The sequence below is a fragment of the Zootoca vivipara genome, chromosome 11, assembly GCF_963506605.1.
Source record: "Zootoca vivipara chromosome 11, rZooViv1.1, whole genome shotgun sequence".
NCBI lineage: Eukaryota > Metazoa > Chordata > Lepidosauria > Squamata > Lacertidae > Zootoca > Zootoca vivipara.
In genome coordinates, this window is record NC_083286.1 from 22,149,448 (window position 1) to 22,293,626 (window position 144,179).

A 144,179-nucleotide genomic window follows, 5' to 3' on the forward strand; every position below is an offset into this window, starting at 1 on the left:
TTTATGCAACTTAAAAGTGTAGACTTACACAATAGGATTTCTGAGGGAACATGTCCTAAGACTGGGCTGCTGGTCTAGTCACATGAAACATTATTTGGAAGCGTGTTTTACAAGTAAACAGACTACAATTCATTGCATCTTTTTATTTTTCTGAATTTTAACCTTTTGAATACTTTTCTCTCTCTCTCAAGAACAATTAGAGGTTTCCAAGTAAATATTTCCCACCTATGGACATCACAAACTGAAAAAGTAGTTACAGGAATGTTCTGCTGGCATTTAAGGATTTCACCTAAAGTATTCATTTTTTAAATGTTTATTGCATAAAATGATTCATTTATAGCTTCTTAAGACTCTTCCACTGTACTATTTTTTTCCCAACAGTTCACATGAACTATGTGAATACCAAAAAATGAAATAGGGAGTCTATAGAGTGTCCTCTGAAGAATGCCTTCAAAACATGAAAATTATAAAAGATTTAAATGTCATTAAGATGGGAAATGTGCCTAGATACCAACATGGCATAGATCAGATTACTATAGTAGAAAAATGTGTGACTATAAAAGCCATTTCCCCATTAAAATATTAGTTTCAGAGGAAATTATGTTATCAAGCAAAACTAAAAAAAAGGTGAAGGTTAAAGGAACTGGAATCAAACAGAACTGCAATTTACAGTGCAATCCTACATATGTCTACACAGGAGCCAGTCCCATTGGGTTCAATAGGTGTTTATAGGATTGCAGCCTTTACTGCTTGCCAATAGTAAACAGTAATTTCATTTAGAAAAGTGGAACTTTTAAATCCCCATGGCTTCAAGAACTCAATGTAAAATACTGGAGGCAAAAATACTGAGGAATAGCATCTTCAGAAATATGTAACAAACATTAGCAAAATAAGCATGGACATTTAAGTTTGTACAGTGATATTTTAAAAATATACCGGTAGGCACATGATTCCCAATGCACTGTTTGCTACAATATACATGGCAAGGCAGCTTTTGCACACCTTTAAATTTATGTGTATGTTGCAGTTTACGGTAACTGATAGATGAATTTTACAGTATCATTTATTCTTCCATTGTTTTAATTCATTACATCATTTTCTACATTCAATTAGAGCATTCGGACCACTAACAGAACAAATTTGATGCAGGAGAACGGAATGTAACCACCATTGTCAAATAAAAAATGTGTTTTAATGTCCTTCCCCCTTCCCCCCCCCCAAACACTACATGGACACCAAAAGAGTAACAAGATGTATCAAAAAATAAGGCACATTTATTTTGATATTGAAATATTGAAATAGAAAAAGGCTTTCAGAGAGCATTAGTATCCAAATGTTCTGTAAAAAAATCTTGTATTCATGAAATTATAGACTTAACTTTCCTTACTCTTCATAATGGAGTAATTGCACATTTCCCAATGTGTCAAGTAACGAAACAGAAGTTTGTTTGACATTTTCCAAGAAAGATGAATCTAAAATTCCGGAATTTAAACTTCTGCCACTTCAAGATGGTAGGTCAAGTGATTATAATTTTCCACACTTCTCAAAGGCTCTTGGGTTTCATTCTACAGCTAGAGTGGGATAAATGCAGACTCCATGTGGAACAAAATTGTAACTGTCACTTATAGAAGTCTTTACAAGTATTTGGACAATAGCTTCGCCAGAGCATATTTCAGGGTTTTAATTCCAGACTGTATTATCTGGGATTTCAACAATATGTAATTATTAAAGACCCAATTACAGATCAGAAAACCATTTAAAAATCAACAGTCCCAACCTTTCAAACACAAAATCATAAACTTAGAAGCCATAAGCTAACATTTATCCTGAGATTCACTATGTCGATGAGAATATCCTTTGTTTCTCCTTCCACTTCTTATACTGATGTTGGCATTTTGCTAATGGTAAAGTTGCTTGCTTGCATCATGGCTTTTTACTGTGCTGGAGATCAAATAAATTCTAGAGCGAATGTATTGTCGCAATATCCAAGAAGCTGGAATAGAAATGTGCTTCTTATTGCACACCAATCTTTGAGAAAAGTTGCAGATTCTTCTTTAGCATTTGAGTTCTAAAGGTCAAGTTTCATCTCAGCTGAATTCTGTATGTGTTTATCTCCATAGGACTCATACTGATTTCACTAATGTTTCTGGCGTCCGGAGGTGAATGCATCAAAGATAAGGATGTAGGTATAAGACTTCCCACATGGAACTTGTTAAAGAGTCTGTGCACCTTTAGCTGGAGAAGTAAAAAAGATCTTTATTTACAACACAGAATTGGACATGAATTTTAACTTCATTCTTTAATGATTTTCCAACTGAGTTCCTCGTAAGTAGAGTCTAACTAGGGCGGGGAGAAATACTGATATATCGCCCAAAACCGGCTTGAAGTTCACATCGTGAAAACCGTTTCCATAATATTTATAACCTGGCAAATATATCACGAATCACAATGTGTGTGAGGGCTGGGCAATATCTGGCTTTCAAAATTGTGATATATCACCAGCAAAACATCGCAATATACTATGATGTCTGAAATAAGGATGGAACTATGCAGAGGTGAACAGGGCACTACAATTCTGCTCACTTAAGGGAACTGCAGGCTTGTGTTTCTCAAGCAGCAGCCCCTCGTCATGCAACATGGGAGACATCTCTTAAACTGAAGAGACTTTCAGGAATGGTTTGTGACATAGTATAAGAGCCTGCTACTCAAAAGAAAGAAGAAGGTAGAAGGTCCAAGCCATTATCAAAAGCAGCTGACTCAATCTCTGCCAACTTGTTTCTCTACCACCTTATGAATAAATCTAAAATATTGTAGAATACCTTTCCCTGAGTTGTAGAGCAGAGGAGGCCCAGGTCTGTGCTTGTGAGCCTACAATCGAATCCCTTCCTGTGAACAATCAGGGCTGCTTCCTCAGATGGCCCAGAATCTGCCTGCAAAACAAAAGGAGAAATTGTGGGCAAAGGGGAGAGGAGGGAAGAACTGTAGAGTCTGGGCAGAGGCACAAACTTTTGAATCGTGACTCTGAAACTGCTAGGAAACTGACAAGTTATTCTGGAGCCCAACATTGCCTAACTTCACTGATTATTGCCATGGTTTTTAGACCTCAGTTATATGGGCCATAACAGGCTCAGTCACATACATAATTTTAATTACTATATTAAAACTTAGAAGATTTTGGCATACGTAGCAGTTATATCCCCCCAAATGCATGTGTGCAGGAATACAGATGTTATCTGAAGCACGTTATGGGCTAATAAACAGCTCAGTAAGACGAACAAAGCATCTGTTACTTTATATACCATTAGATTCACTTGGCAGTGGCACTAAAAACTAAGCCAGAAATTCAGGCTAAATAACCTCCCACATAACTAAAACAGTACATACAATTGTACAAAAAGGAAGTGGCTAAGCTTTTTTTATATATATAAAAGAATTCAGGAGCCCGCAGTGTTAGCAGGCACATACAATGGCTCTTCTAAAAGGCAGAAGATGGGGATACATGATAGATGTGCAAAATATGCACATTTTTTTGGAAGCGGAACTCTCAAAACCCATGCTGTCAGCTACTAAATGACACTGAAAACACCATTAGAGAAATTTACAGAAAGAGCCATCCATGACTAGTAGCCATTGACGGACGTATCCTCCATGAAGCTGTCTAATTAAAGCCAATTAAAACTAGTGACCACCGCCGTATCTTAAGGCAATATAGTATCTTGTGCCCTGCACTGAAGTACATTTCAGGCATATCGTATCCCTTTAACGATAGCAAAACAAATATGGCAGCAAATTGCAGCATGCCTACCTGTTGCCCGTTAAGCAAGATTGTCTGCTTTTTTGATAGGCTTTTGCTTTAAAATATTTGTATTCTTAAGGCTGCCCACTATCCACCCAGTGTGTAAGAACACTTCTCCCTTTATTTATTTAACGCTGTGAACAAGAGTGTGGCTATTTAATGACAAGGCTTCATCACACCTTCCCTATTTTTTGGGGGGGGGGGATGCTACTGCCCAGAGGCGAGAGAGAGAGAGAGAACGGAGGCAAATGTTATCTGGAAAAGTCTCTTGGTTCTTCTTGATTACCGAAATTCATCTTATTCTCTGGTCTGGTTTAAATCTGAGTATTTTAATGCTACAAATGCAAGATTGCAACATTTCATAATTTCGGATTGTCTTAAACATGCCGTTTATCATTTCAATAATATGCATCATTAGGCAGAGAAATCTATAATTTTATTGTTCCTAGTACAAAAATGATGGTTTGTGGTCTATAAGGAAGCAGACATTTATCACTCTCTACTTCAGTAGACTCACATAATGAAAGCCCATACGTAGCATACACAGAGTTATTGCCCGTAGAAATTAATTTTGTTTGTGGTGTAGAAAAAAAGTGACTGCATCTGTAAATCTACATTCATGGAAGTACTTGTCACAAGCTGTGTTGCAAAGCATTGTTATAAGTAGGTAAGGAGCTGTGCATCTCAAATAAATCATCCTAGTAATCAGACTCAAGCCCTTACTCACTTCTCAAACTTACTTCTGCACTGCTCCATGACACCAGGGACACTCCTTGACAATAACAGTGTCAATGAAACCGCAGATAATAGTAATGAAAAATTATGAAAATCAAGAGGAAGAGATTCGGGGAGGTCACCAAAACAATGTTAAGTGATCAAGGATTGAATTCATGAAAAGTTTTTTCTTTTTTTCTGTCTTTCTTTTCTCTTTTCTTCTCTTCTTAATCTTTTATCTATTTTTTCTTTTTTTTTCTTTTTGGTAAGAAGTGTTTGGAAGTTAGCTTGGTGGATACCCAGCCCTGTCTTCCCCTGTGACTCGGGCCCACTGGTGGCAGGAGTGGGATCTGGGGGGGGGAGGGAGGGGGGGAGAAACCCAGCTATAAAATGGTCCGCCTTTTACTGTCCGCCCCACATGGAGCTCTCTTGTGGCAGAGGGGGGCCTGTGAGGGGTGGTGGAAGAGGGTGGTTGTCTAAATTTATGTATCTTCTGTGTTTATGTTGCAAAAAACGAATAAAAATTTATTATAAAAAAAGACAATAACAGTGTCAATAATGTCCACATTTTATAAGGTTTAGGAGTAAAAGATGGTAAGACTATACTAATTTCCTCTTGTTAAGGGGATTTCTAGAAAGCAATAGTTTTGAGTATACTGAAATAACTATTTCAAACTTATTTCAAGCTTACCTTTGATTGTATGGTTCTTAAGTTAACTATATGCATATCACAGGGCATGGATGACATTAATGGAGAAAAGGTATTCAACAGCGATGGGATGCCGATGCCTGCATAGGTAATCATTGGAATCAAAGGATGATTTATGAAAGATGATGTTATATGACTAAGGAGAGAAGGAAAGCTGACTGTTGATTTTTCTTCTTTCTATTAAAAAAAGAAGATAGTAGTAAGCTATTTTCAGTTGTGGTACATTGAACATATATGCATTCATTTAAGCTGATAAATGAACCCGTGAATAAAACTAAATGGCATTTGGGGCCTAGGTAGCCAACAGTGTTTTAAAGTCAACAGTGCCCCCAAAAGATTACCATAGACAGACATACACTCTGGCCAAGAGAAGTCACAGCACTATTAGGGCACATACTTTAACCTATGGCACAGTATGTGAATTGTGTAGTTTGCAGCATTATGCAGCATTTTGGGAGTGCTTAGCTGATCTATTGGGGGTCTATATGCATATCCCAAAGGAACTGGTTCTTCATAATCCATACTCTCTGTGGGGGTCTTTTGCATCCCTCTGTCATGCTGGTTCCTGACGGATGACTGAACAGTGTGCTCTTTTAGTCAAGAAGCAAACAGAGGTACCCTTTTCTTGGTTTACTGGGCTGTTTGCTCTGTGTGTCTGGGTAACCTGCTATACTCTGCCTTTGGCCAACATTTGTAGCACTATTTATGGTTTTTCAGGCAGCATTAATAAAATTTTTAAATTTAACTGCTACAACCTCAGACTTCCCTGGTGTCCCAGTATAATGATCTGTGACTACACCATAGACTGGAATGATGTTTATCTTTGTCAAATCTGCACCATTCAAGACTGTGATAAATAATTAATTTAATTTAAAGCAGCTTGGCTTGTAAAACTCAAAGATGTTCTTTATGCACCCCTGTGAAAATTTGCTAAGGTGTGCATCTGTATGACTTCAGCATGGTGCTGAAATATTTCATCTTAAGAGTAGGGTAGAGGTCCAAATATTCAACTATTGTCACTGCTATCCCACTCTCAACAATGAGCCTACTGTTGGTCCCCATTGCCTTTATCACCACAATCACTGTTTCTTTCCCTATCCCTCTTCTGCATGTAGAAGGCCCCATGTGCTCCCCTGCAAACCACAAGGGTCTTACAGTGGTGTCTGGTGTCTACAGTTCTACAGATGGAAGAATTAGCTTTTCCCCAACCCGCTTCCACCAGAATTTATTTGTTTTCTTAGCTAGTGACATTATAGCAACATATTATTTCATATGAACTCTCTAAAACAGGGAAGAACAGAAAAAGTTTCATGACACACCATGGGTCATGTTCAATAACATAAGTGAATCTAAATTTGGAATACTGAAAGATTAATGTACTAATTAGAGATATGGAGAATCCCTTGGTAAAATGTTCTTCGATACACACATGTATATATGTTTGGAGGCTAATATTTAAGAAACCGAAACCAAGTTATTTGTAACACTTTTCCTACCATATCTACTCCATTTCTTTTCTCCAACAGAATTCGGAATAGATTAGCTGTGATTTTGTTATCTTGTACACCTTGTCCTAAACCTCGATTGTCGTCCTGCATAAGTCGACGATCCATGATGACTTCTAATTGGCCTAAAAACAAACATTTGTCTTGTTTTGGATCCACCACTCAGCACTCTGTTAAAGTATCTAAAAATCATGCTGCTACAAAAAGACAGACTACCCACTATTCTACATATACAGTGGTATCTCACAAGATGAATGCCCTGCAAGATGAATTTTTCGCAAGACGAATGCGTATTGCGATCTGATGGTGACTCGCAAGACGCATTCATTTTGCGAAAATTCATCTTGCGAATCGCGGTTTCCCATAGGAATGCACTGAAATTTAATTAATGCGTTCCTATGGGCAAAAAAAAAGAAATTTTAATGCATTCCTATGGGAAACCGCGATTTGCAAGACGCATTTTTCGCAAAACGAATTGACTCGGGGAACGAATTAAATTTGTCTTGCGAGGCATCACTGTACTTAAAAGCTAAAAATATTAACAGGTATACAAAATTGGGAGTCTAAAAGCGCTCCTAATCCAATATCTTTTGTCCAAAATATTCATAAACACTGTTCTACTTATATTACTTTTTCCTCTAATGTTTTAGCAAGCACCTACATATCTTATCAACTATTCATAGAGCCTTGATTATTAGCCTTGGAGAATTCCATGGAACTTGCAGGGCCTTTGAGCTATGTTATGGCCACAACATGGTTTACTTTCCAGCATAGTCAGTCTTTGAAACCTTCTAGTGTTACTTACCACTTTTTAAACTTGCAACGCCAAGAGACTGAGCAGAAAGAAGAGACAAGCGTATCTTGCTATCCTGGACATAAGCCATTGTTGCCATTGGATAAATATTTGCTTGAAGAGGCAATTTGCTCATTGTCTGTCTAGGCTGAATCTAAATGATCAAATGTGACTTCAGTAAATTTCATTGATAATTTACATAAGACAAATAGAAAAATAGCTTTTGCTAAATGGAAGTTGACTAGAATCTGTTCCAGAAGTCAGTTCGACTTTCAAAACATTTGACTTCCAATGCTTGGTTTATGATTAGCTGCAGGAGTGTCCTGCAGCCAATTGGAAGCTGCGGAAGCCCTGTTGGATATTTGGCTTCCGAAAGAACGTTCAAAAACCGGAACACTCACTTCCGGTTTTTGATCGTTTGGGAGCCGAAATGTTCAACTCCCAAGGCCATTGGGAGCCAAAGAATGACTGTACTATACTTTCAGGCTTGCCCAATTTCTGCTTCTTTCCCTAAAACCAAGTTATTGATGACAGCCTATAAATAAGTTATCTTTCTAACTAATATTTTAACAAACAAACATCTGTATGCAACACAACTAAATCTGTGGGAGCTCCCAGAGGAAAGTCACAGATTATGATCTCAGTGAAAGGGCGAACTGGTATAAGAGAAAGTGGTTAACAACTGGGTTTTTATTTCTCTTCATCATTTTTTGAGATTCACTTGCTTTCTGTGTGCCTGCTTATCTTCGAATTTACCATGTGCAAGAGCTTGCATACATGTTGCTGAAAATACAGGGAGCTTGCCTGAGTGAGGTCTGTTGCATTCCACCATGGCTGTGGGTTCATCAGCAAACATACTGATTGCACCAACCTCAGGTTATGCTAGTTGGTAACTCCCTTTTAAAAGGAATGGAAGCCCCTCTCTGCTGTCCTGACTTGGGAATCCAGATAAGGGAGAGAGACAAAACATGGGGACAGACATGGTATCATTAGTGGGAGATAAAAGGTGGCATTTCTTCATTAATGTCTGATAAAATTGAGTGGAATTAAAAAAATAGGGGATGAGGAAGATGGGAAGATAACAAATATTTTAAGATTTTCATCCAGTTTATAGAAATATTTTTTTAAAAAAAATTAATGCAATTTTTTTTTATTAAAAAAAAACACCATTCCAAGAAAATATGACAGTGAATGTTAACAAAAAGCTAATCTAAAACGTAGGACATAACCCCTGTGTTTAAGTTAACGTATTCCGTTTACCTGGTATCCATTGAGATCGGTGTAAAATTTGTTATGGCTTTCTATGTCAGATGAAATCCGCATTGCAATCTCACGATTGTATTCTCCTCTAATGTCCACAATATTGGATACCTCAAGGGACTGACCTTCAAGCCCTAAATATAAAATGAGATTCAATAATTTCCAAATACTAGTCTGTCAAACCCATTATCCTAAGAAGTAAGGAACCAGTCAAGCACACCATATATTTGCAGTTCACTTGGAGCCACGTAGAGGGGTTTTGTAAATGCTTGTATTGGTTGAATCCTCTAGAGCTGCATATCCTGCTTTAGAAGAGGACTGGAAAGATGTCAGAAGATGCCATCTTTGCACATGATATATTTATTAATTCAACTGATTCCACCTTTGTTGCTCTTCTTTGATTTTCAGAAGTCGTGTGAATTAAAGAATGAGTTGGGAAATTATTTATAATGAGTTGGGAGGAGGGAATGTTTAGATTTACCTTCGCAAAAAAAACAGAGCCCTTTTTGTTGGGAATAACCCAGACAGAAATTCCCAGGGGCCAGAAAAGTTTTGTTTATGATTGCAACAACAGCAGCCCGTGTTCTGTTAGCCCCCAAATGGAAAGTGAGCAAGGTCCCTTGTAAAGAGCACTGGCAACTTTAGATGTTAGAATATGAAGAAAAACTTGCAGGTTTAACCCACAGAGTAAGAGAGCGTATATTTAAAGAAGAATGGAAAATGATTACTGAATATATGGAGAATAATTGTACACAGCTGAAAACGCTGGCAGCATTAAGATAAATTGAACAGAGTAAACAATATTTGGTTGATGTAAAAGTGGAAAACTGATTTGAATGGTTATAGTAAAATATGCAGGAAAGTATGATTTGTAATATATGGAAGGAGAAGAAGGGAAATCATTGGATATTATAAAGGTTGTGAAATGTTTAATTTGAAATGTAGAATCTATCTATCTATCTATCTATCTATCTATCTATCTATCTATCTATCTATCTATCTATCTATCTATCTCAGGCTGTTAGTGGACGTTCCCAAACACTTTTCAAAGGCACCACCACAAACAAATGAATTACATTAATCTAAAGTAGGCTGAATAAATGTAGCAGATTAAAGAGTTCATTTCTGAACAACTCTTACTGCAGTTAACAAGTTTCTAAAATGGGAAACTGTAGGAAGGTCAACTGTATTCACATGCACCAAAACAAGACGATATTAAACCCTAAAAAACTAGAACATAATAGCACAGCTAGATTAGGTAATGCTAACAATACATTACCATGAACTTTGTAAAGTCGTATTGTGTGTGTCAAATGATGGAAAAAAGTAGTAACTTCAGAAAAGATCCTCCCATGTGTAACGCGTATGATAGGGGGATCAGAGAAAACATAGGGCTGCAAAAAGACAAAAGCAAAATTATGTTAGTACTTTGAATCTTCGCATTTCATTGTCTTGCTTTGAATCTTCACATTCCATTGTCTTGCATTGTTATATAGTCCAAACACAAGACCATTCAGAGGAGCTCCAAAAAGTAGGAAGAAGCATGTCCCTCACACATCCTCTTTCACCACAACCGTAGAAGGCCTTGAAAGAGCTCCAAGTTAAAATTGTACTTTGAGAGATGGATTTTTGGCCACGTTTATCTTGTCAGAGATCCCTCAAGCTTCAATCAAGAGCTATAGGAACAATGGGCAATTGTTATTCAACAACATCTGATCGCTAATTAAAGAGTTTTCCCCCTTTCTGGCACAGCTTTTCATAAAATTGGAATATTTACTTATGGAAATACCAAGAAAACTGGGAGATGGCCTTCTCAGTCATTGGCAGTGACAGCAAGCCCCCTCCCCTTACAAATGCACAACCTGGAGCACATTTCAAATGTCCTGATCATTCATTGGCTGCCACATCTCCACCTGCTCCTCATCTGGAGGAGGCCTGGGATAGGTGGTTGTGGTTGGGGGGGTAATGGCTTCATGAGTCAAGCAGCGACCCCTGCCAGACCTAATCAGGTCTGTGGGTTAGATGTTCCTCAATCCTGCTGTAGATCCCCGTTTCCAAAATGTTCTGTATCTGCAGTCTATCTTCAGTTAAAAATGAAGGCCCATTTCACTATCCACTTCAATATTTTAGGTTGCCTCTGCAGTTGCCCTTTCATTGATGGAAGAAGCTGTGGAGTACAAGACAATTCCCCCTGACTTCCTCACCTTATTTCTTACAAGCTAGCTCTCCCAATCCTTGAGGGTATGTTTTCAAGAAACACAAAGGAGCTGCAGCAGGAAGGAGTAACCAGCAAAAATCACCCTGCCTCTGTTTCTTCCAATAAGAGCATTCTTATTGGATTAATCCAATAAAAGGATTAAGTCCTTTTTTCTTTTCTTTTTTAGTGATACCTATATAACACGACAAGTGATAAAAATGTTCTTGATCAGATCCCAGCTTACCACTACAGTGGTACCTCGGTTTATGAACACAATTGGTTCCGGAAGTCTGTTCATAAACTGAAGCGTTCATAAACTGAAGCGAACTTTCCCATTGAAAGTAATGGAAAGTGGGTTAATCCGTTCCAGACAGGTCCGCGGAGTACTCAACCTGAAGCGTACTTAACACAAAGCATGGGTGTACACTGGTGCCTCGCTTAACGAATGCCCTGCTTAACGAAATTTCCGCTTAACGAAAGGATTTTTCGGGCGGAGCTTGCCTCGCTAGATGAATGCGTTTTACGAAAAATTCGTCTAGCGAATTGCGGTTTCCCATAGGAATGCATTGAAATTCAATTAATGCGTTCCTATGGGCAAAAAAAAAATTCCAAAAAAATTCAATGCATTCCTATGGGATTCGCTAGACGAATTTTTCGCTATAAGAAAAGACCCATGGAACGAATTAATTTCGTCTAGCGAGGCACCACTGTAATTGGTTCCGGAAGTCTGTTCATAAACTGAAGCGAACTTTCCCATTGAAAGTAATGGAACGTGAATTAATCCGTTCCAGATGGGTCCGCGGCGTTCGTAAACCGAAAATTCGTAAACCGAGGTGTTCATAAACCGGGGTTCCACTGTAATGGATAGCTAAATGAGCACTGACTCTTAAAGAGATTCATCCTCCTTTCTTCCCAGTCAGTCATGGCTCACTTTTTTCAATCCAGTGCTCTTCTGGGAGGTCACAACATGGGGGAAGTTTTCCACTAGCAGAATGGTAGCCCTGGATCAAATCCAGTATATACACTCTTCCCTGCTTTCCTCAATATAGTCCAAACACAAGCCTATTATTATTATTATTACCTTGGCATCTCCATCTGGTAAGAAGAGATAAGCCCCACTCTTATCTCTGTTACTCGTAGTCCCATACCAAACAAATTCCAGCTTGACACGATGATTTTTATTATTTTCTTTTGTATTCACTTTCTAAAGGAATAATAATAATAATAATAATTACTGTTATTCCATTTCAATATCAAAATATTTTCAAATAGTTAAATATACATACCTCAAGAAGCCCAGAATTCCCAGAGAACCAGACTTTCATGTAAGAGTTCTCTAGCATGATCTCATCCAGAGCATTCTGTATCTCTTTAACGTTGAAAACTCTATAGGGCTTGACTGGCTTAGCTTTGTCGTTATGATAGAGATTATAGTCCGCCAATGCAGCTTCGGAACTCAGACCCTCCAGTAGCTGGTAAACTCCAAAACCCAAGGGTGGTATACGAACCAAGAAAGAAATCTGTTAAGTGAAGGCAAAGAAAGGTTATTTTTTTTCCAATATCGAGAGCAGACATCCAAGTGTAAACAAAATTATTTGGTCCCCAAAGGATGACTTATACTGAGATCCTAAACTCACAACAGTGCTAGGAACTGTTTTCTAATCAAAGCCAACATCCTTGTTATGAACAGACATGTGAAAATAATGGTGCTCAAGAGAGCTAGATCTCATTTAGCAGGATTCTTTTCAGTTTATTACATCCATGCTTTCCCTACAATAAAGCAGAACCTAGGACACAATATTAACTACAATAGCTGCCCATCAAAAAACTGTGTTGAGACAAAGATTCCACTACATCAATTTATCCTCATTTTCTTCTATTCTAAGAAATTCAAAGGTAATGATGCAATCAAATTCTTCTACATTTGAGAAACTTGAGGAGCAATGAATCAATAAAAAAACATTTTGGAGCAATAAACCACCCTTGTTTTAAACATTGCACTCTTACTTGAATATATATAGAATATTAAAAACATTGCAATGCTTTTCTTTAAGTAAAACAAAATTGAACAATTCCTTCCAGCAGCACCTTAAGAGACAGACTACTGGTCAAAGTAGCTGTCTTATTACAAAAGAATTTCAGAAATAGACTGGAAAGAGAAGTTGCTGAATTGCAACTTATTACCAAACTTAAAACCATGGAGAGACCTGGTCTTAATAGAGACATTGGATTCTTATCTCATTATACACGATAAAGCTATTTTTAGCCATCTCACCCCTTGCTTTTTCCCGTAAGACCAACTGCAGTCGTTAACAGTTGTCAACAGGTTTACCACACCTATCAGCCAATCACCCATTCCCACCGCCCTTCTGAGTATTACCCCTCCCCACCCTCTGACTATACGTAAGGGTCTGGTGACTTCTGTTCCAGTGTATCTGAAGAAGTGTGCATGCACATGAAAGCTCATACCAATAACAAACTTAGTTGGTCTCTAAGGTGCTACTGGAAGGAATTTTTTAAAAAATTTGTTTCGACTACTGCAGACCAACACGGCTACCTACCTGTAACTCACACAAGTAAAGACGCTTACTTATATTTCAAGCAAGAGACAGAAAGGGAAATCAAGAAGTTATTTTCTGCATGCTCAAACACTACAGCTGTATCCCCTCAGTAGCTCTGCTGTACCTCAGCAGTTGCAGAAAAAAATGTTTTCATTTTACACTTTTAGGAAACTGTTACAAAAAGTGCAAGGATTCCATAGAATTTTATGAAATTGGAGAGCCAAGAGAATTTGAAAGGAAACGTAACCTGGATTCTCCTTTTCCAGAGAGACAAACAAAATAACTTATTTTATGTTCAGAGAACTGCTAACTTCAAACTTACACATTCTGCTCTGACTTCTCACCACCAGGAAAAAACATAATTAAACTAAATATTTGAAATGAAAATTGTTACTTTTTTGTCACTTTGTAACTATAACCTGCATTAAAAGAAAGCTTTGGTAGGACTACAATCCTATACCCAATTTCTCAGGAGTAACCTCCAAGAAATTAAAGTGAGCTTACTTCTAAGTAAACATGCATGCTGTAGTAATTTTATGCACCATTCAAGTCTCAAGTGCAAAGGGATCTCATTACTATTTATAAAGGGGGAGACAATAATCAAATCCCAAAGTTAAAATCATCACTTGTATGCTTTTGAAAAATTTCCCAAATACATTATCTAGCAACAGTTGTAGACGACTGAATTCCTTTTTTGTTTGTCATTTGGACTACTACTTCCCACATACAAAATATTCACATGCTTGTTCAATACACGTTCATAGATTTATTACAAATAGCTTGCCTGGTATGCATCATATGTTATTTTAGCAGCTCCATCCCATACTGCGGTAAGCTGGACCACAACTGGTTTTCCAGAAGGAGACAATACTTTAACTTGAGGTGTATTCACGTAGACTGAAACCACTGATGAGCGTTCTTGTTCTGTAGGATTATAAATCAAAAGGTACCTGCAAGAAATGTTGCCAGATCTTTACAAAAACAAAGTTATTTGATCAACGACTTCTTTTGTCACCTAAATTACCAGGATAGGAAATTATACCAAGAAAACATTTTTTTAAAAAAAAACATGAGCACAATGCATATAGATGCACAATCCATCTAATATGCTAGATATGAGTTTTTCTTTAAAGAACACTTTTGAAGAGAAAATACTGAAAAGTTCTTGGCAAATCTTTTCAAGATAAATCTATTAATTTACCAGTCACCTAAGTGTTTCAATGTCTAGAGCCTCAAAACACAGTTTAAAATGGTGTGTATATTCTCTTAAAAGCACATACAACTTGTTGAAATTACTTTATATCATTGGGTTGGGTTCAAATTTGCTTCTTCTGTTGGAGGAAACATTTTCCTCCTTCAGAAAGATGCTTTTGAGATCTATCTGCAAAACACTGAAAATCACCCAACAAACGAAGTCAAGAATTGTAGCTGAATCAAAGAACATCTGGACAGTTGCAATTTCTTAGCCCAAACCACAAGCAATTAGTATAGAATGAAATGATGCAGCTATATCTTAAAATATGCATTCACATAAATTAAAGAGGGGAAAAACTGTAGGAATATAATGAAAGCACTGGTATACATTTTATCCATTTCTGTTCTTACACTTTCTATCACACTACTTTGTCTCAGTTACTTAACTTCCTAGGTGATTTCTTGCGGGAGCGCATTTGTAAGCTGCATTGGTCAATGTGAATATACTGACATGACCTCTATTTAAAAAGTTGATATTTAAAGAATCCAAAAAGTTAAAAGCAACTGAATCACCCTTTCCCAATAAAATTCATCCAAAATTAACCTGAGAACAGCAGCAAAGAAGAGTATTTATATTGCTAAACATTCAGATACCCCTTGTTTGAGTTACTGCCCGTGTTCACGGGCATCTAAGAGACATGCAAGCGTCACCCACTGGCACGCGATCAACTCATGCAGTGACGGGAAATAAATAATTCGATTCAAACCCAGAAGGAGTCCTTGTGGCTTACGAAGAGACCAACCCCAGAACCCAAAGAGGGTATCAGTGAAGGTGGAGGAAGCCCTGAAGAGGCTGGGCTTTGTTTATGCTGCTCAGCCTCCCCGCCTAACAGCTGATGTGTGGGGTAGGGCAGCCGACGCTGCCACCACTTTCCCACACACCCCTCCTGCCAGCTCCACAGCTCCAATTCTAGGTGTGGATATTTTTGGATAAAGCATTTTTTTTTGTATCGGTTGAGGATAGAGTGGCAGAGATGGCATTTAAAGGGTGCTCCCCACTTTACACAATTTCACTTAGGCGCACGCGGGCCTGCAATGTAACCCCCACGTAAGTGGGGAGGTGCCTGTACTAGTGAAACTTATCACAACGACGTGGTTGTATATGCACCACCCAGTTTTACATCTCACTACCAGGAAGTACCAGCATGCCTTAAGCATTGACCTTCTCAATATTCATTCTGTTCTCTGTACAAGAGAACATATCCTATTCATTCAAATGTAGAACTACAGTTGTCTCTAACTTTACATGAGCTGCAACAAATGAGACACTTCAGCAGTTCAATCTAAGACACAAATAATAAAAATTATGACATAAAATTTTCTATGGGAAAAAAATTACAGGAAATGAATTGGATTTTTTTTGCATATTATTTTTATGGAGTATAAACTCAAATGTCCTTCATAGACCTAGCCAGCCTAGGCTTGCAGAGACTATGTAGATGCTTGATTATTATTATGTGGTGTCATCTATGTACATGGTGCTTTCCAAGGAATGGGAGAACATATCCCTACCTCAAAGTTGCCTCTAATATCTCTGAATTTTAACTTCTGTGAATAATAATAATCATCATAATAATTTTATTTTTACTCCACCCTTCTGGCTGGGTTTTTAGGCAGCTTACAACGTATCTAAAACATAATAAAAACATCAATCCTTAAAAACCTTCCTATACAGGGCTGCCTTCAGATGTCTTCTAAAAGTCAGATAGTTGTTTATTTCCTTGACATCTGAAGGGTGTCCACAGGGAAGGCGCCACTACCGAGAAGAATTTTAACAGCAGCAATTCAGACGATATAAGAACTTCTTTCTTTCTTTCTTTCTTTCTTTCTTTCTTTCTTTCTTTCTTTCCTATCTATCTATCTATCTATCTATCTATCTATCTATCTATATCCTTCAGCACAGTGTCTTTAAGAGATAGTGATACAAAAGGAAAACCAAGTGACAAGTTGTTCCACCTCATCCAAACAGTAATTTAAAAATAACTGCTGCTTGAAACTGTCCTTGAATCTCCAAGCAGTGCAGATGTGGAAGTCCTATGTCAGATTAAAAACAAAGATGCATATGAACAGGAAGTTGCAATGCGGAGATATTATCCAAAGCCACTCTCTGATGGGGGAAGGTCAGAGAATAATTTAAAGATAAATTTACCTAGAACCCCCAAAAGTTGTGGCATAGCTGCCAAGTCTCCCGTATTCCCCGGGAAACCCCCGTTTTTCCAGCTGTCCCCAGCCGAAAAAACGGATTTTTTTGTTTTTCCCCGGTTTATTCTGGCACGGTGGCCATTTTGGAACTGGGCGGAGCATGCTCAGAAGCGACTTTTGATGCTGCTTTGCCCAGTTCCAAAATGGCAGCAGCGCTACTTCCGGTCTGCTACTTCCAGTCCAGTCCCTTATTTCTCAGGCCGGAACTTGGCAGCTATGGTTGAGGTCAACCCAACTCAACCATGTATTAAAATGTAACAGGAGAACAAACAGAAGGAAAGGCGAAAGAGGAAATTAGGAGTCCAATAAGAAGAAACTTATATTGTGATTTTAGTCAAGAATTAAGCCCGCAATTTGGGAAATGAAAACATGCAAACAACAGGGCACATCCTGTCAATTTCAGGTACACAATTGTGTGTGTTTTACATTTATGACTAATACAGCTCTGCGATACTATTTTAAAGCTTTGCATCAGCTCCATCACTTAAAACGTCATGTCACCTGTAACAAGATAGATATCTACAATAAAAATCAAGACACCACACTCACAAAAGACTCTACTTCACTCATACTATGTGGCACAGCACAACATCCACCCATGTGGAAAGACAAATGCTAGATGTAACCCACCCACAAAAAAAAAAAAAAACAAGCATGGAGGCAGGTTTACTGAAGGAGGCTTTTAGTACCATCTAAAAGGGTCCCATTAAAACTGGACTTAAGACAAGAACTCGGAGAAACTGAACATCTACCTCTGTTTCAGAGGCAATAGGCAGCTGTGCTGCTCTCACCATTCAGAGCACTTCTTTGTGGCACTGCCTCAGGGTCTATTGCTGGAACTGATTTCTTCCTTCAAAAATTTAAAATTGCTCTCCTGTTTCCATCAGCCAGAAAGACCCTGAAGAAAAAAATTTCCAGTCAGAACATTTTACCCCAGATTCAGTAGTGAGGCCCGGCCTATTCCATCATTAAAGTGCTCTCCAAAATGCCAATTGCTCCTCACACCACTAAGTTCTGTCTAACTCTTAACTGCCACATTCCACTCTTCCATGAAAATGACTCCATTCTGGAAGGTACCTGAGCTTTGGGCTCATGCACTAAAACTGGTGGTGGACTCCACTGGAGTTTTCACAAACCAAAAAAGTGCCCCTTATGAAGTCTGAGGGGCATTAGCAGTACAAGAAAATAGCAAATTATGAGGTCATAAAGATCTGGTTGCCCACACACAATAGTAACAGAACAGATGTTATAAAAAAAGATTCCTGAAGAACATTTTCCAGAGACAGACGCTCTTAACCTTTCTCAAGAAAAACACTTACCTCTGTAGTGCCAGAGATACTTTCAAGCAGAATTCATACATAAACATATAAATTGCAACTAGGATTAAATTTCATCAAATCTGCTCTGAAGCAGGAAAATTTAATGAAACTCCTTCAATGATATAGTACTATATCTTCCAGTGTTTTGATTATGCAACAGCCAAATAGTGATTGTGATGATGTTTATAATAGTAGTAGTAATTTGTTGTTGTTGTTTCAGTGGTCTCAAGATATAGAAATAAAGTGCAAGTTTGATAAAAAGGCAAATGCCTGCTTTTGAGAAAGCGAAGATGCTCTACTGGTAGGTGATCATGAATATTAATGTAAGGTAATATGCAACCTCACACCCAAAATCTCATCTCTCAAAGCCTCAGCATATAAGTCAAAAGCCATCAATATAAATGTTTTTAATATTTCTGCCAAAAGTAGGGGGGGGGGACACCTGAATAAGAACTGATGTATTTAAACTCGAACACGATGCTTACAGAGAAAGAAATAATAATTAAGTCCAAACTTGAGCAGGTTTCTCAAGCAAACTGCACAAGGGAAAAGGAAGCAGCATTTCAACTAGATGTATTTCCTGAAATTAACATGTACGCAAAACAAGAGTCTAATGGCTAAAAAAAAGAACCGCCACGACAACACTCTTTCATGGAACTGAGTTGAAGTCTAACACGATTTTGCCCAATCACACTGCAAATATGATATACACAATTCAGGTGATGAGATTGGGCTTTTGAGCATTGACACCAATATTATAACCAATATTCATATACTACTTATATTCATATAATATATGAACTTAAGTCCCAAATGGCTTAGGATCTAAATATTTGATGGATTGTCTGCTCCCATATAAGATTTCCTGAACATGACAATCAGGTGGGTATGCCCTCTTCATGGTGCTAAATTTGCATTATGAACCAAGAGTGTGAGTGTATGTTCTCAGCACTTTTGGGGGAATGTTCTCTTCTCACAGATCTGACAGGTGTCAACCCTGATGGGTTTTTGGTGCCAGTTAAAACCCATTTTTATCTACTCAGGCTTTGGGCAGAACTGGTTGTGGGGATAGGCAGCTTGTCCCTGCTGGATTTACTGGTATGTTATATGTGATTATGGGTTTATGTCAGGCATAGGCAAACTCTGCCCACCAGACGTTTTGGGACTACAACTCCCATCATCCCTAGATAACAGGACCAGTGGTCAGGGATGGTGGGAATTGTAGTCTCAAAACGTCTGGAGGGCCAAGTTTGCCTATGCCTGGTTTATGTTATTTATTCTTGGTATTTTGCAGTTGTTTTCATACATTGTGCCCTACTTTGGGATTATTTTAATAAACAGTGGGGTAAATTGCCAAAACAAACGATTTAAATATCTCATATCTCATCATCAATCACGTTATATTCCTGTGCATACCATCTTCGTGTTTTATGACATAGCAGTATATACTTTTATATTTTTTTAAAAAACCTTCTCAATTTAATCCTTTATCCCAGTAAAAGCAGAAGCACTTTGCACTCAAAACTCTAAAGTCTCATCTACTTCATAACTTAGTCCAAAAGCCATCCTGCATCTTTGCCAGTTCCACAAATACTTCCAGATCCATGATGCTGTATCAATTGATGACAAAAGTGCATGCAAATCTGCCAATTTTTTTAAGCTCCACAGAAAATCTATACCACAATGCTACATGAGCAGATATCTCTGGTGGATTTTACAAGCGAAAATGAAGCAGCACTAAAAATGCCACTCCATTATATGAAGCAATCACAATAAGTATTTAAATGAAAGCATCCATTTAAAGGTGACAATATTGCACAGCATAGGTACACTTCATTAGTTTTACCTTTATTTATTTTTTACATCTGTTTGTATTTACTGCTCATGGCTACTCTAAATAAGATTTGGTGTCCAACCTTACCACTGCACTTACAAGCAATAAATACTTTCAGCTCAATTTCATCTCTCAACTACCAACTGAGTCTCTGAGACAGAACCCGAACAAGCAATTATGAGTCCGTGGCGCCAGCGCTCTAGACCCAATCCTGTTAAATTCACCTTTTCCTTTGTTGCTCTCATGTCTCTCAAACATTCTCCCCTCCCCTCTAACAATCTTAGAGCAACTCTGTTCTGATCAGATCCCTGAATTCTGAAGTCACTGGATTTTTGTTTTCCTCTACGTAGCCACAAAATTACAGAACTTGAGTGCTAACCCCCACACTCTCAACATGTTCCTGAATTGACTTCATCACTCACTTCTCTCAGGTACACACACACACACACACACACACACACACACACACACACACACACACACAGTGTTCAAAACTCCTATTGTTCTAGGCGCATTTTGCAACAGGGAACTTCATTAGGGTGAGCAGTTTTTGAGTTCTGGGCGCGATGCTGCGCCTAAAATTTCAGATTAAAACTGCAGAGTGCCTTTTTCTGCCTCCCCACTTCCAGCTACTCTCTGAAGACTGGAGAAGAGACCCTCGAGGGGTGGGCAGGGGAAGGACTAGACCATGTGAAATATGATCGTAATATTTTAGCTGCAATTCATTCATTTTCAGCTTTGTATTCTTGTTACAAAAAAAGCACGCCTAGACATTCTGTTGTTGCACCCATAACCTACCGTAGATTTAAGGTGCCATCTAGCTCCTAGCTTTCATATCTCAGTTTCTAATACTGCACACACACTCATGGTTGGTGAACATATGCCACTGTCTATTCTTTCACCTATTTTCCTTATTTGGCAGTATAAAGCATAGTATTTTTCATAGTACAGGTGGTTCTGCTAAACTAGTATGTTGTCTTGCCGCTGACCTAATGCCATAAAACACAAGAAGGTGAGGACTCCGAGCAAACCCAATGAAATCAATGCACTTAAGGGTACCGATTTCAATGTGACTACACAAAGTACGTAGGTTAGATATCATATCACAGCTTGGGTGATAACCTATGAAAAAAAAACTACTAGTGGCAGCAAATGGCAATACATTAAGTCCGGTTGATTTTCAGAGTTATGTTAGGACTCTATTGCAACCTAAAGAGGCAGAACCCCCCCCCCCCAAATGGCAAGATCTATACATAACTGTAAGAAACGGAGTATGTCACAAGCTGTATGTCGTCCACCACAACTGCCATGTGTAAATATCAGCTAAATAAACAAGCATGAGCCTGAAAAAGATTTATTTATCAGCTGAATTCAACCGTAAAAATAGTTCCTGAAAAATCACAACAAATAGCCTACAAACAGTATCTGACTACACACGAGTCTGGAAGGGGTAAAGTAAAGAGAGGCACTGGAAGAAATCCGATTAAAAGTGAAGATAGTACAGACCTCTGCCTGCTCTCTCCTGACGAGTTATCACAATTCCTAGACTTTTGTACCTTTGCTGCATTTATTTATTGTAGTATACTGGCCAAGAGCATAAACTATGAGATGAAGGTTCTTGATTTCAAGCTCAAGTTTTTAATATGGAAGTAATAAAGTTGTGCAAGCTTAAAAGACCATTGTAAGAAATGGTGAAAAATGATATTGGAAGTACTTTCAGCACATTGAGTAAAAGTTAGTTGAATACAATCCAGTGTACACCCACTGAAATTAATGGACCTAAGTTAGTCATGGTCATTAATTTCAATGGATGTCCTCTGGGTAAAGGTTAGCTTAATATAACTTTTTTATTATTTATATAGTACTCTGCAGTAAATTTTACCCTTCTTAAGAAGTCAGAAACATGTACCAAATTTTAAGCCAAACGTTTACAAACGTTTACAGTCTTTCAAAGCCTAATATAATATTTTCCAACATCTTTTTAAAATGGCCCAAGCGCTTTTCTTCAAATGTATCAATTATTTCTGCAAATATTACAATTGTGGTAAAAGAATCAATAGATGGCATTCAAAGGTGTTTCCCACTTGTGGAATTAATATCCACTCACCTAATGGGACTTCTTTCCCCTGCAGCCCCAAAATCTGGTCTTGCCCTGGCTCCCACCCTCAGACAAAAGTCTCAGAGGACTCTCAGCTCAGGAAATCCCATGAGAGTTCTTGGACCATGGCTAGTCAGGCACCATCACAGGACCAGCCGGTTATGTGGTTCTCATCCCCAGCGAAAACCTTGCAAGGGAGCACTCCTACAAGAGGAGCTTCTGGGTCTGTTTAGATGGTGGTATGTCTTTTGTGATGGGTACAGAGTCCAATTCAGCTGGCTTGGCCGAATGGCTACCTGCCTCTTTGGCTACCCTGGAAACTTTGTGCTCAGGAGACTGAATAGGAACAGACTCCTGCTCCCTTACAGAAGAATTCAGCAGCAGTCCCACACGACCCTCTTCTCCATCACTACTGGAAACTTCCCCACCCCCAACTGAGGCACTCATCCTCTGACAGATTCTGCCATGTCTACCCTGTCCTGGCTGGCACATGAGAGCTCTGAAGGTTGAGTTGAAAGACCCATGGCTGCAGGGAAAGAAAGCCTTGCTGCATCCACTGGATAATCACCTAGTACCTACACCAGATAATCAGACTATGGGTTTTTATCTAGCACAGATATGCAAAGAAAGATATCATCACATTGTCTGTTCCAAAATTAGGTTTACATGCATTTATAATACCACCCATTGCCTCCTCACCAACATTATATCCAAGAAGATGTTTGATGTTTATAGAAACAATTCTGTAAGACAGAAAACTCCTAAGCTGTTACCTTTGCAAACTAACCAGACATTCTATGGTGACAACCCATAACCCTCTGAAATACTCTACATCAGCCTCAACCTGGTGCCCTCCTGATGGTTTGGATACAACTCCCTTTAGCTCTAGCCATCCTAGTTAAGACCAATGGGAGTTGTACTTCAAACATCTGGAGTGCATCATGCAACCCTCTGAGACCTATCAAAAATTACTTCAGAAGTTCATAAGCAGAAGATAACAAAGCTGTACAATCTTTGCTGAGCAATAAATACTTCAGCAGTACTTGGGGCTAGACCACTCATCGCCTCCTCTCCCCCACTCAAGTATTATTGGTTACGGTTGCCATCCCTAAAGAGACTGTCAAAAGTGCCTGTCTCATGGCAAGACAAAGCATGTGAAGAACTTCCATAGTCTAGAAAAGAGAAATTCAGAGTCTCCATGGCATTGTTTGCAAACTATCGGCAATATTATTAGAAGCTGAGAAAGGGGCCACAGGTTTAATAGCCCTGCTTTGCTGAACGCAGGGCAGTACTAAGAGGGCTACCCCTATGGCTGTGATCCCAGTACTGGTGGCCCTTATGACAGCAACGGAGATATCTGCTGTAACTTTTACCATGGGCAACTAGGCAATTACAAAGTTTCAGAGTTATTCACTTCTGTACAAACTTGCACACAACATACTAATTTAAAACACCACATTTCTGAACTAGATAAGATACCTATAATGTTAATAAAGAGGTATTCCTAGTGTTTCTTCTTGAAATGAAGAAATCAACCCCCAAAAAGCATCAAACTACAAATTCTGAAACACTACAGTAATCAATTCTTTCACCTAGATTATTTGCTACCAATATTGTTGCTCAAGATTGAGAAATACTTAAGTATATCTATACATTATCTTGCAATACTAAGACATTTTCAACCATAAGCAGTGTCAGGTTTTTTTTATAATAAAGAGAGAGAATAAATTATGTTTTGCTTAACCCTACTGCTCAGTGCTTCTGTGACTATTTCACAACAGATTAAAAATGCATTGTCATGGTTACCTTTCTTAGCTAGAGGTGTTATCTATCACCTTCATTGTAGAGATTTCAGCAGATGCTGAAGACACACCTCTTTACTTTGGTCTTTTTTAATTTCAACTGTGTTGGTTCATTATTTTAATGACTTTGTCTGATATTAAATTGTATGACTATATTGCTGTAATTCGCCATGAGACGTTATGGTGAGGGCTACGTAAGTAATCCTAAAAATAAATATGTATTTAAGTGTCTGGTTATTAGAGCAGTTTTTCAAGCAAAGCATAAGCTTTGAGATGAGATATAGATGGTACTTTGTTTTCTCAATGTCGCGTCATTGTTAAATCCTCAAATGTGAGGTTTTTTAATAAAAAAAAACCACTGGCTTTAGACTTGGCATATCAAAAAATGCAAACATAAATGAAATGACACTGCTTTGGGGTTATCTATAACTTTTCTTCCTCCCACCCAAGCAGCACTTGCTTCATACTCCAATTTCTTCATAAATCATGAACTATCCTATTTTTATGGGTTATAATTGCTTTATTTTTATTTCATAAAATGTACACACTGTAAATAAGAAAACCTCATCTCTATTTACAAAAAGGATAAAACATTAACTAAAAATAAATTTACTGCAACTTTACACCTTGATTTTGTAATTTTAGCACGTCTCCTTGAAACAGATTAATTTCTAAAAAATCAAAACAATAGTAGAACTTTTGACAGTCTGCGTATTCTCGTGTATTAAGAAAGAATTTACTTACCTTGGCTGTTTACTCAGTTCTATGACAGTCTTGTGTGGCAAAGAGTCTTGCGAAGACTGCGCATCATCCTTCCAATGGGAAAAATGTTGAGGTTACTTACAGATACAACACAGCGCATAAGAAGAAAAGTCTATTTGAAAATTCACCAAGGCTGCAATCCTGTACCCACTTGTCCACTGAACTCAGTGGATAGGACTGTGCTGCTGAACAGAGTTGAGCCTACCATGCCACAGAATGCATGGGGTCATTGGAATCCTATTCACTTTATTTTTAAGAAAGTATACTGAGATCCCTCTTTAATTTTAAATGTTCTGAGGGTGGCTCATAAAATTTAGTGATACAATCAAATCCACCAATAAAATGGCTTGGGATCCAAATATATGAATGGGTGCCTCTTTCCATACTAATTCTCCTATGCTTTGAGATCTTCAGGGACCTCCTTATTTCAGAAGTTATCAGTCAAGAGGGAAGGCTACTTCAGTGGCAATGTCCTGGGCCTTTCGAACATCCTCCCCAATATTGCAAATCTACTGGTGCCATGTAAAATCGTGTTTGCTGACCCAGATGTTTTAAATCCATTGTAAATTAATTTTATGCATTGTACTTTATACTTTCATTTTTGTATTACGATGATGTTCCACTGCCCTCAAATTCTAAAGGTGACAAAAAAATGTTTGTGCCACCACCACAAGATAAAGTAGATAAAAGGAAGCACTGAATTAATCTCAGCAAGAATTAAAAGGTAGCAAGCCACACACCACTGAGAGAGCCTCTCCCCATCACTATCTGCCTCAACCTCAGACAACAAAGACACCTGGAGGAAGGGACCTGAAGTAGGTATCAGTGCACAAATAGTTCAAGTAGAAGTAAATGACTGCTCTGGGCAACTCAGCTCCCCAGTCTGGGAATTTAGAACTCTTTAATCATGCAAATTATACAAGATGCAATTTGTCATGCTTTCATGCTACTGTTTCATACAGTTAAGCTATTTTAAACTCAAATAAGAAATAATAACCAATGAAATGACATTACTGGAGAAAAACGTTTTTCATTTTTTGTTCACTATTTAACTATTTGAGAAGTCAACTGGCAATTGTTATAACCAGTCACAGTACCTACCTTATTGCAAGCACAGTTAGTTTAGGTGTAACATTCACTGTACTACTTTTGTTTATAAAGGGCTTAAACCAGGCATCCCCAAACTTGGGCCCTCCAGATGTTTTGGCCTACAACTCCCATGATCCCTAGCTAACAGGACGAGTGGTCGGGGAAGATGGGAATTGTAGTCCAAAACATCTGGAGGGCCCAAGTTTGGGGATGCCTGGCTTAAACAATTTAACTTGGTCACCCAGTAGAATTGTATTATACCTTGTAAACGATTTAGGCATCTAACAGTGACCGTTCACTCAAATAATGAATTTGTCAATGACACAGGATGGGGAGGGATGTCATTTTCAGCAATTTCCCCTCCCCCTGCAACTCCCCTAAATCTGCTCAGGGGGGTTGAAAGGATCACTGAAAATTATCTCTCTTCCCATCGTGCCAATGACATTCCTTTCACCAAGAGGACACCGTTGAACAACACATGAAGTAAATGGCTAATAAGTTCACCAGCAAAATTTAGCACATTCCTTCCCCCAAACTTTTTCTTTATGGTATGATTAAAAAAAAATTGTCCAGGCTGCATTAGGTGCCAGGTCAGGTGCATAATGCAGCCAACCATCTCATGCTAAGAACCTAAAACAAGACTGGCCTATTCACCAAGACAATTGTGGCCTCCTGGAAATAATTTCTTCATGATCATAAGGATTATTACCATAAACTCACCATTGTAAGAAATGGGGTTGATGGGTTGTAATGATACGTTTCTTGATCCTTTAGAATAAGAACGTGAGCAGAATCAGTGATAATTTTCTTCAGGTTTATTAACGAATGGAATAGCCTGTGAACAAAATAAATACTGCAGCTGTGGGAGGTTGGATTCAAGCATTCTGTATGTTAAAGGGCTACACAAAAAAGCAGCAATTACTAAGTGTTGACTAACACAAAGCTATTAGTATGTTTATTTAAATATAAAATGAAGATAAGTTTGTCCAAAATAAGAGCCCAAATAATCAGATCTCCCCTCAAGCCAAGAACCACACTGGAGGCAGTATGAAATGCATGACACTTACCTAGTGCCATAATCCACAACAACCCAGTCTTTAGATGTTCCTGTGATAGCATCATGATGTTGAAAAAGTCCCAAGTTTCTTCTAGCCTCTGTTAGTAATTTGTAGTGGTCCACTGAAGGGAATACTTTCATTTTCTCGGTTTTTTTAGACTGTACCAGAGCCAAGGAGTAAAGAATTTCAGCAGCCCTGAAACAAAAAAAGATATTTTTTTTAAAAAAAAATGTTTACAATCCGTTTATATACCACCTTTCAACATAGAGGTTCCCCAAGAGTTTTCCATAATACAACTGAACAAGATTTACAATATCCTATTATTCACTTCAGCATTAGGTCAATGAGAAGCTACTTTCTTTCAAGGGTCTGAAACAGAAGGCTAACAAAGCCTTAGTATTAAAACTTGTTTATGTTTAGAACTACTTAAAATACACCTATTGCAAGTTCTGGTTCTGTTTTCCTCAAGCACATTTGATATGTTGCCAAGTGATCAAGTCTTCACCAACTTTCTCTTAAGCTACTTTCTGCCATATGCAAAGCCATTAGAGCAGACCGTTTTGGGAAAGGGATTAAACTGGACCCAATGGTATGTACAAAGACACACACCTGACCATTCAATACCGTCTTCACCAGCAGTATGTCATGCAAACTAACAAATCCCTAGCTAGCTCTCTGGGGTAAAGCAAGAAGACGTTTTAGCAACCTAACTAGCTTCTAACATCAAATTATCTTTGCACAATAGCATGCACCATTGACTACAGAGCTAAGTATTCATACGAGTTAGGTAAAGGTAAAGGGACCCCTGACCATTAGGTCCAGTCGTGACCGACTCTGGGGTTGCACGCTCATCTCGCATTATTGGCCGTGGGAGCCGGCGTACAGCTTCCAGGTCATGTGGCCAGCATGACAAAGCCGCTTCTGGCAAACCAGAGCAGCACATGGAAACGCCGTTTACCTTCCCGCTGTAGCGGTTCCTATTTATCTACTTGCATTTTGACGTGCTTTCGAACTGCTAGGTTGGCAGGAGCTGGGACCAAGCAACGGGAGCTCACCCCGTCACAGGGATTTGAACCACCGACCTTCTGATCAGCAATCCCTAGGCTCAGTGGTTTATCCCACAGCGCCACCTGGGTCCCTTATTCATACGAGTTACTTTTAACTATTTGAAATAACCCACTTTGGTGTGGTGTGCCATTTTCCCACTCCACCTACATTTCCTTTCCCAAGAAGAACTCAAAATACAGGAAATGCTAGAAAACTCCAAACTAAAAATGTATCAACCACATTTGCTGAAGCATGGGAGGAAAAGAACAGGAGATGTGTAACTCCCCCAACACAAATTCACAGGCAAATGGAAGCACCAGCCCTTCTTTCCAACCACCCTAGCACTTCCTTTCAAAAGAAGGGTTGCAAGACCAATCATGCCAGTCAATCTGGCCATTTAGCTAGAGGACAGCTCAGCACTCTGAGTCCCACACTATATTGTTCAGGGAAACAGACATAAGATCAGTACAACTGGAAGTAACCCCAAGTTTGAAGTAGTGCAAATTAACTCAACCTTAAGAAAAAAACCCTCAGGGGGATCCCCTGCCCAAAAAGGCCAGTGACCCTACTTACCTTAAATATGACTCTAGAATCCTATCTAGGCGTTTGTAGAAGGGGCGTGAAGTAAAATATCCACTCCAGTAATGGTGATCTCTGTCTGCATATGTGAAGAAATCGCCACTCAGAACAGGAAACACTGAATTACTGTTCTTTTCATCCAAATTACTAGCTTTACGGAGAGCCTCAAAATAATCTGACAAAGTCCCAAACTGAGCCTGAAGCAAATTAAAATATGGTATATAAGTTCTTTTGCACTGCGTTCAGTCGAAGCACATTTTGTTCTTGGAGACCGACTTATCTGGCAGGCATCTGCTGTTCTGTTTCAGTACTGAAGCTCACGTTGCTTCCATTAGCTCTGGAATGGAACCTACCCTCATCCTTTCTCCACCCCACCCCACCTTCTCTGTTTACATAAATCATGAATCTTCAAGTCTGAGAATTTATAGAGAGAGTCTAAGAATTACATTCAGTGTTCATGCATACAGTAAGCTAGCAAGCTACATGGGAGATACGTTCCAGGGTTTACGACGGACGTCAAAATTGTGTATAGTCAAAACATGCTGAGTGCATTGGCAGGTGGGACTGCCAAATACTCCCCCCCAAAAAAAACACCTGCCCCCCATTTTAAATGCCAAGCATGTAAAGTCATCTGAATACGACTTAGTTGTATATCACCCACATATTCTTGAAACATGTGTAAGAAGAATATGTTTACTATGAAGTATATTCCTCTGTGTTCCAAGATGGCTTACTGCAGCTGTATTCATTCTAGAGTTCTTTCTATCACTGAGAATGCACAACCAACCAACAAAAAAGCAAAACTGGAGTTTAAATGAACCATGAAGGCAACTGACTTAGTAGGACTGTACCTTACCTTAACATGGAACTCTGGGTGAGAATTCATGTAATCAAAAAGCTTCTGATAATTTTGATACTGCTGATCCCATTCTGAACTCTCAGTGTAGCGGAAATCATCTCCCAGTGGAACCAACAAAACTTTGGTGCGGAAAAGCTTCGACTTCTTTCTGTACTGATCTAAAATCATCCATGCCCTTGGGAAAAAATATAATTTGAGGGGGAAAGATAGAATAAGTGGATAAACCAACATGAGTAAGTTGTTTGCAACAACACTCATTCTTACTAAGTCTGCAAAATTTCACCTGACTGGGGTGAATTAAAGTTTTCTAAAAGAGTTATGGCATCCAAGTTGATTTGATTCCAATAGTTCTGACCTACAGTTCTGACAGCAGAAGTGAGGAGGAAGAGCAGCTGGAGTGATTTTTTAAAATAATGATTGCAAGTTGGGGTACAACTCTTCAAAATAAATAAATAAATTGGTGCAACCCAGCCCTATGCATGCTTATTGAAAACTAAGTCCCACCAAGTTCAATGTGACAACATTCCCAAGTATATATAAGGCTGTAGCCTTAGATGATTTGTATTCAGTCAGTATGAAGAGCACAAATACTACAATGCTTCTAAGAGTAACTTGATTATAAAAGAATCAATGCATCTGCAAAACACATATCAATGAAATTTCAACATTTAATAGTTTTTCAGCCTATTTAGGTTTTATAGCTTAAATTCCATGCAAATCACATGGAATTAAATTCCCTGTAATTTCCTTTTGTTCTAGTACAAAAGATTAGTACATCTAATCTTTGCAATTCACTGTCCATAAGTAACGTATTTCCCCCCACATCCACTAAAATAAACAAGTTCTTTTTTTTTAAAGGATCCGTTTTTTAAAACAATGATGATGGATGACAGCAGAACTAGGTGTCTGTACTATAAAAACTGTCTACATCCCAATCCACAGAGAACACCCTTTCAAGAAATTGAGAGCTTCTGTCATACAACAGAAAGGATATTCTGCTCAAGGGATGCTTCCAAGAGCTTTAGTTTAAGAAACTCCCAGGACAGCTGCAACAATCATAAAACACACTTAGTCAAAAACATAGGGTAAAAACTGTAAAGTTAAAAGAAGCTTAGTTTGCCCACAGGGAGATCTGCATAAGCAAAAAGATCATTTACCCAGCTTGGAAAAGAAATCAAATTGGGTGCCAGATAAGACCGGTGGGGTGCGGTTGTCAATACAGGGCATTCTCTCCTGTTATCACTTGTCTCCCTTCAGAATAGGAGGGAAGAGACCTCTGATGATATTAGGAATCATCCAGGATCATGTGGGGAACTAATGGTCCTTTTAAATATTTAGCCAGTAAAGAATTCTCAACTCAGTTTATTATCATTTCCTAGTTTTGTATATATGTCCAAATTCTTCAGAAATGCCACAAGATACAAAACACTTCAGTAGAAAACAATAAGGATTGAAGGACACCAAAAGCAATACAGTTGTACTTTGGATCCCAAACGCCTTGCGAGTCAAATGTTTTGGCTCCCGAACGCCACAAACCGGGGAGTGAGTGTTGCAGTTTGCAAATGTTCTTTGGAACCCGAACGTCCGACGGGGCTTCTGTGGCTTCCAATTTGTTTTTGGTTTTCGAACGTTTTGGAAGTCAAATGGACTTCTGGAATGTGTTCTGTTCAACTTCCAAGGTACAACTGTATTATAAGGCCTATTCCAAATTGATGATTGTTCAAAGACAAGGTGCAGCTCCCTGCACAAAGTGAGAATTCATCCCGAAGGATTCAGGGCCATCGTAGCCGTCTGAAAATATGAGACGAAGCCACCTGCAGGGTCAGTAAGATCACCCATACCTCTTGACAAAGCCAACTTCCATTCATATTAAAATTATTTAATTTCCACATCCCTACATACTTGAATTTAGATGGCTGAGATTGTTCTAAGATCTATGACTGGCCATGAAATTAATGGACAGCACTGCGCACGTACCTGTGCTGAATGTTTCCAGAATGAATGGCTTCAGGAGGAACTCTCCAGGGACAACTGACTCTTCCTCCAGGAAGGCGCTTAAAATCAAATTGGCAGCAAATTTTAGGATCTGGTCCACAAGTGTGAGGAACATCATAGCTATAAAAAGGCATCATGTGGCAGAGAATATCCGTATTGGATCCCAAATCTAGAATTAAAATAGGCAAGATAAAGATAAAAGGAATAATCTGTCCTTTCTCATTCATATCTCATTCATGCCCATTACATGAGATGCCTTTTCTCTAATAAGAACAACATTTCAGATAATTTTTATTTCCACCAGTAAAAAAGGTAAAGGTAAAGAACCCCTGGATGGTTAAGTCCAGTAATGGTGCTGTTGCGGCAACTCTTGAGTAAAGACGCCCAGGTCCGCTCTGTCTTTAAGAGTTTTATTGTGCATAGTGTTTACAGTGCAGAGATAGCAGAAAACATGACCTCTCAGTCACTCGCAAAATCCGGGAGTGGACGTTTCCTGTTACGTGCCCAGCATAAGAGTTTGGGCACCCCGAAACGCCTCCTCCCGACCTTACGCGCGCCCTAATTCAGGTGCTGGAAGGGGCTGCCTGTTCACCTCCACCTGTTGGTCATGGCGTTGCAATGGCTCTCTAGCATAGCCGAGCCCTGACGCCTCCAACTCACTAACTTCCTCATTCCCCCCACCTGACCCGCTGCTGCTGCTCTCACTGGGCGAAGTGCTGGTCAACAGGAGAGGCGGAGGCTCCCTGTACGGAGGTCCCCTGACAAGTCCAGTCAAAGGAGACTATGGGGTTGCGGCGCTCAACTCGCTTTCAGGCCAAGGGAGCTGGCGTTTGTCCACAGTTTTCTGGGTCATGTGGCCAGCATGACTAAACTGCTTCTGGCACAACCGAACACTGGCGGAAACCAGAGCGCACGGAAATGCCGTTTACCTTCCCATAACAGTGGTACCTATTTATCTACTTGCACTGGCATGCTTTCAAGTTGCTACGGTAGGTTGGCAGGAGCTGGGACAAAGCAACGGGAGCTCATCCTGTCATGGGGATTCGAATCGCTGACCTTCTGATCGGCAAGCCCAAGAGGCTCAATGGTTTAGACCACAGCGCCACCCCCAAAATAGGGTAAACTAAATTTTGATCAATTCCACCATCCAGTTTTACTCAATGGATTTTTTTCATAGCAATGTCAAAAAATTTGCCTGCTGAACAAGAATACTGGCAAATAAATCTGTTTAGAGCCATTACCACACTTTTTTGAGCCACAGATACAATCATAATCTCACTTGTTGAATAATTTTAAATCCCTTAATTATATATTGTACGTTGGCCTTGGGATTCCTTGTAGTATTGCTTAACAATACGCTGTGTGCATTTAAATGCTTTGCTTATTAGTTCTTGTTGTACAGTGGTACCTCTACTTACGAATAACTCTACTTACAAATTTTTAGATAGGGTTGCTTCTACTTGCGAATTTTTTCTCCCAATGCATTCCTATGGGATTCGACTTACAATTTTTTTTGACTTACGAATGTGCGTTCAGAACGCATTAAATTCGTAAGTAGAGGTAGCACTGTATATGCCAAACTTTGAAATTGGCACGTATGTTGTACAAAGAATTCGGGACACTACATTTCCTTACATAAACTGAACATGCCAAATATAGTTGAAACAACTACAGCAATGGAGGATTAAGTTTAATAAGACATTTTTCTGGTGCCAAATAGTTTCCAGGCTAGGTCTGCCATACGTCTGGATTTTCCTGGACATTACCAGGATTTTCAAAGGTGGAACTGACATCCGGGGGAATTTTCGAAAAGCAGCCCTTTGTCCTGGATGTTAGGCAAGTCAACTTTCGGGGTGCCCTGATTTTTACTTTTTAAAATATGGCAACTTTAGCGCAGGCCACTTTCCAACATTTGTTTCCCTCTCTAAGTACGGTATAACCTTTGCCTCTGTCTCAAATAGAAAGAATTGCTTGAAACACTTTCCATCTTCAGTTTTCCAAAGCAAACTCCAATTATTCCTACAATCACTAAGGACAAAGAAAGCATCTCTTTGTTTGCCAGTATGAGCTTTAAATAGCTATATTACATAACCACTCCTGGCTTTTCAAACTTTAAGGTGCTGCTTTCAGTACTTTATGTGATATGACATAGGTGAGCTCCACATTCAATTTCTTGAAGGTCACTGAGCATTTTCAGAGTTCTGTAAAAGTAACACTCATTTAACACTCCTTAACATCCTTGTGACCTGCAATCTGGAAATAGCTAAAAGGAATATAAAGAAATGCCAAAAATAATCCTATTTTCCACTGCTGATCCCTTCCCCATGACATGGCTTCAATGAACACTGACCAACCTGATTACAATTATTGTATATTTTAACCTACTACCCACCACAGTTTTCAAGAAAAAAAATGAGTTATGAAGACCTGTGTGGCAATTCCAGTGCAAGATTAACGCTGGGCAAGTGTGAAGTATGAATGCTGTACTAAACCATGGTTTAATTCTAAATGGTGGCGCCTCAGCATGCCTGAGAGAAGCATGTTCATACGTTTCCCTCTATCCCGTGCTAAACATTAACTAACCACTGTTGTAAGTCAGAACTCCTGACTTATCCATAAAACTAAGTCAAGGTTATTTGAAACTGAAAGCAAACATGGCAGAAGGTCTCCTCCTGACTGCAAGAGAAAAGAATGTGAGCCAATGCTTTACATAGGCTCCATCACATAGCGCTTAACCATGGTTTAGCATTATGTGCAAACCAGCCCATTATCTTTTCATTTCTGAGTATCTGTGTTTTTGTGTTTCAGCAAAACTGAGCAAGATTCCTGCAGCACCTTACAAACTGAAATTTATTCTAGTATGAGCTTTCGTTAGACGAAAGTCTAGTGCATCGGATGAATAGTGTATTGCATGTAGTTCTATAAATCATTTTGAAGTTACAAATTAGTTCTGAAGATAGCAACATAGAAAACTGTATTATCTATTAAATGTTCCAGGTCAAAGCAAGACCTTTCAGTCTCAAAGTATTTGTCGTTATGACAGTTCTTGGCATAAGGTCATGCAAAAAAGGAATACATACCCCAATTCTGTCTCCAAAAAAATTCTAGTGTCTTCTGGGTCGCAAGATGCTTTTTAACTGAATAATGAACTCTCTGTATAAGCATATTGGAAAATCCAGTGCGTTTCAAAAGATAAGCCATGGTTGGTGAATGTCCAAAGGGATCAATTGCCCAACCAGATTTTGGTTTCACTCCTAATAAAAAAAAGAATACACGTTGAAAATGCACGCCATAGTGGAATAAAAATGAAAGTGCACCTAGTCTTGCATAGTTAAGATCTCATCCTACAGAAACTCAAATCCTTACCACTTAACTACATTAAAGGAGGGGGGATGACCCAGAAATTTAATTTACTTATCAGGGAAGAGCTTTTGTAATCCGGCTAGTGTTTGTTTATACACCTGTGGATTCACAGAAAATAAATATATATATTTTTCTCGTCTCAAAAACATCAGGCTTGCACCCCTAACCAATTATGCAAGAATGAAAACAAAACAGTATGGCTAAAAATGACTTCCACTTGTCTAGAGGACTCCAATTATACTTTACTAATTGAAGTTGTTGTTTTTCAAGTGGCATTTATTTTAAGGATTCTTTCTACGCAATGTTTTATTGCTTAAGTTTCAAATTACACATTGGGAATGTCAAGACTGCAATCTCTTAATAATTATTAAGAGACTAGTATGCTCATCCTCCCACATGTAAGTCACCCTCCTTTTTTAAAAAAAACTACCGTGCAGCATTATGTCTGCACCAATTTTAACCATTAGTGCTCAATCATGGGGTTTTTTTCCCTTCTAAGCAGGGCACTTTGAAGCTAGCCATGATTAGGGTTACACTACAATAGATTGTGACCAGGAAAGCATTTTAAAATGATTACTATGGCAAACCACTGCAGTCTATGGATAAAAATAATCAATAGCAGAAAGTAACTGAATTATTTATTCTGATCTGTAGGTGGTAAGAAATCTGCCGCATTAACGGTTTTAGACTTAACTGAGTTCTCTTAAGTGTTTTCACAATGACATCTGCTTCCTCTGTATCTCTGGGTAAAGTGAGCTTCACCATATAAAACTCAATATCAAATGTACACTATTACATAACTAACAACTGTCATTTATAACTTTCCTGCAACTCATGTACAGTGGTACCTCGGTTTATGAACTGCTTAGTTTATGAACAACTTGGATTAAGAACACTGCAAACACGGAAGTAGGTGTTTTGGTTTGTGAACTTTGCCTTGGAAGCAGAACAAGTTTCGCTTCCTGTTGTGTGTGTTCCATTTGTAAATAGAATCCCCCGCCGCTATGGGAAAGCGGGTTCTCCATCATGGAGAGCACTTGTTGACAAGACAACCCCTGTTGCTGGGCGGGTTAGTTTGGATGGCCACTGTTGTGATTGGGCCTTCCTGTTGCAGGGCAATACTGATGTTGCGAGTTGCTGATTGACAGCCATAGCCTTTAAAACTCCATGCACGCAGTGTGGGTCTTTTACTTTCGCTGCGTGCAATGGATCTCCCGCCCACCCTCTTTTCAGGGTTTTTTGTGTCTGACCTTGCTATGTCTGTCACGGGGTCACCTGCCTTGGGGCAGGGGCCTAGTAGGAATTTTGCCCATTTGGCTGATTGGCTGGTGCCATTGGGTTTTTGCCTACAGCGTAGCAAATCGTCACAAGGTTGCAGTTAGGCATTGGTTAAAAATTGGTTGGTGGAGGGGTAAGGAATCGGCTGTGCCTACCCCTCAAAATGCTGCTGCTACAAGGCTATCCCGTTAAAGGAATCCAGGGGCTCATCATGCTTTTGTCCGTAGCCCTAACAAGGGGCTAGGACCACGCAAGAGCCCCTGGGAGCATTTGGGGGAGCTGAGGGTCTGACACCTAACTCCTGATCTCTCCCCTATAGGTGTTTACCCTTACTGACTTCGCTGGCTAGCGGATGTCGGTTCTGTCCCAGGCGGGGGACAGATAGACGGAACCAATGCCTAAGCAACCACTCACATTGGTTGTATTTAAATAAAGTTGTGGCCAAAACTATGCCAAAAAAAACCTTAAACTTAAATTCTGTGTGATGTGTGAATTCATTTTGGGGGATGTCTTGGGACCTCGTCACGCAAAGCACACCTTGGTTTAAGAACGCTTTGGTTTAAGAACAGACTTCCTGAACGGATTAAGTTTGTAAACCAAGGTACCACTGTACTGTGGTTTGTCAATATTGAAAACGCAATCATTTAATTAGTGGGAAACATTTTTTTCTAAAATACTGTTAATGAAATAAAATACCTTGTCACAATGAAATCACAAGGCAAAAGTTACATGAACCCACCTAGTGCCTTCTCTAGCCATTGATGCCCTTCTATCATCTGGTCAATTAAAGCAAAATAATGAGCAGACGCTTCGTCAGGCATGACCCATCCCCCTGTTACAATTTCAAACTGTCCATCTTCAATTAACCTGAAAAACATATTTACTGAACTTTTATTCATGCACGTAACTATTTCCAATCAATATATTATCCGGAGTAGCAACATACAATGCTGGCAGCAATGATACTTAAATATTAACAATACTTTCACCATGCCATAGAAGTTGTGGTGAAAGAAGAATGGTAACTTAAGTTGACAGAATATGCGTAGCTTGCAGACTTAACATATAGAATAAGAGAACAAGAACAACATACGTTTAGAGAAGATTGGAGAACGTTTATTGAATATATGGGAAATAATTGTGTGCAGCTGAAAACGCTGGCAGCCTTAAGATAAACTCAACAGTGTAAACAAGTTTTGATGGATAAAGTAATGGAATACTGAATGGTATAGTTTTTTGTAAAATATGCAGGGGTTTATTATATGTAAACTGAACCATGGGAAAGAGAAGAAGGGAAGTCATTTATATCTTAAGGATGTAAAAATGAGTATTTTAAACTGTAAAACAGAAAATTGAATAAAAATTATATACAAACAACAACAATACTGACACCATGCAACAAGACCATTCTTAGCCCTCTGTAAAATGTTAAGAAGCAGATTCTATTAGGAATCTTAGACACAATTAACCATCTTTCTTGGTATGGTAAATCTTCTCTCTAACAAAATTATTTTCAAGGTGACTGGTCCAATCCCTTCCCCTTAGCCCATCGACTGACACCGCCCAGTGACATCAGCCGATGGGCAGGTGGGCTGTGGTTTGGGGGTGACTGGCCTGTGAAACAGATTCTTCACCCCTTGTCTAAAACCTGCTATACTCAAACTTTGGAAGAGCTGCACGCTCAATTCTATAGAAACCGAAATGCTCTAAAAGCTTCAGCTTTGACCACTCTGAACAGCACCCTCTCGAAATAAGAACGGCCACAGCCAGTATCTTAAATCAAACTTAAGCACTGTTTGACTCCTAACGTATTTCCGTTGTGCAGCTGGCATGTTCAGTGGGATTAAGACAGTGTAACTGAAATCAGTGGGTTCAATAAAGTGCAACTGTTGACAGACTGTGCCTATATTTTAAACACGGTGGGTTGTCTGTCCTCCCCCCCACCCCATATAAAAAGATGTTTCATTCTCAAGTTGCTGTACTAACCTGAGTTAGCAATAGTTTCCCTCGTTTGTTTACAAAAGGTTGACAGGTAATCTATCTCTATAAAGCAGCTATTTATATGACACAGGCAATTCACCTGGAATAACCATCCCTCTGCCCATGTCCAGGTTTTAAAAGCCATATCCCTTGGACTAAATTAAGAAAAACAAGAGGATTGAGAAGGAATTAATTTCCGTTGGCCCCTTTTCCACTTCCTTCTCCCTCAAACCTGTAAGCAGCTGCCAGCTCTGGTTTTTAATTCATAAGATGGCTCCTGCTAACTCTTTGCTCAAGCTTCCTCATCATTCCCTTCAATATAGTGGTACCTCGGGTTAAGTACTTAATTGGTTCCGGAAGTCCGTACTTAACCTGAAGCAAACTTTCCCATTGAAAGTAATGGAAAGTGGACTAATCCATTCCAGACGATAAAAACACCCCCTAAAACAGCAATTTAACACGAATTTTACTGTCTAACGAGACCATTGATCCATAAAATGAAGGCAATAATCAATGTACTGTACTATAAAATAAATAAGACGGTGTTGTAGATGAAAAAAATTAACACTTTTCCCCCTTATGTGCACTGATGATAGTCAGTTTGGATGGGGGGCTTTTATCCATTTCTGCAGTCACACAATCAACCAGTAGCTGAACTGGGTTCCACACAGTCACAAAAACAAGACACAGAAACGAAGTCACAAGCCACAGTCACAAGTCAGTCCCATAAAATGAAGAACAAGTCACAGTCAAAAAACCCAAAGAGCCACACAAACCAAAACGCAAAAAAATAGTGGTACCTCAGGTTAAGTACTTAATTGGTTCCGGGGTGCCATTCACAACCCAAAAAGTACTTAATCCGAGCGGCGATAGCACGCATGCGCGAAGCACCGATAGAGCGCTTCTGCACATGCGCGAAGCGTGCAGATCGCCTCTGTGCATGCGTGCACGACGGAACCTGGAAGTAAACACTTCCAGGTCCGCAGAGTAATTAAACTGAAAGTACACAAACTGAAGTGTGCTTAAACCGAGGTACGACTGTACTTGTTCCTCAAAGAGGATGACCACTAAAAGTAGCTCGTATAGTGTGGACAGCAGAATTCATAGACGAAAAGCCAATGGAAAGGTGTATCCCAAAATGGGCTTGAAGGGGAACACACTGCAGATTTTATCAACTTTTGCCCTAATAACGTATACGCAGACAAATATGAAACAAATGTTGAACATTCCAATTTGTATGGCCGTGAAAAATGAAAGTATATATATTTACACTGTTAGTTCTAAAGCGTGAAATCCACACATGAAAATTCACTTTGATCTAGTATCTGTGTCTTAATGCAAGTCAAAAGTGTCTAATTGCCAATTACAAAGTCATTATAAATTAACAGCAGTATCAAAGAGGACTTTCTTACAATCAATAAATAATTTGTTGATTAGTACTATTATTATTATTATTAATTGAGACTATCAGGATTTTTAACAGAATGTGAGGATCCCTCAGTAGCCCAAGAGGTTCTTTCATTGCTGCACAAAACTTTTGGAGCAGGCAGGCTGAGTGTCCCAGACATTAAGGAGATCCAGAGATACCCCAGTAATAGAATTTACATTGCCGTATACAGCACCCGGTCCTTCTTCTAATCTAAGGCTTCTCTTCCTCAGCACAGATCAAACATCTTATCTTGTCCCTGCGAGCGTTTCCGTTCTTTACTGTTTATGCTGGATTTTGGTGGAAGGTACTGTGCTCCTAGCTCAGTTGGTAGAGCATGAGACTCTTAATCTCGGGGCCATGGGTTCTAGCCCCACGTTGGGGAAACGATCCCTGCGTTGCAAAGGGGTTGGACTAGATAATTCTCATGGTCCCTTCCAACTCTTCAATTCTATGATTCCTTGGCACAAAATGGCAAACACAGAGAAGAGGAGTCAAGTTTGTGGCATGAAAAAGGCACACCACAATTTGCCAGGATAGCTAAATGAATCTCCCTGCCTGTTGCTGTATCAGAAATTCAGCATCATATTACCACCAAGTGTTGGGGCCAAACAACAAAGCATAATGATCACCACCATCACCCTGCTTGTGACGGGTAACTATCTGAAACAGAACGCTGGACTAGATAGGCAGTTCGTACAGAAGAATACTACCAAGCATTAAAAATAATAATACACCACACACATTGTTGCAGCATCAACTTTTTAAAGCACTAATTGGAAAGGCTCTTACTGACTTGAACTACATTGCTTCTGGATATCAACCTAGAGGTGTTACCAAGCAGGTTGCGATGAACACTCAGAATACCAATATGCGTGTTTTGCATGCAAAATATACTAAGCCATAAAAGCTCACTATTGAAAAATTATGCATCATGACAACACTATTTGGGACAATACCATGCCAATGAATACTGCAAGCAAAATCTCTTTCAAAGGGTTTCAAGAAAAATGAATGTTGATCCATATGCTTTGTGTCAGCAACACAATGTTAATTTGCATCTCTCTGTGGAGTTAAGAGCACCAGATCTGATGCAGTAATTTCATTTTCACTTGTCATTCTATTTTCACTTTCCAGTCCTGTGATTTAGTCACACTCGTCAATCAAGCCTCAAGAACTGTCCCCACTTGACTTGTATGCCGTGCTAATAAAGCTACGCTGCCCTGCCCTTTGGTCCGTGGCAAGCACTTGAATACTTATTGGGAAGGCTCCGGTCAACAACTTGCCACATTCTCTACAGCATTGTTAATGCTTCCCGTTTCAGAAACAGAAAATTCAGCTGAAGCTACACAAATGAGTGACAACTACATGAAGGAGAATAGCAAAGAAACGGTAAAACCGTTGGGAGAAAAATGCCTAATTCAACAACTTTCTAGAGTAGCTGAATACTGGCATTTCTGTACCTTAAAAGCTAGCCAAATAACCACCTTATTGCAGGTCTGGGGTTTTTTCCCCCTTTTCTTTAAGTGGTAACCCAAGACACTGATTTCACTGAAGAATTAGTTGTGCCACCACTTAAGATTTCTGCTCCGAAGTGTTCATCTTAGAGCGCTTGGTGATTTAACTGTTAAGGAATTCCACTAAATTGTGTATCGGGGGGGGGGGGGGAATCCCAGATAGAGCAACACATTAGAACACTACAATTTATGAACCTGTGAATAACGAAAACAGCTATAGTTAATATTGATGTAGTTTAATACTAAACTGCCTTTAGGGGCTCTGACAAAATGGGAGGCATATACATATACATACAATAAAGAAAATAAAATATACAGACCTTTTCACAGCATCTTTCTTCTGACTATCTATTCCATCCCACCACTTGGAAAAATAAGAGATTTCAGACCACATAAATTTCCTCCCTTTGTCTTCTTGCAGCTTTAGAACCATGTTATTGAGAATATGCTGCGTCTGATCTCTAAAGTAGTCATCAAATGTCTTCAGCCAGCCTGTTAAAACATAAAAAGATCACACGCTGACTAAATTAAATAGAATACAGGATTTACCAGAAACAATAGTCAAGAGTCATTTACCTCACTTAAGGTTACACTGGAAGCAGTTTGCAGACTGGCAGTGACAAACATACACACAGAGAGAGAAAAATTAAGTGAATCTATATATCTTGTTGCTTTTTAGCACTTCAAAAACAAAAAGTCATGGTAGTAATACCGGTACTAGCATCTTGGTGAATGATGCTGTAATACAGGGGTAACCAACATGATGCTAAACTGGGCATAGGCAAACTCGGCCCTCCAGATGTTTTTGAGACTACAATTCCCATCATCCCTGACCACTGGTCCTGTTAGCTAGGGATGATGGGAGTTGTAGTCCCAAAACATCTGGAGGGCCGAGTTTGCCTATGCCTGTGCTAAACAATAGTGTAACCATCTACAACTCCCACCATTGGCTATGCTGGCAGAGCCTGATGGGAGCAGCTTCTGAAGGCCACCAAATTAGCTGCTCATGCTGCAAGATGGCTGAAGCTCACGGGGAATGGCGCATGTTTTGAAATAATAAAAAGTGAGCCAACAGAAGTCAGTTCAGTTGCATGGTCATCCCTTTGTAAATAAATACCAGGAGCAGCAAACACACTGGGTTAGGAAGTTCTCCCTAACATGTACAGTCATACCTCGGGTTGTGATCGCTGTGGGTTGCGCGTTTTCGGGTTACGGACGCGCCGAACCCGGAAGTACCGGAACGGGTTACTTCTGGGTTTTGGCGCTCGTGCATGCACAGAAGCGCTAAATTGCGCTTTGCGCATAAGCGCCGAATCGCATCACGCACGTGCAAAGATGCGGCACTGCGGGTTGCGAATGTGCCACTCGCAACCCGAGGTTCCACTGTACTCTGAATCCTTTGTCTTACAACTTGAACCCATTTGTTCAGGTCCTACCCTCTGGAGTAACAGAAAATACATTTTGACTATCACCTATGTGACAGCCCTTCAAATATTTGAATATGTCTATCCTATTGCCTTTTTAATCATTTCTTCTCCAGGCTAAGTATACCCAAGTCCTTCAACCTCTCCTCATAGGACTTGTTCTCCAGGCCCTTCACCATCTGTTTCCCTCCTCTCTGAACAAATTCCAGTTTGTCAATATCTGTCTTAAACTGCAATGCCCAGAACTCACCACAGTAAGCCAGGTGATATCTGGCCAAAGCAGAATAGAACAGTATGATTCCTTCTTGCAAACTGGCCTTATGTTTCTATTGATGCAACCTAGAACTGCCTTAGCCTTTTTCAATCTTGCATCAAGCCGCAGACCTATTTAGCCTATGTGCCATTCATACTTCTACCTCCTTTTCACATATACTGCTGCCAAATCAAGCATCACCCATCCTGTATTTCTGCATCTTCTGTTCCAATTTAAACACAGTACAGTGGTGCCTCGCAAGATGAATTTAATTCGTCCTGCAAGTCGCTTCGCATAGCGAAAAATTTGTTTTGCGAAGCGGCTCCCATAGGAACGCATTGAAGTGCGGTTTCCCATAGGGTGCCTCGCAAGACGAATAAAAAAATTCGTCTTGCGAGGGACCCTATGGGACGAAAAAATTCGTCTTGCGAAGCGCGCCATAGGAAACTTCGTCTTGCGAGTCTCCATTGAAATCGCAAAACGCATTCGTCTTGCAAAAAATTCGTCTTGTGAGGCATTCGTCTAGCGAGGTACCACTGTACTACACAGTTATCCAATGGAATATGATATTAGCTTTAGCCCTTTTTGTTTTATGTAAATAATAATAATAATGGCATGTTTCCCATGCAAGCTTTGGGTTCTCAGCATTTCTCAATCTGTCTGTTCCTTAAATAAACTTACTGGTCTTATCCAAAGAATCAAATGGCTCTGGATTTTAGAGTATGCTTGTGCTATTGCCCGACAAGTGATAAAACATGTCCTACAAAGAAAGAATGTCAAGGGCCACATTCAAGGCCCAGCAGATAGAGATGGCAACTACCATGCAATAAATCTCCAAATCCTTTCAGAATTTTGTATTACCTGGATCATTATGCGAATGAGGCACAACAAAAACTTGAAGAGGTTCGCTGTCCCACTCGTGTTCATCATAGGCGATATCAAATCCTTGTTTCCAAACTCCACCATCTGGATTATCAAAAGGAAGAATGTCATAGACCTCTAGCATCTAAAGTGGATGAAGAAAAAAGGTTACATGAGAACACATTAAGTGGTTGAAGTGCACAGTTCCGCACTTACAAAGGCAAGGCTGTAGTCAGTTGCAAATTATTATTTTTTTAAAAAAAACAGTAAGGGGAAAAAACTCACACTGAAAATTTGTCTATGTTCTTTATTCAAATGAGAATTTACATGGAATACTTTGAGCAAAGTATCTGTTTAAGTTATTTAATTGAAACTTTGCCCCTACTGAATGTGATCAATAATCACCACAACCCCACTTTCTGCATGCCTTTCTGCACAAGAACAAGGCATCAAATACCACTACAGTCATACCTTGGCTCCCAAACACCCTGGAACTCAGATGTTTTGGCTCCTGGACGCAGCAAACCCGGAAGTGAGTGTTCCGGTTTGCGAACGTTCTTCTGGAACCCGAATGCCTGACGGGGCTTCCGCGGCTTCTGATTGGCTCAATCAGAAGCAGTGGTTTTGTTTTTGAACGTTTTGGAAGTTAAATGGACTTCTGGAACAGAACGGATTCCATTTGACTGGTACGACTGTACGAGAAAAGCTAACAAAACAGCAGATACCAGCACACACCAGCAAGTTCCCAATTACAGTATGTTTTAAAAAAAACTTTTATATGTCTAATATTTATTGAAGACTTATTGAAAACACTTTCAAGGTAAGCTGCAGCACGGAGGTCCCCCACCCCACCCCGCAACCAGTCTCTAATAAGGAGGTAAATATTTTCTGTCTTAAAAACATGTTTAGTTGCTTTCATTTCCTTGAGCTCCCTTTGTCCCACGAAAGAAAGTATTCTAGCAAGAGTAACCTGCTGTCTTTATGCTGGGATTTGTTTTTTAAGTGTGCCATCACATGAGTCTTAATAACCCACTATAATTACAAGCCCCAGGCTGTATAAAATCAGGTATTAACACAGTGAGCTGATATGTGTGCTTTTTCTTGATTTGACACATTTGATTCTGCAACTATGGCTTACCTTTCCCACAAAACCTGCTCAAAGGTAAGCAAGCAACTATTACACCTTACAGCAGGCATCCCCAAACTGCGGCCCTCCAGATGTTTTGGCCTACAACTCCCATGATCCCTAGCCAAGAGGACCAGTGGTCAGGGATGATGGGAATTGTAGTCCAAAACATCTGGAGGGCCGAAGTTTGGGGATGCCTGCCTTACAGTAAGTGAACAAAAGAACACAATGCATTCTACACTCTTTTTTTTAATAAAAATGGTACAGCGGGGCATCAATCTTCAGTCCTACAAACTAAAATCCTATCTAAACCTTGCAAAGCACGCAGTTGCGTATCAGTATTCTGTTGCAGAATAATGTCTTTCGGATCAAAAACAGGGTTTGCATAACTGATATTAACTGCAACTGCTGAGATGCTGACCAGATATCAATGAATTCCATTCAATGCAACTAGAATTATCTTCCCCTTTGGGGGATTTGTATGGTGATGATCTTACCACAGTGGCTTTCATCTCTACAGTAATGCAGTGATATTTTTGTATTTATGCCGAAGAAGCCTCCGTCAATAATCACCTAAACTTTCTTAATATTTGGGTTGGAAAAGTCACCTGGCTGTCACTGACTGAGCAGCTCTGACTGGAGACAGAAAGGGTCTAAACAAGGAACCCTAATAAGATGCTGTGGCCTACGAAAAGCAGCAGCAGATACCTGGGCAGTTAATGGACCACAGTAAAAAGGGGGGAGGAGTGTTGAATATGATGGATGGGAAAGAAAACTGTCCAGAAAGAAAGAAAAAAAGAGGTCGGAGAAAGAAAAGAAGCCGAGAAGCTGAGAAAGGATAGCAGGCGCATTCACAAGGCCAAGAGCTAAAATGCCAACAAAAGCAGACATTTACATAATGACCTGGGGAAAACAGTCAAATTTCTGGCTGTTGGACTCAAGCAGTGCTTTATTTACAAAAAAAAGGAAAAAGGAAAGGCCTTATAACACCAAACAAGGCTAATTCCACACCAGCAACCTGGCTCAATCTTTTGAGCTTGCAGACCTCTCATTATTCAGTATCTTCATATCTTAAAACATTTTAACATCCATGTTATAGCTTTTCAGATTTTAAGTTTAGTTTTTAAATGCAATTTGCATTTAATGTTATCTTTTAAAATACCAATAGAAAAATACTCTATGGGAACAATCATTCCAAAGTACAAAGAATCATAAGAGTTGGAAGACACCACAAGGGCCATCCAGTCCAACCCCCTGCCAAGCAGGAAACAACATCAAAGCATTCTTGACATATGGCTGTCAAGCCTCTGCTTAAAGACCTCCAAAGAAGGAGACTCCACCACACTCCTTGGCAGCAAATTCCACTGTCGAACAGCTCTTACTGTCAGGAAGTTCTTCCTAATGTTTAGGTGGAATCTTCTTTCTTGTAGTTTGAATCCATTGCTCCATGTCCGCTTCTCTGGAGCAGCAGAAAACAACATTTCACCCTCCTCTATATGACATCCTTTTATATATTTAAACATATCACCCCTTAACCTTCTCTTCTCCAGGCTAAACATACCCAGCTCCCTAAGCCGTTCCTCATAAGGCATTGTTTCCAGGCCTTTGACCATTTTGGTTGCCCTCCTCTGGACACATTCCAGCTTGTCAGTATCCTTCTTGAACTGTGGTGCCCAGAACTGGGCACAGTACTCCAGGTGAGGTCTGACCAGAGCAGAATAAAGTGGTACTATTACTTCCCTTGATCTAGATGCTATATTCCTATTGATGCAGCCCAGAATTGCATTGGCTTTTTTAGCTGCTGCATCACACTGTTGACTCATGTCAAGAGAATGCTGCAACTACCATATATAATGCCACACCACGCATGACCTCTCGTTTCTTAGATGAACCAAGAGTACCGACCAGTTATCCACTCATATTCCACCTGCAAAGAATGAGGCAATTCCTTAAAACTGAAGAACTGAACAAAACATCCCTCAGGCTGCAACACAGCCACCTTTTCTTTTAAGCCCCACTGACTTTAAGTATAACTTACAGTCAAGTGTTGTTTGATTAACCTGCAAGTCAACTAAGTTGTTTGGGAAACTCACTTAAGGGCCCACTTTAAAAAGCTTAGTACCGTAATAGTTAGGAATGGGGGAGGAATTAGCCTTGTCTGCTTTCCTGATTTTGGCTGAGGATTTGGGGGGGGGGGGGAGCTTCCAGTTGTATTACACACTTCTTTTTGGTATGCAAAGGATCTGCACAAAATGCATATTTCATGGATGGGTGTATTTTATGTAAAAAGTATATACAAGAATTGTAGTTTAAATGTGGACTTTCTGCACATTCTTAAAGAAGAAAAACCTGCACAAACAGGATTAAGCTAGGACTGAGCACCCAGTGAGACTGAAAGGAATGAAATTAAATACTCAGCACATCCCTAGTAGTGATTCACTATATTCTTACCTGTACATCTGAAGCTTGGCTTCCACTTTTTGATGCAAACTGACAATCTTCAGGGTCAACTGAAAGGTACATAGTGGCAAGAGGTGACAGCTCAGAGAAGTTCCCTTGACTGAAGTTTATAGCCTCTGGAGCACGCTGTCCATCTTTGACAGATTCACTCAAATTGATCACAGAATCTCTTATGTTTGAAATTATTTCATTATTTTCTGCCAATAAGCGCTCCAGGTGGTCTATTTTCTCTTGCAGTATTGAAAGCTGACCCTGGGGAGAGGCACAACATTAGTCCTTCAAATGCGCAAGCTACTGTATTTCACATTCCACTTGTACTGAATGAAGCTCACAGGCCTTCAGAGTCCAAAGGAAAAGAAATGGAAAGGAGCCCCTGATGACCAAAGAAAACTTCCTCAGAAAAAAGATTAAAATAATGAAGACTGTTTTCTTCAATAATTAAAAGTCTTAATTAAAAAATAACAGCAAGAAAGCACACTGCACAAATCTGTTACAAATCAAGTGAAGAGACAGACATTTTCAAATTTTATCTTTTCAATTCTTTTCAGTCATGTTTTCAACTAAAAGTGTATCTGAGAACTTGTCTTCCTATTAAGTCAAGACCTGATAAAAGTTTCTGTAGCCTGCTGCAAAAGGTAATAAAAGATGGTCTAATACAGGCATGTCCAACAGGTAGATCGTGATCTACCGGTAGATCACTGGACGTCTGTGGTAGATCGCTGGTAGATCATTGGCTCCCCTCAAAGAATCTGAACAACTGTGGCTCCCCTAAAAAAAGCTCAACATTTTACCTCCTCCCTGAAAAAACTCAACAAAATTGACCTGGGGACCCCCCCCCAATGGACCTTCCTCCTTCCTAAAAAAAAGCTAAACAACTTTGACCTGAACCCAAAAAAGGGGGTAGATCACTGCCAGTTTTTAACTCTGTGAGTAGATCACAGTCTCTTGGGAGTTGGCCACCCCTGGTCTAATATTTTCATTAATATGCAGACATTTTCTTTATGACATATAATTTTAATAACCCATTTTCAAGAGGAACTGGAAAAAGTTTCAGGAGAGCAAAAGAACAAGTTCAACCAGCTGAGGCTTATCCACACCATCAATGTTCTGGGAAGCAGGTGATACTTCCTTCCTGTTTTATTGGGAGTTTTTCCATATACTGTATCTTCCCTTGTGCTATTGCTTGTGTCACGTATGCTGCCTTCCCAAAAGGCACTAATTTGTGCAGAAAAGTGTAACTTCTCCAGTGCATTCCTTGCTATGGCAACTGTTGTTCAATGTCCAACAGCTGCCGTCAAGCGGATTGTCACCAAAATATTAGTTACAAACTGGTCTAGACTAGGATCATTTAACCAACTACTGAGGAAAAATGCAGAGCCATAACAGGTGTTAGCATTAGCAGGTGTTATGTAAATGTAAAACGATTGTTTATATACCAGTTTTAACATTTGCCACAACAATCTAAAACAGTAACTTTTAATTCACTGATGACCGAAAGTTTGAAGACAGTGCCAACAAAAGCAGAGCGGCAGATGAAACTGATGGACTATGCCGAGTTGGCAAAATTAACTGGGAAAATTTGGAACCACCAAGACCAGACATTCCTGAAAGATTGGAAGAAATTTATGATATATTTGAAAGACAATTGTAATCAACTGACATCGCTTGTAGGGTTGCAAGAAGTTTTGTAAGCAGAACTATATGAATTATTGCGAAAAAGGACTAAGGAGGAGTTTATTTATGATTTGGATTTCATAGCAATAACTATATTAAAATAAAATGCAAAATCAGAAAGAAAGCTAGAAAACCATTAGTCATGGTTGACGGACGTCCTAGGCTGTGGTAGCCAAAGGTTTGTTATACTGTATAAGATGGGATGTTATGTTTGGAAAACTTGTGTAAAAACCAGTAAAAAATTTTTTTTTAAAAAAAGAAAGTTTAAAGACAGTGATCTGCCCAAAATCCACAACAGAAAATGCACACGAACACACGTCGAACCAGCTAAAACTCGAATTCTATCTACCGAAGGACAATACATCCTGTTTTATACCAGGTACAGTAATGCTAATCCATTCAACAGCATATAAATTCTCCTTTGGAGCATTTCTGTTTATTAGTATTAGTATTTCTGCAGGAATCCTGTGGGTTGTTGTCTTTCCCCCAGTCTAGATCATTTGCAGCTAGCTCCTTTATTTTCTGTCTTACTTAATACACAGTTGCATTTAAGCTTCTGTCTGAATGAGCTGCTTTCTAAAAGGAATGCTCATTCAAATGTTCCTTTCCATTCAAATGTTACAGTTTTTATCAGGTTTACAAGCTACACTAGTTGCTGATTAGATCATTCCTTTGATGTGACAGATTTGGGGGGGGGGATACAAAGGTTCGCAGTATTCTTTTTGGCATCTGCAAAGCCGAACATCTGAAAGCAATTAAATATTATGGCAGAAGTGAGAAAGTTTTTTTAAAAAAAAAGAAAGAAAAAGAGATAAAGCGCTGAAGTGTCACTTCATGCCCCCTGGTGGTACATTAACCAAATGTCTAAGGCCAAAATTATCTAAAACATTCTAATCTCAGCAGTCCCTGAAAATTATACAACAACAAAATCACTTCCAGTTAAGACAATGAGTGAGCGGTGTGCATTTCAAATCTATTACTTTATTACCATAATTTTGGAACACCTGAACAAATGATTCCAGGAAACACAGATATGATATTTGGCTATAAAAGTAATGTTTTGCAACCACATGCAAGTTGGTCCCTGCTTTTCTTCAAACAGAAGGATCAGATATAAAATTTACTGAGTATTTCTTGAAACCTCACAACCTCAATTAATTCATAGTTGCATCTCAAACAATCCAAAACTTGAATTCTTTGTATTTGCAATTATGGATTTTCAGAGGACTGAAGGCTTTCATTCTTTAGCAACATTTTGGGATATCAGATACTTTAAGAATATAACAGCTTTAGGAGAAAAATGAAAGACTCTTAGAGCACCTAATGATAATAAACTTACTATGGCACATACCCCTACAGTCCACTTCCTTGAAATCTCACACCGTAATAAAAAGCTTTGGCTTTGTGATGCAAAACTGTTGTTTTTGCTGCAACAGATAAAAATTAGCTTTAGAAGAGGAACTGCTTCCTTCTCATCATAATTATACTTTACTCATGGGCTTCCCGCCCCCTCCCAGCTGTGGGGAGCACTGAAGCAATGTAGAGTTCTGGGTATCCAAAACTCAGTTATCAGAGTCAATTTATCTGATAAAAATGATCTGCAAAATACTACCAAGTGACCTTAGGGACCCAGGTGGCGCTGAGTCTAGGGCTTGCTGATCAGAAGGTCGGCGGTTCGAATCCCTGCAATGGGGTGAGCTCCCGTTGCTCGGTCCCAGCTCCTACCCACCTAGCAGTTGGAAAGCACATCAAAGTGCAAGTAGATAAATAGGGACCGCTCCAGCGGGAAGGTAAACGGCATTTCCGTGCGCTGCTCTGGTTCGCCAGAAGCAGCTTTGTCATGCTGGCCACATGACCCGGAAGCTGTCTGCAGACAAATGCTGGCTCCCTCGGCCTATAGAGCGAGATGAGCTCCGCAACCCGAGAGTCTGACATGACTGGACCTGATGGTCAGGGGCCCCTTTACCTTTACCTTACCAAGTGACCTTAATAGCTGAGCAGACAATTAAATGTTAAAAATTCCCCGGGCGCTAGGCGTATTTTGCGACTTGCGCAGGTTAAATTGCGAACACGTGGAGATCTCTGGATGCCAAGTTGGCGACTGACATCTCCATCTGGCTGGCCCCTCCAGCTTTCTTAAAAAGGTAAGCAGAAGGGCATATTTATTGCATTTATATCTCACCTTTTTCTGCAAGGAGTACTCATCTCCTGTTAATACCTATAGCAACCCTGTGAGGTACGCTGAGGCTATGACTGGCCCAAGGTAACCCGTGAGCTTCATGACTGAGTAGGGATTTGAACCCTGATCTCCTAGTCCAACACTAACCACTACACAAGGCTTCCTCAAACTTGGCCCTCCAGATGTTTTTGGCCTACAACTCCCATGATCCCTAGATAGCAGGGCCAGTGGTCAGGGATGATGGGAATGCTAGTCTCAAAACATCTGGAGGGCTGAGTTTGAGGAAGCCTGCACTACACCATACTGGCTTCCTAGAGTACTTCTGCTTAGGAGCAGCTATATAAATGAAGTAGGTAAATAAATTATGGGGAAAGCAAAATGTCACTTGGGGAAGGATTTGAAATATTTTTATTGAAGCTTATATTTGTTTTATACCAAATTGTTTTATTTAATGTGTTGTAAACTGCTAGGAGATTTTTTTATTTAAAATATAGAAAGGTATAGAAATGAAACGAATCATCATCATCAATTTCATTTTTTTTAAAAAAAAGTGTCTAGACATTCCGTTGTGGCAGCTGTAACCTAGGTTTAAGGTGCCATTTCGCAATTAGCTCATATATCTGAGCGTCTAACACTGGCAGACATATAAATTCAGATCTCCCAAGTCTTCCCCTCTAGGGAAGGGGAAGTTTGCATGGGAAATGACAGATCAGACAAAAGGAAGAGTGAGCCCCCACAACATGCTCCTAAGCTCCAACTAAGGTTAGGAGATGGCTACACTGTCCTTTGGGAGATTTTGCCACATTTGGCAAAAGATTCAGAAGAGTTGGACTAGATCAGGGGTCCCCAAACTAAGGCCCGGGGGCCGGATGCGGCCCAATCACCTTCTAAATCCAGCCCGCGGATGGTCTGGGAATCAGCATGTTTTTTCATGAGTAGAATGTGTCCTTTTATTTAAAATGCATCTCTGGGTTATTTGTGGGGCATAGGAATTCGTTCAAAAAAAAATTCAAACTATAGTCCGGCCCCCCACAAGGTCTGAGGGACAGTGGACTGGCCCCCTGCTGAAAAAGTTTGCTGACCCCTGGACTAGATGATCCTCGTGGTCCCGTCTAACTCTACAATTCTATGATTCTATGAACAGTACAACAGATTATGTTGTTACTGCAATGTTATTAATATTTACAGTCTGAACTTCACCAGCAAGTCACAAGATGGGTTACAACAATCTAAAAAAATCAACATTAAAAGCTGTCTGAACAAAGCCCAGCCATAGGAATAGGGTAGGCCCTGAAAACACATTATCTCACATATTAAAGGTCAGGGCAAAGAGGTGCATGTTTATCATACAATAAAAGCTGCATAATGAAGATGCCAGACACATCTGCCACACATAATATACCTTTTTCCGCCCAACATCTGAGGGAGGTGGAACTACCCAGAGGGCTCCCACTGCTGGTCTTAATACTCAAGAGGGTCTGTAAGGAAGGAGGTGGTTTTTCATATATTTGGCGCCCAAGTCGTTTAGGGTTTCAAACACTAACGTGGGCACCTTGAATTGGGCCCAGACTGGTAATCAATGCAAGCTTTTCTAAAACAGGCATGATTTGCATCCCAAGCCAGTAATTAGCAGATGAATTTTGGACTACTTGGAAATTTCCATCTAAACAGTAATGACAACACTGTTTATATTTTTGAAACTTTAGCTTCACTCAGATACTGTTTCAGAAAACCAAAGAGTCACTTTGTTTAAATGAAGAAGTTTAGATTTAAGGAAAGCCACACTTAACTGATTATTTCATGGCATTTATGCCAAGTGTCACATTGTTCAATAAATCTAAAAAGGGCTCAAAACTTTCCAGGGAGGATCATATTCAAACAGAGCTAGGCATTTTGTGCCATGTAGACTTTAAGGCCAAAATGCCTTGAGGTTATCTTTTGAGCTGTTGGCGAGTGCTGTGTTATAGAAACATTGATCTGCTTTCCCACTAACAGATCTAGCAAGATTCAGCTTGCAGCCCATAAGTCAATTGGTAATCTCTTGTTTTGGTATTGAAAGTCAGAGCTGACTCCTTCTGCAAACACAAGTCATACTTTTCATTGCTCTTCTAACAACTTTCAGCTGCATGCTTGGATGGGTTAATTAAAAAAATGCACAGGAAAGGAGTCTCATCCTTTGGAATAACTTTGCTCAACCAGGAAACCACTGAACACCCAGATAGTCTTATTCTTTGATATTTCAACTACGGTATATCAAGAGAGAGAGACACAGAGGGAGATCTGCTCTGCATGTGACAGAACAAGCCTGTGCATTACACCACCCTGGGTCAATTGTGTCTGTTCTGTAAAGTTTGCAAAACGTTTGCACGTTTGATAACAGGTAGTAGAACACTGATAACACAGGGTAAAAAGTTTTAAAGTGCATTTTTGCTTCTTCCTGCTTATGTGCAGATGAAGCAAACCATGACCCCCGGATTACTGTTACGTCCAACTTTGGAAGGCTCAAAACAAATGTTCGACATGGATACAGAAAGAATTAAAAAACAATGTTGTGCTGCAGGCTGATTTTGAGTTACTTAGCTTTGAGGAACTAGGTGCTGCTGTTTTATTTTTAAGAACCTGAGCTCTGCGTCAGTGAACACCAGAACAATTCTGTCGGTTTTGTTTGTTTCGTTGGCAGCAACACTACAGATGTAACACAGAGCCAGTACTAGCAGGGAGGGAGCAAGACAGACCATAAATATGTGTTCAAATTAAACCCACTAACTATGGTTTACTGTGAATGTGCAAACCAGGCCCCTATGCTAAATTCTCCTCAGATGTTACAGGAAAAGCGCATTTAATCTGCCTTGCCTCATGTGGATTGTCTTTTCAAGTGTCCTTCAATCATGCCAAAATGTTGATGTTGACCCATGGCAGTGAGACAGAAGGCCCAATCTTACTCTGTAATGTGAGGAGCTGCCTTGCCATCTCCACCGATTCAGTTTGCTGAGGAGTACTTAACTGAACTCTACCCCCAAAGCCAAAGTATCAGATCAGTACATATTGATTTTTAAACTGAAGTGACTTTAAGTCAAGTTTCCTACTTAAAAAAAATCAAGTATTGTGTAATGACTGGTGCCTGAACTTGCTTACCCCCCCCCCCAAATGTCCTCACCCTTTCCCATTCTGAATTATGTACATACAGTACTGTATTATGCTGTAAACCTGTAGCAGGACGTCTGCTATTTTGGGGTTTTATTTCATTTTGTCCACACTTAAAAACTTCAGGACCTTTAGAATTAGTTTCTTAAACATTCGTTTCCTTTCTTTAGGGGAAAGGGCCGCAGCACAGCACCACTAGAGTCTTACATGGGTACACCAGGAAGCTTCCTGGGTCTAAGACATGCATGCCATTCCACTTACGACCCTCAGTCTCTGGATATTTGTGTAGCAGTGGGCACTAGATCACACACAATTGGCTGTGAATGGAAAGGATGTGTAGAACAGTGTTTCTCAACCTTTTTGAGCCAAGGCACACTTGTTCCATGAAAAAAATCACGAGGCACACCACCATTAAAAAAGTTAAAAAAATTAACTCTGTGCCGCCCTATATTGACTATATAATTATGACTGTAAGAAACACTTGCCAATTGCTGTGTTGGTTGCAATCTCCTGTAATAAGGCTTCACAAGCCGCTGATTTCTCTGCCAGCACAATCCTTTGCTCAGCAAGTTTCAGGTTGAGCTCATCTAGCCAGCTTCTTTAAGTTTGTCTAAAACCACCCTCCCGTGGTGTTGGCTGTTGAGAGCTGCGCTCGCCCCGCATCGTGACCCGACTGGCTTCCTTTCCGGCGGGTCAGCGCTGATTATTGGCAGCCGCCCGGCACGTGACAATGCAAATCGCCCTTCTCATCGCCGCACGTCGCGGCACACCAGCCAGCAGTGTGCCGTGGAACAGCGGTTGAGAAACGCTGGTGTAGAAGTCCCTTTGGGTTGGGAAGGCTTTAATCCTTAGTCTGAAAGAAGTGACAAACTGATGCAGCAAGAGACAAACTCATTCCAGTCAGTAAACTCTGCAGATACCAGGACTGTGTTCTTCCAGCACTTACATATTAATAGCCCAATCCTATGAAGAATTAGGTTTACTTAAATCCACTAGTCTCATTGAATATTTTAAAATATGCCTGACTCTGCATACTAACAGGCCGTAAATCCAGGGCTTTTTTTTTCTTCCTGAACTCTCCTGAACTCAGTTCCGGTATCTCTCAGGTGGGCACCATGGCCATTCTAAGAGAATGAGGGAGGAGACCATGTTGAGTCCCAGCACCTCTTTTTCTAAAAAAATTAAGGTAAAGGTAAAGGACCCCTGACAGTTAAGTCCAGTCGCAGACGACTCTGGGGTTGTGGCGCTCATCTCACTTTACTGGCAGAGGGAGCAGACGTATGTCCGCAGACAGTTTTACGGGTCATGTGGCCAGCATGACTAAGCCACTGCTGGTGAAACCAGAGCAGCGCAGAGAAACACCGTTTACCTTCCCGCTGGAGCGGTACCTATTTATCTACTTGCACTTTGACATGCTTTCAAACTGTTAGGTTGGCAGAAGCAGGAACCGAACAACAGGAGCTCACCCTGTTGCGGGAATTCGAACCGCCGACCTTCTGATCGGTAAGCCCTAGGCTCAGTGGTTTAGACCACAGCGCCACCCGCTTCCCTCTAGAAAAACAGCACTTCGTAAATCCTAATCTTTAGATTTCAACCAACACATATTGGAGAACCACATGTCAACACACTGAATTTAACTTCCAATTAAAATGTCCAGAATCTACATAGAATAGAACCAAAGAAATACTTGTTATCTAGTCTATTTTGGTCTGGGCAGTGCCTTGGTGGAGGACCACCCAAAGTACACCACCTTGTACACATGTTGAGTTTCATGACGGAAGCACTAAACAATGTCCTTTTGTTTGACACTACGCATACATATGGTAAGAAGGAACTACTTCACATGCCTTAACACACATTTCCTCCCTGCAAAAAAAACTTTGGGATACTGAAGAAACAAGTGTTCGAGGCAATTAAGTTATCTGTAGTGTTAGGAATATATGACGCCATCTGAGTTAAATATGATCGCTTTGAGTCTGCATCTGCTGAGGCCAGCCTGCCTATTTTTCAAAGGGCGAACTGTGTGTGTGTTTCTTAAGCTGACACTCTAGACAGTATCAGAACACCCCAGATGCCATACTGTCTGTGAAGACAAGCTGGAACTTGCCCTGGTCTGCCATTCAAGATCAGATCCTGCCCCGGGGCTAGTTCACAGCCAAGTATACAACCAAGGATATTGTAGGAGGCTTAATGATGAACTAATGAATACTACACTGTACCCTTCTGCCAAATAGAAAGGTCCTGAATTTGAATAAGAATTATTACTGCCTTTTGCTCTGGATCTGTAACCAGGCAAGCATAAACATCTGTCTAACACATTTTATTGAGAGGCACGTTTTAAACAAGGAATTGCATTTTACCTTTATTTCTCCAAGTGCATTTTTTAATGTTTTGTTTTAAACAATAAAACGATCTTCTTGGTTAAGGAAACTTGATCTGAAGAGATTTCTAAACTAGGCTCTTGCCACCTCACATGAGTGCTTTATCTGTTCAGCAAAGACTGATCATTATCCCTTTAGGGAGGGAAGATGGCTGTTGAGAGGGTCCAAAAGTGGAATACTTGCAACCCAGTACCCTAACTGGATCTTTTAACTGAAGTAGTAATAATCCATACTGCTCCCTCAGTAAGTGGCAGCAACTATTGATTTTAACGTGTTTTGTGGTGAGATAATCACACCACAAAAGTTACTAGGAGTAACTGGAAAACCCTCTATTTTCAAGCCACTGCTGAGCTAAGGCTCGCTCAAACGCAAAACCAGGAAATGTCACAACTCTTTTCAACAGCTTCCAAAGGCCTTCTTCCTATGCAACCTAGCGTGCTGGCATACTGTTGCACAGGAAAACTTTCTAAGCAGCTTTTTAAAAAAATCAAAGCACTAAACACTTTAGAAACCTATCATTTCCATAATATCTGTGCTCCATAAAGGCAAGGGTCACCACTTTCTAGAATGTGCATATTAAAGCACGGATTACGCAAGAGAGGATAGATTTACTAGCAGTCTTTGGTAACTATACTTTACTTAATAGCATAGGAATTTGGAAATCTTAGAGCCGCAGAGCTGGAAAAGAGCAAGATTCCCCCCCCCAGCCCTGTACTAAACGTTGAAATACACTTGCTTTGTTACACAACCCGCGTTAAGTTTTACAGTTCTGAGCATTAGGCCAAGATCTGCAAGAAAAGCTGGTTTAAATAAAATAAGCTCTTTCCTACTGATATAAGATACTAATTTCAATTCTTTTCCAGCGGTACATTCTAACCTGTTAAGCAGTTGAAAGGCCTCGTTTATCCAGTTCAAAGGCACACCTCTCTGTGCCAAAGTTACCTGTCTCAGAAGCAAGCGCACCCTAAGTTTCATATCCCGGGGAAATTATTCACCATGACATAACTCTTTCAGGTGACTTGATCCGAGCCAGGAACGTGTTGGGATTTCCTGATCTTATATGCCAAGTACAAATCAAGTAAAGTACAAATCATAAACCAAGGTGTGTTTAGAAAATAAGCTCTATGCTTTCACACTGTATTAACTTTCTAGCTACAAGCAAGTAACTCGATAGTGTAATGTAACTACAATGGACTTCAAACATGGAAACCTAGCTCACAGCTTCCTTGGCAGCCTCAGTCCAGCCTCACACACACGGCCTGAAGTATGCCAAATAATTTTTGTTTAGAAAAAAGAACAAGGCAACTCCCATGTATTTTGCCTTCGAGTTCTTTGGAGAATAAGGGGTAATATGAACGGTGAGAAAAATAAGAGTTTGCAAAGAAAAAACAGTTGTGCCTTGGGACCAGTAGAGCACCCATTTAACAGGCACAGAGGAAAAACTTGGTTTTTCCAGTCTCCAAATGAGTTTCCCTCCCACATTCACGCCTAAGGAATAGAGAGCTCCTATCAAGCAGGTGACAGTCCCCATCCCCTTCGTTTCCCAGGTCTCTTTTAGGGCAGCATAGTATTGTACAGGTAGTCTTTCTCTGATAGTCACTCCACCTGTCTGTGAAGCCTTGCACCCTACTCCCTGGCTATGACCCCTCTGGAGTAAGTAAAGGACGGGTAGTAACAGGCACTTTTCATTACTACAGTAGGTACTCCATGGCTGTGCTGAGCGTGACATTCAAATCTGGCTCCGGGACTGGCCTGCAGCTCGAATTAAACCTACCAAACATAGAAAGTAGGGCACTAAGGCGCTGAGCTCCCATTCGAAGTCGGTCAGGATGCGACTTTTCCCCCCAGGGGAAAGGCTACAATCCCACGTGCAGTTTCCACTCGGGAATTCGTCCCACCAAATCAGACTGGTAAGTGGGCACAGAAAGGGGGCTGGGTAGGAGTCTCCTAATGTCCCCGACCCCTCCATCGAATCGCCGTAACAAGGGGAAGTATGAGCAACTTCGCCTTTCCTTTCCGGAGAGACCCCACCCCACAACTCCCACTTGACTCAGATCCTATCTACGGGCAAGGGCACTGATCCGGAATCGGTTTATGGTAGCTAAAACGAGCTTTTTGCATTTCCTTCTCTCCTGGTAACGGCTGACAGTTGCGATACAAGCCTGTATGATACATAAACACACACACATACACGCGCACCCGTGGTCCATCTGCCCCCTAACCCCGCACCAACTCACCTGGGGGAAGGAGCCTTCGCGGCGGTGGTTCTTGGGGTGGTCCAGGTGGCCCCGATCCAGCATCAAGTAGAGCGAGAAGATCACCACGCAGAAGATCGCGCTGCCAAACACCGTGAACTGCCGGCTCAGCTTCATCGCCGCGCCGGGCAAGGCGGAGAAGCACAAAAAAGATCACCGAGCGCAGCTACCCAAAGGCACCCGGCGCCCCACCCCGTCCAGTAGCGGCGGCGGCGACTCCGGCTCCAACTAAACTTCTGAGCGAGATCTCCAACAATCCCGGCCCCGCCGCCGGGCCGGAGAGCTCGGCAGTAAGGACAAAAGTTCCCTCCCGGGCCCGGGCGGACGCCAGCCAGCGGGGCCGGGGCGAAGCGAAGCCTCCAGCCGCTTCTCCGAGTCCCTCGGGGCAAGTTCTCCCGTCCCGTCGGGGCGCCTCGAAAAATCCACCAAGATACGCCCGGGAGTTTCGGGGAAAGGCGAGAGGGCTCCCCACCTCGAGCTCCTCCGGCGCGAAGGGGAGCGAGGAAGCCGAGTGGGGCGGGCGAAGGGCAGCCAGCCGCCCGGGCGCCTCGACGCAGCCGGAGCTCCGGATGCGCTGCTTCCTGATCGCCTGGCCAGCAGCGGGACTGGAACCGGCGGCGGCGGGCGAGGAGGGCTCGGCACTCCCACACGCTCAGCGCGGCTGATAAGGAAGCGGGGAGGAGCCGCGGCCGCCCGGCCCGCCAGTCCAGCAGCAACAGCGCCTGCTGCCGCCGGAGAGCGACGCGCTCCGCCCACAGACACGCACCGGGGAGGAGAGGCGAGGCGAGGCGGAGCCTGGCCCACCACCAGCCACACAGCGCCACGACCACGCTGGGCGGCGAGGCAGGCAGGCATTCCGCGAGCGCACCTCGTTTTGCCGCCGTTATTCCGTTTCCGAGGCAGCTCGCGGCTGTTCTGCGCGCCCCGGGCTCTTCGTTAGCGCGGGGGCTTCGCTTACACGGTAGCGATCGCGCTTCCCGCAGAAAGGCGGCACTTGGGAGCTCTCGGCGCAGAGATCAGTTCCCCTTCCCCCCCGCCAAAAAAAAGACGCTTGCACAAACCCATACCTCTTTTTTTTTTGCTAGGAAGGGACTCCCACCCCCTGAAGCCGAGGCTATTCTAAGAAGGCTCGCTATATCCTGCATAGGATCGCAGCTGCGCGTCAGTGGGAGGAAGCGAGCTTGGCATGGCCGGCTGGCGGCAGAATGCGCCTTTTGTGTTTTGCGGCGCGGAGAGCGGAGCAGCTGCTGCGGCCGCTTCCCTGGAGTTTCTATGGAGCCTTCGGAGGCTTCCAGCTGTTGCTGCCTTAGAGACGGCGGCGGGCAGGTGCGAGGCGGGACACAGGCACTGTGGCCTGACGCTCCTCTTCCGCGAGAGAGGGAGCGAGGGCCCTTGATGCCCGCCCTGCACGAGTTAGAAAGTTGTCCCGCTCTTGCCTGGGGCGGAGCGGAAGGTGCGGGTCGCTCCCACGTACGTCGGGACTTGGGGGGGGGGGTAATTGCAGGGCTTGGCAATGGAGGCCGGAAGAGCGCGCTTCTGCTTAGCTTGCAGCTAGCTCCTTGCATCGCGTGCTTTCTCGGAAGTCTTCAGTCAAGCTAAGAAGCGAGGGAATATGGGATTGCAAATAGCTGAAAAACCGCATCCTTCCGCATGGGGCTGGAGATCGGCAGGGGGAGCCTCTAGGGATTTTCCCCACACTTGGGAGTTGGTGTCCTCCCCCCCCCCAAAAAATATGACGTCTTATTATGTTTTTATATGTGTTGCGAGCCGCCCAGAATGGCTGGGGCAACCCAGACAGATGAATGGGGTATTAATAATAATACTATCTCATTAATTAATAATATACATATAATTCCCCTATTATATATAATATAATTAATATATATAATATAATTAATATATATAATATAATTATATAATATAATGCCCCTGTTTAGGGAAGCTTTCAATGTTTGATGTTTTATTCTGCTTTAATATTCTGTTGGGAGCTGCCCAGAGTGGCTGGGGAAACCCAGCCGGATGGGTGGGGTATAAATAAAAAAGTATTACTATAATTATTATGCGGTCTGCCAGAGGGCAGTTTGTGTGTCAGCCCCAAAACTTGTAGAATTTCCTCCCCATTGTATGGTTTTCCTTGCCTGCTGAATACATTGGCCTCTATGACAACCGGAATATATATTTTAAGACCTACCCCTCTTCTTTTCTTTGTTCATTATTAAAACCATATTTAATATTTGAATATTCTGTTGTAAATTGTTTAAACTTATTTTTATATTGTAGTAGTATGTTATAGAAAGCCTTGGGACCTTATGGTGAAACTATAAATAACTATGGCTGCAATCCTAACCTTTATGAATAAGTCTCATTGAATTATATGGGACTTATTGGTTTGTGCCTTTAATCCTTTTACTACACATAAGCAAATGCCATTTAATTCAAGGAGACCCATGCCTGGGTGAATGTGTGTACGATTTCAGCCTTGTGGTATATTGAACAAACTGTCTAGTCTTCTGTAGTAACTTCTGCATGGTATTCTTCAGCTATACAGCATAATCATCACAATTACAACAAATAAAGGCTTGACATATCTCGCTTTGCATGTCACGAGTCTATCTCCTATATTGGTTTCACCTTTTAAGTTGCATTACTGAAATAAATGAACTTTTCGACAATATTCTAATTTTTCGAGTTTCACCTGTATTGCTCAACGTGAGGACATCTTTGTAAACTGCACATTTATAATTCACCATAGCTCAAAATATGTGAGCGGAAGCCATTCATAACCACAGTGTGAAGAGGTTACTACTTTGGTTCAAGACTCAAAACGACTTCTGCTTAAATATGCATCTTAAAACAACAACAACAAATAGGCCTCACTGAAGTCCCATGAAATCTTTTATCATCAAACCTGACCACAATGAAAAGAAGTATAAACACATTAGCATGGTGTCCCAGAGCTTAAGTGGTGCCATATTCATTACCTCCAATAACTGAACCGGTGTGACATACGGGGCAAGAGAGAATTTTAATGTGGCAAGGCAGGTTTGACTGGTCAGGCTTCAAGGACTGCACGATGCTTTATTAGCAAGATACCCTTAATTAAACTACAGTGGTACCTCGGTTTACAAACACAATTGGTTCCGGAAGTCTGTACTTAACCTGAAGCGTACTTAACCTGAAGCGAACTTTCCCATTGAAAGTAATGGAAAGTGGATTAATCCAGGGGTGTCAAACTCAAATTCATCGGGGGCCGCATCAGCAGTTTGGTCACCCTCAAAGGGCCGGTTGTATCTGTAGGACTATGTGTCCACTCTTTATTATCATAAATTACTGTCACTGCATTCAATTATTACTGTTTTTTTAATAATGTAAGTAATAACTAGCTCTGAAAGCAGAAACATAGTCAGAATAATGGCAAGTAGATATTGAAAAATGATTTTTGGTAACTGCACTGGGTGGTGGAGGCTCGCTAGGGTTTCATGCAGGACCTTTGCAGAGCTACTAGTACCTGGAGATGCTGGGGTCCTTCTGCATGCAGGACAGATGTTCTGCCAGTGAGCCACCACCCTTCACCAAAGGGACTGGCTGAGGTTGACTCACTGAAGCTGCTCTCCTGGTTCCAGGGTTTAAGGGCCAGAAGTATAAAGCAGCATCCTATGTTTCTGAGGAGAGGGAGAGGGAGGGGAGAGGAGGGGAGGGGAGCGGAGGAAGGAAGGAAGGAAGGAAGGAAGGAAGGAAGGAAGGAAGAAAAGAGGGAGTGGGAGGGAGAGAGGAAGGAAGGAAAGAGAGGAGAGAAAGAAGAGTAGGAAATAAGGAAGAGAAGAGGAAAGAAAAAGAAAGAGGGAGAGAAGACGGAAAGGGAGAAAGATGGAAGGAAGTAGAGGGAAAGAAAGAATAAGAATGAGGGAGAGGAAGAAAGTTGAGAAGGACGGAAGGAAGGAAGGAAGTAAGGAAGAAAGAAAGAAAGAAAGAAAGAAAGAAAGAAAAGGGGGAGCAGGAGGGAGAGAGGAAGGAAAGAGGTGAGAGAAAGAAGAGTAGGAAAGAAGGAATAAAGAAGGAAAGAAAACGAAAGAGGGAGAGAAGACAGAGATAAAGAAGGAAGGAAGGAGAGGGAAAGAAAGAATAAGAACGAGAGGGAGGAAGAAAGAGAGGGAAGGGGGGTCGCCGCCTTGATTCAGCGCCAGAAAAGAGCGTGAAGGGACCCAGGGGCAAAAAGCATTTCCCCGGCCCCAGCTGTTTGTTGGCGCTTTGTTGGTGCGGCGCTTCAGCAGCAAGGTCCCACTGCTGGGTCCTGCTGGCTGGGGCGCTCGGCGGGCCACATGACGAGGTCTGGCGGGCCGGATTTGGCCCCCGGGCCTTGTGTTTGACACCCGTGGATTAATCTGTTCCAGATGGGTCCGCGGAGTACTCGACCTGAAGCGTACTTAACCTGAGGTACAGTATTAGTGTAATTGGTTCCAGAAGTCCATACTTAACCTGAAGCGAACTTTCCCATTGAAAGTAATGGAAAGTGGATTAATCCGTTTCAGACAGGTCCGTGGAGTACTTAAACTGAAAATACTCAAACCGAGGCGTACTTAAACCGAGGTATGACTGTATTGTCCACAAATTTGAGCACACGCATTGCTGGCCCCAAGGAAATATGCTTTGCAACCTACACCCCTGGTTTGGATCCTGGAAGAGAAAAATGGTGAAGCTGTGTTCAAGAAGCAAAAGTACCATATTTGAAGCTGAAATGCAAAGCAAACTAAAGAGTAGGGGGGGGGAGAGTTCTGTGTAAACATGTTTAGGATTGCACGGTTAAAACTCAAACCAGAAAGTGTGCACAGTGGCCAGTCAGGTACAGCCACATTCCAAGCAGAGATAGGAACTTGGAAAAGCAAATCAATGAATCTATTGGTCAGAGCTCATCTGATACCTTTTGCTGAAGCTGAGGAAAGTCCTTTAGGTTCTGCCTACAGTTTATTCCCAAAGCAATACTAAAGAATTGGCCTGAACCAGCTGGAGAAATCATTCAGTACTGTCCAGACTCTCAACCTCAAATCTTTGGTATGAGAAAGCAACATTATTTCCTTCTGAACTCATCCATTAACATTCCTACACAAACATATATATCCCTCCGTGTGTGTGTGTGTGTGTGTGTGTGTGTGTGTGTGTGTAGATAGACCTGTACACACACACCCTCCAGCTAACACATCTGATAAACGACTGGACTGTAGTTCATTAAAGCTTATGAAATAATAAAGTTTGCTCATCTCGGAAATTTTCCTTGTCTTTCTTACCACAAATACAACTGGTTCTGAAAATCACAGGAGTTTAAATTAGACTCTACCTTGCCTTGAGTACAGGCTGCATTTGTGATAAAGTTGCATAGTGTACAATTAAACACTGCCCAACAGGATTCTCTTAGGACACCAGTCTGAGAAAAGAAGAAGAGAACTAAAAGGCTGAATCATGGAAGCTCACTTTTGTCCCGGCCTTTGCATCGCTCTGTCTGAAATCTCTGGATACTTGTAATTAGTGTTGGCTGCTGATTTTTTGCCCTACCCCCTCACATGGAAACTCTTAATTGCTAGTCCTGAGACAGGAACTTCCTCTTTGAGGACCTTGCATTCCTAAATAGAAGCAGGTTTATTTATCTGTTCAGGTTTGCTTAGGACTACAGCCAATGATGCAAAGTTAATTATCAGCATCCTTAGCAGGACATATTTTTGTTAGGTGGGCTTATTTGTGTTAGAGGAGCTGGAACGTTCTTACTAGTGCTATATTCCAAACATCATTTCCCAACTTCTGCATGGCAGTTGCTCATGTAAAGACAAGCAACACTTGAACCCAAAGCCTTCCGGGATATTGACGGCGACGTCTTTGGTGGCCATGCAACGTAAGCACTAAGCCAAATGGTAAAGAGACATCTGTACTGTACAATCATCTAGGTTTGGAACAAAATTGCCATTTGGAGTGACTCAGAAGCTTTCTTTTCCCCTCTGTGAAAATGCTTCCATGGTTGCAAATAACATCAACTGCACCTAACTATTTATTCCTCTTTTAGTGATTTGTTTGAATCCTTATCTTAAAAAAAGAGAAAAAGTAGTCACTATAATAACTTCAGAATGCAAACATTCCTGAGTGTGTGTCAGATGTTTTAACGTATGGTACACGAACTAATTAAATCATCACATATGTCTCAGAATTTGCAGTCCCTGGAATAATTCTGACAATATGGAACACAATTTGCATAATTTGTGCTGATGGTTACTTAGCACTTACTGAAATACAAAGTGGGTTTTTAGAAATTATTTTATTACTTCTGTCAGATTTCGGGGAAGTTGGATTGTACACACCATAGGGAAGATATTAAGAGTTTCAAGCAGGCTTTCTGGAAACATTTATTCCTTGAATGTAGCACAAGGGGTGGAAAGAGCTTTGCTTACTGAGTCATCCTTCTCCCTACTTACATTTAAAATAAAACTGCTTTATTATTATTGACCATTAATATAACTGCAGAGAGGAGAAAGTGAAAAAGGTAAAGGTAAACAACAGGTATGGGGGCTTGGGGGCCATATGTAAGTCACTGTATAGGTCGCTCTTCTGTTCCTGAGGACGAGCTCCAGTAACTTACTGTAGACGTGGAAAGTAAATGAAAAGGTGTTGTGGAATGTTAGCTGACAACTGGAACACTGGATAGCTCAGCTGGTTAGAGCCTGGTGCTGATAAAGCCAAAGTCACAGGTTTGATCCCCATATGGGACAGCTGCATATTCTTGCACTGCAGGCAGTTGGGCGAGATGATTCTCAGGGTATCTTCCAGCGCTATGATTCTATGAAAGTGCATCCCAGATGAGTGCAGTTATTCCTAAATACAGACACAAATAGCACAACCAGGAAGAAAATCCAAAGATCAAAGTTAATGATTTGCATTTGCGTTCTTATTGATAACCCTGCAAGGTGTAGTTCAGTATTATTATCATCATCCCATATTGTACACTGAGGCAGAGTGTAGCTTGCCTAAGAAGGCTCCCTGGGGAGACCACAGTAAAAGGGAGAAGATTCAAACTGGAGACATCTTAAATTGTAGGTCAGGTTCTCAGCTGCTTCCCTACATTAGCTCATGAAATCATTCTGCACTGTGGGCTTTAAACACCAAGGATGGTGAGAGCTTTTCAGCCTGAGGGCCACAATCCCTTATAGGCAACTTTCTGGGGAACACATGTGAGAGGCAGGCAAGGTGAGAAGCAAAGCGGGGGGGGGGGGAGAGAAACACACTTGGGCCAGGCAAGCAATATGGTGTCTTAGCTTTGTGCAGCAGGGAACATTCCAGCCATTCAAAAGTCAGAGGACACATCGCCATAGACACACCACTCCATCCGAGTAAGGAAAGGCCATTATCATGAACAAGGGCACATTCTAGCTTAGCAAAAGCACTCGTGGAGGGGGCAGGTGAGGGGTGTAGCTTACAGAAGGAGCTTAGCCTGGGCCGTGGCAGACTTTGGGTTCTCAAATTTCAGTGGTGATGCAAAAAATTCAGGCCCCACCTCTCTGGTGCTCCTTCTACAGCGTTGTGGTTTGAACCTGCAACTCCACTTCCCCATTCAAATACAGTAACTAGCTTCCTGTGGCTGCTTGGCAGTAGATGGAGGGCGGGGGGTAGGAGGCATCCAGAAATCTGATCACTGACCTGCTGCATCGCATGTACTTTAGCCCTAATCATATGACTTTGCTTGTCCTCTCGCTTCTTACAGACTTGGATGCTCAGAAGAAGAGGGGGTTAACAGGCTATGTTTAATCCACTTTTGACTTTTAGTCTCTAAGAAATCCTCCTCCCCCCCAAAAAAAAATGTTTCCTCCATAAAAGCTACAGAAAATTAACCACAGCAAGGTTGCCCATGTTTGTAGGCTTCTGTGCCATTGAGATGTAACACTAACGTTCTCCCTCTTCTCACACCTATTTGCATAATTGCAACCCCCCACCCACCAACACTGACGAGAAACTATTGCACTTTCCGTGCCGCTAATTCATAAGGTTGCCTAGCAACTGGATGGGCTCTCTCACCTCAGACTAATCTATTCATATATACTGTGGCCTTTGCCCAGTTCTGTAGCACTTGAAGAACCATGTGCCTTACATCACGGATATTCAGAGAAGGAATTTACGACGGCACTAAAAAGATAACCCAATTACACATACCTAGAAATTTTGCAGGGAAATTATTAGGCAAGGCACATGCCAGGTGTGAGAGCTGGGCTAATGATAGTGAACAATAGATGGATTAAATACTCAGGGCAGATGTTGTGAGGTACAGGAAAAAGATGGAAGATGAAAATGAGCAGCAGGGAAGTGGGAGGCTTGGGGAGAACTCCATGAAATATGTGAAAAGAGGATAAAATGAAAGTTAGCACTGGGGACCAAGGAGTCACCTGCCTCCGAGTTATGTTTTCATCACCATTTGGTGACAGTTTGCCGAAGAGTTCCATTTTAAGTTAGTATAAATTAGTGCTGTGCTGGATTTCTCTCACCCATCCACCCTTTTTTTACCGTTCTCCATCAGTTAATGAGAAAAGAACTAACTAGCATTCAAAAATTATCAAAGAAAAATTCAGATAAATTCTCAAGGGTGGGGGTGCACGGTTTTTGCTGCGCTTACTTTTTAAATGGCCTGGGGGTGCTTCTTTCCTTCTTGCTACACATCAAATCTCTAGCGGTCCGCATTCTGCAGCTTTCCTGGGTACCCATATTCCCTAAGAAGCTCATGATGTCCTTGTTGTTCTTTTAAGCAAAGTCTTTTGATTAATTAATTAAGGCATAGGCAAACTCGGCCCTCCAGATGTTTTGGGACTACAACTCCCATCATCCCTAGCTAACAGGACCAGTGGTCAGGGATGATGGGAGTTGTAGTCCCAAAACATCTGGAGGGCCGAGTTTGCCTATGCCTGAATTAATTTATTTTGAAGAATTGTGCACAAAGCTTTTCTAACAGGAAGACGTTTAACGGGCCCCCGGTAGCCAGGGCTCCCACCTTTGTGTGTTTCAATTAAAGCTTAGAGAAGACCTTCTGAGAGGACTCTTTCCATAGGTCTTGTTCAGATCAGGAAGTGCAGGCAGCTGGGGAGGCTGCAGAGTTCACACCACCCATGGTCACCTCTTGCAATGTTAAAATACTCTCAATCCTGTCCCCACCAAAAGTTGAAAGAAATTCAAAAGCTCCCTGAGAATGACAAAGGCAAATGGAAGCTTCTTTCTCAGAGGAATGAATATTTTCAGAAATAGGAGGACAGGGTTCGGCACAGCACTGTTCTAAATATACAGAGGAAAACTCTGGCATAGCATTTTTTTCCCTACTATAGCAGTAAAAAAAGAAATAGCCACGCTATACATGCAGTGATTCCCAAGAGGAGGCCTTATTAATTTCACACTAAGCAAAAAGTGCTATTTGAATCTTGCTTATTATATATACCACATCGGTTATGTTACACTACGGGCTGGGCTCCAAAATTGTTCAACTGCCGCTCCTGTCCTTTTCCAGCAACATGCTGAAAGAGGAAGGGGGAGGGATATCTCCCAGATATTGTTAACTCCCAGATCTCCAGACAGCATGGTTAGAGATGATCGGAGTTGTGATTCAACAACATTCGGAGGGCAACATGTTAGCTTCTCCTGAGACTGTAACCAGAAAAGGAAAAGATAACAGCAGGAGTGTTTTTAGAGACAACTAGCTGTACCCGGCCACGCGTTGCTTTGGGTCACTCAGGGTCCCCGTTTCCCCGGAGAGGCGCAAGATGTAATGACATCCCTCTCTCTTTTGCCCCCGGCGGGTGACGTCATCTTCCCCCCACATTACGTCACCCTCCACCTCGACCCCTCTCTCCATAGCTGCCAAGTTATCCCCTTTTTAAAGGGATTTTCCCTTATGCTGAATAGGCTTCCTCGTGAGAAAAGGGAAAACTTGGCAGCTATGCTTCTCTCTCTCCCCCTTGTATATCGTATGCTCATAGGTTCCTCCTTATGTCGTGGGTAATGTTTGTGTGACGGTGTGTTGAGTAGCCGTTTGTGAGTGTTGGTATTTTGATTCCCCCCCCCATGGTTTGTTCATCTGTCTTCCCTCCTTAAAGCCGCTGCTTTTGTGTCTGTTGGGAGTTTCTGTGTCCGTGCGTCTCTGCACCTTTTTAATGGAAAGTTGTTTTGGTCCTGTCCTCCCCCCACCCCCCGCCCAGGCGAACCCCACCTCCACTCAGCTCAGTCTGCAGTTTCACTCTTGTCCAGCGGGGGTTCCCTGGAAACCTGAGCTGAGCTGCTTTGGAGAGGGAAACTTTGGAAGCTGCAGTACCAGTGGAGCCATCGCTAGAGGGCGATGTTTTGCAACCTCTCCTGTTCATGTTTGTCTTGTTTCCCCCAAAAAAGTATGTTGTTACCTGTGATAGGTGTGAGATCTGTATAATGTAAGTATATGCAAACACTCCCATATCCGCATGGAACGTTGTGTAAAAATTTCAACGCAATCGGTCAAGAAGTTTCGGAGAAAAGTGGAATTTAACAAACATGGGCCTTTTAAATTATATATATAGAGAGAGAGAAGATAAGCAAGCTATGGCTGTAATCTTTTACTTACTTACTTACTTACTTACTTACTTACTTACTTACTTGGGAGTAAACCCCATTAAATTCAGTGGGATTTATGTCTGAGAAAATGTGATTGTGCTGCGAGTCTTTTCAAAACATGGCCTTTGACATTTGCACCATGATTAAAGCGTAAACTTAAAGAAGAAAAGCTTTCAGGTAGTTGATTTTATAGGCATATTTGGGGGAAGGCACAGGAGGCCTGAGTGCTGGGACCCATATCTCCTGTCCTACCATTGCCCCCCCCCCACCTTTGTCAGGATCTGGCATGATTTGGCAGCCTGAAATGCAAACAGGAGGAGCAGATGAGGGACTGGAATGTGGGCACCCAGGGATGAAGCAGGGAGGGCATCCCTTTGTAACTCTAAATGTCAGAGAGGAGGAACCAAGATATGGCAGGTCTCTCCCTTGCCCCTTCTGTGGAGCACAGAATGTCACCAGGCAGGGGGACTTGAACCAGCCAGAAGAAGTAGAATCTGGAGGCACAGTGGGGGCAGCTTCCCCCTTCCCTGGTGAGCTGCAGGGGGGTGGGGAGGATGGGGGCCAATGGTTGCTATAGCCATGCTGCCACCACACTTGGCTCCCCCCCTGGCTCCATGCAACACCACGTGCATGGCCTCAGGACATTGTCTTGGGCCCCTGCAATGTTTTCGAGAAGTTGGTGTCAGTTCTCATTTCTTAGTACAGAAAGTATTGATCTGATGCGTAGAGATCCTTCCTATTCTGTTTAATACAAGAAGGTTCAAGAAGCTTCTCTGTGTGAAAGAAGGTTTCTGTTTGGGCTGTTTCTCTGGGAAGCTGAGTACAGCTGGTTTAAACTGGTTCTGTTATCTTTCTGCCAAGGTCGTGCTGACTCTAATAGTAAGACCAGGAGGTCTCACTTACTTTTCTCTTTTCTGTCTCCTTGATGTTCTGCTTCTGCATGCTGTAGTGTTAAGTTTTAGACCTCAACCTCGGCCCTCCAGATGTTTTTGGCCTATAACTCCCATGATCCCTAGCTAGCAGGACCAGTGGGCAGGGATGATGGGAATTGTAGTCTCAAAACATCGGGAGGGCCGAGGTTGAGGAAGCCTGTTTTAGACGACTTATAAGTTTTGCAAGTTTTATGGTAAGTGCTGCAACTGGATTTCTTATGGACAGTGCCAATCCTGAATGTACTGTATTGGATTTGTGACCATTTGTGCTCTTTTGCCTTCTGCTGGATAAAGTACAATCGCCTCTGGTCTATTTTTTTGGAAACTCTGCTACATGTTTAAGTTTTTTTCCTGCTCCCCCTTCATGAGTGTCAGTTGGCGTCTCTGCCCCGCGCACACCTTCCCAAATCTTTTCTGGGGATTCCCCAAGCCCTTGCTCCCAGGCAGTATACTAAGGATTGCAGGTTGGAAGTTACTTTGCCGGCTGAGAGATGCATGCAAGTGACGTGGGTGAGGTTGATGCTTTCTATGGAAATGGGCACCATTACAATCACAAATAAAGTTCCATTAGTTGAATGCTAATTTTCTACATTGCTAAAAGTAATTTTATCAGATTCTCTTACTATTCGTGTTCAGAAAGGAACTCCTTACGGTGATCCCAGCACTGCTGCCCTAACACCTGGAATGTTATTTCAGACATTCAGCTCCTTCATGTAAAATTCCCAATATTACAGGAATCCACTGAAAGGCAGGAGAAGAAAGAGAAAAGTTTCCAACACATGTTGGAGGCAAAGTATCACATCCAACCACGAAAGCAACTCTTTGAGCCCTGAGGATGTGCTTGCACTTAATTTGCAACTCATCTTCATTTTATTTTTATTTCTTAAGATGCAGATAGCTTTCAAATCTCTACGGCACACGACGCTCCAACATGAAAACAGATAGGATACCAGAAAGGTCACGGAGACAGAAAATTCAATAGAATATTATTATTAGGGGGGGGATCCATATTTTTCAACTGATGGGAGAAAACTCTTTCCCAGGGGAAGGAAAGACACCTTCCAATCCTTGGCAGTATCCCAGGCCCAGAAGAGTTACCTAGGATGATTATTCTAAAGCTCCTGTGCTTTCTTAGATAAGCAGAGTCGTTTGCGGCATGCCAGGAGAACAGTTGTGATCACCTGGAAGAATTTTTCTGCTTTCATGTCCCCAACCACAACAGCAAAAAGACAGTGTTTTAAAGAACTGCTGCCTATAGAGATAATGAAATTTCAAACTAATGGGCCAGCCTTACCCATTAAGCAGAGTGCAGTGGCTGAGTCAAGCAACAGAGGCTGGCAGGATTGGGGGGTGGGTTACAATTGCAAAGTATTGGAGAACAAAGCAGTTTATGTCATGCCATCCACCCTGCTGTCTTCAGATGCAGCAGGTGACAAACCAGTGTTGCTCAATTGCCGGTAGTATGGGAATATTGTACAGTGGTACCTCGACTTATTAAGGCGATCCGTTCCGCGGCGCTCTTCCTAAGTCAAATCCTTCGTAAGTCAAAGTGTCCATTTTGCGCATGCGCAGACACCGCGCGCCGCTTCTGCGCATGAATAGAACGCACATTCAGCGAAAATACTTCCGGGTTTGTGGACTTCGTAAGTCGAAACCTTCGTAAGTCGAGGCATTCGTAAGTCGAGGAACCACTGTATACAGAACTGGGAATAGCTGTTATTAACCATTTCCTACCTGTCTAGCTTCGCCTGGGGCCTATGGAAACACATATAAGTGTGTGTGTGAAACACATATAAGCTCACTGGTACAGCTACTACCAATTAGGTAGGGGGTAATCTGGATCATCAATATGCTGCAAGCAGGGCTTCCAAACAAGCTTGCATTTTCAAGTCAACTCAGGACCAGATTTCTTTGGCTGGTTCTGTTCATAGCTGTCAAGTTCTCCCTTTTTTTAAGGGAAATTCCCTTATGCTGAATAGGCTTCCTCGTGAGAAAAGGGAAAACTTGACAGCTATGGTTCTGTTCTCCTATCCAATGACATACAAAATATGTCCATTGCTGGGACTGGGAGGGTCGAGCTACGATGTGGGAGGGTGCCACAGATAAGAATTGTAAATATTATGCAAGTGAATGTCCTTCCTAAACCTCTGCATGTGTCTGTCATTCCTTCTGCTTTGAGAAGAAAAGGACAGGAATGTGTGATTGTTCAAGGTAACAGCAATCATACTTTGAGCTGTAATAGAAAATGTAACCATGAATGGAAAGGAAGACTATTGACCCAGTGAAAACTGCGAAGGGAAGGTTTTGAAATGCGGTTTACCCACTTATGGAAGAAGTTGCTTTTACACGTGAACAGAAATCATACCTTTGGTTGCTCAATAATTAGAATGGAGCATGTTACTAATGCCTGCATTTCGTATACGTCCCCATCTTGGAGAAAGAGCAAGAAATAAGAGAGCAATGGCCTTATCTAAGGACAAAATAAGCTTCCCTTTTATTAATGATGTGCCAGGTACGTTTTGGTTCAGCCTTCCTTTGGTATGAAGCAGCAAGGGCAACGAGAATGGCTGAATGCCTTCAGTCAGGCATTAAAACATTAATAAATGCTTCAATTAATGCTTTGGGGGCGGGGAATCCATGGTGAACAGTATAACATATGCTTACTTTCCTTGCAAGATAGAATGGTGCTGGATTACATTTGGCCAAAGGAGTGTGAGCCCTGGGAAGAAATGAATGCTGCCCCTATATTCCAGGTAACAGCAAGGGATAGGTAAGGATATTGATTCCATCTCTCAAGTCCTAAATGAATTTGAGGCGTCTCAGGACTCAACATCCCCAAGGTAGTGGGATTTGATGATGACCCCATTCCAAGATTGGCAGAAGTGGGTACAAAATATAAATATATTGTGGTGATGTTTGTTTATATTTGTAGGCCTTGTGTTGTTTTCTTGTTGCTACAAAAGTAGTTGTAACTTGCTGAAAGAAATTACAGTGGTACCTCTGGATACGAATGGGATCCGTTCCAGAGCCCCGTATGCATCTAGAGCAGTACTTACCCTGAAGCGCCGAATCTGTGCATGCTCCCCACACGATTCGGCACTTCTGCGCACACACGTGATGTCATTTGGCGCGTCTGCGCATGCGTGAATCACCGAACCCAGAAGTAACCCGTTCCGTTACCTCCGGGTTCGGCACATACGTATCCCATGTCGTACGCTACCTGAAGCATACGTAACTAGAGGTATGACTGTATGTGAAAGAAAGTGCCTTTCCCCAAGTCCCATGAGTCAGTTTCTTTTCATATGGTCAGGGCCGGATTTAGGTTTGATGAGGCCCTAAACTACTGAAGGTAATGAGGCCCTTTATATGTCCAGCTGTCCTTCGTCAACAACAAATTGTCACTGTTTTTTGTGTTTTTTTGGTAATTTATGGGCCTAATAGGTATCTACCATGGTGATATTTTAGGGAGCAGGCTAGTGGGCGGGGCCCATTACTTACATCATCATAGGAGCCTACACAACACAAAACACTGTTGCTGTATGTAGGTTTTATTTTATTTCTTTTTTATCTTATATTTTGGAAATGTACATCCAGGTGTTTTTTCCCCTTTAATTTTTTTTGGGGGGGGCCAAGAGAGTGGGGTCCTCCGGCACTGCATATGGTTAAGATAGATGGGGGGGGGGAATGTGTGGATGGGTAGAAGAGAAAAGAGGGGTAAAAGAGTTAGGAGTGAGATTAGCATTGTAAGGTGATTTGTTGTTGTTTAGTCGTTTAGTCGTGTCCGACCCCATGGACCATAGCATGGCAGGCACGCCTGTCTTCCACTGCCTCCCGCAGTTTGGTCAAATTCATGTTCGTAGCTTCGAATAATAAAGGTGATACCCAACAGAATATCAGGAGCGAGGGATGCAGGGACTGAAATAGTTTATTTGTCACGAAGAGAAACTGCTAGGTGGAATGAAAACAAGGCAATATTTGACACGATCAAAAGGGGAGTAAGCAAGCTATGTTACAGGTATCAAAACATTTGGAGACGTCAGGAGATGGGGAATGCAACAAATCACGCTGTAGGAGCTTCAAAGAGAATTGCAGATTGAGCAGTTATGCATAGCTCATGGTGTAAAATAGGGTAGCAACAAAGGGAACTAACAGTGTGCGTCAAAAGGTGTAAACTGCTTATTGGTCCGTGTCGCTGAAATGATACTTTAAGATTGTGTTGAACTAAGACAACAAAAGGGTGGGTTTGATGTTGATGTACCTATGCTTTCATGGCGTTTGAATCCTTTGTAGTGACTTCTTCATTGGGGTTGTAGGTGCAATAAATCTTCCCTGATTCATACCTCGTTACTATTGACCTTCAGAAAGGAAACCTAAAATTCACCTGCAAGAAGAGCCTGCTGGATCTGCCCAATGGCCCCATCTCTTCTGGCATCCTGTTCTCACAGTGGCCAACGAGATGCCTGTGGGAAGCAGACAAGGTGGACCTTGAGTGGACCAGCACTCTGCCCTCCTGCAGTTTCCAGCAACTGACATGCAGATGGTGGAGGCAGAGCATAGCCATCATGACTAGTCATTGATAGCCTTGCCCTCCACAAAGGTGTCTACTCTTCTTTAAAACCAGATGGCTCACTATCTGGTTTTTCCTGCACGCACAACCCTCTACACTCCATTATGCAATGTTCCTTCTAATAGTGAGCTAAGGTGGTTTAGCGCCCATCAGATCAGAAGTGAAATGGGGCCATTCTTCATGTCTTTCTGTGTATGGAGAAAACCTAGATAAGCCGAACTACATAAACAAATGCCTGGTAGAAGCAATTACATTTGCTTCCTCCTGACCTCTTATCCAACATCGCCTCCTGGTCACCCTGTACTGTAAGAAGACCCAGGGTGGATCTACACACCAGGAGGCGGGGGACACACGCTCTCAATAAGTCAGAAATTAAATCGTTATAACAAAAAGGGGGAAACCCGCTATGTGAAATCACATAGATTTTTTTCTGCTCTACAGCGCCATTTGTGGAGATGCATCTGATGTTGCATGCTTATAACGCATTCAAAATGTTGTTGTTGGTTTTTTTGAATAATGTAGCTGAGTCCCCAAACAGATACCGGAAGCCTCTTGGAGTGACAAACGTAGTTGTCTCCACCAATGCTTGCTCCATGCCTTTTGCTAATAATAAAGGGCTTGCCAAACAGTCCCGGGATGAGGAGATGGCCTCAGACAGAGCCTGCCTTTCCCATTCTTCTAATGGGCCCTTCACTAACATGCAAGAAGTGTCAAACTCTAGTTGTGTTCTCACAAGCATCTGCTGCTTTTTCAGTTATGCTTTACTCCACTCTGAGGTCATTTGACAAAGGTCAGGCTGAAATAAATATTTAATACATGAAATAAAAATATTCCTTTCAGGCTTTGGGTTTATTTAATAATGCAGAATCAATCAATTAGTTTACTTGGCCATTAATTAATGGAGGTGTTAGGTATTAAGCATGGGGGGGGGAGCCGAAATTTGTCATTCTTTCATTGCAGTGTTTCTCAGTACATTGCATTTGAAAATCTGGAAAAACCCATCCGAGGTGTTCAAACAATCATGAACATGGGCTTGAATTGCAAGCAAATATGTTATTAGGTAACAACCCGTTATCAGTTTTCTGGAAAGATGGGGAAAGTTTTACTTCCACCAGTCTTTAAACCCATTCTCTTTTCTTCTAATCATTGCTCCCTCAGAGATTTTTAAAATTACAATCGGCTTTAGCAGCACCCAGTAAATCTTACCAGCACCCCTAAAACCTTGTAGACAGAATCCAACCAATGGTCTTTCCCATCATGAAAGTTTTTTATCAGTAGTAGAGTACGCCCAAGTGACAGGAAAGAGAAAAGCCAAACACACATGCTCTGTACAGAAAGGACAATCAACCAGGGCTTCAAATTTGGCCATCTTTTTGGAACATTAGAATAAATAGACAAACATAAAATAAAATTACCAATACATGATGTTCTTTTTTACAATGCTGATGTAATTTGAAGGCGCCAGTATTCTGTGCTACCCAGCAGACCTGAGCTGCTTATGGGGTTGAATGACCTTGATGCTATTATTCTCCAAGAAAAGCAAACCAAACCAGTTTTGCATGCCTAAAGCCACCTTACGGAAAGATTACTTGGTATGCCTTTTGCCTGCAAAACTGGAATTCAGAATGACAAAACTTTAACGAGACTGATGTTAATGGGAGGCATAACCTCTGCTATTTACCTAATGCAGATATACCATTCCCCCTCCCCCATTTTCATGGGTCCATCCATTCTTCCCTTATGTATGTTGTGTGCATTGAGGGAGATGAATATTTGTGACTTTCGCCAGCTGGGCCAGAGTCACAGGACTTTGGAGTGGGGAAGAGTTGTTGCAATTCCATGAAGGCGTTGAGTGTAATATCTCAGCCAGGAGATTCTTCATCAGAGGATGGCATGAAAGTCCCAGCATTATACCAAGTCCTGAACAGGCTCAATTTATGAGTGTGGAACCGGGGTCCTTAACGGAAACTGAGGATGGGTCATCTGCAACATGGGTGAGTTTGGCCTTTAATATCAATGGTGGGCCTTCATTTTGGGGGCTCTGAAGCTTGAACTGCTATGGGGGCCCCTTCACAACCAGCAATAAGATCTGGGTAACCACTGTTATCTTCTTCATTGAGTTGTTCCACGACAGATCACCACACCTTTCCAACTTCTGTGCTACTGACTCTCAAACTTTGGGATTATTAAAATTAATAAAATAAAAAAAATAAAAAATTGAGCTGTCTGACCCAAATTGGATCTACTAGATCCAAAATTTTAAGCAATGTGCACTAAAGTTACTTCTGGGGCCCCTCTGGAATTCGGGGCCCTGAAGTTTAGGCTTCATTAGTTTCATAGTACAGTAGTACCTCGGTTTACAAACACAATTGGTTCCGGAAGTCTGTACTTAACCTGAAGCGTACTTAACCTGAAGCGAACTTTCCCATTGAAAGTAATGGAAAGTGGATTAATCCGTTCCAGACGGTCCATGGAGTACTTAAACTGAAGTGTACTTAACCTGAAGCGAACTTTCCCCTTGAAAGTAATGGAAAGTGGATTAATCAGTTCCAGACAGGTCCGCGGAGTACTTAAACTGAAAATACTCAAACCGAGGCGTACTTAAACCGAGGTATGACTGTAGAACCACCCCCTGTCTAACATGTATGCTTGTTTACTCAGACAAGCCCAGGACACATTTTTTACTTAGACCACTGGCAAACACCCTGGTAAATGAACAACCTAGTGACAGCAGAACAATGAGGCTGGTTTAAAATTCTCTTTTAAAAAACCTTATAAGGGAAAATAATATCTAAGTTACTGATCCAAACACTTAAAATGGAATCTGGATGCTCCTGGGACAGACAGCTTAGCTTTTTACTTGGAAGACTGACTTTATCTCCATTGCCTGGTCAACGCATTGAACCAATGGAATCTGCTTAGTCTTGCCATGGCTTAATGGTTATTGATGTGGTGGTGGGTTTTTCCTTTGATGGCACCAGTATCATAGAATGCATCCCCCGCTGAAATATGAGGGTGCGATGTGTGGTGGCATTTTACCAGCTTTCAAAGATGATGCTTCTGTTTATACTGACTCTCTCTGCCTGAGTCTCCAGTTTAAATTGTGGTGTTATTTCAACAGGATTGTTCTATTGCATATTTTAAAGTGTAGGTGTTAGTATTTAAGTGTTCTATGGGATTGTTTTATTGTATATTTTAAAGATGGGTTTTAATGGCTTTTACTCCTGTAAAGTGCTTATAAGCGGTATGTAAATAAATGAATAGTCTTTGAAAGGAGAAGGGATGAAACCAACCTTTGCCACCCAAACTTGCAGAAACAAAACCCAGATTTATATTCCATGTAATCATCACTGAGAGTTTTTGCTCTCCAATCTCCCTAGCTTCCTGTGGCAAAAATGCTGGTCCAGCACAAACATCAAACAGTGCTGCTGTTGAGATGTGTTTGAGCTGTCGATTGGACAAAACGTTCCTGGTATGAGTATTGGGGTGTTATGGTTTTCCCAGTAGTGATGTATGGAAGTGAGAGCTGGACCATAAAGAAGGCTGATCGCCAAAGAATTGATGCTTTTGAATTATGGTGCTGGAGGAGACTCTTGAGAGTCCCATGGACTGCAAGAAGATCAAACCTATCCATTCTTCAGGAAATCAGCCCTGAGTGCTCACTGGAAGGACAGATAGTGAAGCTGAGGCTCCAATACTTTGGCAACCTCATGAGAAGAGAAGAATCCTTGGGAAAGACCCTGATGTTGGGAAAGATTGAGGGCGCTAGGAGAAGGGGACGACAGAGGACAAGATGGTTGGACAGTGTTCTCGAAGCTACGAACATGAGTTTGACCAAACTGCGGGAGGCAGTGGAAGACAGGAGTGCCTGGCATGCTATGGTCCATGGGGTCACGAAGAGTCGGACACGACTAAACGACTAAACAACAACAATGCACCTATTTTCCTCAATCAGTACATGAAAATACAGTTGGGAAATATTGACACTTAGCCATGTGCATTTTGAAAGGTTTTAATGTTGTAAAACATGTTGTAAAACATTTAATGTACAGTACCTACTCGCTTGCTGTTCTGCAAAAGGTCAGCGAGAACAGAGCTATCTTGCAAGTCGATTTTTGGATGTAACCTAGATATCCTTCTTTATTGCACAGTAAATAATGTATTATCATAGTGCACTGACCTGTGATCCTTTTGTGTGTGCTTTCTCTCCCTTGCCTAATAACTTATATTTATCTTAGCCAACTCTTTTGTCTTTATCCTGTGATAAGAAGGACCCTGTAACTAAGTACTTCTATAAATAGAAGTACCTTTATAAATAGCTGTCTGTGCTTTGGAGACAATATCCTATGTTATCGAATTCGTTTGTAAGATTACGATGACTTACTAGGTCTTTTGGAAATTAGCTTAGATGATTTTTGAGCCTGTATTGCTGCAATCTACAAAGACCTTGTTACCGAATTAATTTTTATTCAGAATAATGCTTTCTTCCTCTTTGTGTTATTCTTTTGCCTGCGTACACAAAATATACTTTAAACATATTGGTCAGTTGCACTTTTAGTTAGTACATTATAGTTGCCACTGTAAAGCTGGGCCACATCTTGCATCTTGTGTTACGCCACTTTCCCCATGGCAACCATTTTGTCATAGGCCTCACCTTGTGGCAGCCATTTTGCAAGAGTTGTCCATGGCACTAAATCCAAAGGTGTCAAATACTGAAAAATATTGAAATTTAGAAGCTTTTGTATTATTTAAGGGATGTTTTTAATAAAGATCCAAATAAGTCCCCAGCAAGCTATTACAATACATTTAAAGATCAGACATTCATTAAACTACAAAAAGTTGTTGTTGTTGTTTAGTCGTTTAGTCGTGTCTGACTCTTCGTGACCCCATGGACCATAGCACACCAGGCTCTCCTGTCTTGCACTGCCTCCTGCAGTTTGGTCAAACTCATGTTGGTAGCTTCGAGAACACTGTCCAACCATCTCGTCCTCTGTCGTCCCCTTCTCCTAGTGCCCTCAATCTTTCCCAACATCAGGGTCTTTTCCAGGGAGTCTTCTCTTCTCATGAGGTGGCCAAAGTATTGGAGCCTCAGCTTCACGATCCGTCCTTCCAGTGAGCACTCAGGGCTTATTTCCTTCAGAATGGATAGGTTTGATCTTCTTGCAGTCCATGGGACTCTCAAGAGTCTCCTCCAGCACCATAATTCAAAAGCATCAATTCTTCGGCGACCAGCCTTCTTTATGGTCCAGTTCTCACTTCCATACATCACTACTGGGAAAACCATAGTGTTAACTATACGGACCTTTGTCGGCAAGGTGATGTCTCTGCTTTTTAAGATGCTGTCTAGGTTTGTCATTGCTTTTCTCCCAAGAAGCAGGCGTCTTTTAATTTCGTGACTGCTGTCACCATACAAAAAGTATAAAGCTTTAAATTCAGCAAAGAGTTCAAATAAATACAAACCAGCATCTATTCATTATTTTAAATAGAGAAACTCTTGAGATTGTTGGTTGTAAAGACCAGTCATATTATCTGTTGCTGTCTAACACTATTCTTAAATAAGAACCAGCATTTACCTGTCTTTCTTAGTTTGGGCAGCTGCTGTCACAATACTCATCTGCTGCTTAAAGAACAGCACGCCACACATTTTCCTAACAATGGGCATTGCTATATCTCAAAAGAATCAACACAACGAAACAATGTTTTCGTATTACCAGGAAAGTTTAAGATAGGATTGTTGGTTTTATTAGCATTTTCTAGTTTTGCCGTTATAAGAATCAAGTCCATGATGTATAGTTAGCTTTTTTTGCAGCAGGGGTACCATGTATGTGTCTATGATTCTGGTAAATGGATTGTTGAAACATCACAGGTCATTGACGGCAGGTGTTTTGTTTTTAAGATCAATTTTTTCCCATGAAAAGCTAAATGGGGAAAAATACGGACTAGCGTTTTGCTGAGGACGTCATAAAGATGCTTTGTGAGGAGCACCTGTCCCACAATAAACAGCCATCTGGAAGCACCCAAAGATGAAAAGGACTGTCAAATACCTTGCAAGGAAATGATACGTCATGCGGACCAAAGAGGTAGCAAATGTTTAGTCTGAAGCAGGGAATACGTAAGAAATTATTGTGTGGCACCACGGAACTCTTGAGGACCCAACTTCATCCATCTAACACTCAAACAAGTAAATAAGTCATTAACCAGGTGCCACAAGACTCTTTGATGTTTCATTCAAACCAAGATTGTGACGTCAATGTGTACATTGTGGATTATTTGGGAACCATACTACCGCTTTAATGTGCAAGGTCCTCTATCTTACTTTGTATTTTCTAAATCCGGTCCATATAAAGGCAGGGCTTGAGATGACATAATAGAAAACAAGGACATGACTCATGGGTGTCCAACAGAGGTGAAGAACCTGCCATGGAGTAAGGGCCGGACCTGGGGAGTGAGCTCAGTCCCATTGCTGCATAGGAAAAGCCACATATTCCTCCTGTTAGATTGTTTTCTATCTCAGAATATTAATCCATAAACTTTTTAGCATGCCAATAACACTTTGGTAATTGGGAAAACTGATTTGTTTATGCCGGTGCTCGTTTTATTTTAACGGAGAGGCAGTTGTGGGGGAAAAATCAAACTGGAAGGTGCTGCTCGATTATAGCCTTCTCCAGACTGCTGCTTTCCAGATGTTTTGGACTACAACTCCCATCAGCCCTAGCCAGGGCAGCTGTGGCTGTATTAGATGCACATGACATGATAATGAATTCAGGCTTTATCTACTTGATGATGAAACTACACCTGACATGACAGAGCAATCCTCCTGCCAGCTAGGGATGGAACAGGATGGTGATGTGGATAATATTTTCTGCTGCTCCTGCTGCACCATATCCAAGCTGTCCCAATAAAAGGCCCCTTCTCTGGGAAACAGTCCATCTCAAGATCCACTGGCATACCACTACTTCCTCATTTGGAGACCTCTGCTGGCTACCATTTATAGGAACATCTCTGGCTGTAGCTTCTTCCCTGCTGATGCTTTTGGTGGGTTCATTGAGTCCTCCATGGTGATGGATGCTCACTTGCCAGAGGAGACCGGTGGAGGGTGTACAGAAGGAGCACTTCTGCTGAATCCTAATCCAGGTTAGGAGGTTAGGATTTCACTTTAAATCAAGGAACCTCAAACTCTGCTACAGGAAGCTTCAATGAATGATTCCCCAGTTCAGGAGAGAGAGAAAACCTTGCTGTAGGATACAAATGCAACGGATACATTAAAAAACAAACAAACCCACTGTTTAAAGTTCAATAATTTTCAGACAACTACTTTAAAATGCTAAAACCTTTTCATAATTCTGGCAGAATGCACCCTCCAGATGTTTGCAATTGAACAGAATTAATGTACAACCCTACCCTCAAAACATAGCCTTCGTCCACAGCCATTAAATCCCACTTGTTTCAACTGGCAATGTTCCTGCGGAGCTGTTTGAGAACTAGGATTTGATGAATTTATTCCTGACCATCCATGGTGCCTTTCCAAATGATGAACTTGAGCAGCAATATTTATTTTACTTGGTTAAAAAAAAACACTGTTCTCTCTCTCAACATAGAGAACTAACCTTTTATGGTATATTCGAGCGGAGACTCAAAAAGCCATTTAACATATCAATTGCTTAATTTATAACTACCATCTGGCATTCTTAAGCAATAGACCACCTGTGTTTAGAACAAATTGCACCTGCCTCTAAATTCAGCTTGCTTCTCTTTGCCCTTAATAGTGCAGAACCTGAGCACACTTAGCAAGATCAGTGGGAAAGGAACATAGCTCAGTGGTAAAACACATGTTTTGTGCACCAAAGGCCTTGGGTTCAATCTTGGATCATATTGGACTTCTAAAGAAAATCACATCTGAAGTCAGTACTAAATGATCATTTGGCTTAATGTCCAGCTCAGAAGATCAAGCCGGAGGCTAAATCAGGTTTTGATTGGTCGTCAGGGGATTGAGCAAGTTTATATATAGGACTACACACAGAAACCAGGGAGGTTGCAAAACTGCAAGGAAGGAATCACAAGGAGTGCCAAAATGCAGGAACATAGAGGTTATGTACAGTAGCTGTGGAGCAACTGGTTGGACAACTACAACAATGTTGTACAGGAAGAAGGCCAGCCCTTTCTGAACTCTTTGCACCATAATGGAAAAAAGCAAGCAGAGTTGCTTGTAATGTGGTTCTGTGCTTTCACAGAGAAATCCCAACTATGGTCCGTATGACTTAAAACTACTGTATATCCAAATCCAGACATTTAAAGCTTGCATGATCTTCATTTTAGGATCTGTGATTGTTATCCTTGACATTACTGCAGAAGATATTAAGAAGCAGGGGTGTCATTTAATAAAAGTAGCCATGCCATATTTCAGACCACATGCAATTATTGTGCAGGAATACTTAGCTTCTGTCTCTGGCTGAGTGATTCTATATACTCAGAAACCAAACTATGGGCCCCTCCAGACGTGCTTTTTATTGTGTATTCATGACGCTTTGTGTTTATGATGCTATCAAGGCAGTGAACTGTCTGTCACCCTGCTAGTTATAATTTTGTTAATGTTGTTAATATTGTTCCATAGATTATAAACGGCGTATTGATTTGTTAGTCAGATAATCCAACTTGTCTTGTAATTGTGGTGTTCAGCTGTTTTTTTGAGTTGCTGTTTCATTAATACTATTATATAGGTTGTAATGGTTTTGTTGATGATTTGTTGATTATATAGTTTATTCTGCATTTGTGATGTTCTATTATGCTATTGCAATTTATTGTTTGTAAGCCACTTTGAGATTCATTTGAATGAAAAGCAGCATTGTCGTTGTTGACATCTATCTTGAGAGACAATGGAGTGCGTCTCTGGGGGTGAAGTGAAACTGCGTCATCATCGGCACCAAAGTGACCCCCCCCCGCCTGCCCGGGCACAAGCATAAACAGTGTGCATGGAAGTCCTGAGCTGCCCAGACAACAAGACCCTTTTCTCGGTGCAAAGGAAAGCAATATGTTAGGCAACAGCTTGGCTGCAGGAGTTGCGTGTGGAGACCCTTTAACCTGACCTGGAAATAAATTCAGACAGGACTCAAATTTTGGTTTGGTTTTTGGCAGAATTCAGGCCACAACTATATTGATTACAAATCAAATGAGTGGTTGCATAGGCTCTGGTTCGGCTAGCTCCTGCAGCATTGCAGGCAGTGCTGACTCCGGTTAGCAACCAAAGTCAGCCTTGGGTGAACACCTGGGGCAGAAGCAGGCAGGGGTGTCTGCCACGCCTCCTCCAGATGAGCCCTGAACTCAGGCTCGGGGCACAACCCTGCTTGGGGAAGACCAACCATGAGTCCTTGGATTCCTTTTACAGGAATACCCATGCATAGGGATGGCTAGGAATTCTGCCATCCCTATTGACAAGAACCAGAGCCTCATACCTGCCAAGTTGCTGTCGGAGAAATAAGGGACCGGGCGGAAGTAGCGCTGCCGCCATTTTGGAACTGGGCGGAGCATGCTCAGAAGTGACTTTTGATGCTGCTTTGCCCAGTTCCAAAATGGCCGTCGCGCCAGAATAAACCGGGGAAAAACAAAAAAATCCCTAAACAGGGCTGCCTTCAGATGTCTTCTAAATGTCAGATAATTGTTTGTTTGTTTGACATCTGATGGGAGGGTGTTCCACAGGGTGGTCCCCACTACCAAGAAGGCCTTCTGCCTGGTTCCCTGTAGTGAAGGAAGCTTCACTTCTCACAATGAGGGAACCGCCAGAAGGCCCTCAGCGCTGGACCTCACTGTCCGGATTGAATGATGGGGGTGGAGACGCTCCTTCAGGTATTCTGTAAATATTCAATAAACCATTTCCATTCTTTTATAAAGAGTTTGTTATCTTGATTTATTATTCTTCCACTAAGTTTCGCCATTTCTGCATATTCCATAAGTTTTGATCCTTCAAAGGTTTTGGGGCGGGCATACGATTTCCTTCCAAATTGGTGCATACCCTGTAACTTCCTGCTGCAGTCCTATAACTTTTCACACCACAAATGTTCCAGTGTGTGTGGGTGTGTGTGAGAGAGATGTCTCAAGGGTTCCTACATAAGACATTTGGGCTTCCAATAAGGGATGTGGTGCCAGAGAATGCACACAATTTTCCGGATCTGAATTACAATCCCATCCAAGTGTTGCTATTTACGTGGATCTGTGTGGTCCGGGATGGGAGTAGGGAGCAACGGATGAGAATTCTTTTGTAACAAAAGATAACGGAGGAGACAAAAAATGGAAATCCCATGGGATCCTGTTTCAAAGTTCCTTAAGAAATGCATTTATTAGTAACGATTACTTGATACTTTCATGGGGCAGAAAAGCCGCACAACAGACTATAAGCTACTCAGTCAGGAATATAGCATCATTCTAAATTAACCTCATTGGCAGTTATGCTTTGCCCCAACTTTTTCTACAGACTGCAGATAAATGCCAGATGGGGCCACAGTGCAGTGTAATTCACGTAAATCTAATGTTTATTGCCATATAGAAATATACAGTTATATGTACCCTCCCCTCTGACACTGGACAGATGAAAAAAGAAATATGCTCATAACATTCCTGTTTGTATGCTTGAGATCTTCCATCCTGCCTGCTGTACATTTACTGAAGACTCTGCTTCACCTACTTTACTCAGCCACAGCTTGCCTTACAATTATTTAAAAGCAGACGGTGCTTTTTCTCCAGTTAAAGGGATTAGGAAAAAACATGGTTGTCGTCCAATACGCTATATCAATACTTCAAAATATATTTCAGCACCTGCGGTACGTGAAATGGCAGACTGTGCTATGTGGTACTTTAGCATCAAAGTGCATGCCTATTGTGTGTGCATTTATTATAATTTTACGCTACCCAATAACAGTGTCCCCTGGGTGGTTACAATAAAACATTAAAAAAAAAATAATAACATGGATATCCAGTGTGGATGAGGTGGAGGTGTCCCTCTGCCCAGACCTGCCTGGCTGTGCCAGACTCTGCCAGCAAAGACACCAGGCATTTTGGAGGTGGGGAGGGGAACAGGGGCAGCCAAGAATCCACTGTCAGTTACGATTTTGTCCTCCTCCAAAGGTAAAGCTATAAAAAAGCATTAAAGGCAGCAAGCAAAATAGAATGCTAAGATACACAGCATCACTAAAAGCAGATCATCAAAACTTCAGTGGATTAAAAGTGCACAGAGACAAAAATCCCGGGACAATAAGGACTGTTGAAAAAAGAAAATATGGAAGGCATTAGGCAATCCTCTAACTGAGGTACCATCACTAAAAATATCCTTTCCCCAATATCCACCTGTTGCACCTCATGTGGCAGGAGCATCTAGAGAAGGCTCGGGGTCCAGGTGGCTGCCATTTGTGAGGAAACAATCATTCAGGTAACCTGGTACCAAGTTGTTGGGAGCTTCAAGGGACAAAGCCAGCATTTTTAGTTCATCCTGGGCACAGACTAGGAGCCTGGGCAGATGACAGAACAGTGGCATAATATGGTCAAATTAACCAGTCCATGTTTAGACACTTGTAGCCCCTTTCTGAAGCTCCCGCACCATTTTCAAAAGCAGCTCCCACATACAATACATTGCAGCAATCCAGGAGCGTGGGTAACTGCATCCAGGTGATATTGCAGGGAGGGTGTATTATTGGGATCTGATAAAAGGTGCTCCGAGCCCATTTGAGCCTCTACTGGATCAATCAATACCCCCAAACTGAAAACCTGATCCTTTAAGAGCTTTGCAGCCCCACCCTGTACAGGCTGAACACAATTCACCTGGGCAGATGAACCACCTCCTGGCAGCAGTTGTGTGGCAGCAAATTCAGAAGTGCACGGTCCCTTCATGATAGTCACATCCATAACTTTCTACAAGTGTACAATGATCGTATATTTATACAATAGCAATGCATTGCAATGGCCAATGCATATGTTGCCTTTAAGCTCAATCTGCTATTTTCTGTGCACATAGTGCTCCAATATCTTCTTTTGGAGCGACTGTTTCCGATGAAATTCCTTTTTACGTAACAAAACTTGCACACCTTTCTCTCGAAACCGAATCACCTTGTGTTCCTAAATGCTTAGAACTGGAGCATACATGGGCTAAAATGCTTCCCTTTCATGTTGAGTGGGTGATTCTAGGGTACTGATGGGGGGGAAATAGATAAAGCTGTGTGTCACCAGCCTTATCTATTGATTTAACATCTTAAACTTGAACTTGAGTGCCACAATGTTAACAACAAAATCTTTTCATCCCCCTGCCCAAATAAAATGGGGTGGGGGTGGGGCAAAACAGGGACAGTGATTTACTAGGGACCAGCCCTGGCTTTTGGACAGTTGGAGGGTATGTAGTTACAAACAGCCGAAAAGGAAATCAGAGAACTAATGGCTTATTGATTAGCAGTCATTGATTGCATATTCATTTATTTTTGTGAAGCCATTTAAATTATTTACAACTTGTATTTGTGCACTGAGATAATGAATGTAAATCTCTCCCATTTTCTTGTTCACCCCATTCTCTGATCTCCCACGCCCAATACTGTCCCCTTGTTTCAGATCTGGAAGTTCTATTCAGGCAATGAGGTTTACCAACATAAACTTCAGATGGGGCAAGTACTGTACAGTATTCAGAATGGGAGTTCTCAAAGATACAGGCTTGAATAAGACAGCCCCAATTCACAGCAGAACCACAGGCCCTCCTAGGATAGCCATGTGTCCTACTTTACAGAGGAGAGTCCTCTATTTGGAAGGGCTATCAGATGACAGTCCTTTAGTTGAAGGTTCCCTCTGTTTGAAGGCTTCAGGTCTGGTTTAAAGATAAGGAACCACAGAATGGGAGGACAGAAATTTCAAAGTTGCCCATCCACAATTAGCAGACTAAGCAGGTACACAACTCACAATATAACTTAAAACACCTTGCTTCATATATAGTCTCAGTGCACTGCCTTTGCAGGATTCAGTTTGTTTCAGTGGCTCCTCTTCCTTGCTGCGCCACTTGACTTTGCTAGAGAGAATCTGCTCTGTGACACAAGTGTCAAGCATTTTAATGAATTATAGAAATCCCTTTCCTCACAGTGTCAGCAAGGTAATCAAGGGACTTGAGCACACCTGTCTGGCTTCTCCCCACCCCCACGCACAACCCATCTGGCTCTTCATTAATAAATGAGGGCCTGATGCTGCGAACAGATGTGCTAGGGAGGGCAATTACCTCTTTGCAGAAGCCAAGTGCAGTCAGCAAAATCTGTGTTGATAGCTCAGTTGCAGTGCGTGTGTGCTTGGCATGTAGAAGGCCTTGGGTTCAGCTTCTGGCATCGTCAATTAAAACGCTCAGGCAGCAGGCGATGAGAGCATAGCCTGACCTGGTACAAGGCACCTTCCTGCATGTTTCACTGAAGTGCTGGAGTTCCTAGGATTTATGAAGCAAACCAGGTGGATATCATTTTGCTTAGCCTTAATCGTGCATGTGGAATATCAGCCGGGACCCTCTCAGTGGTGGCTCCCTATCTGTGACATGTTCTCCACGGTGAGGTCTGCCTGGCGCCTATGCTGACATCTTCTCAACATCAGGTAAAGATTTATCTTCCCTACACCAGGCTTTTGACGGACCCAATTAATTTTGTTCTGATGTTAGCTGCTACCAAGGCTTCCTGTAGGCTAGCTATTACGCAGTGTGTGTGTGTGTGTGTGTGTGTGTGTGTGTGTGTGTGTAGGTGTTTGTATACCGGTCCAGTATACCTGAAGGAGCGTCTCCACCCCCATTGTTCAGCCCGGACACTGAGATCCAGCACCGAGGGCCTTCTGGCGGTTCCCTCACTGCGAGAAGCAAAGCAAAGCTACAGGGAACCAGGCAGAGGGCCTTCTCGGTGGTGGCGCCCACCCTGTGGAACGCCCTTCCATCGGAGGTCAGGGAGATGAACAGCTACCTGACATTTAGAAAACACCTAAAGGCAGCCCTGTTTAGGGAAGTTTTTAATCTGTGATATTTTAATGTATTTTGGTAATTGTTGGAAGCCGCATAGAGTGGCAGGGGAAACCCAGCCAGATGGACGGGGTATTAATAATAATAATAATAATAATAATAATAATAATAATAATATCTATATTTTATATGATTTTTTATTGTATAATGTATTTGTTGGTTTTTAAATGTAAATTGCTTAGACACCTTGGCAACAAGCAACAGATATATGGAATCCACCATCGACAGCATTGTCCGCTTCCTAAAAGCTCATTGTATGGTTCACTCTACAAAAGACATATTCATATATTTAGCACACCTGTGTTTACCTCTTCCTCTTTCTTTGATGAACGGCACTCAAACTATCCAAAGCCACCAGTAGCTTTTGAAGTCTCTGCCAAGTCTTAAAAGTAGTTTATAGATTGAAAGTGGGAAAGAGACTTCAGGGCTGGACTGTGTTGATGAAACGGGAATTTAGAAAGAAGTTTGGGCACGGAAGCCTCTCGTACCCAGCTACAGGCTCTCCCCCAACCCAGCGCACCTTTTGTGCAGAGATGCGAAAGACCTGGAACAACTCCCTGGGATGCATAGTCAACATAATGCTCTCCACATGTTTGTTGTACTACGACTCCCATCATCCCTGGCTATTAGCCATACTGATTGGGGATGATGGGAACTGCAGTCTGACATCCGGGAGGCACCATGTGAGCTACTCTCCGGCCTTGGAAATAGAGGCATTCTATTCTGCATCAGTGTCCGTTACTTAAAGGGGTAGCTGCCCCTCTTGCCTGGAGTCTCTCTTTCTCCTTCTCTGGGTTCCTCCCACCTGCCCCTCCAGCATGCTGTGAGCAGGGAGGAGATGGACGTGTGACTACCCCCTTCCTTCCATCTGCGTGCCAAATGGAGAGGGGATATTTTTTCCTTCCCGCGCTGCCACGGGTGGCAAAAGAGAGCTGGAGTGCTTAAGTGATGGGGTGACTGTACTTCACCTTCCCTAAGAAACCTAGTGGCTTTGAGAAAAGAGGTCTGAGGACTCTGGCAGGATCCTAGAGTCCACCCCCTTTCTTCCCAAAGCCTAATCCAGGCATCCCCAAACTGCGGCCCTCCAGATGTTTTGGCCTACAACTCCCATGATCCCTAGCTAACAGGACCAGTGGCTGGGGAAGATGGGAATTGTAGTCCTAAACATCTGGAGGGCCAAAGTTTGGGGATGCCTGGCCTAGTCAGTGCTCACCAGGCTTTGGGAAGGAGACCTCAGACCTCCTCCCAATGCTGCTTGGTGGCTGGGGGAATTTGGGACTCTGTGTGACCAAGTGAAAAGCCGTGATGGCTTAAGGTTTTTCGTGACTATCCCAGCCTATTGGGGGCACTTGGAGGGTATGTCCTATGACTGCGGTTCCCAATTGGTGGTCTGCAGACCACAGGGAGTTGGCAAAACCCACCTGAGGGGGTCTATGGCACCTTTTATATAATGAAAGCTACAATCTGAGATATTAATTTTTTAAAAAAGTAGGGGGTCTGTGGCTTCGCTTTTGAAAAACAGGGGGTCTGCAGTACTTACCGTGTTTCTCCAAAAATAAGACACCGTCTTATATTTATTTTTCCTCAAAAAAACAACAACGGTGGCTTATTTTCAGGGGATGTCTTATTATTATTATTATTATTATTATTATTATTATTAAGTATGGTACAGTTTAACCCAGGCATCCCCAAACATCGGCCCTCCAGATGTTTTGGACTACAATTCCCATCATCCCTGACCACTGGTCCTCTTAGGTAGGGATCATGGGAGTTGTAGGCCAAAACATCTGGAGGGCCGCAGTTTGGGGATGCCTGGTTTAACCTAAAAGGTTAAACTGCCTATCACTATGGCTTATTTTCGGGGTATGGCTTATTTTCAGAGAAACACGGTAGGTAATTGGGAATCTCTGCCCTATGAGGGTTTTTTTTTTCCTGCAAAGGCCAACTAAACCCATATATTGCTAAGAAGAGTCCAATAAAAACCAGAGCACCACCTCTCAAGTGAACTTCCAATGAATACAAAGGGATGCTGTTGCTTTGACGTGGCTCTGCATTATTCCCACAGGACATCAGCCTTCAGTTTAGTCCTCTCGTTTCATTGTCTTTAAGGTGACAGCATAGTGGTATTAGCATCTGTGTGTGGTGGTGGGGAACTTACTTGAAAAATCATCTCACTTACTTCAAAGTAAACAGAAGCCTTTATTTGCATTAATTTAAAATTCAAAGAGGTGTAAATTACATTTACTTTCTATTTGCTAACATTCCATTCCTTGTCTATGAGCAAATACTCTAAAACATTTATAGTAACTATTCTTGGCCCCGCTAAAAACCATGCCTCATATCTTAAAATACTTTGGTGCAATTTTCGCTTGCATTAATTAGCAAGCGTATTTGAAACATTTTAGTATGGATATTGCTGCATCCCACTTTGTGACCTCCATGTCTCCTCCTTGTCTTTCTCCTTCAACTACACTGCAACTATCTCTCTATTATTCACACATTTAGAATTCAACAATTATTGCTACTGAGCAGGTCGCTAAATAGGTTTGTATTAAACATTAACCTACATAGCATTTTGCCTCTATACCCATCAATTACTCAGATTATTCTTATCGATTTGCTAAATTATTCAGCATGTCCTTATGTACATTAATTTGTGGAATCAATTTGTGCTTAATTTCCTGTTACATTTCTCTGGGAGTCATGTCTGTGTGTGTTTGCTGCTTTGGTATTGATACTGTGCAAATCTTTCCGACTTGCTAATACATCATTTGAAACAGAGTCCACATTTCTACAACTTTTCAACTAATTGGGTTTTTTTAAAAAATAAGTTTTGGCATTCAGGCATTCTGTTTGCCCTTATTATACCCCAGCATTTTTCCACGAAACCCTGGCGTGATCATTTGAAAGATTATAGGCTATTTCAGTATAAGAGCTATTTAATTAGTTGTCTATTTTAAAAATTAAAAAAAATCTTGAATAATACACTAAAGAGCAGAGACCTTACTACCACCACCTGTGCATTAGCAATTTCAACAAATTAGATGGAACTGTATGCTGGACTCAACCGTGACCCCTACAATCACCCTTGCTTTATTAACCTCTAGAATTTCTGCTATAATGGTCTGCCTTCCAAGTCTGTTCAGACACAGGTGAAATATATATACAATGTGGTGCCCACCTGAAGTTGTGGACTTCATATCCCATCATCCCAACCATTGACCATGCTGGCAGACACTGATGGGAATTGTAATCCAAACAATCCAGAGGGCACCATATTGGCAACCCCTGCAATAATGCAATAACAAATACAGTGGTACCTTGGTTTTCAAACATAATCCGTTCCGGAAGACCATTCGAATTCTGAAACGTTCAAAAACCCAAAACTCAACACGGAAGCCACATGGCATGTTCGACTTCCAAGCCGTATTCGAAAACCGAGGCATTTGCTTCCGGGTTTATGGCGTTTGAAAACAGAAATGTTCATCAACGGAGATGTTTGAAAACCAAGGTACCACTGTATCCATAAACAGGGGGAAATGGGTGTGTGAGTTATGAATGCCCTCTGGGATCAGAGGAGGAATGCACAGAAACAAAGTCTCGGCTTTCAAAACTAGTAATTTTCATTTATTCAAGAGCTCTCAGCAATACAACACATTCACACATGTTCTGCAGGGATATAGTTGCAACTGTTGTTGCTGTGTTTTTACTATGGGCAGATCCAGCTTAGTAGCACAGAGAAACAGTAGAACGGGACCAAGGTGACACTTTGCATTGCACCATGAGGTGCTGCAGAGATCTTCCTTCCAAAGATTGTCCTGACTTCAGAGTTCTTACACTCACAACTCTGTCTTTTGATTATCTGGCACAGTCTTGATTGTACATATTATTGGGTTTGCAGGATTGACTTGAAATTTTTGCAGGATTGTGAGATCCTTGCATCATCTTTGAGATCCCTCCTCACCATCTGAATGCCTGTAGGTCTGTGGCATGGAACACGTATTTATTGGTGGCAATGGCCAAGCTTTGGAATGTCCACCCCCAAGAGGTCCATGTTTATGGCCAATAAAGGTAAAAGTAAAGGACCATTGGACGGTTAAGTCCAGTCAAAGGCGACTATGGGGTGCGGCACTCGTCTCGCTTTCAGACTGAGGGAGTTGGTGTTTGTCCACAGACAGCTTTCTGGGTCATGTGGCTAGCATGACTAAACTGCTTCTGGCACAACGAAAGAGCGCAGGGAGATGCTGTTTACCTTCCCGCCACAGTGGTACCTATTTATCTACTTGCACTGGCATGCTTTTGAACTGCTAGGTTGGCAGGAGCTGGGACAGAGCAATGGGAGCTCACCCCATCATGGGGATTCAAACCGCTGACCTTCCAATCGGCAAGCCCAAGAGGCTCCATGGTTTAGACCACAGCGCCACCCACGTCCCTATTATGTTTTGCAACTATTATGGCCAATAGCTGCGCAAGTTCACAAGGAAAACAGTTTCCTTCCATTAACATTTTATTTGCGGAAATATTGCTTTGCTCAAGTTGTTGTTTCTGGCCCTGACTTGAAAATAACTTCATTGAGAACAAGGGTCTTGGAATTTCAAGTACGTTCTATTAAGTCTTTTATTCTGTATGGAACACACAGCACAATCCTGATCCCGCAAAATTGATGCTAGAGGGGGTTAGGTTAGCATGTTGGTGCCTCTTTGCTGAACTCGACCAGCAGAGAGAAGTTTCACCATTGAGGGGGCTCTGTCATGCCAGATGTTGTCAGCCTGGAACTGGAGTAGGAACAAAAACCGCATCCACTCCACCAACAAAAATATATTTGATGGTGTGGACTCCCTGATCTCATTTAGGATTGCTCTGAGAATAGTTTATAGTCCGCCCCGTCCCCCCCCCCCCCGTCCCCCGAATACAAAACTTCGGATGCATTCAAGATTGCTTAAGTTTTTCCTTGGTAGTCTCAAACATGTTAGTGATTTTCTTTTTAAGAACAAGCGGATGCACTTGTACACACATAACCACATAGACAAGAGTCTGTTTGTTTATTTTAATAAGATATATCCCACCATTAGAAATCTTTATTCATAAGGGAATGTGCCATAAAAGAAAATGTAATAAAAAAAATTCTGCATACAAATCTTGCAAGTCATGTGCTCCGAGGTACAGCAGGTGTATTCATACGGTACATAATCCTTCTTTTACAATCCTTTTAAGATTCAATCTGGGAAATTGCTTTGAAACAATGAAGTCACAAAATCAAATCACATGGAAGACTATTGGCTAGAGATAATGATATTTGGAGATATGCTGTTTATTCTCTGCTTTGAACAGGAAGATCATATGTGCATACAGCAGCCACGGCAGTCCAACATGAAATATGAATTTGCCTTTTACACATTGAAAATCTCTAGACAAGGAGAGGGCAGCGGGGGGTGGGGAACTGGCTAAAAACCCATTGTACGCTTTTTGTGGTTATGCAGAGAATTCAATAAAAAGAGAAGTGGTGTGAAACCATTCATTATGAGTAGTTCCCATCAAGGTAAAAAGGTAAAGGTGAAAAAGGACCCCTGGACAGTTAAGTCCAGTCAAAGGTGACTATGGGGCTGCAGTGCTCATCTCGCTTTTCAGTCCGAGGGAGCCAGCGTTTGTCTACAGACAGCTTTCCGGGTCATGTGGCCAGCATGACTAAACCGCTTCTGGCACAACGGGACACCATGACGGAAACCAGAGCGCGGGGAAACGTTGTTTACCTTCCCACCACAGCGGTACCTATTATCTACTCGCACTGGCGTGCTTTCGAACTGCTAGGTTGGCAGGAGCAGCGACAGAGCAACGGGACCTCACCCTGTCGCGGGGATTCAAACCATCAACCTTCCGATCAGCCACCCCAAGAGGCTCAGTGGTTTAGACCACAGTGCCATGTGCGTCCCTTTAGTTCCCATAAAGACAGCAGTGGTGGTGGCAGGAACCTTACAGGGCTGCGGAAAGGCTTCAACATCACATTCCCACTGCATCTGTTTTAGCTGTGGCATCAACAAGAGCCAAGCCATGTCCCATCTGCCTCCCACAAGGCATTCAGCCCGTAGTGACCTTTTTACACATTGACCCAGCATTTTTACCAGCTTGCGGGGTGGGGGTAGGAAGCTCCTTACAGCAGCTTAGAAAGATCAGTAATAAGATGTTGCTCTCCTCAGGCTTACAATCAAAAAAACACAACACAAAAGAGAGAGAGAATGAGATGAGGGAAACACCACTTTGCAGCCTGCTCCAGCTGGACTTCCACCTCCTGCCTCCTAACAGGGCCTTCTACCTCCAGCTGCCTTGTGGGAAAGATCCTGATGAATTGTTGCTTTAATATTGCTGTTTTATTAATAAATCTTTGTTACTTGTAAGCCTGTGTATCCTGAAAGACGGGTATAAACAAGTAAACACACACATATGGATTGGGAGAGAGGGAGAAAAACTAGCAAACTAGGTGTTGTTTTTTTAACAATGGTCTACGCAGGAAAGTCAGTCCTGCTAGGTTTGGGTGCACGCGAGAGGATGAGAGAGTTTCAAGGGGATTCCAGGTTTTGAGGTTGATAGTTTGTAATTAATGAAGCTAATTCTGGCCTGTGGAGCCTAAAAGACAGGACTGTGTGTGTATGCGTGTTTCTCTTATTGACGTAAGGTACTTTGAGATACAAAATTCATCTGAAAAGCAGGCTAACAATTAATTTGAAAATATGGAATGAGGTAGTCTTAATTGTGTGTGGGACGAGTCCGTGCTAGATGTAGGACAAATATTTTCAGGGATAGTGACCTTCCCTTCTAATATTTCCCTTAACAACCATTTCAAGAAGTGACTTGACTGCTCTCAACAGCCCAGCCACATTTATGAGATAGAATACCCCTGGAAAGAACATGTAGCATCAATCTTGGGGGAAATCAGCTCCAGAAATATAGAGGGGTGGTTGAGGGCAGCAAAGTTATTACTTGAACTGGTGGTGTGACTTCGCCACCCTGCTGGTTGTTGAGTGGAAAAAAGGACCCAGAACTGCCTTGAATTTAAAGGTAAGACCAGGGCTTTTTTTCAGCCGCAACTCAGGTGGGCACCATTGCCATTATAAGAAAACAAGGGAGGTTTTCATGGTGAGTTCCGGCACCTCTTTTTCTAGAAAAATAGCACTGAGTAAGACCATAACCCTCCAACATTTCTCCGATGAAAATAGGGACGTCCCATTCCATAATGACAATTTTACCATTTATACACCACACATCCTACTGAGTTGCGCCACTGCGCCAGCCACTCTGGGCAGCTTCCAACATTTATAAAAAAAAACATGATACAAAATTAAACATTATAAAAGCTTCCCTATACAGGATTGCCTTCGGATGGCTCAGGGGGTTGAAAAACTCCATACCCTCCAACATTTCTCTGGTGAAAATAGGAACACCCTATGGAAAAGTGGGACATTCCGGGATCAAATCAGAAACCGGGATGGCTTCTCTAAATCAGGGATGTTCCTGGAAAATAGGGACACTTGGATGTAAGGCCATCACTCCCAAACTGTTAGAAGTTTTCTGCTCCCTCCTCCAAAGATAAATCCAATCTTTGGGGGAAGTTTTTGCCCCTTGCCCCTTCCTCCTGTGCTAGCTAATACATTCTGGAAGCTTCTTCCCTAAGAGCCACCGCAGCTCCCAGACTCACTGCTTTTTTTCGACTAACTCTACAAGTTCCTTTTTGTTTGTCCTTGAGAATGTTAGCCTGTAAATACATCTTCATGCAATTTCTTTGCTTAATGAAATGCAAGCATTTGATCATTCACTTGTCTATCTATGTCCCCTCCTCTGCATTTTACCATTGATTAAGTGTGATGTACTGAGGAACTAGGCCTGTGTTGATGTGATTTAAAGATCTGTTTAAGCTGCCACCTCGTTTGGACTCATCTAGAAGAAATTACTTTTAAACGGCTGTTGTTTGGGACCAATAGTGCCAATGCTCTAACTGCATACAAAGTGATAGGGTAATGAAGTATTTAACACAGCGGCAATGAATTCTCTTAGCAGAGAGCTGTGCACATCTTAAACTTTCCAGAATAACCAGATACCCAGAAGATCTAAAACATTCAGCAAAGGACGTGTCGAGAGAGAAGCAGTCAGTGTGCAAAATGAAAAGCCAAAAGGCTATATAGCCTCTGACACATTTTATCACTCTCCATGTAAGTCAAGATAATGTGGACAGATTTTATATGAAGATCGTATGTGACATCAGCAACGAATTCCTGTTGTTTTCCTCTTGCAAAGGAAGACTGGGGGAAATACAGATAGGTGCAGTCTGGGGAATCTCGTTGAAGATTCTCACCGTTGCCTCACACAAGGTGCCTTTCTTTGTGTGTCCTGTATAAAGTTGTATTTAGTCAGCCATGTGAGAGAAATGTACGGTACATATTCCTGTGTGGCCACAGTGGCGGAGGAAAGGGTGGTGGTGGGTGAGGCCCGCCCCGGGTGTCATCCCTGAGGGAGGTGACATCACACCCCGGGAAGCTTGCCCCACCCTCACACGTGGCTAGCCCCGCCCCCAGTTGCACAGCATCTAGCTCCACCTCTGCGTGGCCATGGCTGGATTCATCTTTGCCAACCCATCCCACAATCCACCTACAGTTAGGGCTAGGGGAGAAATTCAATTCAGTCGACATTTAAGGTTGAACCCACCAAAATCCTCTCTCTTCAAAACAATACACAGACTGAAACAGTCAGGTAATGTGTATAAAAATGCATGTGCTAAGGTAAAGTCTGCATGAGAATACTTATATTAGTGAAAATATACATGCTGTACAAAAACACTCTGTGAAATATACTCGGAGTCGAGAGTGAATTTCATGCTCTTTATTCAGCTCGTAGTCATCAAGAAGAAGAGAAGAAGAATGCCCTTTTCCCAAAACCATCTGCTTATATACATTATTTACACAATGGGCTTTGCCTGATTGGCTACTTCAGGGCTACACCTGTGGGCCAATCAGTTTGTGGATTCACTTCTGCCAGCCGCCTGATTGGCTGCTCCTGCAGGCCAATCAGGTTGCGGATTCACTTCCACCTGGAGTTGGATTGGGTGGCTCCTGCGGACCAATCAGACTGCTGATTCTGGATCCTATTGTTCTATGATTCAGCTCAGTACATAACACTCTGTAAGAAGAAATGTGTATGTTAGGCAAGTTTGCATAGAAAAGATGTGCATATTAGGTTGTTTAGTCATTTAGTCGTGTCCGACTCCTCGTGACCCCATGGACCATAGCACACCAGGCACTCCTGTCTTGCACTGCCTCCCGCAGTTTGGTCAAACTCATGTTCGTAGCCTCGAGAACACTGTCCAACCATCTCGTCCTCTGTTGTCCCCTTCTCCTTGTGCCCTCCATCTTTCCCAACATCAGGGTCTTTTCCAAGGATTCTTCTCTTCTCATGAGGTGGCCAAAGTATTGGAGCCTCAGCTTCACGATCTGTCCTTCCAGGGTGCACTCAGGGCTGATTTCCTTAAGAATTGATAGGTTTGATCTTCTTGCAGTCCATGGGACTCTCAAGAGTCTCCTCCAGCACCATAATTCAAAAGCATCAATTCTTCGGCGATCAGCCTTCTTTATGGTCTAGCTCTCACTTCCATACATCACTACTGGGAAAACCATAGCTTTAACTATACGGACCTTTGTCGACAAGGTGATGTCTCTGCTTTTTAAGATGCTGTCTAGGTTTGTCATTGCTTTTCTCCCAAGTGCATATTAGGAAAGATTAGCAATAAAATGTGGACAGCTACAAACTCTCCAAAAACACTTTGAAGCCAAAATCCAGGATGCCATCTTCCTAGAAACTGTCTCCCCCCCCCCTTTTATTGCAAGAGCATGGAAGCCATTTTGGTTGCTGTGATCTCGTGTGATTTTGTGCCACAGTCCTCCCCTCAAAAAAGCTCTTTTTTTGCAGGTGTGGGGGGGGGATCACACTGTGAAATCACATGAGATCATAGTAACCAAAATGCCCACCATTCTTTTGTGATAAAAATGGGAATGTCCTGGGTTTTTTTCCAGGACACTTGGGGGGGGGGTAGCTTTTCATGGGAGTATAAATAAATAAATAAATAAATAAATAAATAAATAAAATAGAATAAAATCGCTGCAGAAAGGCAGTGAAAACAATTTAAGACTGGAAAAGTGAGAAACTGGGAGAACTGATACTGTAGTGAACTGTTGAATACACCAGTGCCTGTGGGCACCAGGTTGGCAATCTCTGTACTACATTCTTTCCTAGGGGCTCGTAGTGAATATATCTACACAAAAAAGGAATGTGATAAAAATATGGTCACCTACTTCCTATCTGACTTAAAATGATCAAAATAAAGTTAGAGATTTAAAAGAGAGAAGTCAGGATGTTTTTTGTTTTTTTTAAAAAAAGCCTTTTAAAACCTTGGAGGAAAACACACTACTGATTTGTCTGAGAGAGTCAGCCTCATTATGAACACTGAAATGATTAAATATCTGTAGATTTCGCACATGTGTAATTTAGGTCCTGAGTCAATTTGTCAAAATGAAAATTGACAAGTTACATTGATTTGGTTCCTTGTAGCCTTTGCCACTTTTTAATAAAGCCGTAGCAAAATTATATCGGTGAGAAATCCTTTTCAGACAAGCAGTTTTCTTCTCCGTAATAACCTTGGCGCCTTCAGAATAGAGAGGAAGAGAAATGTCCAAACAGTGGAGGAAAGAAATAGAATATTAAAAAGGTCATGGCTGTGTGACACAGTATTTTAATTCATAAAATATGGGATGTACTCTAAATGCCTCTTGACACATCATTCCAATGATAAATTCCATAATAAGGACAACAAAATGGCACAAATTATTCAATTTGCTTGACGAAGATTATGATGAGAGTGCAAAATGGTGCAAAAATTAATCGGTTCCTTTTGCATTGTTTAGTCTTGCACTCTTCCTTGGATATATTATTTAGAAATACGATACAACATATTTAAAACAGCTATTAAATATGATAAAAAAAAGAAAACGGGTCACATTTTCCCTCCGGTCATTAATAATCTTAAATTTTAAATAAAATAATCATGAAACTGGGTTAGCACTCCATCATTTCCCCCTTTATTTGTACATAATGTTTTCTGTGAATGTTGTATATTAACTCTCCTTCCTTTCACGAAATGCTCCATTGGAGCACAAATCCCATCTTACATGAGTGGATAAAATTGATAAAACCCATTAATAGGCTTCTTAGCAAGCCTGTTAATGTAGGCTGTTTCTGCAATTTATCAAAATATTTGAGAGAGCGTGTTGTTATTGCTGTCCTATGGCGTTCTACTTGTGCTTTAAAAAGTTTTATATTTCATGAATATTTACTTCACCGAACAGTGGTACACTTTGTCAGTTTTGGTGCTCCTCACTGGAAAGAAGGAGGAAAGCAGCTAGCTTGGGGGTGTAACAAGGGGCCTATAAAAATCCATAATCAGAGAGAAGATGCACCATAGTCTCTTTGGAAAAACTGTAGACATGAAGTAATGCATAACAGCGAGAAGTTAAAGGCATACCAGTCATGCCATTAGGCATAGCTGTCAACTTATGGATTGGAAAATAACGGATCAGCAGCCTCACCCAGCGGCGCAGCACCGGAAATTGGTTCTGCGCATGTCCAGACATGCGCAGAAGCGACTTCTGGTGCCGGGCTGCCCGTGTTCGCATGTCTGGAAACCGGAAATCACTTCTGTGCATGACATGCGCAGAAGCGATTTCCGGTGCCCAGCCAGACATGGGCAGAGCGGCACCAGAAATCGGTTCTGCACATGCCCGGGCATGCGCAGAGGCGATTTCTGGCAGCACTTGGCAAGTTAGCGAGCAGCCAGCCACCGAGCGAGGCATTTTACCGGGCGGCGGCTGGCTGATCGCTCGGGGGGGGGGCAAGTGGAGCCTCCCTGGCCAGCAGGGGGGAAGAGGAGCTGCTTTGAAATCCGGGGAATTTACGGGATATCTACAATCCGGGATAGCAGTGGGAAACGGATTGAAAGAAGGGGGTTTCCCGTGAAAAACGGGAGGGTTGACAGCTATGCCGTTAGGTAATGTGAGATGGCTGGTTTTGGGTATCCTGAAATGGCAGCAAACTGTTATTTTTTAAAAAATGATTCTCACCGTACTTTTACTCCTGGGCAGGGGCGCTTGTGGCATTTTCTGCCCTGGCCAGCTTTGGGTGTCATAGGGGCATGCATCAGATTAGAATGCCATAGGTCCGAATTTCCCCAGACATTACTGGGATTTCAAAGGCAGGGAGAATTTCCAAAAGGTGGCACTTTATCCTGAATCTTAGGCAAGTCAATAAGAAAAATAGCAGGGACTTTTTTGGGTGGGGGTTAAACAACTTCCGGGGTGTCCCGGATTTTACTTCTTGAAATATGGGAACCCTAGATTAGAATGGATTCTGAATTCTGAGGTGAAGTGGGATACTTTGGGGGTATTTTCAGCTTGTCAGAGGTGAAGCAAGATCTCTGCATGAGTTGCAGAAGGTCACTTCAATGATCCAGACATTTTTTTTAAATGCTGTAGGTGAGTATCTGCAGAAAGTGGGGTTTCTTTAAGCTTATCGGATCACAACAATAGGATGGGATCGTGGGAGTAGAGAAGCTAAACAACTTTGGGGGGAGGGCACAGATGGGAAACTCTGTTATGACTGTCAGGTCTAGTTTGTAATCAGGGGGAATTATTTCACCTGTGCTCTCTAATCCCAGTGCTCTGGCGAAAGAGCAGATTTACTGGAGTGAAATTTATGACTCTAAGCTTAGGGAACATGCCGGGATGTGGCAGGCAGAGGGCTCAAGAGGGAGAGCTCCATCGTGACTGATAGCTCAAGTTTGTAATCAGAAGGAATGATTTTACCTAGAAAGTGAATTTCTTCATTTTTCCCATCCCCAAACTGAATATAAATGTGCCTTGGACAAAAGTCCCTGGGCTTGTTTTTTATTTCATTTTATTAAATCAAAGACAAAGAACAAACATCCCTGGACTTATTTGTCTGTAATTTGGCAGATTTCTTACCCAGAGGCACTTCTTTCATGTTTGCAATTTTCTGATCAGTTGCCAATAAAACACTAGGGGAGATTAACTTATTCCCACCTTAAAACAGTAGCACCTACTTTACAGGGAAAGCACTGCGGCGAACCTTCTGAAATTTGGTGGAATTCATACCCTCTGAAGGGGTGACCTTGCTTGCCCCAAACTGAAGGCCAGGCTTCAGAAATCTGTAGGTAAACTCCATTATGATGAAATACAGATTTCGTCTTCTTTTTTCCATTCTATCTATGCCATTCGTTTGGTAAGGGGTGCACGATCACAAGAAATGGTGTGGGTTGAACACGAGACGCAAATAGGGCTCCAAGTCATAGAAGGAAATGAAATACGGTGCCGAGATGTATTGTATGTATATTTAAATTATTCGCACTTCCTTCCTCCATGTCCAGCATGAAAGCAGAGCTTGCTTAAAATGATTGTTAAAGCATTCCACACTAGTAACTCTGGACATATTTACACGCCTGGTTTTGCGTGTTCAGACACAGAGACCTCCCCCCCCCTTAAATAAATTGACACTTGACTCAAATTTTAATTTGGTTTTTTTGGCAGAATTTAGGCCACAACTTTATTGATTACAGAAAGTGAGTGGTTGCTTAGGCTCTGGTTCGACTAACTCCCTGCACCCTTGCAGGAAGCGCTGACCCAGAGCACCGGCATAGGTCAGCCAAGGGTGAACATCTGGATAGGCAGAAAGCCGGGAACAGACTATGTCCACCACCTAGGTGTCCCCCTGGACTCAGGCACGGGCACAACGCCCTCTCAGGGGTTGAGCAAACCATTGAGTCCCTGGATTCCTTTAACAGAATACCCTTCACATAGGGATAGCGTTCTCCCATCCCTATGACCTGAACCAATGCCTATCCGCCACACGAGCACCTGCGCTCACCACTACCAACCACTCACACCTGTAACCAGTCCCTTAACCCCGCTGACACGGCGGTCAGCCACAAATCATTCCCAATCACAGACAGATGAACCCCAACAAGGAACCCCATCATGGAAGGTAATGCCTGGGTGATGGATCAGAACCTTCTTGGCCACTGTGCTCTGGACGCGCCTCCTGGCCCTCTCGGTGGCAGCTGGGCATCAGCTACCACACCACACATGTCGCTGCAACAGCTGCGACCAAAATATTCTGAGTCCAGGAAGAGCTGCCTTCAACTCTTCCAAGTCCTCCTGCATGTGGGTCCGCAGGCTCAAGCCCGGAGCTTCCGGCAAACTGGGATTCTTCTTAATAGGCACCTCGATCCCTTCTTTACTAAACGGGGGGGGGGGTACTGAAACGTATGCACAATAATAAAAGCACCCTGGGATCAAGTTGGTGCTCCCGCCAAAACAAGATGGCACTCCCGCCAAATTAGCTGGGGCTAAAACCTCCCCCAAATCAGAAAGGGGGACAAAATGGCAATCAGGCTAACAAAGGTTCCTGGCCCTAGGAAATTCCCCACCAGCCCCAAAACAGAACGGTAACGGAAAATTAGCTAATCACTCAGAGAGGGAACGCTCAAAAAGTTGCCCAAAGCGATCGGCGGGACAGAATAGCCCAGACAACGAAATGCACAAATCGCCTGATAAATTCAAAGCCCCGAAGCTGCAGCCGGAACCGAGAACAAAAAAGGTGCTGCGCAAAGAGCCCAAAGGGAAAATTAAGTGGGCAGCGGCAAGCTCCGCAGACCGGGAGCACTCAGGGGGCAAAAGCCCCGTAGGGCAAAAGCCCCTCTAGGACGAAGGGAAGGGAAGGAAAAGGAATAATTAACCAAGGAGGGGAAGAAAACAATTGAAGGAATTAAAGGGAAAGAAGGGATAACGGAAAGAAATCACCAGGATGATCCATTGAAGGTAAATCTCTCTTGGCTGCACAGAGGACACCCTGTTAGCTTGTTCCGAATGCACGCGCCCAAAGAGGAAGTTCTGGGTCACGTGCATGGGTATATATAGGTCCTCGATCTGTTTGGACTGTGCCCCATTGGCCAGATTGAACCCAACATTGAGGGGACCTACCAATTGGGTGTTGTGGCTGACCAATCTTACCCACCCACAACACAGGAAGTCAGTCTCCAGGTCTCACCGCAACACATGCCCTCTTTTAGGGAGACACGATTTACTTATTGTGTAATTTGGGTGTGGATCAGCCTTCTAATGAAGGGAAACTATAACATACAGTTGCTCATCTGTTCTTTTGGGTTACAGATATGGAAGTTTATCAAGCTTTTGATCACTACTCCTTCCCTTTCCCTTTTTGTGTTATTCTATTCTGCTTCTGCTTTTCGAACAAAAAGATACCTTTTCCTTCTCATTCCAAATTCTACCACCTTCTTTTGGTTCTTTTGCTTTCCTCCATTTCCACATATCATTGTCTGGTTTTCTGTTTGTACCAAAGTCACTTCAGCCATCTAGGCAGCTTTTTTATTTCTCTGCTATTGCTGTCTCTGTAAAGTATTCATTGACACATCCTACGAAGGACATTTAAACCAAAATAAATCAAATTCTCACTTTTTTATTATTATCACTCAGGCTTTAGCAAACATGTTGTATAGGGAAATAGATCTGGATTTTATAAATACGGTCTTAGGTGAAGCAGGGTTTTCATAAAAAGCAGATTTTCAAAATTGCTCACAGAAGATAAGCTCAGAAATGCAACTGGGGGAAGATCTATTGTGTATACATAAAGAAAAATTACTGCTGAGCAATTCTACTGGAATAATAGAATTTAAGACAGCAGTAACACAAACTATAACAAGTACTATTCACCTTGGTATAGATGAAAACATGATGAAAGGAACTCATTGATATACTCATCTCGCTCTTCTTTTTAACCTGTTGCTGCATGTATCAGCAAGCTTAAGGGTGTTATAGTGCTGCATGCCACCTCAATCTCCGTCCGAGCCGTGTGAGATTCTAAAAGCTCCAATGTGGTGTTTCCTTTTGGAGGCCCAGCCAAGACTGTGGTGTCTTTAGGATCTATGGTTTAGTTATACAACCTGAGCCTATGGTGGAGGGGTTCACAGCATAAACACCCCAAAGGGTCTTATTTCTCCCATAGCGGCAACCTTGGATTCAAACAGCAGTCAAGCATTGCTCTCAGTCATCGCTCTGACTCTCTCTGCTACTTACTGCTTTACTTCTAGGGCACATCACTGCCATTTTCAACTCTAAACTCAGGCTTTGTCCTTCTTCCACCCATTTCCACCCTTTGTTACCCTGAATGGCCCATCGCCCAGGCAATCGCCTCAACACTGGAATCTTTCCTGGCTTATATTTTAACACTTTTTGGATCCAGGAGTTAGAAGGATCTCACATATAGCCTACTTCTCCCCACCCCCTCTCCACTTTGGGTTGGTGACAGGGCAGCATCTTCCATGGTACCTGAGAGCAGCACAGAGTGGGCTAGTTTATAGCAGTCTAGTTTAGAGGGGAAAGGGGGATGGGAGTCCTGCCATCTCGAAACTGGCTCTACCCAGCACCCACTTACTGAGGCTGCTGTCTCACCCTGCCTAATAGCAGAGTCAGCCCTCTTTTGTCAGATCAGGTCTTGAGCATCACTCAAGAGTGCCAGGCAGCAGCCTGGGCTCAGAGAAGGACAATCCAGCAGGACCCACCAGCTCAGTGGCACTGGAAGCAAATATTAGAGCTCTCACCTGGAGCACAGCCTAGGACACAATTCATGGGAGTCAGCCTGATCCAGTAACACTATAGGATAGCCCCTGTCCCAGCACCATGCCCAGGCTGGGAGCCCTGAGTCTCTGAGTCAGGACCTCCAGAGTCTGTACCCTTCAAGCCTATACCCTTTATGATCAAGCCCTTTCATGCCAGGGACCCATGTGCCCAGGGTACCCCATCAACACATGCAGCATCCTTGTAGGAGATGTAGTGTTGGCCATCAACTTGGGTGGCTTTAATGGAGGATTAGAAAAGTCCGCAGAGAACAAGACTATTTGTTGCTACTAATCATGACAACTAGTACATTTGACTTCCGATATACAGTATGAGGTATTTTGATATCGCTCACTGGAAGGACAGATCATGAAGCTGAGGCTCCAATACTTTGGCCACCTCATGAGAAGAGAAGAATCCTTGGAAAAGACCCTGATGTTGGGAAAGATGGAGGGCACAAGGAGAAGGGGACGACAGAGGACGAGATGGTTGGACAGTGTTCTCGAAGCTACGAACATGAGTTTGACCAAACTGCGGGAGGCAGTGGAAGACAGGAGTGCCTGGCGTGCTATGGTCCATGGGGTCACGAAGAGTCGGACACGACTAAACAACTAAACAACAACATTTTGATACCAGTTGCCACAGATCACAAGTGGAGGCGTGCTGTTGAGTTCCTGTCCTGCTGTTGTGGCTTCACATAGGCATTTGGCTGGCCACTGTGGAAACGGCAAGCTGGATTATCTGGGAATTTGGTCTGATCCAACAATGCTCTTCTCATGTAGAACCGCTGAGCTCCGAGCCTGAGGCCTTCCCCTTTGAGGCCTTCTATCCCTTGAGGAAGGGATGGGGCCTGGGAAGGGTGACCTGGCCCTGGGTTCATAAAAGTTTTGAGCTCACTGAAGAAAATGGCTCACTTGGAAGTGATCCTAAATGCCGTCTTGCCAAAACCAGATCAAGAGAGAAAAAGAGGAGCCAACAGTGAACAGCTATTTCAGCATCTCTTTCCCCCTACTGTTAGTTGGCTGGAAAGAATCTTATGAGATATTGGCCCTAGCTGTCTTACAATGGTTTTGTTTAAAGCACACACAAACATATGACCACCACTATCATAACTGATAACAGAAAACTAAAAGGAATGGGAGCAACAAGAAAACCACAGCAGCAGGATAATACTGAAATTAAAACCAGCCAACTGTGTAGCAAAGCAGGTCTCCTCCTGAAGAACAAGGACGAGGAGGAAGTCAGTTGTTTTGTTGATAGCCTTGCCTTGCTCTGCCTTCCACTCATGCCATTTTGTTTTCCCTTGTATACTGCTATCTGAGATCAGTCTTGGACGTCAGACTCATGCCTGGTGCCTCTGCTCTTGGGAAGTACATGTATCCAATGATCTGCTTTCATCCGCAGATGATTTATAATGTGGTTCCACTGTGCTCTTTTTTTAACCTTTTGGGTAGAAATACATCAGTAAACATGATTGATTGAATAGCTGTCCTCCTGTTTTGCATTAAAAGATTTGCAAGGTTGATCTCCTGCTGCCTAAGGGGGAATTCACAAGTTACCTTATTCATATAAGAACTGTAAATGACATTTGATAACCCCAGTGTGTGAAAGCGATACACAGTCATCTGTGCTGTTTGCTGGATTTTTATGCACAGGATGCTTTGTCTATAGTGGACATATGACAATTGCATAGGTAATAGGCAGCTCCCCTAGCTATTGGACTGTCAGCTGTGGTCCTTCCTTTTGTCCTCACAAATGAAAAGGGATGCCACCAGCAATGACCCTGTTTGAACAACTGGTTAAGGGGCCTACAACCCATGTCAAGGGATTAGTCCCCCTGTTGTACAAAATGCTAATAAATGTCTCTTTTGGTTCTGACCAAGCTCAAAGGCTCTGGTGAGAGCTTAACTGGAATGCTCCATTGGAAGAATTGTGGAACGGGTTACGGGCTAAGTCTTTGTCAGCTCAGACGAAGTAAACTTCACTAAAAGTAGCCTGTGGTTGGCATCTTTTGAGATAACTCTCTTTCCTACACCCAGGTAGTTCACCCATGTGTTGGAGGGAGTGCCAAGTAGTTGGAACCTATAAACACACATGGTGGGAATGCCCTAAGATTTCTCCTTTCGGGGGGGGGGGGGTATTTAGTAAGATTTCTTTAATGGCAAGACAGACCATCATCCTCCCCCCCCCAACTTGGCTCTTTTACATCTATATTTCATCTGCATTGCAGAATGTTGGACTAGATGACCCTTGGCGGTCCCTTCCAACTCTATGATTCTGTGATCTCATGAAGGTGAGTTGAGACAGCAGATAGCTGTTCCACCTGCTTTGTTGTGTCCAACATTTTCTCTTAAATATTGCCATGAGATGCAACATTGGTCTGAATGATATGGATCCAAACCCTGGCAAACTTCTCTTCTTGGAAAAATCTCCCATGGGTTGAAAATAGCTAGAGGACAAGAGACTCCCCCCCCCATGGCATTCCTCCATTAATAACAATGACAAACACCCCCTTCACAGCATTTAAAACGCCCACAGCATTTAAAATGACATGTATTTACAGCAAATTCTGCAAAATATCCCTTGAGGTATTACATATCAGTTCATCACTTCAGTTGTGTGTCTAACTGAAACTGGTTTTTCAGCTGATGTGCCAGGCGGAGAAAAAAAGAGAAGTTGTCAAGAGTGACATTTCAGTTTGGCAGAGGTAAAGGGTCAGTTTGTCCCGCCCCCTCTATATTTTCAGGCCACATGTGATCAGCCTTCAGAAGTCCATCTTTCTCCTATACACAGCCTCAATATCTGCAGTGAGTGGCTGAATATTACCCTATGGTCGAGCAGCCCCAGTTCAATCCCCAGCATCTCCAGGAGAGAAATTCTGGAGAGCAGCCGGTGGTCAATAAAGACAATGCTGAGTGAAATACAGTAGCGCAATCGTCTGATGCAGTATAAGGCAGCTTCCTAGGTTCACCCCTGAAATCTGAAGTGACTCCACGGGATAGAGAATGAAAAATGGACAGATTGATAAATATGCCCGTTGCCTTCTAGTTGTGATCTGCACACCAGGAACTATCTTTATGCACAAAGTATTTTTCCCTGCACGAAATTGCACTTTGATAGTCCTCCACTGAATCTGTATTCTTTAGAACTATAAATACAGCTGAACCGCTGTGCCTTTCCTTGAAATTCAACTGGTCTCTTGTCCTGATCATCTCTGAGCTGCTGAGCTACCTCTTCCAAAATACACGTGCTGAAAATCTGGGTCTTGTGGTTTTCATACAGGCAAGAGAGCAGTTGAGTTTCTCTAAGCACAATTTCTTTCATAAATTGATAATGATGTGACTGGGAGCTATTTATAACTCTGCTCCTGTGTCAGCTCTTTAAAAGTAAACACGTTATTTCAATGCAGCAATGTACCGCAGATCAGATCTTTAGAGGAAAGCATCAGATTCAGAAGCAGCGTATTTCTGAGTACCAGCTATTGAGAGCGACACCAGGAGAAAGCTATTGCTTTCCTATCCTACTTGCAGGCTTTCCCTAGGCATCTGTTTGCCATTTGTAGAAAGCAGGATGGCTTTTGGGTCCGATCCAGCAGACCCAGCATCCCATGCAGGTGACTTGAGACGGCAGTTAGCCTTTTCACCTGCTTCGATGTGTCCAATGTTTCCTCTTAAACATTGCCATGAGATGTGGAATCTTAGGGCTTAAAACTGAGTGAAAACTATTTTAGCTTATTTTGTGAGGAGCAGGTTCAGCAATGTTCAGTTATAAGACGGGCTTAACACAACATGTCGGAAACATGTTTCCATCAATAATGTCTAGTTGCATTTGCATAATGCATTTGCATGCGGCTTGGGACCCTCGTACCTACGGGACCGCCTCTCCTGGTATGCCCCGCGGAGGACCTTAAGGTCCACAAACAACAATATTCTGGAGATCTCGAGCCATAAGATGGCTAGATTGGCCTCTACTAGAGCCAGGGCCTTTTCAGTACTGGCCCCAACTTGGTGGAACGCTCTTTCCCAGGAGACCAGGGCCCTGCGGGATTTGTCATCTTTCCGCAGGGCCTGCAAGACAGAGCTGTTCCGCCTGGCCTTTGGGTTAGACTCAGCTTGACACCTGTGTTTTTCCTCCCTCATGGCTTGGATTTATGGAATACTTGAATTGAGGCTGCACTTTAAATTTTAATACTGTATTTTAATCTGTATTTTAATTAATTGTTTTTATGTTTTATTGTAATTCTGTTGGTGTCAGCCGCCCTGAGCCCGGTTTTTGACTGGGGAGGGCGGGGTATAAATAAAAATTTATTATTATTATTATTTATATATATAGCAATTATTCCTTTTTAAACAGAGTTTGTAATTCAGATGAATATTTGAATCAGGCACTGAATTGGCTTAAAATCTCTGTAATTCAGTTGTTTAGAGAAATGGAGGGGAATAAATAGTTTACTGCCTGTTTTGCTTTCAAATTACTAAGTACCTCAACAAAATTACTAATATTTTTATCATGACCCATCTCCATCCATCTTTCTGTGTTCTCCCATTTCCTTGCACCACAATTTACCCCTGCTGGTAGCATCACCCATCTGATTCAGAGATGATTCCATTAGCTGGATCCCGTTTGATTCAAGTCAAGCCTTTATTTTTCTGTTTTATTTTATAAAAGCTCATTAATCCCTTATCCCTTGTGGGGGGGGGGGGAACCCATGGCAACAAAATGAAAACATAACCCCAAAATACACCAAGCAAGTTGTGTGGAAAAAATGACTCACGGCTTTCAATTGTAATGTTAAGATGTTTTTATTTAGTCGGGCTATTGGCTTTTGCTGAATTTTCCTCTTGCTGTGTTGCTTTTGGTTTTAATGTGTTTAATGTTTCTGTTCTGTGCTGTCATATTTCATTGTATTAGTTGTGCAAATCATCATTTTAATTGCAAGCCACCTTGAGGGCTGTTGTTAGGGCTGCAAGGGGGGTGTAAATGGGTTTGCAAAGAAATCAATAAAACGCTCATGTCCGTGTATTTCATGGTAATCATTCACAAAGCTTTTCTGTGAGTACAAAACCTTACTACTTGCGAATACACCGACTAGGAAGTAAGTTCCATGCTGAAATTGGTGGAACATTCACATAAAGGTGTTTACAATCAGAATGCCAATTCCTCGTATCCTTTACATAGTACACAATCGCCCCTTGTGACTGTGCCAAAAACTGTTTGGTACCAAGTCCCTTTATTGAAATGCTGCACAGCTCTTCTTGTTTAGACCCCTGGGGCTCTGTGGAGTCTGAGTCAATAGCAGGCAGAGCCATCTCATTCTAACTTGGTCCCCATATTCCTCCTCCTCGCTCAGTTGCGTGTCAAGGCCCCGCACCCCCTCCCCGCCCCCATTGATGAATAAAACACGTTGACACCAGTATTTTAGGTTAATGGGCTAATCAAGGCCACAACTTTTTTAGTTACAGAATGTGAGTGGTTTTGGCTTATGCATTGGACCCGAACCGACGATATCTGACTCCTGCCCGCCTTGCAGAGAGTCTCTCAAGGGTTAACCACCAGTAGGAGGAGCCTTGTTGATGTCATCAGCTCGGAACTCCCCTCAGGGTCACGGAGAGGTCGTACCATGGCCCTAGCCTCTACCCAGGCTTCGGACAGGAATCACGACCCCCGGATTCCCTTAACGGAATACCCTTAAAAGGGAGGGGCAGGTGATGGTCACAACCTCCCCTCCCATCAACCTAGCTTTTCCAGTGCCTAAGCGCCAAACCTTAGAAAGTTGTGACAATTTGCCACGAGGTAGACAAAAACCAAGTGGCTGGTGCCAATCTGCCAAGTGGGAAAATTCCTCAACAGGCGACCAACCGAAGTCCATAGCAAGGTCAAGGTGTCAAATGAAAGAAGAAAGGGCAGGGGATCTGCAGGAGCAGGAAGCTGAAGGAAGAGCTCCCGGCTGCCCGGCCACTTAAATGCGGCAAACCACGCCCCCCCCCAGTCAGCTGGATTGGCTGGCTGCGGCTGTGATGTGGGCTGGGACTCCCCAATGACGTGGGGGACTTGTCACACCCCCGCTAAGGGCGGGAGAGTGCAAGACCAGCACGCAACCCCGCCCTCCTGTGAAAGAGAGCAGCTTTCTGAGACTAAGGAGGAAGAAGCTAATAGCCGTGGCTGCTCCCCCCATGGACAGGATGTAAATAAGAAGGGACTGGCTGAGAGCAGAATGAGTGGTGCCCCACTTTCCCTAGCAGACCAGTCCATGCTGGCAAAAGGAGTTGCCTGTGCTTTAATAAAAAACAGGGCTTCTTTTCAGCCGGAACTCACTAGAGCTCAGTTCCAGCACTTCTCAGATGGGTGCCATTGCCATTATAAGAGGGAAAAGGGAGCGTTCATGGTGAGTTCCAGCACCTCTTTTTCTAGAAAAATAGCACTGGGTAAAAGAAATGGGCTCCATAAAGCATGTCCTAAGAAATCTGACGGGAAATAAAGAAGAATTTCCGCAGAAGGCGGCCACAGTAAGAGCTTTATCCTAACAAAGTACTCAGATATGCCACAAGCCTATGGCATAAGAAGCCATTTAATGACTACTTGTGCAAGAATATTGTACAGTAGGCTATCTCCTTCAGATTACTGAAATTTCAGGTGTCCTTGTTAGTCCTCTCTTTCATAGTCATGAGTTACTTGGAGGCATAATTACCTTTACAGCTAAAAAGATGAATTTTCTCCAGGGGATTAATTGTAGCAATTTAAAATACCATTGTGAGTCGTTAACATCTCTTAATAATCACTGAGAGGCTCATGTTGTAAATGTTAGCAAGGCTATTCAAAGCATGGCATAAATTCATGACCTAATCATTTAATGCAGCAGTTTCTCCAGCAGTAGACCTTCCCCTCTTCCCTAGAACATGTTCCTACAATCACACTTTACTGCTGCAGCTCCTCAAAGTGGAAAATGGCCAAGTGCAACATTGACTTGCGTGCCAAAGATGGGATAAGAACAGTTCCATGCTTTAAGCAACAATAGTGATGGTTGAGAGTTTACTGGTTTGTTTGTTTGTTTGTTTTCATAGCTGCATTTCCCACAGGAAACACAAAGCTTGCATGGCAGTTGAGCATCTTTAAAAACAACAACAACAGCAACCAGTGTGCATACATCAGGAAGCGGTGGCCTAATCTGAGCCTCCAGACAAGGCTGCCAATGGGTGTTTAAGAATGTCCAACTGTCATTCACATTTATGTATGTGCTCTAGGAAGCACCTGTACAACACTACTGAATCCACACAAACGGCTTTATATTTAGTGATGGGAGTGAAGTTAGAATTGGAAGAGTTCAAAACACAAACTCGCCCGTTTTGGAAACCTCTCGTGGCATTTTGTGCCAAGCCCAGACCCCTTCAGATTTGGGTCTTTGGAATGGGGTTCCTCACTCACACTGCGCCCAGTCAGCCTTGCCTCTGAGTTCTCCAATCCACTCCCCAAGCCTGCTCCACCCTGAACCCGGCCCACCCATTTGCCATTGGGCACAGAGCCACTTGGCAACCCTTATCCCATAGGCCGGTTCTGCTGAGTGATGCAGAGAATGGAACAGTGTTAGCTCTTTTCACTGTGAACCCATAGTCCTTGCTTCAGGAGTTTTTAAGCCCTAGCCAGGGATTTTTTTCAGCCTGAACTCGGTTCCGGCACCTCTTAGGTGGGTGCCATTGCCATTATAAGAAAACAAGGGAGGCGTTCATGGTGAGTTCTGGCACCTCTTTTTCCAGAAATATAGCACTGGCCCTACCCCAAGGATTCCCCTTTGCTGGAACAGGCAGGACATGCATACAGCAAGTTCTCTTAGGCTGCATATATTAGTCTTGGACTCTGTACAAAGCAGAAATGGTAGGATTGTTATGGTGATTGTTATGGTGATTGGTGCCACCCTCTGGAGCTGGCCATGGGTTTGGGTGAACAACCGTTCCCAACTGAGATTGTGGGCAAAGAATGGCAGGTCCCCCATTCCATACGGAAGCTCCATACTGAATCTTTCCTCAGCCGTAAAATTTCCATTACGTCTTTGGACAAATCACTGTCTCTCAGCCTTATTCTCTGTCATAGGATTATACTGATAAATGAGACAAAAATAGCCAAGTATTGTGTACACTGAAAAGTGCTACAGAAACAAGAAACAATTATGTTATGAATCATTTCACCACAGTACTCTCTATCTGAAGAAAAATTAGCTGTGTCACAAATTGGAGATAACATCATTGGAGATTTTGCCTTGAGCTGTTATGTGGTAGAAATCTGTCATTCTTCACTGCAGCAATGTTCTCGGTCACAATGAATAAAATTCCCTGCCACATATTTTCCAGTATTTGTACCATTGATCATTTCTATGGGAGGTTTTTGTCTTGAATTGTTCCATGATTGGCTACAATTCTGCTGCTCTCCAAAGACTGCTGTGACTTGTCCCACAGTATAGAATGCTTTCCTTGTCTGAAATCCCGGAGAGGTGCTGCCAGTCAGTGCAGACAATAGTGAGCTAGATGGACTCTATCCTGACTACAAGGGCGGAGGAAGGGAGGTGCAGTGGGGGTGGGCAGCCCCCTCAGTCTTTGCTGAGGGGGGTGACATTTTGTGTGCTGCCTGCCCACGGCTCCCAGGCCTACCCCGAGCCGTCGGGGTAAGGGGGGAGCTGCACCGCTTTGCTGGCGGCATTTCCCCCCTTCCCTCTTTGTTTTGACAAGTCGGGGGAGGCTTGGGAGTCATGAGCGGGCAGCGCACCGAATGTCCGCCATCGGCAACTCGCTCTGCCCCTGTGGACAGCTTGCTCCACCCCTGGCTGCAAGATGCATGCACCGCTCCATGCACCCGAGCAGCTATCCCGCGCCTGGGAGGCCACCCTCCGCACCCCACCCCCCTCGGGAGCACGCCACACACCCCTTGGGAGTGCGCCCACCCTAGGCAGCACAGCCATATGCTCCACCGCTGCCTAACTATCAGAGTCATTGTCAGCACTCACCTATATTCAGATGCTGAGCCAGCAAAGAGAATTGGTAATCAGAGTGAGAGAACAAGATGGGACCCAGACACAGAAAAGGCCATCCGCAAAAGCCCAGCCTGAACTGAAAGCTTTGCCAGCCCTCCACTGGATTGTGGGTGTTCTTTGATGGTGGTGGATTGCTCTCTTTGTTTTGCATTTCTGCCAATAGAGTGCCTAGTGCCCATTGTCAACAGTAGGGTGGGAAGGCAGAAAGCCCAAACAGCAGGTGAAGCCGGAGCCAATGACCACACAAGACAAGCAATTCTAGTTTTGTCCAACCTTCCCCTCGTTGCTGAGTTCTACAAGAGTAGGTAAAAGTAAAGGTAAAGGACCCCTGGATGGTTAAGTCCTGTCAAAGGCGACTATGGGGTTGTGGTGCTCATTTTGCTTTCAGGACGAGGGAACCAGTATTTGTCCACAGACAGCTTTCCGGGTCATATGGCCAGCATGACTTAAACCACTTCTGATGCAACAGAACACTGTGACGGAAACCAGAGTGCACAGAAACACTGTTTACCTCCCTGCCGCAGTGGTACCTATTTATGTACTTGCACTGGTATGCTTTTGAACTGCTAGGTTGGCAGGAGCTGGGACAGAGCAACAGGGATTCGAACCGGCAAGCCCAAGAGGCTCAGTGGTTTAGACCACAGGATTTAGACCCTTTGCCTTTACATTTTAGCTTCTACAAGAATAACACTGAGGCTATCGAGGAGGAAGATGACAGGCATGCAATGTTACTCCTCAGATTGATGGTAAGTAAAAAAACAGGCTAGCTAGCTCAGATCAGACAGGATGGTGTGGCAGTGACACATTTGCCCTCCCTGGACAGCTTCCACAGACTCCTGCACACCTTGGGCTTTACCTGAGTATTCTGATCCTCCCTCTTGATTGTCCATGATCCCTCCAGTTTTGTTGGCACTCCACCACCTTGGCTCACTATTAGAGAGAATAATGTTAGTTATGGCAGCGCTTTCCTACCTCCTACTATTTATTGGAGGTCCTCATCATCGGTTGGAGAAAAGATAGATTATTCTGCTAGATTGTGATTCTGAATTTGCATTATATTTCTCTTTGAGTATGTGCAATCCTTTTAAACATTCCACTCTCTATATGTCAAACTTAAGTCATATGAATGAATCAGTGTCTCATTTCCATACCACCTTGGCACAGCTCAGGCATATAAAATATATTTGTGGGCATATTCCTTTTCATTGCATTCTCAGGTATCCTGAATCAAACTGTTTAGCTCTTATATTTTATTATTTTAAAAAAATAGTAGAGATCTAATGGAAAGGGGAAGCTGGGCTTATTATGTGTTGGGGGTGCCAGGGTTTGTGGGTACCAGATTTCCCTAAATTCCTGGATTTGGTAAGTGTTAGAACTTAATCAATGCTTGGAGGGTTAAAGTGAAAGCCAGAGTCTTAATAGCTGGACTCAGCTTCGTGTGTTCAGGAGATCACCTGAGAGATGGGCCATTAACACAGAACAAAGAGAGGGAGATAATACCTATTGGAGTCTTAATGCTCCATCACAGGCTCAGGTTGTATATGTGTTTGAATAAACCCGAAAGCATAAAGACACCACCGTATCTGCTGTGCCTCATTTCCAAAGGAAACATGAACCCTGGGTAATTGCCTGGAACTCCTGGAATCTCGTACCGCTCAGAGATCAGGGTGGCGTATCACAATACAAATCTAATAGTGTTCACACCTGAAGCTGGAGAATGAAATAGTTAATTTCATTAGAATTCCAATTTTCCTTTCAATTAATACATCTAAATGGCACACTGTGAACTAATATAAAAAGAGACTCAAAATATACCACCTTTTGCTATAAAAAGGAGGCATATTGGCCCATAATTTTATATTGTCTATAAATGGTAAAATCTATGTGGCACTAAAGTCTTTAAATGTACTTACTGGTGCATGCCCAGTTTCCTTTGACTTTCAAAGCAATGACCCTCATCTCCAGTGGAATGTTTCAATAAAAGGTGGATTGCTACAGAAGACTGTCGGAGGTATGGGAGACAATGAGCTGCTTTGAAGTACTGAGGAGGAACACTGGGAAGAAGAAGCTGAGCATGATTTTGTCCTAGTGGGCAGTGGCTGTTGAAGGTGTTGGAGTTAGAATACACAGCTGCTGTTTAGCATTTAGAGAAGGAGCAAAAGCTTGGATCAGGAGAGCACCATTGGTTGCTGAAGGCATATCTTGCATAAATGGAAGACCAAATTGGACATAGACACCTTGCATAGACCAGTGTGGTGTAGTGGTTAGACTAGGACCTGGGAGACCAGGGTTCAAATCCCTACTTGGCTGTGAGGCTGACTGGGTGACCTTGGGTCGCTCACTGCCTCTCAGCCTAACCTACTTCACAGGGTTGTTGTGGGGATTAAATGGGGAGGGGGGAGAACCAAATAGGCCACCTTGAGGTCCTAGGGGGGAAAGGTGGGATATAAATGAAGTAAATAAAATAAACAATGAGATCAGGGGTGTTTTTTAGCACACAGTTGGAAAAAGAATATAGAGTTGGAAACACATTTGTGTAGTTGGAAAGCTGATAATGTGAAGTTTAAAAAATGAGGAAATGATACTTTTTTTGATGCTTGCAAAAACATTTTTGTACAGATTAGCCTACCCAGATATGTAAAACATGTGGATCTATGTTTTAATCTGCTTTTAGTTTATTGCTGATTTTTATTTCTGTGTTCTGTGTGTGCTGTGGTGCTTGTTCACTAGTAAGGGTATTTAGGATTTCAGCCTAAATGGAGGAGAGAAAACACACACAAGTTTTTATTTGACACATTTTTGCTAACATTCATAAAATATAGATTAAAAAACAAAGACTCTCCTTTACAGACAAATGGTGCCCATGCAGGACTATTATTTTATTTGTGTTACCAGCATTTTGATCTGCATCAATATGTTGCAAGAGCATTAGCGGTTCTTGACATGAACACATCATCAAGGTGTCAATCACCATTAGTATGTAATGGACTCCTTCACTGGAAAGAGCTAAGGAAATAATTTGTGTTGAATAAGATGAAGCCGCAGCAGTAGCATTAATAGTACAAACAGACCAAATCACAAAAGAGCTAAGAATAGCACACACACTAATTAAGAGCACAGCCCTAACCTATGAGAGAAGGAATGGAAACAAATAGAAATGAACATCAATTTACTCTTGAAACATGCATTTTATATATATACTGTGATTATCATGAGTAACATTTCATTTTTCCTAAGTTTGATAATTGCATTTGAAAGGGAGTTGCTGGATGTTCTGCGATAGAGACAGGTGTAGTTCAAAAGACAGTGAACGGTTGGAGAAACTAAACAAAAAAAAGCCACGCACATGTTTACATTATTATGTTCCCGTTGTGCGAAGGGGAGGAAACATGGAACGCCCCACATACCTGATCCACCATTGTTTCATTCGCCTCAGAGTATTAGTTAGTCTGTCAGTAAGAAGCACAGGAAAAAAAAGGAATGGATGGATTGCATCAAAGGCTTGTGCACATAATGATACATAAAATAAATTTGTTACCGTGTTGGTATGACGTAGTTGAAACAAAAAATGAAAAAATTCCTTCCAGTAGCACCTTAGAGACCAACTAAGTATGTCATTGGTATGAGCTTTCGTGTGCATGCACACTTCTTCAGATACCAAAGATATCTGAAGAAGTGTGCATGCACACGAAAGCTCATACCAATGACAAACTTAGTTGGTCTCTAAGGTGCTACTGGAAGGAATTTTTTATTTATTTTTTGTTATAAAATAAATTGCCGTGACTCAACCTACTGATTAAATGCAGTTAACAAGCAAAAAAGTGAATCACATTTTTTATTCTTCTGATCGCATCTAGGAAACGAGGCAGAGCCAGGGATTAACAGGCTAACAAAAAAGAACCTGCCCATATAATGCAAATGTCATCCTAAGCAGATGATACTGTTACAAACAATGCGAAACGGATCTGTAACTTGTTTAAATTAGATTATATTTCACACCAAAAAACGAGGCAATAAAAATGAACACTTGTGTTTTGCCAGCTGCTGCTGCTGCTGCTGCTACCAGCAATGCTGTCAAGGAGAGAAGGGAAGGAAATCAGATGGATTTAATTAGCTATTAATTGAGATTGCTACACTTAATATAAGACATTAAAACAAAGAGTTTGCAGCGTGGGCTTAGACCCTTAGAAGAATGGGGGAGGGACTGTGCTTGTGCCATCTGGGTTTCCCGTTCCTTCCTCCTCCTCCCACCTAAAAAAAGCTGCACATAAGGGTCAGGAGAAGTTCCAGAATGGAAGGGAGGGGACTTAGTGGAAATTTGGGAGAGGGTAACAACATTGTGCACGGGGGAAAGTCTTTCTGCTAGAGCAAGACAGCTTTGGATCCATGCCATTGTTGCGGCAAACTTCACATTGGAGTAGAAAACGAACAACCGACTGTATTAGGGTCACAGGCAGAATCAAATACTTTGAAAGAATACATATAAATGTTCTGAGGAACCATCTGCTTTCTACTTTGTTTTGAATGTGGAAGGAATATAGCTACCTTATCAGTAAAATAAATAGTCCTCAACTGGTCAGAAAGGGGCCAACATTTCTTCTAGGCAGAGTTTTTTCCAGGAACAGAGGGTTAAATGGATGGCATTGCAATTAAATGTTCAACAGCACTGCACAAGCTATGTTGAGAAGCCACTTGATCATGGAGTGATTGTGTGTGTGTGTAATTGTATTCTACCAAATTATATGTTTAAAAATTCCTTTAATAAAAAAAATCAAAAAGTAAAATCCTTGTTTGAAATTAAAATACATATACATTTTGAAATACACATGCATGTGCTTGAAACGCATATGGATTTCCCTTTACAGTACTTGCCATTAGCAGCAGTTGTCTGTACCTTCTGTTTTCCTCCAGTATTAGAGTTGCCATATGTCCGGAATTTCCCAGATTTGGCCGTCAGAAAGTATCCGGTTGGAAATAGCTTGGATGTCTGGGAAAATCCGGACACATGGCAGTCTGTGCTGGAAGAGTAGATTTTGGCAAATTTCCTTAAAAATAGCTCAAAAAAATAATTTTGGGGTCAACAACTTTGCAAAAAAACAACAGAACCCTCTAGATTTTCACTTTTTGAAATATGGCAACGCTATGCAGTATGCCCCATGTTACCAGCTCTGCTGTTTCCCCAGAGCAGTGCAGAAGCATGTGAACAGATCACCCTGCAAATGGCAACTTGCCATGTGGCTGCAGCCATCATGTAGCAAGCTTTTAAACATCCATCACAGATGTAGAAATTGAGGCTTCGTCAAATGCAGTACGGAAGGGAAGAGAGGCCTCTTATTAAAAAGTGCAATACAAATATTGTATGAACGTATGGATCCACCCATTTAAAACTCGCCAGTTCAAAGCATCTCTTGCCTGGTCAGTGGATTTTTCTAGTTAATAAATAAAAATAGTAATAAATTTATATTTATACCCCGTCGTTCCCGGTTCAGAAATCCGGGCTCAGGGCAGCTAACAACAAATTTAAAACACTTAATTGTAATGCAACATAAAAGCAGCATAAAATACAGTATAAAAGCATGAATAACAATAACAATAAAATTCAAAGTTCAAAAATCAATTTGGGGGAAATCCATCCAATAAACATTAGATAGCTGGCTAAATTAGACCTACTTGGGCCAGCAAGGAGGCCAGGGGAGAATTAGCTGTGGGGTCCCAGAGCGGGTAATCTTCATAAAAAGGGGGGAGGGGGGAAGAGAAGGGAATTAAAAGATCATCATATTGATATTTTGCTGTCGATAACATAAATGTTGATAAGGACAAGAATGTGCCGGCTGTATCAGAGTTTCAATTCCAAGAAAGAATGAAACGTTTTAATGACAGTGACAGTAAATCAGTGACTAGCAAAGGAAGCAGAGGCTTCTATACAACACTATCTTAAGTGTTAGCTGTAGGTTTTTGTGTTTGTTTTGCTTTTTAAATGAAAGGTTATTTTTGTATTGAACGCTACTGGAATCTTGTACATATGTCAATAAAGGTCTGAGAACGAGAGAACGAGAAACCAGAGGTTTCCCCAAAAGAATCCTGGGATCAGTAGTTTACCCCTCACAAAGCTATGATCCCTGGCACTCTTCAGAAGATCCCCCAAAAGGTTGAGCTTTTTTTAGACAAACCCCAAAGTTGCTGACCTTCACCCCAAAAAACGCCAAGGTCGATTGACTTGCCTAAGGTCCAGGACAAATCACTGCCTTTTGAAAATTCCCCGAGGATGCCAATTCCGCCTTTGAAATCACAGACGTATGGCAGCCCAATCTTAAGAAACTGGAGTTTCCAGCAGGGCAGGGTGAGATGGCTCCAGTTTCCAGTGAGATGTTGCCAAAATCTTTTGAGATCTTGAGTGCACACAAGGTTTTATAAGGTTTCAGCGCCACTGCTTTGTGGGCACAACTCAAGAAATGGAGTTTATGGTGGCATGCCAGGGCGCAACACACCTAGTTCCCAGAGTTCTTTGCAGGAAGTTGTTGTTGTTTAGTCATTTGGTCGTGTCCGACTCTTTGTGACCCCATGGAACAGAGCACACCAGGCACTCCTGTCTTCCACTGCTTCCCGCAGTTTGGTCAAACTCATGTTGGTAGCTTCAAGAACACTGTCCAGCCATCTCGTCCTCTGTCACCCCCTTCTCCTAGTGCCCTCCATCTTTCCCAGTATCAGGGTCTTTTCCAGGGAGTCTTCTCTTCTCATGAGGTGGCCAAAGTATTGGAGCCTCAGCTTCAGGATCTGTCCTTCCAGTGAGCACTCAGGGCTTATTTCCTTCAGAATGGATAGGTTTGATCTTCTTGCAGTCCATGGGACTCTCAAGGGTCTCCTCCAGCACCATAATTCAAAAGCATCAATTCTTCAGCGATCAGCCTTCTTAATGGTCCAGCTCTCTTTATGGTCCAGTAATGCGCTTTAAATGTATGGTGTGTACACAGTCTGAATGGCAAAAATCATAACGTCATTCTGTCAAAGGAGAAAACAGTTGCCAAGGTTGTTGGGGTTTTTTCTTCCACTGTTTTTTTTTAATTGTCTTAAGCTGATTCTTCAAAAGAAAAGAAAAAGCACCATAGAACAAAGGCAGAACAGCATGTGCTTCGTGAACAAAGTGTTTCAGGACCCACTTTCTCCAAAATACGGTGAAAACAGGAGAAAAATTGACATTTTTAGTGGATATTCAGGTGGTTGCCTAAAATTAACTTCTCTTTATAAAAATGTAAACACAAATCAGTCTTTAACAGCCAGATGGTTAATGAAGGCAAGCTAGGCAACTTCTATAATTCACAATAATGCTTATGGTAATGAGCCTGCATTATAAACTAAACTGCCAAGTGATACATAGCACCTACTTCATATAACAAAGCCCTTGGAGTGGTTGATACTAAAAAGAGAAATGTTTCATCTCTGTGAAGAAATATTGGAAGTATAATTAACAACCCTCGTTAAGCACTCACTTGAATAGAACACTCAATGTTTGTTCTAAACAAATGCTTTCAGCTGAAAATCTTTGTGACGCACTGTGGAAGAGCCAGGCTAGAGGCAAGAGAAAAGTAAAAAGTAGCTACTAGAGGAAATGAGTTTGTTTATCCTGGTTTTCAATAAGGACACCATTTCCTTTTTCCATTTGGTTTGCTGTTTGCAGAGAAACTGGGTTACCATGGGGGAAGCTGCAGATAACGTTAAACTTGGGACTTTTCCTCACATGCCACTTATAGTTGTTGTTCGATTCAATGTTTTTAAGAGTGAATTTGTAGCTGATTGTCTACACCTTTGGCCCCATGTTTTCAGAGAGTCTGTATGTAGCCTAATATTAGTCCAGGTATAAGTTGGAAAATGTCTATTTCTCTTTTTTAATCTAGCATCCAGAAAGCAATGGTCACATCCAGACATCACAAAGGACAATATTTTGCAGGAACAAGAATGTACAGTCAAACCTTGGAACTCGAACAGCTCTGTTGCTGAACATTTCAGTTCCTGAACGCCAAAAACCCGGAAGTGTTCTGGTTTTCAAACATTCCTTGGAACTTGAACGTCTGATGTGGCTTCCGCTTGAGTGCCAGAAGCTCTTGCAACCAATAGGAGGCTGTGCCTCATTTTGGAAGTCGAATGGTCATCCGGAACGGATTACGTTTGAGTTCCAAGGTGTGACTATACTTTCCCCTATTCTCCATCCCTCCTTCATATAAAGGAAGTTGTAGTTAACAGGCTTACTGGTGTTATAGGCAGTCTGCTTTAGATGTCATGTATATTTCTTCAGTTCAGAAGCAGGCAATAATCTCTTTCTCTTCCTCGCTCCTCCACTCATTCATAGGAACCATGGAGGCTTCAGCCTCCCCATAAAATATTTGAGGGGGGGCTGCCCCCACAAAGTTGATGGGCATTGCTATTCAAATGGTGTGCATGCAGCATGCAAGGCAGGGCTTACCTGTCCCCCCATCCAATACTTTATTCAAGATGGCGCCTCTGCACCCATTCCATGCTTTACAATTGCTAATACGTTCTTGATATGTTACAGAACATGGAAAACAGTTTGAAACACTGATAAAAACTTTATATGTTCTGAACACGTGCAGTTTTAAACTTGCTTAAATCACAGCTCCATCGCATAATTTGGAGTTTACCCATATCTGCCAAGTTCCTGCTGTGGCCATTTTGGAACTGGGCAAAGCAGTATCGAAAGTCGCTTCTGAGCATGCTCCGCCCAGTTCCAAAATGGCCGCCATGCCAGAAATCGCTTCTGCACATGTCCAGAGACTCCAGACATGTGCAGAAGGAGCCTCCCCCGGCCGGTAAGTAAACCAGGAAAAAACAAAAAAATCCGTTTTTCCAGCTGGGAACGGCTGGAAAAACGGGGGTTTCCCGGGGAATACGGGAGATTTGGCAGAGTTTACCTTTGCTGCAATTGTGCAAAATAAATTTGCTCGGGTATAAGCACCATTTTGTCATTGATTTAGGGTGTTTACCTGCTTGCTATATGCATCTTTGCCTCATATTTCAGGAGAGACTTGGGGTGGGGTTGGGGGTACTGGTTGCTGCAGGGGAAGAAGAGGAACAGGAAACTGTCGTTCATCAAAATTACCTATGTTATGAGCCAAGCCATGGTTTGCTGCACAATCTGAACATGACAATGGTTGTCAAAAGAAAGCAGCTCTGCACCACAACTGTGCACATTATGCCGCTGTAGGAGGCTTCTAATCATAATAACAGAGACTCCCCCATTATGTCTGTTTCCTGAAGGTGTAAATAACTAACATGATGCTTTGTTTCTTGGTTGCAGTCCAGATACCTTAAGTAAAACCCATTACCACAACATCTATAAGAGTAATGGTTTTCCATGGTTTAAGGCTACGTCTCCAAATAGGTTCATTCTCTTCTGCTTTGCACATTACCTTTATTAAGCAGCCCAAGAACCTGCTGTTAAAAAGGTCTTTCAAAAGCTTTACTTTTGTTTCAGTCTCTGGCTCAGATTCTCCACACTCCCTGTCATACTGGACTTGGCTCATTGTTTGGTGCCGCGTGGCTTCCATTACCCAGTTTGCCGTTCTTTTGTTTCGAGTCTGTGGTTTCTCCCACTCTTCCAATCATGCTGTTAAATGGCTTTGTTGTCTTGCAGCATTTCTGTCTGGCTTGTTTCATTCTGGAGTCGGTTTGGATACTCTGTGTATGAGGCTATTAATATATACACAAAAATATTTGGAACTATCTTTTGAAAAGGGAACAATTTAAATTGGCTGAATCTAACTGAATGAAACAGGACGCAGGTGGCGCTGTGGTCTAAACCACTGAGCCTAGGGCTTGCCGATTGGAAGGTCGGAGGCAGGGCCAGCCCTAAGGCAAGGCTGGGTGGCGCAGGGCGGCAGGGCACCAGGCCGCCGGGGGCGCCGCGCTGCAGCACCTGCGAAAGCCGCGCTGCGCCCACCCGCCCGCCACGCTCGGAAACGGGGTGGGGGGCGCCGGAGGGATAGTTTGCACCACAGTGCCAGGGTGCCAGATATGATTAAGACGGCCCTGGTCGGCGGTTTGAATCCCCGTGACGGGGTGAGCTCCCGTTGCTCGGTCCCAGCTCCTACCAACCTAGCAGTTCAAAAGCACATCAAGTAGATAATAAAAGCACAAGCAAGTAAATAAATAGGTACCGCTCCGACCGGATGGTAAATGGCGTTTCTTGCGCAGCTCTGGTTTTGCCAGAAGCGGCTTAGTCATGCTGGCCACATGACCCGGAAAAACTGTCTGCAGACAAACGTCAGCTTCCTCGGCCTGTAAAGCGAGATGAGCACCGCAACCCCAGAGTCGTTCGCGACTGGACTTAACCTTTACCTGAATGAAAACAGGTTTCAGTTGCAGGGGGTTGGGGGTGGGTATGCTTTCCCATTAAACACCCCAGATGAAGATCTTCTTGTACAATAAATGCACAATTGGTAATTTGTTCTGGTGAGTAATCCAAACACCTTGCTCTCTCTTTATATCTCAAATTATTAAGCCACCTTCAATTCTTGAATTTATGTTAAAATATGTGCTATTTTATTGATGAATGTGGTACCCCCTCCCAACAATCCTTAATAAGAATAATGTTTTAAAGATGATGGATCAAACTGTATCCCCACTGAGTCACAGAAAGCTTAAGAATTAAATCAACATTTCAACACAGATTATAATCAACTAAAATCCTTTCCAACTGTGATATGGTAAATATTTATCAATCATAATTTGCTGAAAATTATGAAAGTTAAGAAAGTATCCATATTTAGTTTCAGACATATTTGTTCTAGAATAACTATTCTGACTTCCTAAAATTGGTTAATCTGGTAAATTTGGCTAAATCCCATCTCTTCCATAAATGTTCTATGGGAATATTAGGCATTAAGTAACCCAGTAGTAATATCAAAGAACCAAAAGGCAAATTATATCCAATAAAATTTCTCATAATGCTGACTCCTATTTTGCACACTGCAACAGTGGTAATAGCTTGCATTAATAAGTCCACATTTTCAACAGTATATATTATTGATATGTAGCAGCAGTCCATGAGCCAACCAAGAGGAGAATGGCTTGTCCACATAATATGAAATTGTTTGGCTTACAGGTAGTCAATGTGGTGCCATCCAGATATTGTGGACTACAATTCCCATCTCCCCTGCCCATTGGTCATGACGGTTGGAGCTGATGGGAAATGTAGTCCACAATTACCTGGAGGGAACCATATTGATACACACACACCGTCAGGAACTTTTGTCTAAAACCTGCTAAAGTGAAGGAGAGTTACTCTATATTCTTTCACAATTCCAATGAAACGGGGCAAGAAAAAATCCCCAGGGAGTTAAGCCTAATATTCCAGTGACAATGAAACATATTGCCCCCCAAGAATGGCTGATATCCCACAATGAGCTATTAAAACAAAGAACTTTTAAAAATAGCATGCATGGAAATTATGAGTAGATTAACACTATTTGAGGTGGCTATTAGTGTGAATATTCTGACCCTTTGCATATTTCTTAATAGTGTTCAACATATGACAGCAACCAAGCAGGATGAAGTCCTCATCAAATAAAACTCCTATTTCCTCAATGGGTGTTCCTGTATTTGTTGAGCTGAGCAATCATTTATTTCCTCAACTATTTGCCAAAGACAGTAGCCAGGGGAATCTATTGGGCACAAAGCAAATAACATGAATATTCAAGAGTGTGTTGCAGTATTATTACAAGAAACTCCTCAAAGTGTACTGTCAAAGTATTCCTGCTGAACACACACATGTCCCCAAGTGTCTTAACTCAAGCTTTGACAGGTAAAATCCAATCACTTACCATACCGCTGTCTGGCGTGAGAAATTCTGCACTGCACAGTGACCTGTCAAACGTGATTTTACATTCATGCAAATGTGGAGTGTTTCTTAAGGGTCACTGCACTGAAATCAATGGCATAAAGAACAGAGACTCAACACTTGCAAACATCAGCACACAGCCAGTTTGAAATGCAATCCAATGGAAGCTCAGTTTCCTGTTGCATGATTCAGACTCAGAGATTTTTGCCGCTTCCCTGAGCAACCTGCTTCTCTGCAACCCAAACATGGTCCCCAGCCATGTGGAGAGAGACTACACATGTGTAACGTATACATACATACATACATTCATTCATTCATTCATACAGACATAGTACATACAAACACTCTGTTCATTATAGGACACTGAACACATGGAGGTAGGGATAGTTGGCACAATACTGTTTCTCTTTCACATAAAGTCTGCTTCTGCCTCTACATATATTCCTTGCAATGTGTGAATTGCCTGCTTATGTTCCATCCCCCCCCTCCTTGCCGTCTTTATAAAACCCAGCAAGTGTGAATGAATCTGTGTGAGTTTTCCTGGAGCTGTCATCAACGAAGCAGCAATCCCACTCTTAATTCCTCTATCTCCACAGCTGCATCATACCGTATCGGCATAACATTTTTTTCACCCTTTTCATTTCAGCCCAGTGCAGTGCTTGCCTCCACTGGGAACGTGTAACCGAATATGTAATTTAAGCACATCTATATACAACATTTTTATTCAACTTATTGTTTGGATTCATGGTAACATCTACATTCAATAATGTTCTTTACTCGCTGCATTGTAGAATGTAGCACTGAGTTTATGAGCTTGCATTTATTGCTTATATCAAAGAGAGATTAAAGGGGGGGGGACCCCATAAGCCTCAAAACTCCCTCCGACTGTTTTAATATTGCAATCAACCTGTCTCTTCACCCATTCTGACTCTTTATACACACTTACCCTGAAGTAAATCGCACTGAAATCAGTGGGGCTTACTCCCAAGTAATCAGGACTAAACATGTCAGGCTCGCATCTCCTTTCTTTTTAATGTATCCCATCCAAACAGTACTACAGCTGAAAAGGGAACTAAAACAATGGGAGGGAAGGATTTTAATCATTTTTTACTCCGCAATAAATCACCATGTATAAATATGAAATGTTTTAAGCTCTTTATGGCTGAGCACTTTGCTAGATAATTAAACACTTTTTCTCTTTGAAAACATGCAATCTTTCCGTCTGTCACAACAACAGTTTCTGCGATGTGCTAAGGAGGACTGTTTACCAATCAGGTTGACTTGTAAAAGGGATGACCAGAGTCACTTCAGAAAAGATTGGCTTCCACCAGGAAATAGGCACTCCTCGCAAATCAATACCTCATTGCCTACTACCTGCGCTGTGTATTCCTAATCTGACGGACCTTGTTTAGAGGAAGATGGAGAATGACAGACCAATCCTAACCTCTGCTGGCTAGAGTGGTCTGAGACTGCAGGGAAATGCTTCTCTATTGGCAAACAGGAGCTGTACTGGCAGGGGCTCTTCTGCACCCACCTGCAGAAAGGTCCGTGGCAAACCCTCCAAGTAACAACATTCTCACCTGCTTCTGATTAGCATTCCTTTTCTTTATTTTTACACTTCTGTGTAAAGTACAGAATAGACTGAGATTGGCCTACTGGTCTAAACCACTGAGCCTAGGGCTTGCCGATTGGAAGGTTGGCGGCAGGGCCGTCTTAAGCGCCCCTGGCGCCGTAGAGCAACGAATCCGGCGGGCCGGCCAGCGGGCGGGCGCAGCTCGCAGTGCCCTCCTGGCGGGCCGGCGCCGTGGTGTCCTGCGCCACCCAGCCTGGCCGTAGGGCCGGCCCTGATTGGCGGTTCGAATCCCTGCGACGGGGTGAGCTCCCATTGCTCGGTCCCAGCTCCTGCCAACCTAGCAGTTCGAAAGCACACAGTGCAAGTAGATAAATAGGTACCGCTTCGATGGGTAGGTAAATGGCATTTCCGTGTGCTGCTCTGGTTTCGCCACAAGCGGCTGAGTCGTGCTGGCCACATGACCCGGAAAAACTGTCTGCGGACAAACGTCGGCTCCCTCAGCCAGTAAAGCGAGATGAACGCCACAACCCCAGAGTTGTTCGTGACTGGACTTAACTGTCAGGGGTCCTTTACTTTTTTTTATCCTAGTTTGGAATGATACCGTCTGAATTGATTGGTTCTCCTACATGACTTAGCAGCATGGTCATCCATTTGGCTAGGACAGTGAACGAGGGGAAAAAATAGATCAAGAGTATTTTATAGATCTAATAAGTCAGACAAGTCAGAACACAAAGCTACAACAACAACTTTTCCCGGGGGTATCAATATACACCAGAATCTCTTTGGAGAATTAAAGTGAATGGGGGAAAATAAATTCAAAGTAAACAAATAAAAGTATATATCATACCTTCCACCTACTAGCCCTTGAACAGTTCAAGTTATCGCTCTGTTCAACACACATTAAATGTCACTGTAGCAAAAGTAGACATTCTATTTGGAAAAAGAGCTGGCTTCATTTCTACCAAAAACAATATCATTTTTTAGGCATTCTTAACTGATTATATTTCCAGCAATCTTAATCACTGGCCTAGCTGGGATAAAATGGGTTTTAAACACAGTACAGAAGGAGTGGCAGTTGACATGCACTGCAGTTATGGATCTCGAACAGATGACTGCAATTCAATCCAAACTTGGTGAGGAGAAAACCTGTAACAATTGAGGAAAGTCGGACGGCTCAGGAATGAAGTTGTCAATTGCTTCTGGGGTCTCTGTTGAATACTGTCAAGCTATGTGACACATTAAATATTACTACAATTACTGTATATATATTTTGCTGTGTCTACCCTGAAATACACAATTCATTTATTTCCATGTATGGAATTTTGGAATTGTACTGCATGCTTTTATACTCTTTATAATAAGATGAATAGTACTGTTTTTTGTAGCACGTTCAATCCACTCAGAAACAAACTAGAAGCAGGCAATAGTGCTCCTCACCAGGGCTGTCTTAAGCATATATTGCGCCCTGGCGTAAAGATCCCTCCAGCGCCCCCACCCCACCCTGTTTCCCAGCACCCGCCGCGCGGCACCCCCCTGGCGGCCCGGCAGCCTGTGCCACCCAGCCTTGCCGTAGGGCTGGCCCTGCTCCTCACATCTACTCAGTCACATATCTCTGCAATAATCCTTCATTAAACAGTCACATTTTTACACTAATGATGCTGCAATTTAATGAAGGGTGGCTCCTAACATATCCTGCCAAATTTTCTAGAGGATCTGAGATCTCACATCAGTGTGAGGGGCTCAACTACGATGTTACTGACATGCTACAAAGCTTCAAAATAAGCTTGCAATTCCCAAATCCAACTTGCTCTACTTACGCTGTTACTGTTTTTGGAAGAGATCACCATAGTAAAAATCTGATCACATCTCTGTGGAAGGCCATATTTATTATTTTACCTAATCCATCTCTCTGTACAAGTCTTTTCTGAACATATGTAGTATTATTTGGAATCCATAGGAATTTATTCAGAAAAGAATAACAAAGATATTGTTTTAAGTTGCAGGAGGTATGTAGGTTGTATACTGAGACCCTTCTGAGCTCTGAATCCAACAATTGTTGAAATACAGTCAAACCTCGGTTTGTGACCGCCTCTGTTTGTGACCGCTTCGGTTTCCAACCACCGCGGCCCCAGAAGTGTTTACATCCGGGTTCTGCAGCGCTCGGATGTGCAGAAGCGATCTGTGCAACTCGCGTACACGCAGAAGCCCTCTATCAGTGCTTCGCGCACGCACAGAAGTGTGCCTCGGGGAGCGATGAACTCGAGGAGCGACAGGCTCCCCGGAAACAATTGTGGTCGTAAACGGAGGTATGACTGTATAAGCCAGATGAGGTGATAGCCTAGGTAATGGGCCATTCAGGAGGAAAAGGAAGTGTCTCAGCCCCAGAGGGCAAATGTGTGGGCCTCTTTCCCTCACCCGGCTAGTACAGTATTTTTCCGTGTATAAGACGATACTTTTTTCTTAGAAATAATTGGCAAAAATAGTGGGTCGTCTTATACAAGGATAGCAGGGGGGGGACAGGCGATTGGTAGCAGCAGCCAGCTGGAGATAGGCAGCGGTGATTGGGCGTGTGATTGGTTGCTGTGGCAAGGCCTGCTGATGATTGGTTGTGGCTGTGGCAATTGGACATTGATTTACGGCAGCGCACTATTTGCATTGGTGGGCAGGCTGTAGAGCGATTGGTGGTGGTGACAACCCCCCCAAAAAAGCTCAATAACTGGGCAATCTCCCCCCCCTCCAAAGTGTTTTGTTGTGGTCGGCAAAAATAGGGGTCGTCTTGTACATGGGGGCATGTTATACACGGAAATAATATGGTAATTAGGAAGAAAAAGACCCAAGTGGAGAGTTGAGTGATATGAGCTGGAAGTGAGAAGTGGAAAAGATGCAAGCTGGGAAGCCAGCAGGGGTGCCGACTTGCTCCCCACATTGAGGGGGCCCAGTGTCATGTTACTCGTCCCCTCCCTGCCCAGTCCAGCAGCACTTTTGCGGCAGCGGGGGCTGGGGAGCATGGAGGGTGATCTCCACATTCTGTGCCTCCTGTTCCTTCCCAGCATGCCAGCACTTGCCCACCTGGGTGGGGGATGGCAGCCTCCTCTCTATTTGGGGGCTACATCCCCTGCCCAAAAATATTGAGGGGGGGGCTGAAGTCCCTTCCACCCCTGTAGTTGGTTGTGAGGGCGCTGATTCTGATTTCACAAGTGACGACTACTGACTCCACGGGTACAAATGTACAGCGTTTTATTATACAACTACCGGTATATACAAGACAGAGCCCAAGTTCTCATGTCCATTCAGTCTGAGTCAGATTCCAGGAGTGGAGATCTTTGGGACCGCCTCCAGCAAAGTATCTTGGGTGCCCTTAGTCTCCTCCTCTCCTCTCTGCGCTTTAGATCCCTGCGCTGTTGAAGAGATGGGGCGATGACGTTTCCCACCCCTCCTGAGCCGCTCAAGTGCTGATCAGTGTCCCTAGCGTCTGAGACCTCTCCCTCCGCAGAGCTCCCTGCCTCTCTGACCCCTTGTACTGCCTCGCCGGACTACCTAATGTCTCCTGAGTGCTGCTCTGCGCTCCCTGCGTCTCTGGGCCCTTGCACCACCTCGCCGGGCGCTCTGCTGACCCCTGGTGGTCCCCTGACATTGGTGCCCCTGGAAGCTAGAGAGAGAGAGAGAGAGAGAGAGAGAGAGAGAGAGAGAGAGAGAGAGAGAGAGAGAGAGAGAGAGAGAGAGAGAGAGAGAGAGAGAGAGAGAGAGAGAGGTTTGGTTTCTGTTTGAATCCAATGCTACAGCATTAGGGAAGCAAGGCACTTTGGGATGTTTGTGCTGTGAACCCCTCCATTGCAGCCTCAGGTTGTATGTATGTGTAAATCAGAGGTTCCCAAACTTATTTGGAATAATTTGACTAAAACTGGAGGGGGGAAGTCTGCAAAAGGGGCCTATGGGTTTCCTCAAGAGCCCCCCCCCCCACACACTTTTGTTCTCATAATACAGGGACTGTTCATCTTGTCAAAGTTCAGTGCTGTTTCTTCTGCATTTATGACCCTTGGCTGGCCCAGAGCGAACTAATTGTGCTTAGAGCTTCTTGGTAATTCAGGGAGCTGTATCTGTTGCAGCAGAACACTGAATGTCTAATCTCTTTATCTCCAGCCACTCAAAGTATTGCCATATTGCAGTCATTTTTATGGTCTTTACCATTGTCACTGACTCACTGTAATACCTAATCACTTCCCATATTCATTTGGGCTTAAATGATAGCCCTTTTTTTTCCAGTGTAGCTTTTTGACATGATTAGTCATAATTGGTATCATTTTTGTCAAGCATCTCTACATTAGATGGGATAAACTGTCACGTTGTCTGCATGATTGCTAGATAAAGGAAGAAAAACATTTTAAACCCCGCTCCCCCATGCTTTAACTATTCTTCTGGGGGCCATTTCAGCTATTATTATATGAAGTGGAGGTTTCTGTTATTATTTGACAACATTTCTCCAAACTGAAAATATAACTCTGCATTTTATATTACAAAACTGGTTGATTGGGGGGAAATTATATGTATTTTCCTAAGAACTTATCACTGCAGAAGGAACCCAAAACCATTTAGGCAAATACTTTTAATCACAGGTTCTTGAAAAACTAGATTTTAACATGGGAATTACTGTTGTTACTGTGGGAAGCACTTGGCATTTCTCATGTGAAAACCGAACTAAATTTTCAAAGTGAAAATCAGTCCTCTTTTTTAAAGCGAGGAGGGTACGCAGATGTCTTTAGAGTTGCCAAGTGATTCGGGTTTCACTGGCCCATAAAGAATCTCATCTTCGATGCCAGTTGACAGAACCGGAGTAGTGAAAACCAGGGTAAAATGATGGGTAAAAATGTACCCCCATGTGCACATGACCAATAGTTTGCTAATAGCTTTGCTGTGGCAAAGGGTTTCACACGAGCCCATCATGGCATTGCACTGCCATAGGCCTTCAAAATCAGACCCTGCAAATTAGGGGCTAGAACATGGAAGTTCAGGAAGATGCTCTGGAGTCTGGGCTACAAGCTGGCTGAACCTGATTGGTTGGATGCTGGTCCCAGGGGCCACCTGACTAGCAAGGTGATGGGGCCTCGCGGCATTTTGGTGGGTCAGGGAACTGAGCCTGCTGAGGCATTGAGGTTCAATGTCTAGGGCAGGGGTCTGGAACCTGTGGCCTTCCAGATGTTCTCGGACTGCTTCTCCCTCATCCCTGAACATCCGTTGGGTCTATTGACTGAATTTCCACATCTTTGCATTTGAGCAAAATAAACCCAGTCATTCTGAACACTTAAAGGAATGTGCCACCTAAATGCAAAAGATATTATGATGGTTGTGTCTGTTTTATAGCTGGTTGGATGAGGGAAGAGGCACACAAATCCCAACCACAAGGAAGGGGGGCATTTCAGAAGTCTGAGTACTGTAGATGTAGCTGAAACTCATCAAGTCTGCCGTCCAGAAGCCCTAACCTAGAAAGCTGACAGGAGGATATATTCAATGGTTTGGAAAGGAAATATGTTGGTATTTGGTTGCTAGGCAATGGACTTGAAGGCCTCTGTCTCCCTACTTAAAGGACCACAGTGTCATACCACTTCTGTCAAGGTACTTGCCTGCTTGCATACATAATAACTACACACAGAAATGCCTATAATTCAAAATAACACCAAACAAAACAAAACAAAAATCCTTCCATGGCACTTTTAAGAAACCCATTAAAACTTTTCTGCCTCTTTTCTGAGAAAGTTGTTTACACTCACCCTCCTGTCAGCTGTCTGGCTTGTAGCCTTCTCATCACGTTGGCTTCTTGACCTTTCCGCCATATGTCTGCTGACCTTCTGGACTGTTCCCTTTATGGGATTCAGCCATATGCCCAGATCCCATGCTCAGAGCACCACTTCCAGTAATGGATTAGAGCAGAGGCCTCAGAGATAAGAGCTGACATTGCTTTCCATTGTTGCTGTAACCTTTGCTAACTCCGCAGCGCAGACACTCTCTCCCGGTCCCTGAGATGCTGTTTCCTGCTGTTTGACGCCTGTTTCAGGAATGACCTACTTGATAGACATAGCACTGTCCAAACATCCTCAAAAGCCATTTTAAATCTAATGTTCGCTGCTAACATTAGATGTAAACGGTGATGTACTACTGGCCATTAATCTGTATGTGTAATCTGCTTTTCGTAGTGACGTAATATAAGGTTTGTTTCATATCCTACCGTATTTGTCTTCCTGGCGAGACAGAAGTGTGCCCATAGGAATGCTGGTGACAAAATCTTGCATGTCAGACACAAGCTCCTGTTTTCACATACAGAACGGCTCTACCGGGGAGTTTGGTGTGCAAATAAAATAAATTGTGTCCTTCTCCTTGAATTTCACACTGTTTAGTCTTAAACCTGACTGTATATTTTACAGTTGGGATTTTGGCTTTCTGAATCTTCGTTCAAATAAACACGATACGTGGACAGCGATATCACAGAACCAAACGAAACCCTAACCAATAGCTCTTCATGTTCTGTAGCTGCCGCCTGCTTTACTTTTCATCTTCTGAATGGTACACTTTTTTGGGGGGGAACATGCTGTAAAAAGTGATTTTATGAAATGGTGGTTTTATCGCTAATGTTGGCATTGTACCAGAATCAAGTGGTCCCTTGATGCGGTTGCAAATCAACAAAGGACCACATGTAAGGGACGACACCATTAATCCATCATTTTTCCTTTGGCAAAGAACCTGGAATTTCCTATAACGTGCAAATTTATGCCTGTATAATTTCTGTAATATAAAGGTATACAAATGTATAGGCCCCCTGCACCATTCCTTATCTGCTTCCAAAGCAAGCCGGTTTGCCTTCAAAGAGGTATTTAATCATGGTTATTGCTTCCGTTGATTCTTTGTTCATCCGTAATCCATAAGGATAGCACTGCAAGTTTTTTCCCCCTTCTTTGGGGAAGGGGGAGATTTTAAAAAATCCCAACAACTTGAACCGTGCCTTAGGTTTCAAGCACGATCTTTCCTGGCAACTCCCAGAGCGAAAGGACTTCTGAATTTGTGAGCCTCCTCCCTTTCCCACCCACACAACAGATGGCATATTACACCCTGCTCTGTGAGCTTACAATGTCTCTACAATGTGTCAACTGTCAGTTCTTCTTGTAACGCTCCTGGCAGAATGTGTTCTGCGTGATGGCTGCTTCTTCTGCAATTTTTTTTTTATATATTAGGTGTTGTGTTGCTGCTTTTAAATAAAACAACAACAACAACAACAACAACAACAACAACAACAACCCACCACCAAGCCCAAGTGTCGCGGTTTTGTATATTTGCCCACCTTTTCAATCAAAGTTAAAATTGTGCACTGTGGGAATCTTGCATCGATCTCACATCCGCGTTCTTTCCCCTAAAGGACGTTCTATTGATTTCTCATTTTCTGTTCTTCCATCAAGGGCATAAACATAAACAGAGCCACTTCCACATGGAAGTTTCTTCTGCTTCGTTGCTTCTTTAGCAGATTGTGACTCTCTTTCTCAGTGTGTCCCTAAATGGGATAATATAGAGGTGCAGGTAGGTACTTTTAGATTTTGGACCTTGTGGTTGCATGGGTCCCCTTCAGAACATGGAGATATTTTGCTGTGTGGGGCCCTGGACTTGTCCCTCAAAGTCTTGCCTCAAAGTTTCACACTCCAGATCAGCTTTACAAGATCACTTAGTATGTGGTTAGAGTACAAATCTCTCTTTTTTTTCAAGAGTGGTGAGGCTCCCAAGAAGACAAAGTAGATCTATGTTAAATGGCATTGTTGAAACGTCAGTGTGGCGGGTGAGGCTTCTGAAGGTTGGTACATCATGGAAAGCTATTAAATTCATCAATGTAATGAATGTGCACTTATTTTAAGAAGTGCAAGAACACACAAGGAGCAATCACAGCTAGCTAACTGGCCATAGATTTCTGACTGATCAACAATAATGTTCAGAGTAGCAAAAACGCTTGCAATAAGTGTACATCCTGCCATTGTTCTGATCGCTCCCCATTTAAAGAAAGAAAGCTCTTTACCGTAAGCAGGGCAGGATACTCCTGGCTCTCGCTTGTGAAAGATCAACAAAAGGAAGGAAAGATCAACAAAAGGAAGGAAAATTAAACACAACCTTTATTCCTAAAGGGCAGTCACAAAATTCACACACACACACACACACACACACACACACACACACACACAAAACTTTGAAATCCCTGCTTCCTCCATTTTCATTGAACATGTAATGGAGAAACAAGATTAATGATGCCCACCCCCACCCCCCTCACTGTTTAATTGGGTTGTGTACTTTCTGATGTTTTATTTATTCTTCATGATTACTTTTGTAAAAAAATTTGGTATGTTGTTTATAATTGTGTATTTTTTTCATGTTGCAAGCCATCTTAAACATGGTTTTATCTGTGAAAAGGCAGCAGACAAATAAAATTATGTATGTATTTATGCAAGGGTGCAAACCGAATAAAATATTAAGGGGGAGACCAGGTAATGGCAATGTGCATCAACTTTTTTGGGGGGGGGATGGCCCACTCAAATATTTTAGGATGGCTGAAGGGGGGTCCCCAGCCCCTAGGCAGGAGCGGAGGAAGGAGTATGTGGTGGGGTAGGGCTGCCTCGGGTGTCATCATTGAGGGGGGTGACAAAATGCCGGGCGGCACTCACCATGGGGCACGCAGCGCACCCGAGCCATGCATCTCTCCTGGGAGTGACGTGGTGGCTTGGGCGCCCGTAAGCTCCACACTGCCCCAAACGGTCCGCCCGCCACCTCCCCCTCAGCTGTAGGGTGGCTGAGTGGGAGGAGACAGGCAGACTCCTCGGGAGCCCCGCGGAGTGTCTTGCCCTGGCTCGTCCTGCCCCAGGCAGCTGGCCCCGCCTCTGCGGGCAGATGGCTCCGCCCCTGGGCAAATGGCACATGCGTCACCCAGGTGCCCGATTGGCTTACTCCGCTGCTGCCCCTAGGAGTTGACTCCTATGTATTTATGTATGTTCAGTGAATGTGTGAGCAAGTTTGTATGAACACTACCACACACAAACACATATGCTTCAGGAACAGTACTAAATTCCTAATAGCCCTTAATTGATACACCCCCACAAAGGTGTTTTAAGTGTGGCTGGCTTATTGCTCTGGTGTGGCCTAAAATGTCACCTGAGAGGTGATCTGGGACTTAGCAAAAGAGATTAGTGTTATCTGATTGCTGTAAACCCCCCCCCCAAGTCTTTGCGGAGGTTTTACCCTTCTGCTAGTGGGAGAGCCAATGAAATAATTTGTAAGAGTTGCACATATATACAGGGAGCAGGGATGTCTAGTAGCACAATAGACTGGAACATAATAGACGGCAGGTATTCTTTTGCAACCTGATGCAGGACTAGTGGTTGTGTTGCCTGCTTTAGGAATATCTTTGCTTTTCAGTGGATTTTCTTTGTATATTTGTAAATAAACAAATACTATGACATGACCATAGGCTTCCACAGTCCCTCTTATTCATGCCCCCTCAAAATCCTGTACTTCTACGCACTTGGAAGAGTGGAAATATCATGGGAAGATCGTTACATTTCAGCGTAAATATCTGGTGAAGCTAGACACTTTTAGCTTTGAAGTGTAAGCTCCATAGCTGCATAATTTCTACTCTAAAATAATTATTTACATGTTTATTCCTGTGGCGGCTTCAGTGGCAAACCTCTCATTCACTGCCTCTTTTTCATCTCGTTTCTTTTTGCCTGCGACGATAAATAGACAGATATCGAAACTGATTCTCTTTGTACATTGCCATATAAAGATGGCAGTGTGTGTATTTGCATAGTATTATTTCCGATGAGGGTTTTATTTCTTTTTTTGACAAATGTACTGATGAGCCAGATTTTTAAAGCGTTTGATTTTTGATGTGAAAGTTGCTGTTTCAGGGTGGGACTGTAAATTATTGCTGAAAAACAAGCCCATTCCTTGCAAAAATAAATAAATGAAATGAAAACCACAACGGCAGGTCCTAGTTAGGATGCTGAGCCTTGTCTTGTTTGACACTACGGTTGCCAGAACGCACCACCATAGGAGCTGCCAGCTCTGTAGGGAAAAACCTGCTGCTGTAGAAGCTACCACCACAGGTTCCTTTGTCTCTGTTGCTGCCGCTACTTCCAGAGAAGCTGTTTTCATTCCGTGGCTTCCAGCATGGCTTCTGATAATGATGTACATTATAATGATGTAATGATACATTGTGCACTGTTAGTGGAAGACATGCAGCCACGTATCACAAGCACTTGGGCCCAGTTCTGACGCCCCTGTCCCAAGGAAGCTTACAAAAATAGGGTGCCCCTTTTGGACTGGACATGAGGGGTTTGAGATGTGCTTCCACACTTTTTGTGTTGAGTGGTACTTGAAGTGTAGGTGAGTTCCCATGAGGCAAGACACAGTGATAATAGTAAGAACGTTTATTGAACTACTAACAGAACTGGACAACAGGGGCAAAGCAACTGCTTATATACATTTCTGAAGGCTTGGGCCACTCCCACTCCCAACGTGATTGGCTGTCTAAACTTCCAAGCTACGAATCATGACTCAGAGTTTAAGAGCAAATGGGAGAGGCCCAAATCCTGAAATGTTCTGTGATTGGATATCATGTATCGAATCAGAACACAGGGGCTCACAATCCTTAGGCCAGACTCAAGCGCAGGCAAACACAGACCACTGAATACTGGTGGACAAGCTAAGGGATTCTGATGAAATCTGATAAGATCAATATGTGAGCACAGTCTTGAGACGTCTAGATCTCATCGCTTTGGGGAGCTTTTATTTTCTTGCATGCTTATCTTTAAATGATGAAGTTTCCAGAGCAGAGATGAGTTGACAGGGCAAACACTCCTTCATAATTTTAGTAGGGCACAGAGTGAATTGAAGCCCATTGGAAATTAGCTGATTCATAATTGCTAGCTCAAGGAGTAATTGCCATCTCAAAATAACTACCATGAAATGGCTGATCACTATATTCAGCATTCTTCTAATACACCGTAACCCTCTCAATTTCCTTCTTGGCCTCTTGTCTAAATGATGAGATGGTTCCCAGTATAGCAGTTGCTTCTTGTCCTGTTTGGGAGATGATAGTCACATTGGGTATGGTCGTAACAACAACAGTTATTGTGCTTATAAGTTATTGGGTCTTCAGCACTGTGAAACGAAGCACTCTATTTCCAGACTTTTAACGGCTTAGTCAATTGAGTTCTGGCACTGGATAGGCTTACAAAATAGTCAACGTCCTACTTGCCTTGCTCTTTTGAGCTCTGCAGGGTGCCTCCGGATAGAGCAATAGCCATCAGTTGTTTGTGAAAAGAACATGAGCGAATTTCTGCTTCAGATTTATGTCAAGCTGGGTGGTGCTCATGGCAACTTCTCTTTGAGCCACTCTGAACTGGCCTTCTGGCGCACTAGTTTTGATCTTTCTCCCTGTGGACAAGACACTTTGCTGCCTGAGACAAAGGGAAAGTTGGTGCCTTCTCACATGCTGAGTGGATTGGCAGTTGGCTCGTTCTTAAATATGGACAACAGAATAGCACCTGAGGGCAGCAGATTGGTTTAGTTAGAGCAGGCATCCCCAAACTTCGGCCCTCCAGATGTTTTGGACTACAATCCCCACCATCCCTGACCACTGATACTGTTAGCTGGGGATCATGGGAGTTGTAGGCCAAAACATCTGGAGGGCCACAGTTTGGGGATGCCTGAGTTAGAGGCTGCTGGCCAGGTCTAGCACACATACTGTGGCTCTGATCTCCAACAGAGAAAAATGGTTTGGGAGTTCATGGGGAAGAGCTGCAGGGGCTGCTGCTCCCCAGCCTTGGCCACCTGAGGTGATTGCCTCAACTACAATTCCCAGAGTTCCCTGGGAAGAGGGACTGTGACTGACTGACTGATAGATAGATAAACCACTGTGGGAATTGTAGTTCTGTGTGGGGGATAGGGGTCTTCTAACAATTCTCAGCACCCTTAATGAACTACAGTCCCCAAGATTCCTTGGAGGAAGCCATGACTGTTAAAGTGGTACAAGAGTGCTTTAAATGTGTGGTATGGGTGTGTCTTGAGTGTTTTGTACTTATTTTTTAATTTTTATTATTATTTACACACACAAACACTCATATATAATGCTTGCTTAACTTTATATCATTCAGTGCCTTGTGAGAAGTTGAGATATAAATTTATTAGTCAGAGATATACGTACATATATAGCTAGATAAATATAGTGTTTATAACCCACGATTCTCCTACAAACCAGAAGATTCAAAATGCACAGCCCTCATTTTTAGCTTCCTTTTTGAATGATTCTTTCATTGCTGCATTCCCTATTTAAGCTATGTTTATTCAAAACTCTTTGGTTCCCGTGTCTGCTGGGTAATTTGGCTTGTAGCAGGGCAAGCTTATAATTACTAGCTTGCAATTTGGCTGGTAGTGATATTAGCATTCTGGTTTACTCTGCTTAACGATGACAAGGACCCAACTTTGTGATGATTGTCTGCAGGAATCTGCCAAAAGTCCACATTTGTTCAAATTTCCCACTGCTTTTGCATTTAGTAGATAGGGCGGATTTCAACAGTCGGCTACTGATGGGCAATTTTGACGCCACATTTTCCTCATATTCAGCATTTGCGAACATGTTGCTGCTATGGAAACATCTCCGTGCTGTTAAATGTTCAAGTTATTATAACTTATTTTAGAGAAAATTACTCATTCCTAAGGCTGCTATGACACACACACACACACACACACACACACACACACACACACACACACACCATTTCCCATTTCATGTAGAAAGGTAGCATACAAGTTAGAAAGTTATTCCCTCTGCTGTGTGATATATATGCGCAAACATTCACTTTAGAAAACATCCAAATGCATGATCATTAGCTCTTTTCAGCATTTATTTTTAGAGGAATAAAATGTTAGGCAAATCCAAAGTGCCTTCATATAATGCGCCTCATATACCTCTAGAATCACGGTTCCCAACGTGGGGCGCACATTTTTTGCATTTATTATGGTTCTAGGGGGCTCATATACAGTATACAAATATATATTGTGGCAGACACATTTTTAAAATTAAAATCAGAATGTACATGTTGGTCAGCTGGTGACAATGGAGAGGTTATCTAAACAGAAAAAACACTGGGCACATTCGGGGGGGGGGAGCGCTCAGTCAACAGTTGTGGAATTTCCCCCTGAATGCGACTGCTTCATAGCTGCTCAGTTGGAGCGGTCGCCATTTTTCGGTTCTCTTTTATGTTTTGAAACTTTATTTGCTATTTTTTCATATCACCTCTCCTCCTTCTCCTTCTCCTTCTCCTTCTCCTTCTCCTTCTCCTTCTCCTTCTCCTTCTCCTTCTCCTTCTCCTTCTCCTTCTTCTTCTTCTTCTTCTTCTTCTTCTTCTTCTTCTTCTTCTTCTTCTTCTTCTTCTCCTCCTCCTCCTCCTCCTCCTCCTCCTCCTCCTCCTCCCTCCCTCCCTCCCTCCCTCCCTTCCTTCCTTCCTTCCTTCCTTCCTTCCTTCCTTCCTTCCTTCCTTCCTTCCTTCCTTCCTTCCTTCCTCAGTACTTCAGCTGTCCTTTGGTTCTTTTATTTTTCTCTTTCATGCATGCCATGTTCTTTGGGAGCTTTGTTTAGACCAAGTTAATGGCCTTTTAATCTTCCTCCATGTGAACAGGAGTTCACATTTTTTGAATAATAAGAATGATATGTCATGGGGGGGGGCATCAGGATTTTAGAGATGCTTAGATGGGGCATGGCCAAAAAAAGGTTGGGGACCACTGCTCTAGAGTAATAATCATTCCAGCCATGGAATTGGTAGCAAAGTTGCCAATTAATACCTGGTGCCATGATGTGATTTAGGTTGAATGACAATGATCAGCCCTTTTCTTACGCTTTCTCTCCACCTATTCAATGAGGATTGAGATTCTGCCCCCATCATCTGCATGTGCACTCTCTCTGAGCCCAACTTCCATATATGGGGTGGAACGTAAGAGAGGGTCCACCTTGTCACAACTTCGGACCCTCATAGTTCACAGGGCCTATTTTAACATTCCTCCCAATCTGCAGAAAGGTTGTCAAGTGATGCACGGTTCAAGGATGGGCTGGGACAGAATGAGATGAGTGCTAATAGCCCCGATCCTGCCATTGTCATGTTATACTAAGGCAGGCATCCCCAAACTTCGGCTCTCCAGATGTTTTGGACTACAGTTCCCATCATCCCTGACTACTGGTCCTGTTACCTAGGGATCATGGGAGTTGTAGGCCAAAACATCTGGAGGGCTGCAGTTTGGGGGTGCCTGCACTAAGGTGCTATTTAGAAGGCAAGAGAGTAGGTACCTTTGCACAATCCCTTCTACACTGCAAAGCAGATTAGACACTCATCTGGATCCAAAAGTGCACATCAGATCCACATTCAATCAGCATGCAAAGAAAACAAGGATCAGGGCAAGTGTATTTAATACACTTTAAGGCACAATTTAGGGACCCAGGTGGCGCTGTGGTTAAACCACTGAGCCTAGGGCTTGCTGATCAGAAGGTCGGCGGTTCGAATCCCTGTGACGGGGTGAGCTCCCGTTGCTTGGTCCCAGCTCCTGCCAACCTAGCAGTTCGAAAGCACGTCAAAAATGCAAGTAGATAAATAGGAACCGCTACAGCGGGAAGGTGAACGGCGTTTCCATGTGCTGCTCTGGTTTGCCAGAAGCGGCTTTGTCATGCTGGCCACATGACCTGGAAGCTATACGCCGGCTCCCTCGGCCAATAATGCGAGATGAGCGTGCAACCCCAGAGTCGGTCACGACTGGACCTAATGGTCAGGGGTCCCTTTACCTTTTTAAGGCACAATTTAATACAATTTATTTAATAAATACTATTCTGGAGGCCCAGATTGATCCTGAACCATGACATTCTGGAGGCTGTTCAAAATTTAAGAAGCCATTATATCTCTTATGGTCAAGAAAGCCAGGATGACTGTAATTATTCCAAAATGAATGTTCAGTTTCAGGGTTTTAATTCTGCAGCACATACTCGCCCTGAATAGATGGGATTTATTTTCTCTGCCAAAGCAAAGCAAGAATGCCAAATAATCTGCTTCTTAATCAATACAAGGCTGTTGCAGGACTATTATGCATTCCAATATATGAATATGTTGACATCTAATTCAGCACAGAACTTTGCACTTCCTTAATGATAATGATAGCTTCTTCTTGCTGCTGATAACATTTAAGATGCTGTCTAACACAAACGCAGCTGCAGCAATTTTAACATTTCCCCCTCAGAAAAGCTTGGTGCTGATTTAGTCCAAGGATTATGGTTGAACCACAGCACTGTACTGCTGTATGAAGTGCACTGAAGGGCCATACCCGAATCATACATTGTAAGAATAGTCAAGAGTCATAACCACCTGCACAGAAACTGTGGTTTGTTTAGAATGCTATGATTTATTAGGAGACCCCTATCCCCCTCACAGAGCTCCAATTCACATAGTAGGTAAAAAAGGGACCCCTGACCATTAGATTTAATCATGACCGACTCTGGGGTTGCGGCGCTCATCTGGCGTTATTGGCCGAGGGAGCCGGCGTACAGCTTCCAGGTCATGTGGCCAGCATAACTAAGCCGCTTCTGGCAAACTAGAGCAGCACACAGAAACACCGTTTACCTTCCTGCTGTAGCAGTACATATTTATCTACTTGCACTTTGATGTGCTTTCGAACTGCTAGGTTGGCAGGAGCTGGGACCGAGCAACGGGAGCTCACCCCGTCGCGGGGATTCGAACCGTCGACCTTCTGATTGGTAAGCCCTAGGCTCAGTGGTTTAACCCACAGCGCCACCTGCGTCCCTTATTCCCCTCACAGAGCTCCAATTCACATAGTAGTTTAACAATTAATCCTTCTGTCCAGGGGATCTTCCAGACCTCTCTGCCTGACCCTTGGGATTCTTCCAAAGCCACACCCCTTCCTGTTCCTGCTTTGCACCGCCCTCAAGTGTTTTGCCTGGCTGCACTGTCCCATTGTTCTTGGCGCATTTTGTGACAGGGAATTTCATTAGCGCAAGCAGCTTCTGAGCTCTGGGGCGCAGTACTGCGGCTTAAGATTTCAGATTAAAACTGCAGAGTGGAAAGA

The 144,179-nt window shown here is 42.5% G+C and overlaps 1 protein-coding gene across 1 annotated transcript; it reads right to left on the reverse strand.

The window, feature by feature from the left end:
* Nucleotides 1-1,254: 1,254 nt before the first annotated feature.
* On the reverse strand, nucleotides 1,255-59,355 carry MAN2A1 (mannosidase alpha class 2A member 1). The gene is made up of 22 exons (XM_035099662.2): nucleotides 58,737-59,355; nucleotides 47,113-47,373; nucleotides 43,536-43,680; nucleotides 41,318-41,489; nucleotides 36,814-36,941; nucleotides 34,514-34,687; nucleotides 31,416-31,602; nucleotides 29,436-29,613; nucleotides 28,574-28,776; nucleotides 26,963-27,148; nucleotides 26,616-26,730; nucleotides 24,789-24,856; nucleotides 14,320-14,485; nucleotides 12,261-12,494; nucleotides 12,056-12,178; nucleotides 10,057-10,171; nucleotides 8,778-8,911; nucleotides 7,530-7,671; nucleotides 6,716-6,849; nucleotides 5,202-5,396; nucleotides 2,820-2,930; nucleotides 1,255-2,235 (listed from the first exon to the last, which is right to left on the reverse strand). The coding sequence occupies exons 1-22, from the start codon at nucleotides 58,869-58,871 to the stop codon at nucleotides 2,083-2,085; spliced, it is 3,459 nt and encodes a 1,152-aa protein (XP_034955553.2). The 5' UTR covers nucleotides 58,872-59,355; the 3' UTR covers nucleotides 1,255-2,082.
* Between the last annotated feature and the right edge of the window lie 84,824 nt (nucleotides 59,356-144,179).

What these genes read in the sequence shown, in the direction of transcription:
- MAN2A1 (XM_035099662.2), bottom strand. Translation starts at nt 58,871, where the DNA reads ATGAAGCTGAGCCGGCAGTTCACGGTGTTTGGCAGCGCGATCTTCTGC. An exon ending in TCATTCGCATAATGATCCAG is followed by an intron (nt 41,490 to 43,535) that starts GTAATACAAAAT and finishes ATGTTTTAACAG; the next exon opens with GCTGGCTGAAGACATTTGAT. An exon ending in TACCAGATGGAGATGCCAAG is followed by an intron (nt 10,172 to 12,055) that starts GTAATAATAATA and finishes GTCTTTTTGCAG; the next exon opens with CCCTATGTTTTCTCTGATCC.